This window comes from Arachis stenosperma, chromosome 3 (genome assembly GCF_014773155.1).
Source record: "Arachis stenosperma cultivar V10309 chromosome 3, arast.V10309.gnm1.PFL2, whole genome shotgun sequence".
NCBI classification, from domain to species: Eukaryota; Viridiplantae; Streptophyta; class Magnoliopsida; order Fabales; family Fabaceae; genus Arachis; species Arachis stenosperma.
The window spans coordinates 28,651,081-28,795,259 of NC_080379.1; the positions used below are offsets into that span (position 1 = coordinate 28,651,081).

The window sequence follows — 144,179 nt, forward strand, 5'->3', positions numbered from 1 at the left end:
TTGTATATTTTATATTAGCTTTCTGCACTTGGATGCTATGTCAAATCCTAAAGAGGAACTTATCATGCTCCTTGTGCAATAGATGTCTCAAATGCTCTTTGATTTATTTTTGATTAAAAGCAAGAAAGCAAAAACAGAAGCAGAATTAGAAAGCAAGAAGTAGAAGCAGCAGAAGCAAAAATTAAAAACCGCCACCGCCGTTCCCCCTCCTCCTTCTCCCTTCTCCCTCTCCTTTTTCCCTTCTCCCCTGTCCCTTCCGTGTTTTCTTTTTTTTTTATAATGTTTTTATTAATAAGGGTAATTTAGTAATAAAGTAAAAAATTTTATTAAAAAGAACGATTTTAATACGAAAAAAAACGTTAAGGATGATTTTAAATTCAAAATTACAATAGGGACGGTTTCGATTCGAACCCTCAACGTCAGGACCAAAACAATCAGGGGCGGAGCTACATACTGGGAAAGGGGGGCAACGGCCCCCCTAATTTTAATTTTTTACATGTAAATTATATGTAAATTTCAGTTTAGTTCCCTCCAAAAATTTATTTTAATATTATTTTATTGTGTAAATAATTTTAACCCTTCTTTAATATTTTTTCTAGCTCCGCCCCTGAAAATAATACTTATCCCTGCATTTTATATACAATAAATTGAACAAAGTTACATGTATGATATGGTGAGAGAAATTATTTCATCATTTTAAATTATTTTTTCAATTTATGATGAAGTTTATTAAAAACACATGAAAGTAAATGTTACAGGGCCGCCTAAAATTAGTTTATTTTGTATTTTTTAATATTATTTAGTTTATTTTATATTCTTTAATTACTATTAGAATAATTGAGTAATATTATTTTGTAAGAGTAATATAAAAGTAATATTATTTTATATTCTTTTCTAGTAGAACTTTATCTAGTTAATTATTATTATTTTAATATTTTTATCCTATAGTTAAATATTATCCATCTCAAAACCATATACGAAGAAATTCTTTGGTAAATTGAATCAATATGATTTAATTTATTCTTGTATCGATATATATCTTTTTATAAATAAAAAAATTATTCGATTTAGTATGATTTTAATTTTTTCTTGCTTCTCCTCTAATAAATCGAATTGAATAAATTTTATGTATTTTATTATATGTTAATTCGAATTTACTTAATTAAATTTATGTGTAAATAACTGTAATTGAGTTATTTTTTAATTTTTATAGATGTATATATACTATAAGAAATGTAACCAATTTTAATTTAAAATATCTGCATCATTTTTAATTCCATTATTTTTACTAAAGTGAATTACCTTTAAAATTTTCATTATATATATATATATAGTAAAGGAAATATGTACAATTCTTTTCCTTCTCATGTTTACAAGTAAAGATATAAATATAAGTTTAATTCTCAGGGAAAAGTGATGTTTAAGTAATTATTCATATCTCTAACCCTTCATTATCCAAATAAATTAAAACTGCTGCTCTCTGAAGCAGGACTTGAGTTACTAGCTTAGACATTCAAACTCCAAACATATATTGCTTTCTGAGAGAGAGAGAGAGAATTCAGCAACGGAAGGTTTAATATTGACAAAGACCTTGCTGAATAGGGCTTGCATTTTGTCCTAGACAAAATTGATACCCTATTTTTTTTCTTTTTACAAATTAAAATTTGAATGTGCCCTATACATACATATGGTGTAACAATTTTGTTCAGGAGAAGCCGTTTTGGCGAAGTATGATAAATAGTTACATTATTGTGTGATGGTCCTCCACTACTCCTCCGATTATCTGAAACAGTTTCTGTGGATTGCATGTTTTGGCAATTGCCTAATTATTAAGAGTACTTTCATGCTATCAAAATAAAGGTGTATCTGCTATAATAGCTAGTAGCTACCATTATTTACATACTCATGCTTTTCCCACTTTGGTCTCTGAATTTTCATCTCCAAATAAATACTTACTCTACATTATATTAACATGCTCTATGGGATGTATATATTGGGTTAATTAATAAGTGGTAAGTAAATTTGTTTATTTTAGGGGGAACATAATATATCAAAAGAGTCAATCATGTTTTCTCATAATTATCATTTTAAAATTATTTTTAGAAACCATAAACCTCTAAATTATTTTTAAAAATTTAGTTCGCAAACCAATTCATGTGTACTTAATATAAATAATATTATAGTATGAGTAAGGCTAATGAATCAACTTTTCGGTTAACATTAGCTATTTTTTTAATTTATTTTATTTATGTTAAAATTTAAATCTTAAATCATAAATTATAAATTTTAAATCCTAAATTTTCTACAAAAATAAGAGTTTTAGAACTAAAAGAATTAGTTAATACTAATTAATAATTAAAAATGGATTTCCTTATGCTTTCAATGGTATTCTTCCATCCCCTTCCGCGTCTTTCAAATATATATTATTGGATAAAACAGTTGCACATGTAAAACATTTTCATTTTAGATACATAGGTAATATGTAATAATATATAATAACTTGCAGTAATTTAATTAATAATACTTTTATATATAGTGGGGTATATATATATATATGTGTGTGTGTGTGGCTGTTCCAATATTGTAACCATTTCTCTGCAACTATATATATGGTATGTTTGGGAAACTAAACTTGCCTCTTTGGAACTAAACACCAAACCCCACTAATTATTGTACCTTCAATTCTCTCTAAGCCTCAAATGAGTTCCATTGGGAAAACCCCTTCTTCCAATGAAGACAGTGGTTGGACTAAGTACTTTGAAGAATTCTTTAACAACAAAAATGGTAATAATGATTATGATAATGATGAAGAGGACCACAATAACAACAATAATAATTGTTATTCTTCTATTATGGTCTCTGATGCTGCTTCTTCTTCAGCTGCTAAAAGATTATCTAACTATAATAAAAAACCTCATGAAATGGAGTTTCCTTTGGAAAGCAGTGTTATTAAGAGTTTCAACAACAACAACAACAAGAATTTCAAAACAGCTTTGCATGATGATGATGCTTCTTTGCAAGATACTGCAACTTCTCCTCTCTCTACTTCCAAGGTTCTTTTCCTTTCTCTAATATTACTATTACAATTTACCTTCTTCATTGTTTTTCCTGAATCCCATTATTCTGTTATAAATATTGACCAATCCAATATATTGAAGTCACATTAGCCAACTAAGATATTAAAGATAGGGAAATGTTTAGTAACAAAAAAAATAGTCAAAACAGTCGTAACTTGTTTTATTTAGTATTCATTAATTGTTACGATAATTAATAAATGCTAAATAAGACAAATTCTGACTGTTTTTTTTTTTGTCTCTTTAATATGATTGTTAAAGATATAACTATTCATGTATTTCATTGAATTTATTAACTTAAATTTTTTTAAAACATAATTTTATATCATAATATCAGATATTAATATATTAGAGTTTCTATGACCTATAAACTTTAATTTTTGTATTAGAAATAAAATTATTTATGTATTTTTTTAACGATTTAAATTTTTTTAAAAAAATAATTTTATGACATAGGTGTTTTGGAATGACGATTATTATTACAATTTAGTTATTGTTTGTTTGCTATAAAGTTTTCAACTTTTGCCACACTAATCATAATTAGGTTAATGATTCTTTGACTTATCTATTGCATTTTTAGGTTTTGTATGGAAGCCAGTTTGAGAAGCCAAAACAAATGGAAGATTTAAAGGTGGAGATCAGGTTCAACTGAATTTACGCACATTTAAAATATTTAATTAAAAATTTAATTTTAATAAATTGACAGTGAAAAAAATTTTATACCATTGTCTAAATTATATTTACTTTTTTTTTTATAATTATATACATGGTCAAAATGTATAAAATAATTATTTTTATTAATGTGTCATTACATAATTTAATATACATATAAAATTATTTACACTGTCACTATATTAAAATTAAATTCTTTAATTAATTAATTTCTTAGTGTATTTTTCATCTTTGAAAGAACTTTTTTTTTCCCTCCCACTAAACCATTTGTTAGGAAAGGAAATACAACCCCAAGCATTATTATTCCATAAACAAAGGTATAACCTCAAACCAAAATAAATGTAACACTTTAACTTTTTCTTGGCATTTTGTTTATTTTAGAAGAGAACAATTAATTTGTCCAATTTTCAGCTAACAACAATAAGTAATATTTTGTTTTTCCTTTTTTATATTAGGAAAACTGCAGTAACATAGAACAAAGAGATGAGCAAAAAGAATTATTGGATTTTAATGGGAGATATGATGATGGCTGCACCTGCACTGAATTAATTAAAGAAGAGAGGCCTTTGCTGAATATTAATTCCTTTGTGTATGGTAGTGAATTATATTACTATATCTAGGTTGATTAATTAGTTTTATATATATTAGTATGCATATATATCGATATAAATACTCCCCTCATGCTTATAATTAAACTTCATGTTGTATCTAATGAAGTGAACCAATTTTTCATTGGATCCAACAATTCAAATATTCAATTCATATATATATAGTATTTTAGTGTTATTATAAACTGATGAACTTTGCTACCTTTCATCTTAAACTTAAATTTGACATAAGCAAAATATCTTCTTCTTCTTTTCTAAATTGAAGTTTTTTTAAGACAAAAAAGGTTGAAAATGCAGGTATTCATAAATGTCTAATAGATATAAAAATATAAAAAATTAATTTTTAGTTAGTCAATATTAGTTAACTTCTTTTTATATTTTAAAATTTTAATTTTTTTGAGAATTTAAAATTTATAATTTAAAATATAGAATTAAAATTATTATTTAGAGTCTAAAATTTAAAATAAATAAAATAATTTTAGAAAATTTGAATAATATTAAAAAGAAAAGAGTTTCCTATACTAAAATGGTAGCATAATTAAGGTGGATAATTATATATGAAAGTTTACTACATATATTTATTTATCTTTTTACATTAATTGATGGCCTCATCCTCATTCATCATCATTGGGTATAATACTAAAGTACTAGAAAAAAAAATAAGCTAACCCATTTTATGAATAAGAAAGATGAGGAAGCAAAAAGGGAACTTTTATAATTATGAAAAAAATGATTAAATACTATAATCATTTTACTTTGAGGGAAAACTCATATGGAAAATTAAACATTAACAAGCAAAAGGGATTTTTAGTTTATTAATTAGTGATAATGCTTATGCTTATGCTTGCTACTTATTCTGTTTAATTAAATATACTAATTAATAAAAAGGTATTTAAAGCCAAATTACAAAATTAATTAGTGATAATGCTTATGCTTGCTACTTTTTCTGGTTAATTATATAATTAGCAGTTTTAAATATTGGTTGTTATTGTTGTCATGACTATGTATTGCTTCTAAGGAGTACATTGGTGAGTATATTATAGCCATTTCAGCTTTTATAAGGTTATGTTGCGGTTTAATTATATGAAGTGATATCACATCACATTTACATACAATTCAATGTAGTTACAAGTAATGGTTGCAGAAGATGTAATATGTTGCAAAAACAATTGCAATTACATATCAAAATTTAAAACCCTAATCATCATTAGTATTTTTAAAATATAGCTGATTAATCATATAATATACCTTAATTTTAGAAGATGTGCCTGGTATATATGGGTGACCTAATTGGTATATTAGTTGATTAATGATCTATGCTAGCTAGGTCAGCAATATGGGAACAAGTTCACATTCAAAATTTACACAAGACAACATATTCCTAAAGGACCCAGATTCCGTGAGTAATGATTGAAGCTAAGTCTAATTAAACTTATGAATTAAGTATATTCCCCTTCATTTGGTACATACCCTCTTTAATTTTATCATATTAATTCGTACCCTACAAGCATCTCTCTCTCTCTCTCTCTTAATTAGTTAAATTCGTGAACAAATTTTCAACTGGTTGATGAAATTGGAGAAATGTTCATAACTTAAATATCAAAGGAAATAAATTGCATTGCTGCTAAAATTTCAACGATTAAGAATCATATAATTAAATTATCCCCCCAAAGCTTTACATCAATATCCTATTTTCATGTAGCTTTAACAAACTGATAAAGTAGTTTAAATAATAATCCGGTATTAGATACAAATAGCGTTACTAGTTAATATATTATATTATTTAAAATAATTAGTTGTTTATTTCAATTACATTACTAAAAAAAATCACATTTAGTCGTCATTTATTTTATTTTTAATGATAATAAAAATAATTATTAATATATTTATTGATAATTGAAAATTGGTGATTTTATACTTTGTTATTAAAAAAATTAATAAAAACTTTTTTAATGACTGCAAAAAGTATATAATTATTATTGTCATATATAGTAATAATAATAAATATACAATTATTATAAAAAATAAATTAAATTAAATATTAGGTAAAAATTATGTTATTAATTATCGCTACAAATTATTTTTGTTATAGCGTAAGAAATACTATATATTATTTTAGTTTTCAGTAGCTTGATTTTTAGTTAGAGAATAGCTTGATCCAATTGGAGAATATAGGTCACTTTACAAACGAGAATAGTTTGTCACACCAAACACTTCCAACTATAATAATGGCATAGGTCTGCATGGCACCCAAAACTAATTAGAAAAGATCTATAATTTTGTGTAGTTATTGGTTAACACATCATCACTTAATCAGACCCTGAATCCTAAACTAAATTCAGATATTATATTAGGGAAAAAGAACAATAGAGAAATTGATCACATTGAATGAATTTAAGAAACTGTCACTGCAGTGAGCAAAATATCTTTTTGATAGCTATATTAAGAGCTTGTTCGAGCGCAATTTTTAAAAAGGATTTTTTTTAATGATATTTTTTAAAAAAATTTATAAAAATATATTTTTATAGTATATTTAAGTAAAATAAAATAAAAATATTTTTTATTAATTTATTATGTGAAAAACATAATTTTTTAAGAAAAAAAGAACTTTTAAAAAAAATATAAATTATAATTTTTTAAGTACTTTTACTTTTACTATTAAAAATTTGTTAAACACACTAAAAAATAAAATAATTTTTTTTATTAAAAAATCTTTTTTTTAACAATTTAAAGACACTCATAAAAAAAACACTAACTGTTTAACTTTAACCACTTTAATTAATTTTTTTTGTCATAATTAACTTATATACCCTAATATAAAACCATGCAGAAATGAAACGGTGCATTGTGTCACTTTTTATAAATATTCAATCACACATTTACGCTTTCTAGCTAACATAAATATGAAAAGAAAATTGGTATATATAATGCATTAATAATATTGGTTATTGATAGAATTAGCGTGTTTGTAGTGGTATCAGTTTTTCACAACTTACGAAAAGTATAAAATATCAATGAAAAGATTTTCACAACCTACCAAAAAGTGAGTTAAAAAACAAATCTGTGTTTCTTCAACACGTGAAAAGTTTTTTTATAATTGTTTTTTTTTTTTAATTTGCGAATTGTGTTAGATGTCATTATGATTTTTTTTTAATAAGTTACAAAAAAAAATAGATCTATATGCATATATTTCACCTAATTAACCCATTTTAATGAAAAAATATCAATTTTAAATCTTTATTAAAATTGTACTCTCTAGCTTATAATTAGGGCAGATAATATATATTCTATCGGCCGCGTGTATTCAATCCGACTTAATCCAATCGTATAAAATTGTTTATCCAACCTGCTGTAAGTATGATTTTCTTGTGAATATGATCGAGTACGGGTTTAAAATATACCCTAAAAATTATATATATTGTTAAAAAATGGATATTGAATCCACAATTTCTTTATTGTAAAAACTCAAAGTAACTATTAAATTAATTATTTAAACTATTAATTTAATATGTTTGTTATTTAAAGAGTAATGTTGCAAGAACTTTAGAATTAAAAAAAGAGTAATAAGATATTTATTTTTATTTATGTTATTTTAATTTTATTAAAAATTTGATGATCATATTATTTATAATTTTATGTTAGATTTTTTAATATTTTATTATTTTTAATTTTAAGTTGAATTTAATTTATTATTTTTTATTTTATTAATTTATATGAAATATAAAATATTTGAATTTTATATTTATTTACTTCAAAAATTTTAATTTTCCTGCAGATAAGGTGTGGGTAAGGTACATATAGGGTAGAGTTAAGAATTTTAAGGTGCGGGTAGCATGATTAGGGTTGAGAGATTCTTAACTCACAGATAGGGTAGAATTGAATTAAAAAAAATTAACCTATCGATAACATTAGAATAGAATCCAAACTTTACTCAACATTCACTATAACAATTCTGGCAGATAGTAGTAAAAATTTTACAACAGTTTTATAAAACCACTGCAAAATGAATATTTGCGGTGCATATCGCAGGGATTAGGAGTGTGGCTGCAATCAACCTTGTATTTAGCGGTCGTTTTCCTAGAACCACCGCTATATGTAATGTCGGGTGAATTATCATTTTACATTTTGCAGCGGTTTTCTTTCAACCGCCGCAAAATGTGTATAACCGTATATTTCAATGTTTTCTTTAGTAATAACCATCTGGGTATAATCTAATTAAGTTAACACTACTTTTTTAAATTACATACGTTTGAATCATTGTTACTTAAACTCGTAACACTTTTTCTAGATTCGTTTTACATAAAAAAGTTTACAAGTTAAATAAACTATATATGTTAACTCATGTGGATAAATTTACCAATAAGATTTCTTCGTTTACTTTATTGTCAATTAAATTTGCATTCAAATATAAATGTGAAAGAAGAAAATAAATTGAAGTTACTCTTCTTTAAAGTTATGCCTTACTAAACCTATATAAAAAAACTCTAAAGTAGATAAACATGTAAAACTACGACACAAATCATTAAATTAAGGGAATCAACATAACTCTTATAATAAAATATCAAATTTCTCTTCAACGTCGTATTGATCTGGCAAAAAATACTCTATCAAGAATCTATGGGCTTCACATTTTACAGGATCTGATATTTTATCTCCATATCATGATTTTTTGTTCAAATTAAAGCACATTTTCTTAACATGTATATTATCTTCTGTTTGTTGGTCTTCTAAAGTTTCATTGGCTTCTTCCAGAACCTTATTGAGATCAAACTGCATGGATCTGTCAATTCCAACAGAAGAGATATCATCTAAATTGTCTTCTAAATCAGACTCTTCCTCATCTAGACTGTCAGGAACTATTTCTCCAGAATATTCAGGTAATACTGAAAATATCAACATGCATACAACAAAATAAGTATACACAGAAGAAACTAAGAACTCCCAAGTCATTAGATACTGACTTAGAAAAAAAAAATGGACGACAATATACTAAGACAATTTTAAAATTAAATACAAATTATCGATAATTACCATCTCCCTTGTTGGTAGTTAGGACAAATTTCTTAGACAGAAGCTCTGTAGCAAATGTTGTGCTTGCAGAGAATGATGAAAAGCCCTCAGTTTTTATTTGTCTTGTTCTACCGTCATGTTATGTTCACTAATGTTTAAAAAATGTAATACTATTGGAATTGATATTGAATATTAGATATCAAGATTATCAAAACTGCAACATTAAGAGCAACAACAACTGAAACAACATTAAAGATTTAACGTAAACTAACTTTTTACAAAAAAAATCGTTGAACAAAATGAAAAATCTGCTTTTACTCATGAAAATCCACAATACAATAAATACTTAATTGCAAATCGAAAATACACAAATTTTTTGTAACAAAAGAAAGCAATGTACAACGTTGAATTTATTTAACTTAGTTCATGACACAAAGATTTTTTTTAAATTACGTTAAAATTTTTCATATAATCATTATGCAACATCATCGATATTCTCTAAAGCATTTTCTGTGGGGTCTTCTATATCATCCTCCCTTGTCAACTGTAAATCTCCAATGTCACATTCCGCTGACATGTTCAACTCTGGCTGTGGAGAAAAAGTGAAAAACCAACTTCAACTTCTTCATTCTCTTCTCCCATGTCATACAAATCTCGTGGTTTTACATGAACCACAACACTCCATTCCTTAGCTACTTCATCATCCACATAGTATACAAGCTAAGCTTCTGATGCCAATATGTACGGTTCATTGTCTTCTCGATCACCAGTGTATATCGGATGAGAGAAATTAACGCTGGTAAGCCCTAAATGGTCTTGTTTGATGCCTCTACTAGTAGTGGTATCAGCTCAAACACATTTGAACAATACCACTGTGAAATGACATCTATAATTCAATTCAATTATGTCCACAATTTTTCCGTAATATGAGACACTACCAACAACCACTCTATTATCACGCATGCTTGCATAACTTCTTGTATTAGATGATACATATACTCCACTAATTTGGGTTTTTAGCCCATCTTCCTTTGTGATAGTTCTAAACTTGTACCCATTAACGTTGTATGCCAACGTCTTGCCTGAATCATGGAACCGCATGCAAGCAACTTCATTTCTTTCGAATGAAGCGTACTTTCCATTGGAACCTGGAACCACATAACATTCATGCTTTATATTAAAATCGAATTTCATAAAGTACAAATTCTAGCCTAAAAACAAATTGGTCATGTTAATACTTTATCAACCTCATGCTTGAACCACCGAGAAAATTCCGCATGCACAACACTGTTTATCTTAGATTGCGACCTTATTTGAGCTCGCAATCTTCGCTTTATTTTTTTTCTCTAAATGTACTTTATGAGAGAAAAGAAAATTAGTCCAACTAGTCACTGGGGGAAAAGAGTTATATTCGGGTTTTAAAAATACATGTGTATACTTACTCAACAAACGGAACCACGGCCTCGCAGTTGACTAGAACATGACAATGTGCTTGATGTTTTTTCATGGGAGTGAGTTCGAAATGCGAAACAACCCCTAATGCCTTTCCCATAGCTGGGAACAAAGTTTTCCCTAAATTATGTGTAACATCAACAAGTTGATCATCAACTCGCCTTGGTCGGTTGATTCTAGTTTCAATATTATCCAAATATCTAGAACAAAAAGTCAGAATTTTCTCAGATAAATAGCCTTCCGCAATTGACCCTTCTGGTTGTATCCTATTACAAACATATTGCTTCAAACGACCTAGATACCTTTTATATAAATACAACATAACGCTCAATATTCACACAATTAATTCAGCTGATTATATTAAAGAGATTCATTATCAAGCTAACCTTTCTATTGTATACATCCACTGATAATGTACTGGTCCACCAAGATTTACTTCATCAACGAGATGCACCATAAGGTGAACCATGACAGTAAAGAAAGATGGAGGAAAAATCATTTTCATCTGACACAGAATTTGCACAATATGATTCTGAAGGTCAGCAAGCTGCATAGGATTTATGGCTTTCCCACAAAGTTCTCAAAAAAATGTTGACAAATCTGCAATCACATTGGACACCGGACTCGGAAGTCCATTTTTCACCAAAATAAGAAGTAACTGTTCCATCAGAACATGGCAGTCATGACTTTTCAACCCAGACAGCTTGCGCTGTCGCAAATCAATACAAAGAGCAATATTGATAGAGTAACCATCTGGAAAGACCACATTCGACAGAGTCTTCAGGAATACATCCCTCTGTGAATTTGACATTGTAAATATTGTATAAGGATATTTACCACCTTCGTTTGGCCATAATTCAAGCCTTATGCCCATGCATTGTAAATCTTTACGTGTGAAGAACTGAAGATTGATGGTTTAGAAGTTATAATAAACTCTCGTTGCAAGTATAGTTACTAAACCAAGCAATCAACCTTTCTTGCAAACGTTTTGGTTGTCACAAGTAACAAACCCCTAAATAAATTGATAACCGAAGTATTCAAACCTCGGGTCGTCTTCTCAAAGAACTGCAGGGAAGTATGTTCTTATTATTGGTTATGGAGATTGTAAATTTGGGGTTTCAAGAATGAGGAACAAGTAATTTAATGACGAGTAAATTAAATGGCAATTAAAATAAATAAATAACTGTAAAATAGACTTTTGGCAAGGTATGAGAAATTGAAAGTCCAGTCTTAGTTATCTTTATCAATGATGATGAAAATTGAATCTTAATTCCACTTTGTTAACCCTTACTAATGCAAAGGAAGGTCAAGGGATTAATTAGTCTGATCTTCGGATCCTATTTATTTTCAGAGAAAAGATTGGGATTATTGAAGAACAATTCAATTAGCAAAGATAACAATTATCAAGCATGTTTGAGTTTGATAACTCCTGAGTTACTGATTTCTTAACCAAGACCAAAAAGGGGAAAAGTAAATCTACTGGAATAAAAATGCCTTCAGATGGAAAGCAACAATAACATAAATAAAAGAAAGCAACAATAAACTGAAATACCTCAAATAACATTAATTCGAAAGAGTAATCTGTAACATAGAAGAATTCATAAACTAAATTGAGAAAGCAAGTAATAAAAAAGGAATATTGAACCTAATAAAAAGATAATCCTTAAAGCAAATAAAATCCTAAATCTAAATCCTAATCCTAAAGAGAGAGGAGAGAACCTCTCTCCAACTAAACCTAAATCATGGAAAGTGACTAAAATTGGAGACTCTCCTTGAATGGATGCATTCTCCCACTTCATAACCTCTGGTCTATGCCTTCTAGACTTGGATTTGGGCCAAAAAAGGCTTCAAAAATTGCTGGGAGCATTTTCTGTAATTTCTGGTGCGTGGCCTCTGTCACGCATCCGCGTGGGTCACGCGGTCGCGTCATTTGGAGTTTTCCTTGTCATGCGGTCGCCTCGGTCATGCGTCTGCGTCATCTGCGATTCGCTCAAGGCGCGCGGTCGCGTCAGTCACGCGTTCGCGTCGCGCTCTCTTCGCACTGGCATGCGGTCGCATCGCCCATGCGATCGCGTGGATGCTAGTTTCTTCAGAAACACCGTTTTGTGCTTTTCTTCCATTTTTGTATGTTTCCTTTCCATCCTTTAAGTCATTCCTGCCTTAGAAGATCTGAAACTATTCAACACACAAATCACGGCATCGAATGATAATAAAGGGTAATTAAAATAATTAATTTTAAAGCATAGGAAACATGTTTTTCACATACATCACATAATAAGGAAGGAAAAGAAAACCATGCAATTAATATGAATAAGTGGGTGAAGGATTGAATAAATCACTCAAACTAAACACAAAATATATCATAAAATATGGGTTTATCAACGTGCTTTGAGATTGTCTTTTGATTTGCCGCTATCATTTAAGATAGCGAACACCACATTGTCATAGACATTTTTCTCTATATGCATCACATCAAGGTTATAACGCAACATCTGATCCTCCCAGTATGGGAGGTCAAAGAAAACACTCTTCTTTTTTCAATGTGAGTCATCTTCATCCGCATCCTGACCATTACATCTTTTTTTGCTATTACAGTTGAAATCTTTCCAAATGAAACGTGGATATTAGACTATTGCCTCAATACATCTGTTTCGGATTACTTCTTGGGTGGATCTCTACCTTTGACTTGCCTGTCAAAGCTATTCTGGTCTAGTCTATATTGGTGTCCCTGATTCAAAAAGCCGCGATGGCCCATGAAACACCATTTTTTACTGTCTTTCAACTGATGATGCTTAGTGTCCAGTTACACGTAGGACACGCTAACCCGCTGTGTGTATTCCAACCAGATAGGTTTTTCAATCCTGGAAAATCGCTGATAGTCCACATTAGTGCCGCACACATCTTGAAAGCATTTTCCTCTTTGGCATCATACATTTCAACTCCATCCTATAATTGCTTCAACTCATCTACCAAAGGTTGCAAGTAAACATCTATGTCGTTACCTGACATTTTCGGTCCAGGAATAAGCGTGGATAGAATAAAAGATGTCTGTTTCATGCAAAGCCAAAGCGGAAGATTATACAGAATAAGAATCACAAGTCAGATGGAATACTTTGTGCTCATATTCCCAAAAGGATTAAATCCATCGCTCGTCAAGGCTAGGCGAACATTGCGTGGATCCTTCGAAAAGTTAGTAAACTTTGAATCAAACTTTTTCCATGCTTCAGCGTTCGTTGGATGCCTCAACAAACCATCGTTATTACGCGACTCTTTATGCCATAACATGTCAGTTCATGTCGTGATATGAGAGGAAAGTAATGAATAGTCTTGGCTGCTAGAGGTTTCTAATTTCTCTTTATAGGTACCTTGAGCCTAACAATAGAGCCCTTTTTAGTCTTCTGCTTCCATCTTGAACACTGATGAGCGGATAATTTATACGCTTTTGGGCATTATTTTTAGTATGTTTTAGTTAGTTTTTATTATATTTTTATTAGTTTTTAGTTAAAATTCACTTTTCTGGACTTTACTATGAGTGTGTGTTTTTCTGTGATTTCAGGTATTTTCTGGCTGAAATTGAGGGACCTGAGCAAAAATCTGATTCAGAGGCTGAAAAGGACTGTAGATGCTGTTGGATTCTGACCTCTCTACACTCGAAGTGGATTTTCTGGAGCTACAGAAGCCCAATTGGCGCGCTCTTAATAGCGTTGGAAAGTAGACATCCTGGGCTTTCCAGCAATGTATAATAGTTCATACTTTGCCCGAGATTTGATGGCCCAAACCGGCGTTCCAAATCAGCTCAAGAATACCCGGCGTTAAACGCCGGAACTGGCACAAGAATGGGAGTTAAACGCCCAAACTGGCACAAAAGCTGGCGTTTAACTCCAAGAAAAGTCTCTACACATAGAAGCTTCAATGCTCAGCCCAAGCACACACCAAGTGGGCCCGGAAGTGGATTTTTATGTCATTTACTCATTTCTGTAAACCCTAGGCTACTAGTTCTCTACAAATAGGATCTTTTGCTATTGTATTTTCATCTTTGGACATCTAGTTCTTAGATCAGATCTTTAGATCTTTGAATCTTTGGATCCTTGATCATCTGGAGTCTTTTGATCACGTTTTGGGAGCTGGCCTCACGGCCATGCCTAGACCTTGTTCTTATGTATTTTCAACGGTGGAGTTTCTACACACCATAGATTAAGGTGTGGAGCTCTGCTGTACCTCGAGTATTAATGCAATTACTATTGTTCTTCTATTCAATTCAGCTTGTTCTTATTCCAAGATATTCATTTGCACTCAAGAACTTGATGAATCTGATGATTATGTGACGCTCATCATCATTCTCACTTATGAATGCGTGCCTGACAACCACTCCCGTTCTACAAGCAAACAAGGCTTGAATGTTTATCTCTTGGATCCCTTAATCGGAATCTTCGTGGTATAAGCTAGAATTGATGGCGGCATTCAAGAGAATCCGGAAGGTCTAAACCTTGTCTGTGGTATTCTGAGTAGGATTCAATGATTGAATGACTGTGACGAGCTTCAAACTCCTGAAGGCTGGGCGTTAGTGACAGACGCAAAAGAATCACTGGATTCTATTCCAACCTGATTGAGAACCGACAGATGATTAGCCGTGTCGTGACAGGGTGCGTTGAACATTTTCACTGAGAGGACGAGACTGTAGCCACTGACAACGGTGATGCCCAACATACAGCTTGCCATGGAAAGGAGTAAGAACGATTGGATGAAGACAATAGGAAAGTAGAGAGACGGAAGGGACAAAGCATTTCCATACGCTTATCTGAAATTCTCACCAATGAATTACATAAGTATCTCTATCTTTATCTTTATGCTTTATTCATATATCACCCATAACCATTTGAATCTGCCTGACTAAGATTTACAAGGTGACCATAGCTTGCTTCATACCAACAATCTCCGTGGGATCGACCCTTACTCGCGTAAGGTTTATTACTTGGACGACCCAGTGCACTTGCTGGTTAGTTGTGCGAAGTTGTGAAATTATGTTTAGACCATGGTATTGAGCACCAAGTTTTTGGAGCTATTACCTGGGGATTGTTTGAGTTGTGAAAAGTAGAGATCATAATTTCGTGCACCAAGTTTTTGGCGCCGTTGCCGGGGATTGTTGAGTTTGGACAACTGACGATTCATCTTGTTACTTAGATTAGGTATTTATCTTCAGAGTTCTTAAGAATGAATTCTAGTGTTTCAAGGTGATGTTCTTATCATCACCAAAGCTGATTGATTCTCATCAATTTAGCTCTTGAATGCAATGTCCTGCTGAAGCTTGGCTATCCATGTCTAATTTCTTTAGACTAAAGCTTCAGACTAACATTGCATGATTCTTGGAATTCTCATTAAGAATTTTGATACCTTTATTTTCTTTTCCACTTAATTTTCGAAAAATCCAAAAAAAAATTACAAAATCATAAAAACAAAAAATATTGTATGTTTCTTGTTAAGTCGAGTGTCTCATTTTAAGTTTGGTGTCAATTGCATGTTTCTGTTCTTCTTGCATTCATTCATGTGTCTTAAGTGATCTTCAAGATGTTCTTGATGATTTTCTTGTTCTGATATTTGAATTCTCTTGATTTGAGTGTTTTGTTATATGCATTCTCATTTTGTTAGTGTCAGTAGTATACAAACTTCTAAGTTTGGTGTCTTGCATGCATTGTTATTTAATTTTAGTTGCATTGTGTCTATTCCTCATTAAAAAAAATCCAAAAATATTTTTAACTTGTGTCTTTTCAAGTCAATAATACAGAGAATTGAAGATTCAGAACATACAGCAGAGGAATTACACAGAAAAAACTGGGCGTTCAAAACGCCCAGTGAGGAAGGCAAACTGGCGTTTAAACGCCAGCCAGGGTGCCTGGTTGGGCGTTTAACGCCCAAAAGGGTAGTGCTTTGGGCGTTAAACGCCAGAATGTGCACCATTCTGGGCGTTTAACGCCAGGATGGCACAAGAGGGAAGATTTTGTTTTTAATTCAAATTTTTTTTTCAAGTTTTCAAAATTTTTCAAAATCAAATCTTTTTCAAATCATATCTTTTCAATCATATATTTTCAAAATCAATTTCTTTCCATTTTCAAAGATACTTACTAACAATTAATGATTTGATTCAACATTTCAAGTATGTTGCCTTTTCTGTTGAGACAGGTTTAATATTTGAATCATATCTTTTCTTGTTAGCCAAGTTATTATTTTTTAAAATCAAATCTTTTTAAATTGGTTTTCAAATCATATCTTCTCAATCACATCTTTTTAAAATCATAACTTTTCAATCATATCTCTTTAATCACATCTTTTTCAAAATAGTTTTCAATCATATCTTTTTTATTTCTAATTTCAAAATCTTTTTCAAAAATCACTTGATTTCCTTTTCACTCTTGGTTTTTGAAAATCAATTAGTGTTTTTCAAAATGTTTTTAAAATCTTTTACTTAATTTTCGAAAATTTCTTCCCCTCTTCTCACATCCTTCTATTTATGGACTAACACTATTCCTCAATGAACAATTCGAACTCCATCTCTTTTGATAAGTTCGAATTCTTCTACTTCTTCCTTCTATTTTTCTTTTCCTCTGACACCTCAAGAAATCTCTATACTGTGATATAGAGGATTCCATATTTTCTTGTTCTCTTCTCTTTCATATGAGCAGGAGCAAAGACAAAAGCATTCTTGTTGAGGCTGACCCTGAACCTGAAAGGACCTTGAAGCGAAAGCTAAGAGAAGCTAAGGCACAACTCTCTGTAGAGGACCTAACAGAAATCTTCAAACAAGAAGAAGACATGGCAGCCGAAAACAACAACAATGCCAACAATGCAAGGAAGGTGCTGGGTGACTTTACTGCACCTACTCCCGACTTCTATGGGAGAAGCATCTCTATCCCTACCATTGAAGCAAACAACTTTGAGCTTAAGCCTCAATTAGTTTCTCTAATGCAACAGAATTGCAAGTTCCATGGACTTCCATTGGAAGATCCTCATCAGTTTTTAGCTGAATTCTTGCAAATCTGTGACACTGTCAAGACCAATGGGGTTGACCCTGAGGTCTACAGACTTATGCTATTCCCTTTTGCTGTAAGAGACAGAGCTAGGATATGGTTGGACTCACAACCTAAAGAAAGCCTGAACTCTTGGGAAAAGCTAGCCAATGCCTTCTTGGCAAAGTTCTTTCCACCTCAAAAATTGAGTAAGCTTAGAGTGGAAGTCCAAACCTTCAGACAGAAGGAAGGAAAATCCCTCTATGAAGCTTGGAAAAGATACAAACAATTGATCAGAAAGTGTCCCTCTGACATGCTTTCTGAATGGAGCATCATAGGTATTTTCTATGATGGTCTGTCTGAACTGTCCAAGATGTCTTTGGATAGCTCTACTGGAGGATCTCTTCATCTGAAGAAGACGCCTACAGAAGCTCAAGAACTAATTGAAATGGTTGCAAATAACCAATTCATGTACACTTCTGAAAGGAATCCTGTGAACAATGGAACGAATCAGAAGAAAGGAGTTCTTGAGATTGATACTCTGAATGCCATATTGGCTCAGAACAAAATATTGACTCAGCAAGTCAATTTGATTTCTCAAAGTCTGTCTGGAATGCAAAATGCACCAGGCAGTACTAAGGATGCTTCATCTGAAGAAGAAGCTTATGATCCTAAGAACCCTTCAATGGAAGAGGTGAATTACATGGGAGAACCCTATGGAAACACCTATAATTCTTCATGGAGAAATCATCCAAATCTCTCATGGAAGGATCAACAGAGACCTCAACAAGGTTTCAACAATAATAATGGTGGAAGAAACAGGTTTAGCAATGGCAAGCCTTTTCCATCATCTTCTCAGCAACAGACAGAGAATTCTAAGCAGAGCCACTCTGACTTAGCAACCATGGTCTCTGATCTAATCAAAAGCACTCAAAGTTTCATGACTGAAACAAGGTCCTCCATTAGAAACTTGGAGGCACAAGTGGGACAGCTGAGCAAGAAAATTACTGAACTCCCTCCTAGTACTCTTCCAAGCAATACAGAAGAGAATCCAAAAAGAGAGTGCAAGGTCATCAACATGGCCGAACTAGGAGAGGAGGAAGAGGCAGTGAACGCCACTGAGGAAGACCTCAATGGACGACCACTGGCCCCCAATGAGTTCCCTAATGAGAAACCATGGGAATCTGAGGCTCACACTGAGACCATAGAGATTCCAATGGATTTACTTCTGCCATTCATGAGCTCTAATGAGTATTCTTCCTCTGAAGAGGATGAGTATGTCACTGAAGAGAAAGTTGCTAAATACCTTGGAGCAATCATGAAGCTAAATGACAAGTTATTTGGTAATGAGACTTGGGAGAACGGACCTCCTTTGCTCACCAAAGAACTGGATGACTTGTCTAGGCAGAGATTACCTCAAAAGAGACAAGATCCTGTGAAGTTTTCAATACCTTATACCATAGGCACCATAACCTTTAAGAAGGCACTGTGTGACTTAGGGTCAAGTGTAAACCTCATGCCTCTCTCTGTAATGGAGAAGCTAGGGATCTTTGAGGTGTAAGCTGCAAGAATCTCACTAGAGATGGCAGACAATTCAAGAAAACAAGCTTATGGACTTGTAGAGGATGTTCTGGTAAAGATTGAAGACCATTACATCCCTGCTGATTTCATAGTCCTAGAGACTGGGAAGTGCATGGATGAATTCATCATCCTTGGCAGACCCTTCCTAGCCACAGCAAAGGCTGTGATTGATGTTGACAGAGGTGAATTGATCATTCAAGTGAATGAAGAATCCTTTGTGTTTAAGGCTCAAGAATATCCCTCTGTTACCATGAAGAGTAAGCATGAAGAGCTTCTCTCAAAACAGAGTCAAACAGAGCCCCCACAGTCAAACTCTAAGTTTAGTGTTGGGAGGCCACAACCAACTTCTAAGTTTAGTGTTGAACACCCACATTCAAAATCTAAGTTTGGTGTTAGGAGGTTCCAACATTGCTCTGAGCATTTGTGAGGCTCCATGAGAGCCCACTATCAAGCTACTGACATTAAAGAAGTGCTTGTTGGGAGGCAACCCAATGTTATATTTTATCTATTTTTCTTTGTTATTTTATGTTTTCTGTAGGTTGATGATCATGAGAAGTCACAAAATCAATTGAAAAAGCAAAAACAGAATGAAAAACAGAAAGAAAAATAGCACACCCTGGAGGAAGACCTTGCTGGCGTTTAAACGCCAGTAAGGGTAGCAAATGGGCGTTTAACGCCCAGTCTGGCACCATTCTGGGCGTTTAACGCCAGAAAGGGGCACCAGCCCGGCGTTTAACGCCAGAATTGGCATAGAGAGCATTTTTGCTCGCCACTTGGTGCAGGGATGACTTTTCCTTGACACCTCAGGATCTGTGGACCCCACAAGATCCCCACCTACCCCACCACCCTCTCTCTTCTTCTTCACCCATTCACCAATCACCTCAACCACTCTTCCCCAAAAACCCCTCACCTATCAAATCCCACTATTCTCTTCACCACTCACATCCATCCTTCATAAAACCCCACCTACTTCACCATTCAAATTTAAACCACTTTCCCTCCCAAACCCACCCTCCCATAGCCGAACCCTACCCCTCTCTCCACCCCTATATAAACCCATCTTCATTCCTTCATTTTCACACAACCTAAACACTACTTCTCCCCCTTTGGCCGAACCAAAAAGCCATCTCCATCTCCTCTATTTCTTCTTCTTCTACTCTCTTCTTTCTTCTTTTGCTCGAGGACGAGCAAACCTTTTAAGTTTGATGTGGTAAAAGCATTGCTTTTTGTTTTTCCATAACCATTTATGGCATCCAAGGCCGGAAAAACCTCTAGAAAGAGGAAAGGGAAGGCAAAAGCTTTCACCTCCGAGTCATGGGAGATGGAGAGATTCATCTCAAGGGTGCATCAAGACCACTTCTATGAAGTTGTGGCCTTGAAGAAGGTGATCTCCGATGTCCCTTTTAAACTCAAAAAGAGTGAATATCTGGAGATCCGACATGAGATTCGAAGAAGAGGTTGGGAAGTTCTTACCAACCCCATTCAACAAGTCAGAATCTTAATGGTTCAAGAGTTCTATGCCAATGCATGGATCACCAAGAACCATGATCAAAGTGTGAACCCGGACCCAAAGAATTGGCTTACAATAGTTCGGGGGAAATACTTAGATTTTAGTCCAAAAAATGTAAGGTTGGCATTCAACTTGCCCATGATGCAAGGAGATGAACACCCTTACACTAGAAGGGTCAACTTTGATCAAAGGTTGTACCAAGTCCTCATAGACATCTGTGAAGAGGGCGCCCAATGGAAGAGAGATTCAAGAGGGAAGCCGGTTCAACTGAGAAGGCATGACCTCAAGCCCGTGGCTAGGGGATGGTTGGAGTTTATCCAATGCTCAATCATTCCCACTAGCAACCGGTCCGAAGTTACTATAGACCGGGCCATCATGATCCATATCATCATGATTGGAGAAGAAGTAGAAGTTCATGAGGTTATAGCCCAAGAACTTTATAAGGTGGCAGACAAGTCCTCTACCTTGGCAAGGTTAGCCTTTCCTCATCTCATTTGTCACCTCTGTTATTCAGTTGGAGTTGACATAGAGGGAGACATCCCCATTGATGAGGACAAGCCCATCACTAAGAAAAGGATGGAGCAAATAAGAGATCCCATTCATCATGAAATCCCTGAGATGCCTCAAGGGATGCACTTTCCTCCACAAAACTATTGGGAGCAAATCAACACCTCCCTAGGAGAATTGAGTTCCAACATGGGACAACTAAGGGTGGAGCACCAAGAACATTCCATCCTCCTCCATGAAATTAGAGAAGATCAAAGAATCATGAGAGAGGAGCAACAAAGGCAAGGAAGAGACATTGAGGAGCTCAAGCACTCCATAAGATCTTCAAGAGGAAGAACAAGCCGCCATCACTAAGGTGGACCCGTTCTTTAATTTCCTTGTTCTTTATTTTCTTGTTTTTCGAATTTTCATGCTTATGTTTATCTATGTTTGTGTCTTATGATCATTAGTGTCTTAGTATCTATGCCTTAAAGTTATGAATGTCCTATGAATCCATCACCTTTCTTAAATAAAAAATGTTCTTAATTGAAAAAGAGAAGAATTGCATGAATTTTGAATTTTATAACAGATTAATTATTTTGATGTGGTGGCAATACTTTTGTTTTCTGAATGTATGCTTAAACAGTGCATATGTCTTTTGAATTTGTTGTTCATGAATGGTTGGCTCTTGAAAGAATGATGAAAAAGGAGACATGTTACTGAGGATCTAAAAAATCATAAAAATGATTCTTGAAGCAAGAAAAAGCAGTGAATATTCAAAAAAAAAGAGAAAAACAAAAAAAAGGAAAGAGAAAAAGAAAAAGAAAGAAATAAAGTTGTGATCCAAGGCAAAAAGAGTGTGCTTAAGAACCCTAGACACCTCTAATTGGGGACTCTAGCAAAGCTGAGTCACAATCTGAAAAGGTTAACCCAATTATGTGTCTGTGGCATGTATGTATCCGGTGGTAATACTGGAAGACAGAGTGTTTTGGGCCACGGCCAAGACTCATAAAGTAGCTGTGTTCAAGAATCATCATACTTAACTAGGAGAATCAATAACACTATCTGGATTTTGAGTTCCTATAGAAGCCAATCATTCTGAATTTCAAAGGATAGAGTGAGATGCCAAAACTGTTCAGAGGCAAAAAGCTAAAAGCCCCGCTCATCTAATTAATACTGATCTTCATAGATGCTTTTGAAATTCATTGCATATTCTCTTCTTTTTATCTTATTTGGTTTTCAGTTGCTTGGGGACAAGCAACAATTTAAGTTTGGTGTTGTGATGAGCGGATAATTTATACGCTTTTTGGCATTATTTTTAGTATGTTTTTAGTATGTTTTAGTTAGTTTTTATTATATTTTTATTAGTTTTTAGTTAAAATTCACTTTTCTAGACTTTACTATGAGTTTGTGTGTTTTTCTGTGATTTTAGGTATTTTCTGGCTGAAATTGAGGGACCTGAGCAAAAATCTGATTCAGAGGCTGAAAAGGACTGTAGATGCTGTTGGATTCTGACCTCCCTGCACTCGAAGTGGATTTTCTGGAGCTACAGAAGCCCAATTGGGGCGCTCTTAATGGCGTTGGAAAGTAGACATCCTGGGCTTTCCAGCAATGTATAATAGTTCATACTTTGCCCGAGATTTGATGGCCCAAACCGGCGTTCCAAATCAGCTCAAGAATGCCCGGCGTTAAACGCCGGAACTGGCACAAGAATGGGAGTTAAACACCCAAACTGGCACAAAAGCTGGCGTTTAACTCCAAGAAAAGTCTCTACACATAGAAGCTTCAATGCTCAGCCCAAGCACACACCAAGTGGGCCCGGAAGTGGATTTTTATGTCATTTACTCATTTCTGTAAACCCTAGGCTACTAGTTCTCTACAAATAGGACCTTTTGCTATTGTATTTTCATCTTTAGACATCTAGTTCTTAGATCAGATCTTTAGATCTTTGAATCTTTGGATCCTTGATCATCTGGAGTCTTTTGATCACGTTTTGGGGGCTAGCCTCACGGCCATGCCTAGACCTTGTTCTTATGTATTTTCAACGGTGGAGTTTCTACACCATAGATTAAGGTGTGGAGCTCTGCTGTACCTCGAGTATTAATGCAATTACTATTGTTCTTCTATTCAATTCAGCTTGTTCCTATTCCAAGATATTCATTCGCACTCAAGAACTTGATGAATGTGATGATTATGTGACGCTCATCATCATTCTCACTTATGAATGCATGCCTGACAACCACTCCCGTTCTACAAGCAAACAAGGCTTGAATGTTTATCTCTTGGATCCCTTAATCGGAATCTTCGTGGTATAAGCTAGAATTGATGGCGGCATTCAAGAGAATCCGGAAGGTCTAAACCTTGTCTGTGGTATTCTGAGTAGGATTCAATGATTGAATGACTGTGACGAGCTTCAAACTCCTGAAGGATGGGCGTTAGTGACAGACGCAAAAGAATCACTGGATTTTATTCCAACCTGATTGAGAACCGACAGATGATTAGCCGTGCCGTGACAGGGTGCGTTGAACATTTTCACTGAGAGGACGGGACTGTAGCCACTGACAACGGTGATGCCTAACATACAGCTTGCCATGGAAAGGAGTAAGAAGGATTGGATGAAGACAATAGGAAAGTAGAGAGACGAAAGGGACAAAGCATCTCCATACGCTTATCTGAAATTTTCACCAATGAATTACATAAGTATCTCTATCTTTATCTTTATGCTTTATTCATATATCACCCATAACCATTTGAATCTGCCTGACTAAGATTTACAAGGTGACCATAGCTTGCTTCATACCAATAATCTCCGTGGGATCGACCCTTACTCGCATAAGGTTAATTACTTGGACGACCCAGTGCATTTGCTGGTTAGTTGTGCGAAGTTGTGAAATTATGTTTAGACCATGGTATTGAGCACCAAGTTTTTGGAGCTATTACCTGGGGATTGTTTGAGTTGTGAAAAGTAGAGATCACAATTTCGTGCACCAAGTTTTTAGATTGTTCTAGATTTTTTGCTATTGTTGGTTACACTCTTGGAGAGGTAGAAGAGAGATTCCAAGCTCTCATTAGGGTTCATCTTCTTCCATTTCTGAATTCTCAATCACTCTTTGGTGATATCTATTGCAATTCTCAATTTACTTTGTTCATGTTATAGATCTTCTTCTCTAATCTCAATTAGTGCTTGTAATTGCTCAATTCTCATAGATCCTAGATTCAACTTTGTAGTTTTGGATTCTATCAATTTCTTGAGAAGTTCATTTCTATTGTTGTTCTTGGTTAATTGTTGTTAGTTCCTTGTGTTGAAGCACTTTCAATTCTACTTTCTTCTCATTTTTACTATGCCTTTCATCCTTGCTCATCAATTGTTTGATAAAATGCCAACACTAGTTATGGAGTAAAAGTTTCTTACTTGGCATAGGGTTTGGACCATTAGAAAGAGTTGAATAGTTTATGTCAATTGTTTATTTGGAATTAGAAATTGCTAATTGACTTGGAGTGCACTAAAGCTAGATTTCCCTAAGGTAAAATTAGGACTTGTGACTCAAGTTAGTTACTCTCATTTGACTTTCCTCTATACCTAGGGGTTAACTAAATGAAGCAAGGCCTAATTGTTGTCATCATTGAAGGAACTATAATGATAAAATTCCTAATGCCAACCCTAGGCCAAGCTTTCTAAAGATTGATTGTTTGTCATCTAATTTTCTAAACCTTCAAAGAATCATAACAAGGCTTCCTAATCAATAAGATGCATTCTCTAGCAATTCCAAGGGAGGACGACTCGGGAGACTAGTACTCTCGGTTATAGATTGTAGGATTGTTTGATGCGGAGTTTAAGTGTCGGTTAGACTATACTCACGATCATATTCATCATTGAATTCTAAATCGACATGCTAAAATTTCGTTTATCAAAATGGCGCCGTTGCCGGGGAATTTGCTTAGTGTGCCATGTTATTGTTTAGAGTAAATGTGTATATATGTACATAGTTGCATTTTATTGTAATTTGTTCAAGTGACTAACCCCTCATCGTTACCATGAGTTTTACTTCTCCTTCATTGTATGACGCGTTCACAACCGAACCCGAGCTTAGTCCCCTTTGATCCGGAAATAGAACGAACTTTGCTTCATATTAGACAAGCTCGGAAGCGGTTAAGGTTTAGAAAAGGTGAAAAGGTTTCCACCACCTCAACCACCTTACTAAAAGTGAATATTGAACCGTCATTCAAAGAAGGCAATAATCATTCTCCCGTCAATATCACTAACAACTCTTCTTTTGTTTTAGGTACTAACGCCATGGATGCTCCGAAGAGAGTTACTATCAAGGAAGCGGGTGCACCGGATTATGTCCTTCAACCCCTTCATGTAACTCACCCCAATTTGAATGCAAACTTTGAACTTAAGACCGCCTTGATCAACCTCCTACCCAAATTCCATGGGCTTCCCGCACAAGACCCTATTCGACATCTCAAAGACTTTCATCGTATATGCTCAACAACTAGACGGGAAGGATCCGATGAAGTTGCTATATGGTTGTTTGCTTTCCCTTTCTCTCTTGAGGATAAGGCTAAAGAATGGTTCTACACTCTATCTAGTGAAGTCACCTCCGATTGGGACTTGCTTAGAAGAGGATTCTTAGATAAATTCTTGCCCCCGGAGAAGATGGATAGACTAAGGAAGGAAATGTCTTGTATTGTACAAGGTGAAACGGAACCATTATACGAGTATTGGGAACGGTTTCGTAAGCTACTAGATGCATGTCCTAATCACATGCTTGACATTCAAGTGTTGCTTGGATACATATGTCAAGGGATGCAAGAACAAGATAGAACTCTTTTGGACACCTCTAGCAATGGTTCTTTGTTTAAATATAAAACAGCGGAGGAGGCATGGCAACTTATCATTGACCTAGCCGAATCCAATCAACATATGAGACGAAGAGTCAACCGCCCAAGAACCGTGAATGAAGTATCAACTAGTAGCGAAACCACCGCTCTAACCAAATCCTTGAGTGAAATGACATCCATCTTGAGGCAACTCCAATTAAGCCAACAACAACCACAACAACCTCAACCATATCAACAACACTCTCCACCCGCTCAATAATACAACCAACAATTGGTCCCTCAGAAAGTGTGTGGCATTTGTTCTTGCTACTCCCACTACACGGATGAGTGCCCAAGCCTTCAAGAAGACAACACTTTGGCGGCTACCCATAATTTCTATGACCGCCCAAATCAAGGGTACTACCAAGGCAATCCTAACCAAGGGTACCCTTATCAAGGAGGAAGCTACAATCAAGGGAGTGGGAGTCACAATCAAAATTGGAGAGATAATCATCAACAAGGGAATAGGGACAACAACAACAATGGAGGAGGTCAAAGATGGAATAACAACTCACAAAACCGACCACCATTCAACCAGCAAAATCCACCATTCAACCAACAACATCAACCATATAACCAACAAAATCAACAAAGGAACTACCAAACATACCAACCACCACATCAAAGACCACCACCCAACCAATCACAAGCTCCTCAACTCACATATTCATCCGCCCCCTCTAACCAAGATGATACACTCCGGACCATCATCCAAGGCCAAAAGAAACTACAAAACACACTTGCTTCTGGTCTCACTGGCCTCACCTCTACACTACAAGCTCTTCTTGCACGCATGGATACACCATCAAATCCCACTTCTCAACCCCTAATCCAAAGCGTCATTCCCTCTCAACCTCAACCCAATCCTAAGGGAGGCATCAATGCCATCACCCTAAGATCCGGAACACAATTAAAAGAGAAGGGAGCAAAAGACTCAAATTCCATCATAATCGCTCAAGAGGAGGAGAGAATAGATGTAGAAGAGGTAGTGGAAGAGGAGACACCACAAGTCATAATTGAGAATGAAGAAGCTCAACCAACAAAGGAGACCCCCAAGACCAAGAGAACCTTGGACGAAGAAATTGCTCAACCACTCCCATTTCCAACACTTGCAAAGAAAGCTAGGAAGCGCATAGAACTCGACCCCAAAATGATAGAAATGTTCAAGAAAGTCGAGGTAACCATCCCCCTCTTTGATGCTATCCATCAAGTTCCTAAATATGCAAAATTCCTTAAAGATCTATGCATGAACAAGGATAGAATTCTTGAATTGGAAACCATCCCATTGGGGAGTTCTATTTCCGCTTTAATGGGAGCATTGCCCGAGAAATGTGATGATCTGGGCCCTTGTATGGTCACTTGCACTGTCAATGGAGTTCAATTCATAGATTGTATGTGTGACCTCGGAGCATGTGTTAGCATCATGCCACTCTCCGTCTACCGGGTATTGAAGTTGCCACCACTAAAAAGGTCGACGGCAAGATTTGTCCTAGCGGATAAAAGCATAATAACCGTGACGGGTGTTGCGGAAGATGTATTGGTGAACATCAAAGGGTTGGTGTTTCCGATTGACTTCTATGTCCTTGAAATGCCATCAAGCGAAACCGAGAGAGCATCATCCATCCTACTTGGAAGACCATTTTTGAGAACTTCTAGATTTAAGCTAGATGCCTACTCGAGAACCTACTCATTTGAGATAGATGGGAGAGTCGTAAGTTTTAGCCTAGAAGAAGCAATGAAGCATCCACCGGAGAATCACTCCCTATTCCGGTGTGACCCAATTGACAACATTGTTGCCGAATTTCACCTTGCAAAGTTAGATGAGAAGTACATGATTGAAGAAGCAAATGAAGATCCAAGCAAATTAAACACCACACACCATACAAACCATCCGGAAACTCAAACCTCAAATAATGACAAAAAGATAGAATTGAAGTCACTACCACCCCACCTAAAGTACACATATCTTGATGAATCCCAAAAGCTCCCCGTGATAATCGCAAAAGAGCTAACTCCTCAACAAGAAAAAAAGTTGTTAGATGTCTTGAGGAAAAATAAAAGGGCAATTGGGTAGAGTTTGGCGGATCTAGTGGGAATAAGCCCCCAAGTATGCGAGCACCGCATATTTCTTGAAGAAGGAGCAAGACCAGTCCGACAACCTCAAAGGAGACTTAATCCAACCATTCTTGAGGTTGTAAAAAAAGAGGTCACTCGGCTACTTGAAGCGAACATCATCTATCCTATCTCGGATAGCGAGTGGGTAAGCCCGGTCCAAGTGGTGCCAAAGAAATCCGGGGTGACCACAATCAAAAATGAAAGCGGTGAACTCATAGCAACAAGAGTGCAAAATTCTTGGAGAGTATGCATAGACTACCGAAGGTTGAATGCGGCCACAAGAAAAGATCACTTCCCACTACCGTTCATTGATCAAATGCTTGATCGACTAGCCGGTAAATCTTATTATTGCTTTCTTGATGGTTACTCCGGATACTCCAAATACACATTGCTCTAGAGGACCAAGAAAAAACCACATTTACTTGCCCCTTTGGAACGTATGCTTACAAGCATATGCCATTTGGCCTATGCAACGCACCGGCAATGTTTCAAAGATGCATGATGAGCTTATTTGCGGACTTTCTAGAACAATGTATGGAAGTTTTCATGGACGACTTTAGTGTGTACGGTGATTCATTTGATCATTGCTTAGGTAACCTTGAAAAAGTCTTAGAGAGATGCACCAAAACAAACCTTGTCTTAAATTTTGAAAAATGTCATTTCATGGTCAAACAAGGCATTGTTTTGGGACACATAGTTTCAAAAGAAGGCATCTCCGTAGATCCGGCAAAAATAAATGTCATATCTAGTTTACCTTACCCCTCCTCCGAGAGGGAAGTCCGCTCTTTTCTTGGACATGCAGGATTCTACCGGAGATTCATCAAAGACTTTAGCAAGGTGGCCTTACCTCTCTCTCGACTACTACAAAAGGACACCAAATTTGAGCTGAGCAAGGAATGTATGGAAGCATATGACAAACTTAAAGTAGCATTGACACAAGCTCCTATTGTGCGAGGACCGAATTGGACTCAACCATTTGAAATCATGTGCGATGCCTCGAATTATGCGATAGGAGCCGCGTTAGCACAACGCGAGGGTAAGATTCCCTATGTCATAGCTTATGCTTCCAAAACACTAGATGGAGCCCAATCCAACTACACTACTACCGAAAAGGAACTCCTGGCTATTGTTTTTGCTTTGGACAAGTTCCGAGCCTATCTTCTTGGTTCCAAGGTAGTAGTGTACTCGGATCACACGGCATTAAAGTATTTGTTGGCCAAAAAGGAATCAAAACTGAGATTAATTCGATGGGTGCTTTTGTTACAAGAATTTGACTTGGAGATCAAGGATAGGAGTGGTTCCCAAAACTTAGTGGCGGACCATCTAAGTCACCTCGAACACACAAAAGGCGACACCACTCCTATCAATGACTCCTTTCCTCTAGATGGTTTGCAAGCAATCTCAGAAGTAGTTCCTTGGTATGCCCCAATAGCAAACTACTTGGTTTCGCGCACCTTCCCTCCAAATCTCAACAAACATCAAAAGGATAAGCTGAAAAGCGAATCCAAATATTATGTTTGGGACGATCCCTATTTGTGGAGGTGTGGAGCGGACCAAATAGTTCGACGGTGCATACCTCAAACCGAATTCCAAGCAATCTTGGACGCTTGCCATTCTTCCGAAGGAGGCGGCCACTACGGCCCCCCAAAGAACGGCAAAAAAGGTCCTTGATTGCGAATTTTGGTGGCCAACCCTTCTCAAAGATTCTTCCCTCTATTGCAAATCTTGTCCCCAATGCATTCGGTTTGGAAATATTTCTAAGAAGGACGAAATCCCCCAACAAAATATGCTTTTTTGTGAAATCTTTGATGTATGGGGAATCGACTTCATGGGACCATTTCCAAATTCCAATGGCTTTCTCTACATTTTGTTAGCCGTCGATTATGTGTCAAAATGGGTGGAGGCAATCCCCACCCGGACGGATGATGCTCATGTTGTTTATTCTTTTGTGAGGAACAATATCATTTGTCGTTTTGGCTCCCCAAGAGCAATCATAAGTGACCAAGGATCCCACTTTTGCAACAAAAAAATGGACGGCCTCATGAGGAAGTATGGCATCACACACAAAGTTGCTACGGCCTACCACCCTCAGACAAACGGCCAAGCTGAGGTTTCTAACCGGGAAATTAAACATGTGTTGGAAAGGATTGTGAAGCCGAATAGGAAGGATTGGAGCATTAAGCTCTCTGATGCACTTTGGGCATATCGAACGGCTTACAAAACACCCATCGGCATGAGCCCTTTTAGGCTTGTATATGGTAAAGCATGCCACTAACCGGTAGAAATCGAACACAAAGCTTATTGGGCCATAAAGGAATGCAATCTAAGTTTGGGTGGAGCCGGCGTAGAGAGAAAGCTTCAATTGGCATAACTGGAATGCTTGAGATTAGAAGCCTATGACAATTCTAGACTCTACAAGGAAAAGATGAAAGCCATTCATGACAAGAACATTAGGAGAAGGGAATTTAGACCCGGTGAACTAGTCCTCCTTTACAACTCAAGGTTGAGATTACTACCCGGAAAGCTTAGATCAAGATGGGATGGACCTTACCAAATAGAGAAAGTAGAACCTTACGGGGTCTATCACTTACGCCACCCATCAAGTCCGGACATTTTCAAGGTAAATGGGCACCGTCTCAAATTGTACCATGGTGAACAAAGAAAGAACTCCAAGGAATTTGAAGTGTTCCTCTTGAGGGATGCATCTCTTGAACAAGAACTTTGAGCTAGTGGAAGTCCAACTTAAGGACGGTAAACAAAAGTGCTAGGTGGGAGACACCCCACCATGGTAAGATCTACCATTTGTACATAGCCATTGAATTCTTCTTTGATTGATACTTGCTTAACACTTGACTTCATGTTTGGTAGCTAGGTAATTGATGAAGTTGTAGCTAGATTTCATTTCAAATTTTGTTTCATTTGTTGAATTCATTTGGTACTAAGAACACGTAGCAATCCGGAGAGTCGTCGTACCCCCTTGCTCATCTTTGAGTGCACCGAGGACGGTGCAAACTTTTAAGTGTGGGGAGGTCGTCCGACCGTTCGACGATTTCGGGTGACAAGTTTCTAAATCCAACACTTTTGCATTTCATTCTAGGATTTTAGGATTTTTACTTGCATTCTCTTAATTTTTGTATATGTATACACAATAAGCTTAGTCAAAATAATGAAAATTTTCAAGATTTCTATCTATAGGGCACCTCAATTGATTTGAGTGAAAACTTTTCATAAAACTTGCTTGAATTATATATATTGTGGATCATGTTTTGAGCTAAGAACACAAGCTTGTGAGATTTGAGCCTAATGGTGTGGTTACATCTTATAACCACTTATTTTTTCTTCTTGTGTGCATTATTCTCTTTCTATGATTGTAATCTTTGATTTGTTTGATTCTTTATGTCCATTATTTTGTGTATTCATGCATTTATATGATTGAGGCCATCATTTCATTAGCTCACTTATCCAAATAGCCAACCCTTTTATATTCCTTTGTTAGCCAATTTGAGCCTACGATTAACCCACTTGTTCTTAATTTTAGCACATTACAAGCCTTAAAGCGAAAAACAATAAATGTCCTTATTTGGATCTTTGATTAGCTTAGGCTAGAGTGTGTGAGTATCATTCAAGTGTGGGAACCTTGGGACATTGGGTGAATAAAAGGGTAATTTTATATTGTTATTGAAAATATTGGGAATTGGGTACATACTCATGTATTGATCAAATGTAAAACCTTATGCATTGAGATTCTTGTATATAGAAAAAAAAATGAGAAAAACAAAAAGAAAAAGAAAAAAATAATATGGAAAAGAAAAAAAATTATATAGAAAAATAAAGAAAAAGAGAAAAAAAAGAAAGGAATAAAAAGGGGACAAAATGCCCCAAATCAAAGTATAGCTCAATAAAATCAATGCATAAGTGCTGTGAAATGAAAAGAAAATGCATGAGTATGTGAAAAAGTGAAGAATGGGTAGTTAGGTTAGAACTTAATTGTATAGGATGTCATAGGTTAGGTGGGAAGTTTAAGCTTATCAAAGATTCAAATTTCAAACTCACTTAACCAAATATGCATCCTACCTTGGCCCTAGCCCCATTACAACCTAAAGAAAAGACCTCATGATACTTGTATGCATGCATGAAATATATGTCGATTGTTAGAAGAAAAACAAATCTTAGAAAGCATGATTAGGAGAGAATTGAGTGAATCAACCCTAAACACTTGAGCGAATAGAGTGCAAATACATCCGGTGAGGGTTTGATGCTCAATTACATGTTTCCACCAATGATCATCTCCTTTCATGCAAGTTAGTAAAAATATTTAATAGCTCAATTCAATTGTAGTTTGGCATGATTGTTAATACCTTTTGCCCTTGTGCTTATATATGCTTCTTGGGAATTAATTTATTTTGACCAAGCAATTGCATTCATGTAGATAGTTGCATATAGGTAGATTGCATTTAGTAATTTTCATTGAATAAATGTTGATCCCTTTGCTTTCTCTTGGCTTAAGCATGAGGACATGCTTGGTTTAAGTGTGGGGAGGTTGACAAACCCCATTTGTAGGGTTTATCTTGTATTGATTTTAGGAGATTTTATCACCTTTTACCCTCATTTATTCAATGAAATAGCATGGTTTTGTATATTCTCCTTTAATTGTGCTTAAGAGTGAAAACATGCTTTTAGGTCTTAAAATGAATAAATTTAATTCACCTTGATTCCATTAGATGCCTTGATATGTTTGCTAAGTGATTTCAGGTTTAGGAGGCAAAGATTGGATCAAGGGAATGAAAAAAGAAGCATGAAAAGTTGGAGAACTCATGAAGAAATGAAAGAACCGGAAAGCTGTCAAGCCGACCTCTTCGCACTTAAACGACCATAACTTGAGCTACAGAGGTCCAAATGATGCGGTTCCAGTTGGGTTGGAAAGCTAACATCCGGGGCTTCGCAACGATATAAGATTTGCCATAGTTGCTACACGTATGGTGGCGCGCACGCGCATAGTACGCGCACGCGCCGTTGCTGCCTCTGGTTCACTTAATGCAACATGTGGCCAACGATTTTAGAAGCCTTGTGGGCCCAATCCAACTCATTTCTGATGCTATTTAAGCCAAGGATTGAAGAGGAATCAACTTAACTTTTAACCAATTAGTTTTAGTTTAGTTTTGGAAGTAGTTTCTAGAGAGAGAAGCTCTCACTTCTCTCTAGAATTATGATTAGGATTAAGATTAGTTCTTAGATCTAGGTTTTAATCTTTGCTTTCTTCTACTTCTACATCTCAATTCCTTGTTGTTAGATTCATCTTCTTCTACTCTTTTGTTGTAATTTCCTTTATGTTGTTCTTACATTTTGTTGTAGATCTAGTATTGTTCCCTCTACATTCTTTCAATTCAATAAGAGGTAATTCATAATAATTGTTCTTCTTTGCTTTTCCATTGTTAATCTCTTGCCTTTGTAGTTAGATCTCTCTTTAATTCTTGCAATTTATGTTGTTTACTTTTAGTGCCTTTTATGTGTTTGTTGAAATGCCTCTTCTAGATATAGTATAGATTTTGTTCCTCTTGGCCTAGGTAGAGTAATTAGTAATGCTTGAGTTATCTAATTCCTTTGTTGATTGGTAATTGGAGAGATTGCTAATTGGTTTGGAGTGCACTAAAGCTAGTCTTTCCTTGGGAGTTGGCTAGGACTTGTGGCTCAAGTCAATTCATCCACTTAACTTTCCTCCATTTAGTAAGGGTTAACTAAGTGGTAGCAATGAACAATTCTCATCACAATTGAGAAGGATAACTAGGATAGGACTTCTAATTTTCATACCTTGCCAAGAGTCTTTTATAGTTGTTAGTTTATTTTCATTGCCATTTACTTTCATGCTTCTTATCCAAAACCCCAAAACACAATTCCAACCAATAACAAGACACTTTATTGTAATTCCTAGGGAGAACGACCCGAGGTTTGAATACTTCGGTTTATAAATTTAGGGGTTTGTTTTAGTGACAAACAACTTTTTGTATGAAAGGATTATTGTTGGTTTAGAAACTATACTTTACAACGAGATTTCATTAGTGAAATTCTAAACCATCAAAAATCCAATCGTCAAAATGGCGCCGTTGCCGGGGATTGCAATGGTGTTGTGTTATTGGTTATTGTATATATGTGAATATTGTGAATAGTTTGATTTTTGGATTGCTTGTTAGTTTTTGCTAGTCTTAGTGTTTTGTTTCATTATTTCTTATTAGTTTTTTGTTTCTTATTTTCTCTATACTATTTTCTCTTGCTACCATGAATTCTCACTTTGGCTATGAGTGTAATTACAACTATGTTGTAGGTGATGAGAACTATAATGAAGAAATGTATCAAGGATGGGATAATCAAAGGTGGGAGGAGCCATACGCTTATGATCAATCCTCATGGCAACAACCTCCACCAATGCACTATGAAGAAGAGCCATTCTATGATGCATACCAATCCAATGGCTATGGTGAATCTCCTTGTGACTTTCAAGAACCACCACCATATGCCTATGAGTCATATCCTCAACATGAGCCTCAACCACACTCTCAAGCCTATTTTCACCAAACACCTCCATATGACCATGATTCATATCCACTACACCAACCACCTTTTGAACCATATGAGCCATACATGGAACCACAATTCCAAGATTACTACTCCCAAGAACCACCTCAATACACACCACCACCTTACCAAGAAGAACCACCTTCCTATAATGAACCCTTTCTCCAAGACAATGAACCCTCTTATCCACTCCAATCTTCAATAGATGAAATCCTTAGCCTTATACTTCAAGGGCAAGGAGAAATGCAAAGGGAGACACTAGAATTTATGGCTACTTTGACCAAGGTAGTGAGCAATTTAGTCTCCCAATATTTAAGTACTCAAGGCACTCCCATGGTTACATGTGGAGAATCAATTGAAAAGCATAGCATGAAGGAGAGATTGGAAACTCCGGTGGAGAATGAGGAATGCTACTTTGTGTTAGAACAATTGGAGGAACCTATGGTCATTGAAGAAGAGGAAGAAGTGGTTGAAGACTTAGGAGATGCGGAACCCCCTTGGGAACTTAGAATTGAAGAAAACCCCTCCAAGAAGATTGAATTTGATGATGAGGAGGAAAGTGCACAACCTCCAAAACAATTTTTGAATGAAGACTTGGAAGGAATGAATCAAAAATTGAGTTTCCTTGGTGATGAAGATCATGCATCCAATCTTCTTGGTGAAGAATCCTTTGAATTTGAAGAACCTTCTCCCAATGAATTTGAAAGTGATATGGAGGTAGATTTCTCTCAACCTCCCATTTATGACTTGAGTGATGGAGAAGAGTTAGATGAAGTTGATGAACAAAGGATTGAGAATGAAGAAGTTTATGAAGAGGTGGAGATTGACAAGGAAGTAAACAAGGGAGTAGAGCTCGCAAGCACATTGGAGACACCTCTCCCCAAGCCACCACCATCCATTCTCGCATTCAAGTGGGTAAATTCCTTATACTTAAGCTTTGTTATTCCCCTTGAATATGGTTTGCTTGAGACGGATGGTCAACTTAGAAAAATTAGTGGCTTTAAGAGTAAAAAGGAGATGGTTAGTGGTTGGAAATATCATTCTAGATTCATTATGGTTGCATGTTCAAAGCTTAATTGTAAAGGTTGGTGTATAACTAGAATACATGGGCCTAGAAGGATGTTTGGTCACTTTGTTGAGAATTCACCTTGCTCACCACCCACATGGATTAATGATAATCAACTTGGAGATGGGTGTGAAGACAAAATATGGGATCCGGGAACACATGAGGATCAACATTGGGAGCCCATGGTTTGTGAAGAACTCCATCAAAGCTTGGAGATATTAATCTTGAATGATGGAACTTATTGGAAGTCCAAGCATTGGTGGAAGTTCCAAGATGAGTACAAGCACAAGCCACCTTGAGAGAAGCTCCCCATAAGTCCAACTTAAGGACAATAAATAAAAGTGCTAGGTGGGAGACACCCCACCATGGTAAAATTCTTTCATTTTCTCTTTTGTACATATTGGTAGAACTAGTTTAATTTCATGTTTTGATTAGTTTGTTGAGTTTACTTAGTATTTTATCATGTTAAATAAGGTTTTAGGGTGTTTTGGTAGTTGCTTGGAGGTTTAGAATGCTTGGATTGGTGCAAAAACATAGCAAAAATTTTTGAAAAATAAAGCACCATGCACGCGTATGCGCACTTCACGCGTACGCGTGCATCAAGCATTTTCGACCATCCACGCGCGCGCACCATGCATGCGTACGCGTGGATTGAGAAGTTCCACATTCCATACATTTTCCAGAGAGTTATGCCTACGCCACGCCAACGTTGTGCCTTTGGCACAACCCCACTTGCGCGCATGCGCACATGACGCGTACGCGCCACTCTCGAAATAAACCATCCGCGCGCGCGCGGCATGCGCGCGTACGCGTGGATTTCCTTCCTTCACCACATTTCTTTTCTTCTCCTCTTTCTATTTCTTTCCTCCTCCTTTCTTTTTCCCTCCTCCTACCCCTCATCCAACACTTCCAAATACCATGGATAACCATTTATTTTAGTTAGTTAATTAGTTAGTCGGTTAGTTTGTTAGTTAGTTTTAGTTTAGTTTTTATTTTATTTTCTCTCTTTTCATCATAAGTGTTGGATTATTGACTTTGTTTACTATGCATCGCTTCCCCCTTATTGCCTAAATGCTAATTTAGCAATAATGTTTTTAGATAATCTTTGTTGTACTCTATGATTGAGGTTATATTTTGCTACTTGGTCTTGAGTTTTTCATGCTTATCTTTTGAAAAATACCAAGTGATGAGAATTGTCTTCGAGCTTGTAACTCTTCTTGAATTACATGATTTGGCCACCATGTGATTTGAGCCTTATTTTGTGATTAGGCAACCTCTTGATGGATGATGTTGTGCATTTACCTTAATGCATTGTATTTTATGATTAGATGCATCCATATGTGTTTGACTTGAATGCTTTCATGCTTCTTTAATGCTTGTTTTACCTTACAAGTTTACTTAAAGCATCTCAAGCATACTAGAATGAGTAAAGTGCATGCTTCTTTTGTGACATAACTTTTATGCTAATGTGTGTTCTAAACCGCGCAATTTAGAATTCACACACTTATTTGTCATTAATGTCACACTAATTCACTCACTCAATTCTAGTGATTTACCTCATTCCAACAATTATGCTTCCTTGCTTTTGTATCACCCTACCTTATGGTGTTATATTTTTGTTTTTCATGATGAATGCACCGCAAGCAATAACGGAAGCAAGACTAAGAACACGTAGCAATCCGGAGAGTCGTCGTACCCCCTTGCTCATCTTTGAGTGCATCGAGGACGGTGCAAACTTTTAAGTGTGGGGAGGTCGTCCGACCGTTCGACGATTTCGGGTGACAAGTTTCTAAATCCAACACTTTTGCATTTCATTCTAGGATTTTAGGATTTTTACTTGCATTCTCTTAATTTTTGTATATGTATACACAATAAGCTTAGTCAAAATAATGAAAATTTTCAAGATTTCTATCTATAGGGCACCTCAATTGATTTGAGTGAAAACTTTTCATAAAACTTGCTTGAATTATATATATTGTGGATCATGTTTTGAGCTAAGAACACAAGCTTGTGAGATTTGAGCCTAATGGTGTGGTTACATCTTATAACCACTTATTTTTTCTTCTTGTGTGCATTATTCTCTTTCTATGATTGTAATCTTTGATTTGTTTGATTCTTTATGTCCATTATTTTGTGTATTCATGCATTTATATGATTGAGGCCATCATTTCATTAGCTCACTTATCCAAATAGCCAACCCTTTATATTCCTTTGTTAGCCAATTTGAGCCTACGATTAACCCACTTGTTCTTAATTTTAGCACATTACAAGCCTTAAAGCGAAAAACAATAAATGTCCTTATTTGGATCTTTGATTAGCTTAGGCTAGAGTGTGTGAGTATCATTCAAGTGTGGGAACCTTGGGACATTGGGTGAATAAAAGGGTAATTTTATATTGTTATTGAAAATATTGGGAATTGGGTACATACTCATGTATTGATCAAATGTAAAACCTTATGCATTGAGATTCTTGTATATAGAAAAAAAAATGAGAAAAACAAAAAGAAAAAGAAAAAAATAATATGGAAAAGAAAAAAAATTATATAGAAAAAGAAAGAAAAAGAGAAAAAAAAGAAAGGAATAAAAGGGGACAAAATGCCCCAAATCAAAGTATAGCTCAATAAAATCAATGCATAAGTGCTGTGAAATGAAAAGAAAATGCATGAGTATGTGAAAAAGTGAAGAATGGGTAGTTAGGTTAGAACTTAATTGTATAGGATGTCATAGGTTAGGTGGGAAGTTTAAGCTTATCAAAGATTCAAATTTCAAACTCACTTAACCAAATATGCATCCTACCTTGGCCCTAGCCCCATTACAACCTAAAGAAAAGACCTCATGATACTTGTATGCATGCATGAAATATATGTCGATTGTTAGAAGAAAAACAAATCTTAGAAAGCATGATTAGGAGAGAATTGAGTGAATCAACCCTAAACACTTGAGCGAATAGAGTGCAAATACATCCGGTGAGGGTTTGATGCTCAATTACATGTTTCCACCAATGATCATCTCCTTTCATGCAAGTTAGTAAAAATATTTAATAGCTCAATTCAATTGTAGTTTGGCATGATTGTTAATACCTTTTGCCCTTGTGCTTATATATGCTTCTTGGGAATTAATTTATTTTGACCAAGCAATTGCATTCATGTAGATAGTTGCATATAGGTAGATTGCATTTAGTAATTTTCATTGAATAAATGTTGATCCCTTTGCTTTCTCTTGGCTTAAGCATGAGGACATGCTTGGTTTAAGTGTGGGGAGGTTGACAAACCCCATTTGTAGGGTTTATCTTGTATTGATTTTAGGAGATTTTATCACCTTTTACCCACATTTATTCAATGAAATAGCATGGTTTTGTATATTCTCCTTTAATTGTGCTTAAGAGTGAAAACATGCTTTTAGGTCTTAAAATGAATAAATTTAATTCACCTTGATTCCATTAGATGCCTTGATATGTTTGCTAAGTGATTTCAGGTTTAGGAGGCAAAGATTGGATCAAGGGAATGAAAAAAGAAGCATGAAAAGTTGGAGAACTCATGAAGAAATGAAAGAACCGGAAAGCTGTCAAGCCGACCTCTTCGCACTTAAACGACCATAACTTGAGCTACAGAGGTCCAAATGATGCGGTTCCAGTTGGGTTGGAAAGCTAACATCCGGGGCTTCGCAACGATATAAGATTTGCCATAGTTGCTACACGTATGGTGGCGCGCACGCGCATAGTACGCGCACGCGCCGTTGCTGCCTCTGGTTCACTTAATGCAACATGTGGCCAACGATTTTAGAAGCCTTGTGGGCCCAATCCAACTCATTTCTGATGCTATTTAAGCCAAGGATTGAAGAGGAATCAACTTAACTTTTAACCAATTAGTTTTAGTTTAGTTTTGGAAGTAGTTTCTAGAGAGAGAAGCTCTCACTTCTCTCTAGAATTATGATTAGGATTAAGATTAGTTCTTAGATCTAGGTTTTAATCTTTGCTTTCTTCTACTTCTACATCTCAATTCCTTGTTGTTAGATTCATCTTCTTCTACTCTTTTGTTGTAATTTCCTTTATGTTGTTCTTACATTTTGTTGTAGATCTAGTATTGTTCCCTCTACATTCTTTCAATTCAATAAGAGGTAATTCATAATAATTGTTCTTCTTTGCTTTTCCATTGTTAATCTCTTGCCTTTGTAGTTAGATCTCTCTTTAATTCTTGCAATTTATGTTGTTTACTTTTAGTGCCTTTTATGTGTTTGTTGAAATGCCTCTTCTAGATATAGTATAGATTTTGTTCCTCTTGGCCTAGGTAGAGTAATTAGTAATGCTTGAGTTATCTAATTCCTTTGTTGATTGGTAATTGGAGAGATTGCTAATTGGTTTGGAGTGCACTAAAGCTAGTCTTTCCTTGGGAGTTGGCTAGGACTTGTGGCTCAAGTCAATTCATCCACTTAACTTTCCTCCATTTAGTAAGGGTTAACTAAGTGGTAGCAATGAACAATTCTCATCACAATTGAGAAGGATAACTAGGATAGGACTTCTAATTTTCATACCTTGCCAAGAGTCTTTTATAGTTGTTAGTTTATTTTCATTGCCATTTACTTTCATGCTTCTTATCCAAAACCCCAAAACACAATTCCAACCAATAACAAGACACTTTATTGTAATTCCTAGGGAGAACGACCCGAGGTTTGAATACTTCGGTTTATAAATTTAGGGGTTTGTTTTAGTGACAAACAACTTTTTGTATGAAAGGATTATTGTTGGTTTAGAAACTATACTTTACAACGAGATTTCATTAGTGAAATTCTAAACCATCAAAAATCCAATCGTCAGCGCCATCACCCCATCCCGCTTCCTTGCGCGAGCGCGCACCGTGCGTGCACGCGTGGGTGACCGACGTAAACATAATAGGGGAGCACACTTGCTCCCTTCATTCTTCTTCTCCTTTTTTTCTTCTTACCTCCTCTACTACCCATTTACCTACTACCATTTCTCCTTCCAAACAACCACCTCCTACCATCACCTCCGGTGACCACCCACCTCCGGTGGTCCCTACCTTGCTCCCTCCATTCTCCATCATTCTACTCCACAACTTCTTCTCCCATATCCTTTTCCATCTCTCTCAAGATACTATACTAGGCTTCCCTCTTGCTTTACTTCTCTCTTTTACTTCTTAGTCAGTTAATTTCATTCTCTTTTAGGTAGTCTCTTTCTTTTTCTCCTCCCTCTTTTGAGCCCCTCACTTTTTGGGGTATTTTTGCTCTTTTTCCAATTAACCCTTCATAGGCACTTGGGTCATAACTTCTCTTGCATTGATAGATGAGATGTGTTGCATGATTTTCTTACAACCACTGTGCATTGTAGTGCTTAATATTGGTTTGTGGAATGTTACATTGCTTCCCCCTCATACATTTGCATACTACAACAAGGATGCACGCCAAGTGTTTGAGGAAAAGCATACATGATTTTTATACTCATTATGACTCATTGTTTCTTAACTAGTCACTTTTGGGTGCACCCTCACATTCTACAATCCACCCACTCACTATTTCATAAATTGCTTTCCACTTTTGGTATTTGAGGGTGTATGCTTCTCATGCCTTTTTCCTTGCATGCTTACACTACCCCTATACCACATGCCAATGATTTGCCTTGCTTATCACATGTTATCTTAGTTACATGTTGCTTCTTTGGGTCTAATGTTATCTCCTTTCTTTACTATCACAGGATGGTCATCAAAAAGAGCAAAGAGAAAGCCCCGAAGAAGCCAATCGTCAACAGAGCGCGCCAAGAACCAACAGTCAAGCCCCTCCTCAAGAAGGCTACGGGCCCCGTTGATGCTTTAGAGAAGGACAACCCTCCAAAGGACTCAAACAAGTTCCCTAACCGCTACTGCGAACTTGTTTACTCAAGGATGATTGAGCGGAATTATCACCCGGAGCCTCTTCTAGTCCTACCGGCCCACCTCACCCCATTAGTGATGCCACAAATTGACCGGAGGCAATGGAGGTTCCTCTTGAGGCAACCAATGGAGGTCAATTTATCATGGGTGGTGGAGTTCTACTCTAACTACCACTCACCCCTTCTCACATCAGTCTTTGTGCGTCGAAAGCAAGTGTCAGTCACAGTGGAGGCCATCCAAGGAGTACTTAAGATTGGGCCATTAGCAGACGGATATGACGCCTATCAAGAAGTCTTGTTAGCATGCAACGAACGTGAGTTCGATTGGAGCGCGATCCTTCGCGTAATAGCTTTACTCGAAGCATTTTGGATTCGGGGAACCATAAAGCAAAGACCAAAGGGTTTAGATGCACGTTTTCTCACTCAAGAAGCCGCAGCATGGGCCCAAATACTAGCTCACTACGTGCTTCCGAGCACCCATGGGTCATCCATTACCGCCGAGCTTGCCTTATTGGTATGGTGCATCCTAACCGAGAAACCGGTCGACATTTCGCATGCCATTCGCCAATCCATGGGGCGTATTCATGTTAAGGGAAACTTACCCTTCCCCGCTATGGTGACTGAATTAATAGCGGCAGCCGGTGTTCACCGAGAGGCTAAGGATCGGAGGACCTCAATCCCGGTCGAGGGAGATGTTATTCCGACCAAGAGGTGCCTCAGGCCTCCGGAAGTCACCAAGGACCTTGGACTGACCAACTCAACTCGCAACACCACTACCTCATCCGCACCACAAAAATCCGCCACCCAATGCCTTGAAGACCTTCACAAGAAGTTGGACCGCTATGAGAGGCGTAACCAGCGTCGATATGCTCACGTGAAGAAGCTTCTAAGCATTGTCACCCCACTTATGGAGGAACCTGATATCTCCACATCCACCGCAACTTCAAGCGGAAATAGCGATGACAACAGAGATGAAGGACACTCGGGACTCGTAGGGGTGGCAGGAGTACCCGAACCCGCGGGTACCCGCCCCGCCCCTACCCGGTCGGGGCGGGTTATTACCCGCCCCGGGTGCGGGGCGGGTTTTTATCGGGGCGGGTTTGCTAGCGGGGCGGGGCGGGGTCGGGGTTAGGGTGAACCCGCCCCTACCCGCCCCGCAGTATATATTATATATTATAATATAAAATAAAATATATAATATAAATATATAAAAATTAATAAATATTATTAAATATTAAAAATATATAAACAACTTTTCTTTCGGATGCAACATTGAAAGTTTGAAACCCTAAATTTATTTTTCTCTTCTCCAGATTCCAGAAATCATAGTGAGAGGCTGAAGCTGAGAGCAATAGCCAATAGAGCATCGAGCTTCTTGCCTTCTTCTTCTCCAACACCTACTCGTTCTTGCCACCGTCCTCCGTCCGAGAGCAGCTGAGCAGCGCTTTGCCATCAACGTCCTCTGTCCGAGCGCAGAACCTAGCCTCCGTCTTCCGTCCTCCTTCCTTCGTCGCTGTGTATCTGTCACCATCGCCGTGAGTCCATCGCCGTACCCTTCGTCCGAGAGCAGCTGAGCAGAATTTTGCCAACGTCATCCTCCGTCCAAGCGCAGAACTTACCCGACGTCCTCTGTCCTCCGTCCTCCGTCCTTCGTCGCCATGAGTCTGTCGCCGTTGCCGTGAGTCTGCTGCGAATCACTACTTTTTTTTTGATAATTTTTATTCAGGGTTTGCAATGTTCCCTAATTTTAATTTGAGTTACAATTTTGTCCTAATTTTTATTTGAACATGGATTTGTTGCTGCATGCAATTCTATTTGTATGCAAACCTGTTCAGATTAATATGATAAAAATGGTTGAATCATGCTTATTTTGCCACTGTATTTTTCTCTTGAATATTATTTATTTATTTATTTTTATATATAAGATTCAATTATAAGAATAAAGATTATAGTAGAGTAAACAAAGTGATGTTCCTGTTATTCATTTCATGATTAGGCTTCAGAGAACATTGGCAAAATAATCAGATTTGTGATGTGCTAATTATGCTTTTGCTTCTCCTTTCTCTTACTTTATTTGAGACTTCGAAAAGCTCAAGCTTTTGTTTGTTTCATCATGCCACAGTCATCTTCAAGGTCTCATTTATGATCTTTTGTGGATGATTTCTATTTTTTGGGTACTGTATTGTTGAATGTACTAGAGCATGGTCTTTTTGGGATAGTCTCATTGCTTACTCTTTATTTCTAGTTGTTTTGGAGAATGAGCTGTATTCCTTTTCAAAGAAACAAAGTAGTTTTTGAAGAGTCAATGAAGTTTGTTTCTACTGGAAGTTACTATTTGGAAGTTACTATTTGCATCGGAATCGACCCTCGTCCAGTCGTCCGCGCCTCTCCTGGTCCCGAAACGCACCACCTCCACCAGATTCTCCCCGCATAGCATCAGTACAGTTCTTGCCCCTATCCCAGCCTTTCTTTTCTTTTTGAATGATTTGATATGTTTAATCTCTGGCTAATTTTGGATGTCATGCAAATAGACAAAGAAGAAGTTCTTTTGATGGTACTGCAAATTGTTTTCTGTTGAATTTGGCTGAAAGGATTCTCTGAAAGTTTGGAAACTCAGTTCTATAAACTACCGGGTTGGTGTGTGTAATCTACTAATCTTACTTTGCATATTCCAAATTGTGTGTCTCTTGATTTATCCTTGGGGATCCCCCAAAATTTGAAAGTTACCTTAGTAATTATCTGGATGATATTTATGGTCATAATTACAGTGAGAAATGAGAAATAGGTATACTAAAACTCTATATGTTGATTTATCCCTACATCAGAAATTTTAGTTCAAAAACTATCTTGTAGTGTCTGTTCTGATGCAGTTTTCATCTGAGATATTATTCAGTTGAGACAGATGTCCTGTTATAGGAAAAACTAGATTCCTAACTTCGGCACAATGCAGCGCACACTATCTTTCTTCTTGTCTTTTGATTATGATTTTCATCAATGTCTTCCTAAACGGGTGATTAGTTCGTTTGTTATTTTCTGGATAAAATCATCTGTGCATAGATACTTGTTTCCCCTTTTTTCCATGATATATATATGTATGTGGATACTTTATTGTGTACTTTTGTGCCTTGATTTTCTCATGACATGAAATTATATTTCAATCGGCAGTTTGTTTGATAAGTATGCTTCATCTACATGCTGAATCATGAGCAACTGTTACTTAGTTTTGAAAAATTGTGCATTCTGATTTTGAGGTGTTTCTTGTTTTCGGTATGTAAATTAAAAATTCCAATTATTGTACACTTAAAATCGGTTTGATTGCCTTTTCACTAATTTGCTTCTTTTTTTTCTTTTAAAATTTGTAGGAAAAGTACTTTTATGGTAATTTTTTTCATAGTACCAATTAATTTGTTAATTGTTATCTCTTTTAATTTTCAGGTTTAAATCTTGATTTGCAAACTTTTAATGATGATGAAGATATTGAAAGTGATCAAGAATAAGGGTTGAAAATCATTTTATATCTAATATTGTAATTTCTTTATTATGGTGTTAAATTTGTAGTGATCTAACAATATTTTTTTTTAATTTCAAGTTATTTTAGCTAATGACATTGTATGAATTTTGTTTATATTTTAATTTATCTATGAATTTTAAATTTTTGTCTTAATTTATATATGAATAGGTAAAAATTAAAATATTTAATTTTTACAGGGGCGGGTCGGGGTGGGGCGGGTACCCGCAGGGGCGGGTTCGGGTTCTATTATTTACTACCCGCGGGTAGTGATGGGGCGGGTAGTATATGCAAAACAGGACGGCGGGGCGGGGTCGGGTAGGGCAAAAACCCGCCCCTACCCGCCCCACTGCCACCCCTAGGGACTCGACCACCCATTGCGCATCACCTATAGCACGGAGGACCGTGCTAAGTTTTAAGTGTGGGGAGGTCGGCCGACCGATCTCCGTAGGTAACACCCGAATAAATTTTTATTCTTTGAACTCCTTTGTAGTTAGGATAGGTTGCATGATTAGGTTCTCTTTGATACTAATTGCATGATAAGTTTACTTGGTTGGAACAATGAAACTCTTTCTTAGGAAACTAATACTTTGGGGCAACCTTGACATTGCCAATTTTGAATATTTTGATGCCAAACTTGCCTGAAGAATTGTATTTTGGAACATGGATTTTGAGTTAAGAACACAAGCTAGTGAGCTTTGAGCCTTGTTTTGTGGCTACATCTTATAGTCACTTATTCTCCTTCTTGTGTGCAATTGTTTTCTCTCTATGAGTGTGATCCTTGCTTTGTTTGAGTCTATATGTCCATTATTCCTTGCATTCATACATTTATATGATTGAGGCCATCACTTCGGTAGCTCACTTACCCAAATAGCCTTACCTTTTATCTTCCATTGTTAGCCAACTTTGAGCCTACGCTTAACCCACTTTGTTCTTAATTTAGCACATTACAAGCCTTAAAGCGAAAAATAATAAATGTCCTTAATTTGGATCTTTGATTGGCTTAGACTAGTGTGTGAGAGCACCATTCAAGTGTGGGAATCTTAGGACATTGGGGGAATAAGAAGGTAGTTTTGTATTGTTATTGAAAACATTGGGAATTGGGTACATACTCATGTATTGATCAAATGTAAAACCTTATGCATTGATGCTCTTGTATATAAAAAAAATATATGAGAAAAAGAAAAAGAAAAAAAAAAGAGAAAAATAATATGGAAAGGAAAAGAAAAAAAATATAGAAAAAGAAAGAAACAAAGAAAAAAAAGAAAGAAATAAAAAGGGGACAAAATACCCCAAAGCAAAGTGAAGTCAAATGAAATCAATGCATATGTGTGATAACCAAAAGAAAATGCATGAGTATGTGAAAAAGTGAGAAATGGGTAGTTAGGTTAGCTTTGAAATTGTATAGAATGTCATAGGTTAGGTGGGAAGTTTAAGCTTATCAAAAGATCCAAATTTCAAGCTCACTTAGCCAAATATGCATCCTACCCTGACCCTAGCCCCATTACAACCTAAAGACAAGACCTCATGATATTTGTACATATGCATGGAATAAATGTTGATTGTTAGATGGAGAACAAATCTTGGAAAGCATGATTAGGAGAAAATTGAGAGAATCAACCCTAAACACTTGAGCGAATAGAGTGTAAATATTTCCGGTGAGGGTTCGAAAGCTCTAATTCTTGTTCCCAGCTCTCACGAGCATTCTTCATGCAAAGTTGCGTATATTGCACTTGATGACGGAAAATTGGTAAGTCCCATATGTTGGCCACTATCGTACCCTATGTGCTTGCATGTATCTTAGGAAGGTTGATTTGTTCCTAACCAAGTAGATAGTAGCACTAGTCATAATTGCATTCATGTAAGTAGGTTACACATCATGAGTCTTATACCTTTATGATCCTTCAGTCTTTGGCGTGTCTTTTGCATTTCTCTAAGCATGAGGACATGCTAGAATCTAAGTGTGGGGAGGTTGATAAACCCCATTTTGAGAGTTTATCTTGTATTAATTTCAGGGGTTTTATCAATGATTCCACACGCTTTTCATATGAAAATACAAGACTTTGTGTTTCTTTCCTAATTTTTGCCTCATGGATGAAAACATGCTTATTTTGCACTAAATTAGATACATTTCTAATCTTCTCTTGGTGCCATTCGATGCCATGACCTGTGTGTTAAGTGGTTTCAGAATATAGGGCAGGGATGAACCGGAAGAGAGAAGGAGAATGGGCACAAAGGAAAAGAGCATGAGAAATTGAGCTTTGGGAACTTTAGCAAGGGCGCGTGCGCGTACTTGGCGCGCCCGCATGGATTGCGCAGCTAGAAGTCAAAGCCAGAAGCCAAGCCACGAGCCGGCATGTGTAGCGGCTAAGCCATAATCCCCATGGGCGCGCACGCGTACGTTGCGCCTCCGCTCACATTACAAGATGCCCCAATGGCGCGCACGCGTGCTTTGCGCGTGCGCGCCGATGCTCGAATATGACTTTTTTTTTAAGAAGTCACGTGACCTGGGCGTGGAGACAGTTGTAGATCTCATTTTGGGGAAGTGCCTTGGCGGGAAGAGCTTAAGAAGACCAGGGATTGAAGGGTTAAGGGACTTTTGGCTCATTTTTAGATTGTTCTAGATTTTTTGCTATTGTTGGTTACACTCTTGGAGAGGTAGAAGAGAGATTCCAAGCTCTCATTAGGGTTCATCTTCTTCCATTTCTGAATTCTCAATTTCTCTTTGGTGAGATCTATTGCAATTCTCAATTTACTTTGTTCATGTTATAGATCTTCTTCTCTAATCTCAATTAGTGCTTGTAATTGCTCAATTCTCATAGATCCTAGATTCAACTTTGTAGTTTTGGATTCTATCAATTTCTTGAGAAGTTCATTTCCATTGTTGTTCTTAGTTAATTGTTGTTAGTTCCTTGTATTGAAGCACTTTCAATTCTACTTTCTTCTCATTTTTACTATGCCTTTCATCCTTGCTCATCAATTGTTTGATAAAATGCCAACACTAGTTATGGAGTAAAAGTTTCTTACTTGGCATAGGGTTTGGACCATTAGAAAGAGTTGAATAGTTTATGTCAATTGTTGATTTGGAATTAGAAATTGCTAATTAACTTGGAGTGCACTAAAGCTAGATTTCCCTAAGGTAAAACTAGGACTTGTGACTCAAGTTAGTTACTCTCATTTGACTTTCCTCTATACCTAGGGGTTAACTAAATGAAGTAAGGCCTAATTGTTGTCATCATTGAAGGAACTATAAGGATAGAATTCCTAATGCCAACCCTAGGCCAAGCTTTCTAAAGATTGATTGTTTGTCATCTAATTTTCTAAACCTTCAAAGAATCATAACAAGGCTTCCTAATCAATAAGATGCATTCTCTAGCAATTCCAAGGGAGGACGACTCGGGAGACTAGTACTCTCAGTTATAGATTGTAGGATTATTTGATGCGGAGTTTAAGTGTCGGTTAGACTATACTCACGATCATATTCATCATTGAATTCTAAATCGACATGCTAAAATTTCGTTTATCAAGTATCTATCTTGTTGTATTCAATTCCCAACTTTCTTATTGTCTTCTTGGCTTCATACACTGTCTTTGGAAGTTCTGCTTGTTCGAATGCGTCCCGCAGTAAATCAAGAATAATGGACATTGCCTTGTCACTCACACCGCACATACACTTAATATGATAAAACTTCACTAAGAACGATAATTTGGAGTACTTTGAGCATCTGATGTATAACTCCTGTTCTGAATCTGCAAGTAGATCATTAAAATCCCGCACCGCATGACTTGGACCTTCATATAGGTATGGCAACATGTCTTCATCATCTTCGACATGTTTGATTATTGTTGTTGTGTCCTCATTCCCATGTTACAGTGTGAAATTGAATGCTTTGTTGACCATTTGGTACATTTGATTCACTTGGAATATCGAATTTTTATCTACTCATCTCAAATCAGATCTCTCTTCAACTGGCTTCTCACTATAACGCAGCCAAATAGTATATCCAGGGGAAAATGGTCGTATCAACAGATGGTCGTATGCATCCTCTCTTGTTAGCATAAGTTGAAATCCACATTTTGGAGATGGACACTTTATCATGCCATCGGAAGATGCATTCACAAATGCAAAGTCTAAAAAACTGTTCAATCCTTACCTATATTCCACACTATTCCATGACTTTGAAATCCAGCTTTTATCAATATCTATTATAATAACAAAATATAACAAACTAATTAATAGTGATATAATGTTTCTATTTTTATTTTAAACAAAATTATAATTTCAAATCAACAAATATTATTTTACAATCAGCCACTTACTAATTTAGTATAAAAGATCCAAAATAGTATCATTTGGATTTCTCAATTATTATATTATTATCGAAAAGTATATATTTTCTTATGCTATACCATTTTTAAATATAATTTAACATATGATAAATAACATAAAAAAGGTGATCCATCTCTCTATCATTATATATAACATGTATTTCAATTAATTTAATAGGTAAAGATTTAATTCTATTATATAACTAAAAAAATATTACAGCTTAAACAAATGACATTATAATAAAATTCTAGCCCACAAAATAAAAAATATAGCTACTAATAGAAAAAACAATTACAACTTTCCCCAATACTCCATGTCTTTCGTGAATTTCATTTCAACTTTGGATCTTTTAATCATTTTCAGGGTATCTATTTTGATTGAAAATGATTACTAAATATGTGAATAAAAAAATTATAAAAATGATTATAATTGCATTTTTCATGTTTGTTTTATTAAATCTTTTGAGATTTTCTCCGTTTGAAATAATTAATAAAATTCAGCGACTCATCAAGCACTTCAAATTATAAATTTAATTATAATAGTTGAAAATAAATTATAAAAAATAAATTATTTTAAATTATTTAACATGTAAATTGTATAAAATAAACAAATTTAAATTAAAAAATAAGATTAAAAGATATTAAATTGTTATTATGTGTAACAAAATCAATATAAAAATTTACCAATATTATGTAAAGATTAGTTATCTATAAATATTATTAAATTTATTTTTTTTAAAGATAGCAATCTTTATATTGTTATTTTTTCTGATGATTTTATGAAATTAATTTTTATATTGTTTTTAAATTATAAATTTGAGATAAAAATTAAAAATTTTAATATATAATACATTATTAATAAATAATACATTATTAATAAATTCAAATAAAGATAAAAATTTTATATGTTATTTTTTTTTTAAATTTACAGAATAATGAAATTTAAATTAATTTAAGTATAATACTAAAATATTTTAGACATATAATAAGACATAAATTACCCTTTAGAGCTAGAATAATATGGTAGAATTCACCTCATTTGATACTTTTCAAATTAGAAAAAGTGTGACCACTAGTACATAAATATAATTAAATTGTACAATATGAAAATAATAATCTTTTCAAGATTTTAAGAGGATATTATTAAAAGTTCTTAACTGTCAAATCGGTTAAAAACTGAACAGTTGAACCGAACCAAGACTTAGTCAGTTCGATTAAAAAACTTTCCCAAACGGCACTGTTTTGTTCAAAATGTATTTGCAAAATCGACATTACTCCCTGAGTCTTCCTTGCAACTCCCTTCCTGAAACCTAAAGAAACCCTAGCCTCCAAACTCCAGAGGCTGACACGGCAACCATAGCCTCCACTCAATCACTCACCCTCATTTAATCGTTAATCCTAAAGTCCTCCCCAATCTTGGGATTCAGTAACTCATCCTCAACATTTATCAGCCATCCACCGCATGCAGTTACTCTAGCCCTGGGTGATTTACTCTCCTTGGGCAGAGCTCACCGTCGCCGCCGATATTTTTACTGACATAGGGTGCCGTCGCTGCTCTTCTCTGCCACGCACACTCTTCTAACATAGGTATTTTTACTCTTCTGTTTTGGTTGTGGATATTCTTCAAATTATCAATCTTATGCTTGTTAGTTAGTTTTGGTTAATGACAATGGCAACTAATTACAGTGGGTCTTTCACTATGACGATAATGCCAGAGGAAAAATAAAGTGCGAAATTATGCAAAGGATAGGAAAGAATATACAATACACAACTTATATCATAAGTTTTACAAAGAAACAAGGACTCTTGAGGAAAATCTTAAGCATCACCCGTCAGGAATAGAAGAAAATCACTGGAAATGGTTCCTTGAATATCGCCAGAAGGAAGAAACAAAGGTAAGGTTTGGTATTTTTTATTATTTTCACAAAAACATACATGTGTATACATATTACACTCCTTACATTTTATATTCAACATTCCATTCTCATTTATATTTGTTCAGTTATTTGTTCATAGAAAAAGTGTAAACAAAACGTTTTAAATCGGAGCAAGTAACTTTACATACATACTGGAGGCTCCAAAATGTTAGGAAGAAAAAAAGACGAAGTGGTAATAAGTAATTGTTCACATTGAGATTTTTATTAATCTTTCTGAATATGGTGTTGTTATTTACATAATTGTGTCGATATTAATGATATAGGAGAAATATCAAGGAAGTTCTGTTGATAGAGGAGAGTTGTTTATCATCATTCATAAGAAAAAAAATGACTCGTATATCCATCCCGATACGCGTGTTGTTAGTATAAGTACTATCTGAAAATTTTAAACTTAGCTTACTGTATATATCGTGCTAATTTTAAGTCATGTCTTTCTAATTTCTTGTATATTTGTAGGAAGCAATTGCGAACGTTGAGAGCAGGATGAATCCTCTAAGCACATTTCACAAAATGATTCACTAGCACAAGTACTTGGAAAGGAGCACCTAGGACGAGTTTGTGCCTTAGGTGAGGGATCATGTCCCACCCAAGTATTTGGTAACGATGCTGGACAACCTTGGGTTCTAGTGAGCCAAATGAAGAGTATGAGAGGAGGATTGCAGAATTAACAACTAAGATAGAAGCAGAGTAGGCGAAGAGACAGTCGATAGAGAAAGTTTTGGGATATATAATCTAACAGCAAGGAGGCAATTTGCCAGCTGACATTGCTGCAGAGCTGGATTATTTGGGCAGTATACTGACTTCGTCATGCGCAAGGCCATCTTCATCTGGCATCCATGACCCGCAACAAAAATAATAACTTTCAATCAATGTTATTAGATACTATTGAATTTAAGTTGGTTTAGTGCTTTATGTTTATTTTCTTAAAATTATCGAATTTTACTTCATATTGAATGATGCACTTATGACAATTTCATTATATGTGTTATGTTTGCATATATATAATTTGGTTTGTTATGTTATTTAGTTGTTTTATTTGGTTGGAAGTTCTTTAAATTAATCGGTAACTAATAAATTTAAGTTGAATAAACATACTATTTTAAAAGAGGAACAATAATAAAAAAACTAAAATTTTAAAGGGAATAATGAATTTGGCAGCAGTTTCTAACTGCCGCAAAATAAGCATATTATTTGTTTTCCTGGCATTTAGCGGCGGTTTTCAACCGCCGCAAAATGACCATTGTTTTGAATTCCCTGCCATTTAGCGGCGGTTTGTTACCGCCGCAAAATTGATATGTCTTTTTCGAGCCCCATACGGCAGCAGTAAAAATTGCCGCAAAATTATTTTTATTACGTGACGGTTATTCCAGCGGTTAGTTTAAACCGCACCTTACCGTTTACTCACTTTGTTTAGGATGTTAATCATTCACAATTCTTCTTTTTTTCTCTAACACTCAATGCTTTGTCTCTGTCTTCTTCTCACAATATTAAAGGCTTAGTGTAGTGGTGTGGTTTGTGAGTTTGGCAATTTTGTGGGACTGGAAACGTCACCATTGAGTTCGCAAGTCTTTGTGAAGAAGAGAAAACATCATTGTTGTTGTCATTGAAATTAGTATATAGTACAGTTATTTTTTATATTTTTTTTTGGTATCATAGATGATTCAAGGGTGTAGTTGGTTTTCTTTTGGCATGTAGTTGGGGTGTTTTTATCATTGTTGAAGATTTAGGGTTTCAGATATTCTTCTGTTAAGGTGGGAGTTTTTAAAGTGCTCTGTTTTTTTATTAATAAAACCAGGGCAAAAATTTTTTGCACTAAATATGATATGCATAATGTTGGTTTTCGGTTTTAGTCATGGTCATTGAATTAAGTTGTACAATCTTTATTTTTGATGAAGATGAAAATTCTATTTAATATCATGTCCTTGACCACCTAAGGATAGGACGACATCTACAGCCATACCAGTCCGACACCTTCCCAGGTCTGGTTCGCACTGATATTTTCGTCCAGTTTCCGGAAGATGAGCGGCTCGAGCTCTCTGCTGCGTGATTACCCCTATCATTCGGTACACCTCTGCAAAAGTTTAGTTGCGACCAGTACTATAGTTGGAAGAAGAGTAACAAAAATAGCAAGAAGATGGAGGTAACATAGTAGAAGAACTAGGTACAAAAAGAAGATGGGGTTCTAGCGTTTATGAATAAAAACAGGGGCAATTATGGAGCAGCATCATCATATTTTCACATCACTTAGCCGTTATTAACGACAGAATGACAGTGACAATGATTATGCCAGCCCATCATCTTAGCTGCTGAGTCATGCTAGAAATGGACTTGATGAGGGGCTTTTATGGAATCTAGAGTTCAATCTTGAGATTCAAAATGGTGTACTTGAAAATTTGGAGGCACAATTGGTGCACTAGCCAAATATGGAAAAAAAATACTATTTTGAAGATTTAGTCATAAATCGTCAGACATATATACAACAAAATTTCATAAACCCTAAACTCTTAATAAATTAGCTAGCATCTCATATAATAAACTTTTTGATCTATTATATTCATTTAATTTTCTCTAGATAATTCAGGCATAATAATATTCTTTTTAATTGAATTTTTACACTGTTTTTAATTTTATAATTAGGCCTTTTTATATAAAAAATATTAAAATTAATAAAATATTTAATAAAAAATATGCGATAAAAAATTTAATTAGATTCTTAGTGTTGATTTGGATTGACTTTTTCAAGTGAAAAAGTACTTTTATTAAAAAAATAAATTATTTACTTTTTCTAAAAGTTAACGATACCTTATTTTTAAAAAGTTTATCTAAATGTGAAATAACTTTTGTCTGCTAAAAAAGATCATTTTTAAAAAAATAAAAAAAATAAATACTTTTTTCAAAAGTCAATCTAAACTGACTTTTAATTATAGATATTTTTAATTTATAAAAGAATATTCTGTTAACTCTAATTTTTTTATACTAATAAAAATCTAATTATAAAATTAAAAATAATATAGAGATTTAATTATAGAAATATAAAAATTAAATTAAAAATTTAATAAAATTATAAAAACTAAAAAAGTAATTAAAATTATATATATATATATATATATATATATATATATATATATAAAAGGATAAAGTATATTTTATTTCGACAAACGATAGAACTAGATAATTAGATTAGTAGGCAATAACATCCAATGTTAATTACAACTCTTCCAACCAAGCAAAAACAAAGCAGATGAAGATAAAGGCTTGGTTTGGTAAAACTTTTCGAAGAGGTGCTTGTGCTTTTTAAAAGCTCAAGTTTTTCATTTTGTGTTTGGTAAATAAAAAAGACCACATGCTTGTGCTTGCAGCTTTTAAAAGATTGAAGTACTTTTGAAAGTACTTAAGATAGAGCTTTTCAAAGTTGGCTTGTGCTTTTCAAAATTTAAAAGTCTAATATAACCTCATATGTTAACTAATTTTTAAATTTAATGCTTACATTTATGTCTATTATAGTATTTTAAAATTTTAAAAGCTATTTTACCAAATACAATTGATGTTGCTTGTGTTTATTGAAAGTTATTTTTAATTTGATTTACCAAACATAAATACTACAATTTTTAAAAAGCCGTCTTTTAAAAATTAATTTTTATAAGCTACTTTTGAAAAGTAAAAGTTTTACCAAACTAAGACGAAGTAGGACAATTAAGGCAATATTGGAGCAAGTAGTGTAACGACTTTTTTTTAAATTTTTTATTGGGACCTAGAAAATTCAAATAGCTTTTAATTCTCTGAAGTAAGGGTAATTAACATGACAAAGGATTTGTTGGTTCTTATTTAATTGATTGGAAGTACAACAAAATTGATTGAATTTCGCACGATAATGTGGATTTTTTTTTTAATTCAATCGATTAAACGTGTAACATAATCGATTGAGTTTTGCTCCACAATATGAATTTTTTCAAAATTCAATCGATTGAAAGTATTACGCAATTGATTGAGCTTACAGTAATTCTTCTTTATTATTACACCTTTATTATTGTCGTATGAAATTCAATCGATTGTGTTGTACTTCTAATCGGTTGAATTACCAACCAATACGATTTTCCTAGTTAGAGATCAAGAGATAAAAAAAACTCATTGATTCACATTGCCAAAATATTTATGGAAATTATGATTAATAAAGATCTGTTTCGTTGTTTTTTATAATTGTTAATAAACATGATAGATGAATAATAAAATAATAATTTATAAAATAGAGAGTAGATTTTATAGTTAAATAATATATGAAGGTTTAATTTGTAATTAAAATTAATTAGGACTATTTGATAATTATTAAAAAACTTAAGAAATGTATTTTGTTACTGGGACAATTTAATAGTCCAAACGTTCTTCCCTCTCCTCTCATCCTCAACTTTCTTCATCCCTCTCCTTCGACTTACCTTCCCCCACCCTTCGCCACCTCTCCCTCTTCACGTTCTGTATCTCTCCCCTCTTTGAGGCTCACCTTCCACGTCTCAGCGATCTCCTTCGCTATTGGCGTCACCATCAGCCTCGACTTTCCTATCACAAGGTCCACTGCCACCAGGATTAGCGACTCCAACAGCAGCATGCACGCCTAACCTAGGTCCCCCTACGTACCTTCTCCACTCCTCTCTTGTCCACAGAAAACACTTATTGTATCGTTGGATCCACACACTATAACAACACAACCGACATCTCCGACCTCAACTTCTCTAGCTCCTTCTTCTTAGGGATTTTGGAGGGCAACAGCGAGCACAGCGGTTTGGTTGTTGTCAAGTTTGTAGAGGGCGATTTTGGAGGCTTCTTTAGATAGAAGACTCGCGATGGTCAAGGAATATTAGGGTCTGAGCAGTGTGGTTGTCAAAGTTGTGAATCTTGAAATTGTGTGCTTCTGATTTGCTAAGTAGATCTTTCTCAAGAGAGAAGAAGTGGTCGGAGAGCTCCTTACAGAGGAGTGTTCATCTGGTCATGAGAGAGGTTTGACGTTGGAACATGTCGAAGCTCGGCGGAGGAGCAATTTTGCTCAATTCACCAAGATCGGGGATGGATCCCATGGCCGTGGTGGTTGTTTTGGTGTGGATACCCTAATTGGAGTGGCTAAAACAGAAAGATGAAGAAAAAGAGAAGACGAGCGACGATAGAGAAAAGAAGTTTCAGAGAGAGAAAGAGAAAGAGGGGAAGGTAGTTCGAAGGAGAGGGATGGAGAGAGTTAATGATGGGAGGAGAAGGGAGAGGGATACGGCAGAAAAGGAGGGGAAGGAGAGGAGGGTCGGGGATGGGGTAAGGTGTGGGGTGAAGGAGGGACCAAATTGGGTCCAACGTGGCACATGATATTCACATCAGCACTGAAATAGCTAAGTCATCATTGAAAATGAGCCCAAGGACCACTATGGTTCCCGAAGTTTAATCTGGGGGACTAATATAAAAAAATTAGAATCTCGATGACCAAATTGAATAATTTTGTGAATATCAAGGACTATTATAGAAATTTATTCCGCTTTACACTATTAGTATATCAAAATTAAACTCTAATAAATATAATGTATGGACATTAGGTCATGAGGACATGTATGGTGACTAGGTTGCTTTATGGGCCCAAAGAAAAAAAAGAGATGGAAGCCTTGTGAAAAAAAAAAACATAAATAGCACATGACAAAAAAAAACAAAAAAAAAAACATTAGTAGAACCTTAGGTCAAAAACAAAAGGAGTGTGGCACCCAATAGAGGCGTTCACGGGCCGAGTCAAGCCGGCTTTAAATAGACCCGGATCCAATACTAAAAGGTCATGGGGTCTATTTTGATCGTACAAGAAAGTGATCTGGGTTAAACTGGGTCAACCCGATGTAAAATTAGTATATACAAGCTATAAATTTTAAATGTTAAAAGCAATAATTTTTTTTTAAAAAATTAAATTTAGCAAATTTTATATCATATTTAGAGTAAAGCCTCGAAGTGGTCTCTAAAGTTGCACTCGAGACTCAAAGTGGTCCCTAAAGTTAATAGTTATTCAATTATGTGCTCGAAGTTACACTTTGAGACTTATAGTAGTCCCTTACGTAGTTTCCGTCCAGAATGTCTATCAGAAAGTTGAGATATATTGATTCCAGCCATGCTGGCACTCCAACAATTAGCTGATGTGGCGAATGAAATTTTTATTTGCAATTTGGTCTCATCCCCTTTTTAAAATCCTGATTCCCAAATTATGTTCATTATCTGCAGAGCTTCTCCTTCTTTTGTCCTCTGTCCTCTTAGCTGTGTTATAGAAGAGGGATTCGTTATGATGATAGGTAACTCTAGTAATAGCAACCATTGCTCCAATAGAAGCATCGCCAGGAGAAGCTTCTCTTTCAACTTTCATTTCTATTGTGTTTCTTTGTTGCTTCTTGAATTCTTGTCAATATTTATTTTAGATTTCTATTTTAAGTTCTATGCCATCAATCCACTTTAAGACTAATCACTTCATAAGTCATGAGAAACATAGTTTTGGAGTTACTTCAGTGTAATATTCAAGAAGGCTCTGACGGTATGTTTGTGGAGAGCAGTACTACCATGAGAAATCTCTCTAGGGCTGCTTCTATTCTTGTTGTCCCTTCCGTCATGGAACTTCTAAAGGTAAAATTTTTTGGCTTGGCTCTTTTTTGAATGAATTACTTCTCTATGCTATCGCACATCTCTGTGCTTGAGATAGTTTATTATATGAACTTAGAAAGAAATAGGAATTTTCTGGGTTGACGAACTTCTCTGAGATAATTTAATGACCTTTTTTTAAGAGAATGTTTTAGGGTATCTTCAGTGAAGCAAAAAATTTAGCAAAAGCTTATGCCATGCATGTTTATATATAATATAGACATGAATAGGTAATAGATTATTGATTATCATTTTGCTTATGAATTTTATTTATAATTTATTTACAGTAATATCTTATTGTATTTGTACTTGTGCATGTTATATTTTGTTTCTGGCATATTTCAAATTTGTTTTCAATTATATATGGACTTGGAAAGTCATTTCAAAATTTCATTTATAATATTATTTCTCTTTTTTATTATACACTACTTTATTGGCAAAAGTTGAATTTTCCTTCATGAAAATACCCTAATTTCATTGAAGCGATGATTGTTCAAACTTCCAATGTCATTACTAGAGTTATCCATCATCATAGCGAATCCCTATTTTATAACACAGCTAAGAGAACAGAAGAGAAGAGGAGGAAAAGCTCTGCAGATAATGAACATAATTTAGAAATTAGAATTTTAAAAGGGAGAAAGAACCAAATTACAAAAAAAATTTCATTTGTCGCTAACCGTTGGAGTGTCAGCATGACTGGAATCAGTACACTCTAATTTTTTTATTGTTAATTTTGGGCGAAAATTGTATGAGAGACTACTATAAATTTTGGAGTATAATTTCAAAGATATAATTGAGTAATTATTAACTTTTGAGATTATATAATATAAAAATATTAATTGAAGTATAAAAATATAATATGATATTATTAATTTTATTTTAAAATATATATGTTTATTATAAAAAACGACTTCAAGCTAGACCCAAATAATTCAAAGCACAACACAAATTCAATCAAAAAATAACACTAAATAAAAATGACAAATCTAAATCTAGCAAATAACAAAATACATCTCAATCCGGGCAGAATTTCGGGTCTTTGAACACTCCTAAGGGAGTTCTGTCGGCGCGACACATGGAGAAAGAGTAAATTAGTTTGGGGTATGGGTTCAGGCGGGTTGGGGTTACGGATCGGTTAGGGTAGGGTTTTCGGGTTTGGGCTAGGATTAAAAAAATGCAATACAATATATAATGAAAGTAAAACCCTAATTGGAGAACCCTTCTGTGTAGCCTCCGCGAAGAGGAAGAACAAGCTGCAATCGCCGCAATGGTAATCACTAATCAATGTTTGTTCGTTCCTCATGCTTAAAATCGATATTCTCCATTCTTCGATCTGTTCTCACTACGCACTCTTTTTTTTTCAGGTGAAGTACTCCAGAGAACCCGTAAATCCCACCAAGTGTATGAACAATTTTGGTTTCATTGAGTCTTCAGATCCTATTAGCTTATGTGCAATTTATTGAGCGTTTTTTTTTCCATAAAATTTGCATTCAAAACGATGTTAACAGTTACTGGAATTTGTTTATATTTTTTATCTTTTTGGCTCAAATTGTTGATTTAAGCCTAACCTGTTGTAATGGTTGCAACTGTAGCTTGCAAGGCTAGAGGCTCTGATTTGAGGGTTCATTTCAAGGTACAATGTTCTATTTTCCTTCGCAATAATTTACTGCTCTTACATTAAATACCTAAATTTTAGAGCTAGGCTAAATGATATTTGTAGCTCTCTGTCATGTTTCATGAATTTCATGAATTTCTCCTTTATTTATGTGTGTGTATGTGAATAGATGGGTTTTTGGAAGTGGAGATTTATGGTAGATGTTTATGGATTGTGAGCTGGGGTATCTCTTGCATGCTTAGTAAGTGGAATAGTTTAATTAATGACCTTAAGTGTGTGTTTGTGTGCTGGGCATATATCTTTATCTTGCTTGCCTCATTAACTGTTCAACCTCTTCCCTTCCTTCGCTTGCTTTTCCTCGGTCTGCTGATCTCCTCCAAAGTTCCAACTTGGAAAGTGTAGTGGCTCACAAGTTCTGGTTTAATTACAAATCTGATTTATCAATTGATGCTTCTATCTGTTCGTCCCTTGTAAATCATTTTGTACATTGCTTTATCATTATCAATAATGGGTTAATTTATTTGTCCCTTTTGTTGATGAAAGTTTGATATAGCAAATTCCATATTATGTGAATAAAAAAGATGGCTTATATTATTCATTCAATTATTCTCTTATTATTGAGCGGGAATTAAGAAGTTTTCTTTTACAGAACACTAGGGAGACTGCCTTTGCTATCAGGAAGTTGCCGCTTGTTAAGGCAAAGAGGTATTTGGAGGATGTTTTGGCCCACAAACAGGCCATTCCATTCCGACGCTTCTGTGGTGGTGTTGGGAGGACTGCCCAGGCAAAGAACAGACATTCCAATGGACAAGGACGCTGGCCTGTAAAATCAGCTAACTTCATCCTTGATTTGCTCAAGAATGCTGAGAGCAATGCTGAGGTGTGTGTGCTGCATTGCACAACCGTGTTTGATTTTCCATGGCTTGCTTCTGTTTGAAATTGTTTTCGTTCGTGCAGGTGAAAGGTTTGGATGTGGATGCTCTTTACATTTCCCACATCCAAGTCAACCAAGCACAGAAACAAAGACGCCGCACCTACCGTGCTCACGGAAGAATCAATCGTAAGTTATAATCTTAGTACTCTAACTAGGGTGATTCCCGTGTTTTGTAAATCTATTTTATCTTTTGGTTCCCTAATCTATTTCTGACGAAAGGTTAATATCCATTTATTATATTGATGTTTAATATGATTACAAAAAATAAGTATATGAAAATTGGAGTGGTTAATTCTAACGAGTGTTGCCATTGCATTCTTCATAATATTGGTTATGACTTTTGTTGTCAGCCTACATGTCATCTCCCTGCCACATAGAGTTGATCTTATCCGAGAAGGAAGAGCCTGTTAAGAAAGAGGTATTGATTTTACCATGTTTTAAAAATTTTGATTTCATTTTCATGTTGCATCAAATGTTCATTTATTGTTGTTCTTGTAGCCGGAGTCCCAGTTGGCAACAAGCAAGAAGTCTCAAGGCCTTCGTAGTGGTGCTTCATCCTAAATTTCGCTGTCGGTGCAGAAGATTGAGTTACTAAATTCCTAGGTTGTTAGTTTTGTTACTCTGTTTGCCCTATATTTGTCATGGATCGGTTTTTTTAGAATGAACAGCAATTTTGTTCATATATTCTGCCAAGTTAATTTGAGATTTTGGGAAATTTGTTATGGAAATCTGTTGATTATTATCAAGTTTTAGTTAAATGAGAGTGAGTTACCTTATGTTAAGTAGCTTCTATTCCTAAAATGTTTTTTAAATTATTAGTTTTATTTTATAATATAAGTATCGTAATATTTTAAATTTATATTAATAATTATAATTACACTAGTTATTTTTAAACAAAATATTAACCATAATTTAAGTTTCTATTTGTCAAGTATTTTCAAAGTGAGGAGGATGATAAAACATAAAATAGATAGTTACCTTTGGATCAAGATAGTAAAACTCAATAAAAGTTGCAAATGTAAAGATGATTAAAGTAGAATAAAGTTCTAAAGTGGCCATTAAGATTGGTATTGTGCATCAAAATTGTTTCTTGACTCGTTTTTTCATTTAAATCCTGTTTTTTGGTCTTTTGTTTTTTTTTTTATATTGTAAAAACAAAAAAAAAATAAAAAAATGGAAACACAAATTGAATGCATTTTTTTATTTAAACTGATTATTGGACTCTTAAGTCCAGTTACTGAAAAGCATTTTGCTGAATTCTTGAATGTTTAGTTTAAGGGAAATTAAGTTACTAGGATGTAGCATTCAATATTCAATACTACAACTATGAATTCATAAAAACACAACTAAAGTGAGGCAAAAGTAATCCACAAACCTAAAATGTGGAGCAAAATAATATTGGAAATTGGAAAAACTGATACATTGTTGATGTGCGAGCCACTTTGGTGGGTAACCCGTTACCAACGCTCAATCGAACTTATAGATTAATATCAACATTACTTAAACAGTTAAAGTTTTCACCTATAATTATAATTGAAGAAGAAAATGTGAGAAATACTGATGAACTTTCTTTTGTTCTTTGTTAACACTTACTAACTTATCACAAACCTAGCAAAGCCTACTCTTCATGTTAATTGTTAAATTTACACTTCAATCCTCAGGTTTTGATCAATGCTAGATGATTTAGTGCATCAATTGAATCCACTGTAATATGAAAAGCGAACAGTCTAGTATTCTGTAGATTCATCAATAAAACTCATTTTCTTTATTTTTGGAAAAATAATAGCAATTTAAATGTTACATGATACATTCAGAAAGTGCACAGTTCATACAGATGCATGTTACACGCTTTATTTTTTCTCAGGAAGCTTCTCTAGCAACTTTTGTATCACTTCAAATAGGTCTTCTACAAGTCCATAATCAGCAACCTGAAAATTTAACACATCACACAAATTAACAACACTGTTAAACGAAATAGAAAGCTTCAAATTCACAAAAGAGGCACTAACTTGAAATATAGGAGCATCAACATCATGGTTTCATGCTACCATGCTGAAGGGATTTTGTTTCAGCAGGTGAGGAATAGACGTGGAACGTTTCGGTATTGGACGCGTGTATGGAGGTGTGGGTACGCGCCAAAACTATTGCAGGTTGACTGAGACTGGGATGCAGTAGAAGCAGAATCTGTGGTAGAAAGTAGAATGATTTAGTGGGATTTTTTTTTTTTTTGGGCAAGATTTAGTGGGATTAATGTGGGTATAATCATTATTATTAAGATATTGGACTTTTTTGTCTGTACATGGACCTGTTTTATGTTTTGGTTTTCAAAATGATGAAGATGATGAGCATGTGTGGCTAGAGCCTTATTAGGATATTTTTTAGATGAGTTAAAAAAATAAAATTAAAATAAATAGAATTAAGATAATATTCTATTTGTGAGAATTTAGACAACTGTAAAATTAATTAATAAATATTTTTATTTTTAAACTAAAAAAGAAGTTATTATTATTATTATTATTATTATTATTATTATTTTTGAAGATAGGAAGACTCGAACTCATAACCTTTTAAGTGAGTATGAAGAGATTATGCCTTTTAAATTATAGCTCATTGGCATTATTATTATTATTGTTATTATTATTTAGTTCCATGTCATATTTTTTCCTGTTCCATATATAGTCCATAATTTTATGGATTTGGATCCTCTAAATTTTGAATGTTTATCCTAACTTTATTATCATATCGTATGGATTACATAATGTTCCGACCAAACCAAAAAGGTTAGCCCAAACTCTATATACCAAAAATTTCATGGGAAAAAGCTCAGCAAATTAATCATGGGATTACCAATTATTCTACAATGATAATTATCAATACTTTTTAATTAAAAAATTACAGATTTTAAATTTTTTATTTTTCAAATTTTTAATAATTTCAAATTTTAAATTCATTTTGTTACATTTGTTTATTTTAAATTTTCTAATTTTACACTAATAATACTATTAGGTTTATATTTTAGTTTAAAAAATTACAAACTAAGATCAACTTTAAAAAATTCTAAACAAACATAAGTTGAATAAAAATGGTAAGATCTTCAATTAATTAAACACAATCTAATTTATTGTATTTTTAAATTACAATATCAATTTTTTTAGAGTATTTATTATTAAATTATTTAATTTATACTAAATTTTTGTCTATTTTAAATTAATATTTATTAATTTAAAATTTATAAACTAATTTTTTAAAAGACTAAATACACATCACTAAACCCTAAATCTTAAACCCTTAAATATAAACTCTAAACCCTAAATTACAAACCCTAAACCCTAACACACAACTTCTCAACTCTAAACCTTCAGTAATATATCATAAATTCTAACCACAAATCCAAAATACCTCAATCATAACCTAAATTATAAACCCTAAACTACAAAATCTAAACACTTAATAATAAATAAAAAATACTAAATAAATAACACTATACCCTAAACCTTTTAACTTGTTCATAAATTCTAGTCCATCATTCTAAATTCTAAATTCTTAACCCTTCAAATCTAAACAAAAAATTATAAATCATACACATAATAATAATAATAATAATAATAATAATAATAATAATAATAATAATAATAATAATAATAATAATAATAACTTTTTTTTTAGTTTAGAAATAAAAATCTTTATTAATTAATTTTACAGTTGTCTAAATTCTCACAAATAAAATATTATCTTAATTCTATTTATTTTAATTTTGTTTTTTAGTGAAATACAAATAGGTCCCTGACCTTTTAAAACGAAGACATTTTCGTCCCTCAAAATTGGAAAATACATTTCGATCCCTCACGTTTTAAAATGGTTGACAATTATACCCCTCCGTCTATTTTGGACCAAAAAGAGCAACGGAGCCAGCTGACATAGAGGGGTAGAGAATGACGTGTCCGTTATACTTGCTGAAGTGAATTGGGACAAATTCGTCCCTTAAGTCCAAAACGACGCCATAAGCATGAGTGAGCCCTATTTCATCAAAATGTAAGGTGGAAGCCATGGCCGCTGCTTGTGCGATCGTCCATGACGAGTGAGGGGGGGTTCTTCATGCACAAGACCTGGAAACACTTTGGGAGGTGTGGCTCATGCTAAGCCCCTCAGTCGCCATAGTCTCTGTCGTCGCTACGCCATCTCAATCGCCGCTCGCTTTTTTTCTCTCTCTCTTTCTCTCTTTCTCTCTCTGCCTTTCTGGTTCGCTTCTTTCTTCCTCTTAACTTGTCGTAGGTGTTTTCTTTTTTGTTATGGTTTCTCTTGATCTTATCGTAGTATTTACGGGGATGATAAATTGATGCGTTTGGTCAATGTATTTTTTCTTTACATGACTGCGTTTAACATGCTTGATGAAATGCCCTAATAACAAATAGATTCTTTCTGTCGTGTGTTTTGGTCCTTTGCTACTAAATTGCACCATTAGTTGAAAGGTGTATTTACTTATTCTCTCTCGATTGTTCATGGTGATTATTGTGTGATTTTCTATTCTTGATTTTTTTTATACTTCCTTCTATTGCTTATGTAATGTAACTTTTATGACTCTTAGTTGCTTGATTTTGTTTTGATAAAATGATTTTGTGTTCTATTGTTAATTTGAACTCTTAAATATAAATTTGAAATGAATACATGGATCCATTCTTACGTGTTTTAGTATTTATGAATGTTCAACTTGGTTGTTTCTTAGAAATTCTGAGTTTGTACCTTGTGTTTGTTCCTTTATCCTTTAGAGTTGAGTGGCATGATCTGTTCTGTTTTCCTCTTGGATGATCAAAGGTGCTTTTTGCAATGATTCAATCCACTTATTCAGTTCTTGGTGGCTTGCATTGATTATTGTATGAACTTTTCTTTTGTTATGTGAGTGGGTAAATTAATAAGAGTAATGTTTTATTATGAGGTTAAAGAAAGAGGATTGAGAATTGGGATTAGATCCTAAATTGTAAATTCACATTTAACTTGTGAATAATTGTTTCTGTGCTAATTTCGGATTCTCGAGGAGATCAATTCTCAATTTTGGCGGCCCTAAGAGATAGATTCGACAAAACATTTGTGTGAGTGGACAATGTTTTTATGGTTATTTCTAGTGTAATTCTTAGTGCCTAATAATCTGGCCTCCATCCCAGTTGTCAAGAATGGGGCAACCTAAAATCTCAGCTGCTGTCTCTAAATTCAGACCCAAGCAGACGATCAGAAGGTTCCGAACAAGTGCAAATCCACTTTCAAATCTACCACCAAGTCCACTCCAGATCCACCCAAGACTCAAAGCACCAGTACCAGTGTGACACCATCAGAGAAGACCTTGAAAGTAGCTGGCAATGAGACCACAGAAATTTTCAATTTCATCCCAACTCCTGGATCCAACAATCAGAAGAAGAACTGAACACTACTGGATGAATTTCTATTTTTTGTCCTAGTCTTTAGTATGAATTGAACAACACTATCTACTTATCGTAATTTGGCAAACTTGTTTACATGCCAATCAGATGTTTTGTTATTTTGTGGCAAACATATGCTGTTATGTTTTGGATTAAGACAGATACATTATTGTTTCTATTTTAGTCATAATCTATGCAGAATTACTACCTTATATAATAGGTGATTCACAGTATTTTTTACTTGTTCAACAATGACAATTTTCATTACATCATCAACATTGTACATCAAATCATCTTCACCACTTTAAGAAACATACAGCAACAACAAAAACAACTACACTAATCAAAGTAATATGCCACAAACTCATTTTTTTTCCTTCTCAATATATAACAACTTCCTCTCAAACTCTTCCATTTTTTTTTTCAATTCCTGACTTCGCACCAGTTGATCTTCAACGTCTACCCCTCCAACATCATCCATAGCACCCAATGCTTGAGACTTCATGGCCCTAATTTTTTTCAGGTGTTCATCAAGTCAGACAAAATACCGGCAATACCGTTCTTTAACTTAGAGCAAATTTTCAGATAATACCGTAATTAGACACGTTACAGTCTCATCCAACTACTAACAAAACAGTCACTGACCTTGAAGAATGGACACCCGAAAAACATCCTATTGGGATTAGATACTGTTCTTAACTTGTAAAGAATGACATAAATGTCGCAGAAGCACTTTGGCGCAACCCCATCTCGATCACATCCACCTGTAATAGCGCATGAAGATCCCCGTCCAGGTCTTGTGCATGAAGAACCCCCCTCACTCGTCATGGACGATCGCACAAGCATCGGCCATGGCTTCCACCTTGCATTTTGATGAAAAGGGGCTCACTCATGCTTACGGAGTCGTTTTTGACTTAAGGGATGGATTTGTCCACTAATAATTTGTCCCAATCCACTTCAGCAAGTGTAACGGACACGTCATTCTCTACTCCTCCATGTCAGCTGGCTCCTTTGCCGTTTTTGTCCCAGAATGGACAGAAGGATATAATTGTCAACCGTTTTAAAACGTGTGGGATCGAAATGTATTTTCCAATCTTAAAGAATGAAAATGTCCTCGTTTTAAAAGATTAGGGACCTATTTGTCTTTTACTCTTTATTTTTTTAGCTCATCTAAAAGATGATCCTAATAAATAATAACGCTCTAGCCACAAATGCTCATCATCTTCATAATTTTGCAAACCAAAACAAAAAACAGGTCCATGTACACACAAAAAAAGTCCAATATCTTAATGATAATAATTATACCCACATTAACCCCACTAAATCATTCTACTTTCTGCTGACAGATTCTGCTTCTACTGCGTCCCAGTCTCAGTCACCCTGCAATGATTTTGGCGCGTACCCACACCTCCATACACGCGTTCAATTCCAAAACATTCCATGTCTATTCCTCACCTGCTGAAACAAAATCCCTTCAGCATGGTAGCATTCTCCTCAACATCATTGTTCACGGCAACAATAACCTTAGAATCCCTCATTCCTGCTAAGTGTTGAATAGCTCCGGATACACCGAAAGCCATGTAGAGTTCAGGGGCAACAATCTTCTCAGTTTGCTCTACCTACATGTTACATTCGCATAGCTATTAGTCCATGCATTGATAATAAAGTTGCTATGACCATTGAGATTTAATGCAAAGAAAATTACATAGAAATCCAAATCCTCCAAATGACATATCATTACATAGATATTGAATTGCAAGTTAGGAAACTAGGAAACTTTGTTGCTGCTATTTTATGCATCACGTTAAAACTTAAAACAGCAACTTCAATTATCTGATGTTAATATTTGATAGGATACTTTGAAAAATGCTAAGAGTCTGTAACTAGCAAAAGATAACATGAGATTAATAAAGGACTGCTGGTGCCTGGTAGACAAAATGATATGTCACCTGAAGGTCATTTGAAACAAACCCTGCATCAACAACAGCAATATGGCACCAACTGCACAAGATGGAACAAAGCATATTTAGGATAGGCAATGACGAACCGATTCTAAACAAAATTTTAAAACTTTATCAAGAATCTAAATAATAATTTATTAATTTTCAATGCTTCTTCTCAAAGTGACTTTGATATCAAAGCATGAGTAATCATATTTTATTGAACAAAAATATCATTAAAGAAAAATCAGTAGTTGAAGTAAATTTAGGATTATTTTAAAAGAAAAATACTTGTACCAAATATTTAATCAAGTTTATTTTGATCTGAATCTAAATAATCCGAAATATATCAATTTAATTGAGTCGACCTAATATAAAATTAGTATATATAAATCTATAAATTTTATGTGATAAATTCATAATTTAAAAAAATAAATTTAATAAATATTATATCACATTTATAGTAAAATAAATTATTTTAAAATAAAAAATAATATTATATAATATAAAAAATATAATTAAAATATAAAAATATAATATTTTATTATTAATTTTACTGTAAAAAATATATATTTTAATTATAAAATAAAACCTTGAACCAAACTAAATCATTCAAAAATAACAGAAAAAAATTTAAATCTGATAAAATATACATTAGAATTGAATCGAATTAGATAATGAACACCCCTGTTCAAAACAACGGGGTTTTGGGTTCACGAAAGAAAAATCAAGCAAAATAAGATAGAAAAAAACGCTAAATCATACCTTCTTCTCCTAGTATAGTATTAGTGACTTAGTGTTTGTTTGGAGGTCATTATCTTAATAAAAAAAAATTTTTTATTAAAAAAATATCTTTTTTATTTTTTAATGTGTTTAAAAAATTTCTAGTAATAAAAAAAATATTAAAAAAATATTTTTTTTGAGAAGTTGTAATTTACATCTTTTTTTAAAAAAAAATTTCTCTAAAAAAAGATGTTTTTCATATACTAAATAAACAAAAAAGTGCTTTTATATCGTTATACCCAATCATAATTAATAGATAAAAAGATCTTTTTGTATGAGATACCTAAACATAAAATTACTTTTACTTTTACTTTTTCATAAGATCTTTTTAAAAAAGATAACTCAGAAAAAAATCTTTTCTTAAAAGCTCACTCAAACAAGCTCTTAGTCCGTTAGAATCAACAGAAGTCTTAATCTTAATCGAAGAGATTAGTGACTCATGCTTAAATAAAAAACCTAAAATTATGAATAGTAAAAACTACAGAAAAAGCGATCCATGTGAGTATCTCTCCCATTCTTTAAATACTAACTATAAACCTAATTAATTTAGAATTGAAACCAAATCAAATTAAAATAAAATTAAATTTAACTAATTAATGTTGCTTCAATAATTTTTTATTCTTTATTATTGCCAATTAATACTTCAAATCATGGATCTTGTGCTTGAGTTTTAATCATCAATTCAAGTACTTCAAGGGATTAGAGATTAATGAGAAATTTGGCATGAGATTATAAGCTTCTGAGAGTAGTCTACTACCATATGTAAAGCGCATGTGAGGCATGTAAGGCACAAGCCCATCTAAGAGAAATTGGAGGCCTTTGTTTGCACATATAAAGCGCACAAGGCTCTTGTAAAGCGCACGACTCTGCATGTAAAGCGCCAAGACTCCATGTAAAGCGCATGATTTAATTTTGGAGACTTAAAAAGCCTCTGGAAAATCACATGTAAAGTGCCTTGGATCACCATGTAAAGTGCAGGCTAGATTAGGCCAGGTTTTGTTCTTAACAGACTTAACCTGTTATTTAATTTGGTCTAGTTTAAAATCTGTTGAAAGGTCTAATAATTTTTTTTACAAAAATAAAAATATTATTTAAAAAATTATTTTTTTAATAAAAATATTTATATGTAATATGTCATATATTTAATATTTATAAAAAATTTTAAACTTTTAGCGTATTTAAAATATACAAAAATAAGGCTAATAAAACTAATAAGGTTAACTTTTAATTATATTTTAATAGGTTTAGACAGGTGTGTCAGACCAATAAGACTAATTAGTGAGCCTAAACCGAGCCTATTAACATATTAAGACTTTTAAAAAAACTTTGACCTGTGCCTAAGCCAGATTAGGTCAGGCCAAACACAAATCAGACTGCAGACTCCTAACAAACTACCTGTCCTTTTTCCACCCCTAAGCGCATGGTTCAATTTTGAAAATTCGAAAACTTCTAGAATCTCATGTAAAGGGTCTGGACTACCATATAAAGTGCACGGTTCACCATATAAGGCGCATGGAGCGTATGTAAAGCACATGGGTGCTTGGGAGCTCTCTGTAGTAAACAGAAACTCTTCTATTTAACTCGAAAAATTTTCTGTTTAGCTCCTCCTATCCTTGCTTGATTTTATTGTCAGTTACTCTTCTTTTTTGTTCTTTACTTGATTTCTTTCAAGATCTCTTATAACAAAAAAAAAATTACACACTTAAAAGTAATATGTACTAAATCATGACTTAATTACTTAAAATAACAAGAATTATTGGCTTATGAAATAAAATTAAGAAAGAAAAACTACTAAAGATGTGAATGCACTAAACTTCTCTTCAGTGTTGGATTTTTTTTTTTGGTTTCAGCCTCTATTGCGTGGTTTTGTGTAACATTATCATTTTTTTTTGTTTTATTTTTTAATTTAGCAACGTTAAGACAATATTTTCTATCTTTAACTTGTGCGGTGTAATTTAATCCAGTTATTTTTAATAAAAATATAACTATATTAATTGTCTAAAAGTCTGCAGTAAATTTTTGTAAATTTTGATAATTGATGACAAACTTTTATATTGGTATTTTATATTTGGATATTTTTTTGGTATTTAACTTTTGCGATTATACTTTAATAAAATTATAAGATTTTAGTTGATAATATTTTATGTAGTATTTTAAATTTGAAAGATATTATAAATTTATTTATTATTTTATTATAAAATAATTTTTTAGTTAAACTACAATTAATCTTATTATTAGACTAGTGAATAAGTAACTTAATTGATTTAATCAGTTCAATTTTTGAAATCTTAGTTATATAACACTTAATGTCATATATTATTATCTAACGGATGAAAAAATTAATTTAACTTAATATTATATCTTTCAATAATTAATTTGATTAATCAATTTTTAAAGATCAATTTTTTTGGTGACTTTTTAAAGACCAATTTAAATATCAGTTAATATTTTCAGTGTGACGAATTTAAATATTAACCTATTAAAAATGGAACTTAACAACCTTTTTTTTTTTTCGGAAAACTTGCAAAAGCTTAGCATTGTGTTTGTTAGATTCCGTTCTGTACTGAATCATTCTAATTTTCCCAATTCTTAAAGCGAAGTCGAAAATGGGGGGAGGCCACGGCGAGGGCACAACCTACAAAGGCATAACCATACACCAACCTAAGCGGTGGCACACCGTCGCCGGCAAGGGTCTCTGTGCTGTTATGTGGTTAGTTTCGCTCGTTCCTTTTCTCCGTTTCGATCTGCACTCGCTACTGATCCATATTCACCATGTCTCAGTTTTTGTGTTCTTCAGGTTTTGGGTGTTTTACAGAGCAAAGCAAGATGGTCCTGTAGTATTGGTAAATTTTTCAATTCTAACCTCTCTCAAGCTTTCTTTATTTCCATTTCTATCAAATTAATCAATCCAATTATTGATTTTTGTGTGCGTTTTTTTATAGGGTTGGAGGCACCCTTGGGAGGGCCACGATGATCATGGCCATGGTGGTGGACACTAGGTATGATCTTCCTCAATTTCCTCATCATCTTAGTGTTGGAGACTTGAATTAATGGAATGTGTTATTATCTTCATATTGTATTTAAGTTTTATGCACACCCTACTTGTTATAGTAGAAAAAATAACTATTGTCCACATTCAACGTGTCAATGCTCTTCCAAAAGCATGGATATGATTCAATGATGGTCTATAAGTGCATCAAAGTTAAACTTATTGGTTATTGCAATAAAATGCCGGCATTCTACACCCAATGTGTCCATTTTGTTGCTGGCATATGCTATGTGGTTGCAATATTTTTGTAGTTGATGGTTATTTTGTTGTCTAAGATCAGTGTTGTTACTTATTAATCAACTATCAGTAGTTAATAGATCATTATAGACATCTATGTGTTACAAACATTAGAAATCAAAGTCCGAAAACAGAAGAAAGGGAACCATATTATCAAATCTGATGATACTTTGATTTTTTTTTTTTTACCACCATTATGTTTTTGGAAAAAGATTGGGAAGCAACTTTTTTTTGCCAACATTTTTCTTTCCCTTGAAATTTATTTTCTCCTCCCTTTAATCTTTGCTTGTCTACTACTTCGTTGGCTGAAAAAAGTTGCTTTCCTAGCAAAACGATACATTTTTTTGTTTGTTATTTTGCGTGGTGACACCATGAGATATAACTGATCCTCGTTCAACTGTGGGAGTTTAAGGATTATGCGGTTTTCTTCAAAAGTTTCTTTCTATTTTTTATGATATACCTGGTGAGATTGGTTGTTGCTTTGTTTCTAGTTTGTATATCAGAGATATATGGTGTATACAATACACAACTTAGTGTTTGGCAAACATTTTGACAAGTGATTGAGATTTAAAATTTCATCTAAATATAGAAAGTCCATAGATACACAAACAGGGAGGGAAAACAATTTCGGAGGATAATTTACGTAGTGACATCTAACATGTATGCATTTGATTTTGCGGCAGACATCAGCTCAGGAAAGGGGAACAACAAATCTTGAAGAGTCTGTGATTGCCGTTAGTTTCAAATGTTTACCTTATCGCATCAAATAAATTTAAACTTAAAAAGAAGAGATTTATTTTTGCATAATTTCATGAACATTAATATTGTGCTTTCAGAACCATATCCTGTCAACTTTGGCGATAGTTATGGTTGTTTGTATAAATGTTTCATGTCTTTTGGCATTGGGAGTAATTTATATTATAGACTCAATATTTGTGTATCTAATTGAGCACTTTGGTGTTGTTGACAATCCTTTTCTTAATCCTTGCCTATGATTTGTTCCACCAATAACGATATTAAATGACTTCCAGAGTAAATAAAACATTATGACATATGGTTTTTGATTTTGTTAAAAGTATGGGTTCTCACAAAACAAAGTATACAATAGAATTGTGTTAGGTATGCGCTCTATCTATATATATAAATATCAAAAATGTTATTTGTACACTAAAATTAGCCATTAAAATTAACTACTAATGTATTTGTGTATAAATATATGTAGTTTAATTTATTTTCAATGTGTATTTATATTTTGAATATGTATTATATATATATATATATATATATATATATCCTTGTTCTTTGTCATTTTTCAAAGTTGGTATAACTCAAAAAGAGCATACATAACATTACTGTAATTGGATATTTTGTAGGCACCTACTTAAATGAAAAACATCTTCTTGTGAAGAGCCTTGTGTTAAAAATGTTATTTGTTTGTTTGGCTATATTTTGAAAAAAGATAACACTTTTATAGTATATCAAATCAAATCTTATAATTTATCATCTAATGGTAAGAAAAATGCATCTTTATATAAAGACAATTATAAAATTTTCATGATAGGATCACCTATTTTATAATGTATGAAGAAAATTAAATGGATTTTATTGAATGAACTTGTCACCACTTTAAATTATTACACATTTTTCTTCTAAATCTGAAGTATTCTTTTTTTTTTTTGGATTAGAATGTCCATTTATTAAATAGAGGCCCAAATTATATGGGCTTTTTAGTATGAGTTGGGTTGGATATGGAGGGTGTGTGCGTTAATGGGTTAAATCTGATTTGATTACTTGTGAATAATAAGTATGGACATCGTGAATAATAAGTATGGACATCAGGTCATGAGGACGGTGGCTAGGCTGTTGTTAGGGCCGGAATCCCACCAATTGTATGCTCCATTTTGGTTTCATTTGTCTTCAGATCTTATTAGTTTATATGCAATTTATTGAGCGTTTTTTTCTTTCCATTTTTGTAAAATTTGCTTTCAAAACGATGTTCACAGTTACTTTGATTCATTGGAATTTGTTTTTATTTTATATCTTTTGGCTCAGATTGTTGATTTAAGCTTAACCTGTTGTAATGGTTGGGATGACGTTTTGGCCCACAAACAGGCCATTCCATTCCGACGCTTCTGTGGTGGTGTTGGGAGGACTGCCCATGCGGAAAACAGACATTCCAATGGACAAGGACCCCTTGATTTGCTCAAGAATGTTGAGAGCAATGCTGTGGTGTGTGTGCTGCATTGCATTAAAGGTTTGGATGTGGATGCTCTTTATATTTCCCACATCTTACTTGCTGTTGCTGCTTTGCTCTAAATGTACATAGTACCAATCACTTTCCTCCTTAGCACCATGCCAGCATTGAGTTATGTATGACAGGTCTCTCATTTTTCATTTTTTTCTCTTCTCATTAGTAGTGTTTATTGTTAAATATCACCTAAAAGTAAAAAGTGTTTGTCTATTCTAATTACATGCTGCAAGAAACATGGTAGATAGCGTGATTAACCTTAGGCGCGTCGACGATGAGGTGAACAAAGTAGCAATAGTTGCTAACATGGCTGCCACGGCGGCTAGAGTAGCCGTGGTGAAAGCTGTTCAGAATAGAATAGATGGACAATTTTGCTATACTGATGTCTAAAGAGAAGAGAAGAGAAGGGGAAGCTCCGCAGATAATGAACATAATTTAGAAATTAGGATTTTAAAAGGACCAAATTGCAAAAAAAGTTTCATTCCACATATCAGCTAACCGTTGGAGTGCCACCATGAAATTACCATGAATTCTGGAGTACAATCCCAACTTTCTGATTGCTAGGTTTGGACAGAAATTGCGAGAGAGATTACTGTGAATTTTGGAGTATGATTTTAAGAACATAATTAAATAACTATTAATTTCTGTGATCATATAATATAAAAATATTAATTAAAATATAAAAATATAATATGACATTATTAATTTTACTTTAAAATATATATTTTTATTATAAAAAATAACTTCGAGTCGGACCAGATAATTCGAAGCACAACACCAAAATAATACCAATAAAAATGACAAATCAAAATCTAACAAAATACATCTGGATCCGGCTGGGTTTTGGATTGAACACTCATAGTCGCGCGGACAGCTCCCTTTCGCATCTTTTTGGATTGGTTCTTGGGTGAAGCTGTCGCGCGACACATCGATAAAGAGAAAACTATTTTGGGGTTTGGGTTCGGGCGGGTCGGGATTACGGATCGGGTAGGGTTTTGGGGGTTTGGTCCAAGATTAAAAAAATGCAATACAATATATAATGAAAGTAAAACCCTAATTTGAGAACCCTTCTGTGTAGCCTCCGCGAAGAGGAAGAACAAGCTGCAGTCGACGCCATGGTAATCAATGTTTCTTGTTCGTTCCTCATGCTTAAAATCGATATTCTCCGTTCTTCGATCTGTTCTCACTACGCACTCTTCTTTTTTCAGGTGAAGTACTCCAGAGAACCCGACAATCCCACCAAGTGTATGAACAATTTTGGTTTCATTGAGTCTTCAGATCCTATTAGCTTATATGCAATTTATTGAGCGTTTTTTTTTTTGTTTTTGTAAAATTTGCATTCAAAACGATGTTAACAGTTACTGGAATTTGTTTTTATTTTTTATCTTTTTGGCTCAAATTGTTGATTTAAGCTTAACCTGTTGTAATGGTTGCAACTGTAGCTTGCAAGGCTAGAGGCTCTGATTTGAGGGTTCATTTCAAGGTACAATGTTCTGTTTTTCTTCGTAATAATTTACTGCTCTTACATTAAATACCTAAATTTTAGAGCTAGGCTAAATGATACTTGTAGCTCTCTTTCATGAATTTCATCAATTTCTCCTTTATTTATGTGTGTGTATGTGAATAGATGAGTTTTTGGAAGTGGAGATTTATGGTAGATGTTTATGGATTGTGAGCTGGGTATCTCTTGCATTTGCATGCCTTAGTAAGTGGAATAGTTTAATTAATGACCTTCAGTGTGCGTTTGTGTGCTGGGCATATATCTTTATCTTGCTTGCCTCATTAACTGTTCAACCTCTTCCCTTCCTACGCTTGCTTTTCCTCGGTCTGCTGATCTCCTCCAAAGTTCCAACTTGCAAAGCCTAGTGGCTGATAATTTCTGGTTTAGTTACAACTTACAAATCTGATTTATCGATTGATGCTTCTATCTGTTGGTCCCTTGTAAATCATTTTGTACATTGCTTTATCATTATCAATAATGGGTTAATTTATTTGTCCCTTTTGTTGATGAAAGTTTGATATAGCAAATTCCATATTATGTGAATAAAAAAGATGGCTTATATTATTCATTCAATTATTCTCTTATTATTGAGCGGGAATTAAGAAGTTTTCTTTTACAGAACACTAGGGAGACTGCCTTTGCTATCAGGAAGTTGCCGCTTGTTAAGGCAAAGAGGTATTTGGAGGATGTTTTGGCCCACAAACAGGCCATTCCATTCCGACGCTTCTGTGGTGGTGTTGGGAGGACTGCCCAGGCAAAGAACAGACATTCCAATGGACAAGGACGCTGGCCTGTAAAATCAGCTAACTTCATCCTTGATTTGCTCAAGAATGCTGAGAGCAATGCTGAGGTGTGTGTGCTGCATTGCACGACCGTGTTTGATTTTCCATGGCTTGCTTCTGTTTGAAATTGTTTTCGTTCGTGCAGGTGAAAGGTTTGGATGTGGATGCTCTTTACATTTCCCACATCCAAGTCAACCAAGCACAGAAACAAAGACGCCGCACCTACCGTGCTCACGGAAGAATCAATCGTAAGTTATTATCTTAGTACTCTAACTAGGGTGATTCCCGTGTTTTGTAAATCTATTTTATCTTTTGGCTCCTTAATCTATTTCTCACGGAGCTTTAATCTCCTTTTATCATATTGATGTTTAATATGATTACAAAAGATAAGTATATGAAAATTGCAGTGGTTAATTCTAACGAGTGTTGCCATTGCATTCTTCATAATATTGGTTATGACTTTTGTTGTCAGCCTACATGTCATCTCCCTGCCACATAGAGTTGATCTTATCGGAGAAGGAAGAGCCTGTTAAGAAAGAGGTATTGATTTTACCATGTTTTAAAAATTTTGATTTGATTTTCATGTTGCATCAAATGTTCATTTATTGTTGTTCTTGTAGCCGCAGTCCCAGTTGGCAACAAGCAAGAAGTCTCAAGGCCTTCGCAGTGGTGCTTCATCCTAAATATCTGTCGATGCAGAATATTGAGTTACTAAATTCCTAGGGTGTTAGTTTTGTTACTCTGTTTGCCCTATATTTGTCATGGATTGGTTTTTTTAGAATGAAAAGCAATTTTGTTCGTATATTCTGCCAAGTTAATTTGAGATTATGGGAAATTTGTTATGGAAATCTTTTGATTATTATTAAGTTTTAGTTAAATGAGAGTGAGTTACCTTATGTTAAGTAGCTTCTATTCCTAACATGTTTTTTAAATTATTAGTTTTATTTTATAATATAATATAACTATCCTAATATTTTAAAATTGTATTAAAAATTATAATTACACTAATTTTTTTTAAACAAAATATTAACTATAATTAAAGTTTCTTTTTGTAAAGGTTTTTCAAAGTGAGGAGGATGATAAAATAAATAATTACTTTTGGATCAAGATAGAAGAACTCAATAAAAGTTGCAAATTCAAAGATGATTAAAGTAGAATAGAGTTTTAAAGTGGGCATTATGATTGGTATTGCATCAAAATTGTTTCTAGACTCGTTTTTTCATTAAAATCCTGAATTGTTTCCGTCTTTTGTTATCTTTTTTTTAAATATTGTAAAAACAAGAAAAAAAAAATGAAAACACAAATTGAATGCATTTTTTTATTTAAACTGATTATTGGACTCTTAAGTCCAGTTGCTGAAATGCATTTTGCTGAATTCTTGAATGTTTAGTTTAAGGGAAATAAGTTACCAGGATGTAGCATTAAATTTTCAATACTTCAACTATGAATTCATAAAAACACAACTAAAGTGAGGCAAAAGTAATCCACAAACCTAAAATGTGGAGCAAAATAATATTGGAAATTGGAAAAACTGGTAGATTGTTGATGTGCGAGCCACTTTGGTGGGTAACACTTACTGACTTATCACAAACTTAACAACGACTTAGCAACGCCTACTTTTCATGTTAATTAGAATGAGACCGCGCATATCGGTAAATTAAGAGTGAATACCACATCCGTCCCCTCACAATTATCTCGAAAAGACAACGAGACTCTCAAAAAAAAAAAATATCCAATTCGACTCCTGATATTTTTTTTTGAAACTGATTAGCCTTTGTACAAAAAAAAAATATTGATTTTTTTTGGCACAAGAGCTAATCAGTCCTATAAAAGTAAATCTGAGGAGCCGGGTTGGTATTTATTTTTGTCAAGAGCTTCGTTGTCTTTTAAGATAATTGTCAGGGGTTATCTTGAGTTTTTCTCGTAAATTTAATGATAGTATATAATAAATATTAAAAATAGTTATATTTTGTAGAATTAAATTAAATATGTATAAACTAAAGATAAATTTAAAATGTGTTTTATTTAAAATAATTTGTAATACAAAAGATTTGGATGCTAGAGTTATACAAAGTGACATTTTTATTTGGTGGTTTGATTTTTGCATTTGTTTTAGTTGATGAACTTAATCTTCTTATTTGGCGCTCGTCCTCCTTTTTCTTTATTGGTTATTCTTAAAGTTGTTGCTTTCTTCTTTCTGTCGTAGGTTCTTGTGAAGGCATGTTCTTTATGAATTGTTGAGTTGTATGCACTTTTTATTGTGTTGTTTGTTCTATCTTTGCATGTATGTTCTTCTTCCGAAGATGTGTCTTAAATTTGTATGATTTTTTTCTCCGTAATCTCTTACTATGCATGCAGTTTTTCAATGAAATCTACAATAAAAGGAACAAAAATGCGTAATTTTTTTTCGAATAAATTATTTTTAATAATAATAATTAAAATAGCATAAAGTGAAATTACCTGTTAATATTTTTCTTTGACCCACTCTATCAGACAATGTTTCAAGTGATGCAAATTCAAAATAATGTTGAAAAATATTCAAAATTTAATCTTTAATTTCTTTCACAACAGTTGTGAGTAAAAAATTTGTTTTCATTGTACATTTAATTGGTCTATAGTATAGACTTTTCTTTCTTGTAACAAATGTTTAAATTTGTTCATCATATTTCTCTTCAAAATTACATAAAGAGGTGTTTCCTGCAGTGTTAGTAAATCATAGTTAATAATTAGTTAAAAAATTGATTACATTTTTTTACGTTATTAGACAAAGAACAATAAATAGGATATTGAAAGAAGTATAATTTTAATGATATTAAAATACAATTATATATAAAGTATTATAAAAATAATATAAAGAGTATAAAAAACAAAAATAATTAAAGAATTTTTTCGTAAATTCAATTTAAAAATATAATAAATATGTTTTTTGTACCTTTTCATCTAATATATTCATTTCTAAGCAAAGCGACTCTTCTTCATTTATGGGTGTTAGTGTTTTCTATAGACAAACCACCCAAACTTTGATAAACCAATTGTCTGTTTGTTTGGTGATATTGTCCAAAGAATGATGCTCCATTGAGTAACTTTGAGATGTTGTGTAGTGCGAAAATAAAGGACAATTCACTGAATTAAATAAATTGGCCATTAATATCACCATAATACACATTTTGTAAAGTGGATACCGAAATGCATTTTTCCATAAACTATGTAAACTGCGACAGGGGTATCGCGGTTTACAAATGAATATAATCCACTACAGGGGTGTCACGGATTACGTTGGAAGAAAAATATCACATAATCTACGGTAGGGGTGTCGCGGTTTATGCTTTAGTCTGTTTTGCCTATAAATACCAAGCAAGATAGGGAGTGGGTCATTTGAGGAGAGTCATTTTTACACTTTCACAAATAGATAGTGAGGAGAGCTTGATGGTTCTAGTCCACTGCTCTGGTAAAATAAAAAAAAAGTAATAGGCATGGTGTTAAGTTCATTGATAAAGAACCGCTGAGCATTTTTATCCGTTCGACTGATACTTTGTCGGATCTGAAGAGGAACATATTGCCGAAGGCAGGGTTGTGTAGGGTCAAGATGGTGAAGAAGGTGTTCTACAAGATTCTGATGGCGATTGTGTCAAGTGGTGTGCAGTATGAAACATTTATCATTGGGTCGGATGAAGATATGGGGATCTTGTTTCATTGTCGGCGGAGTTTTCCGGAGGTGAAAATACACGAGTTGTTTGTCAAGTTGGAAGACCGTGTGGACAGTTCCGGGACTTCAGCGCCAAATCCTCAGTCGACGACGGTGGGGGTGCTTCTACTTCGATGCCTGTTGTTGCACCTGGTTGTCTTCTAGCTGCACCTTCACTTGTTCTAGCACCGACAGCTAGGTCACCTGGTTTGATTACTGGTCTTGTTGGTGGTGGTGAGCCGGATTATGTTGAAGACGTGATGCGGGAAGATGACTCAGACGATGAGCCCAATCACATATCAGGGGATAGCGAGGAGGAGACTCTAGTGGCCCTACTTGCACCTCAGGGGCCATCCAATTCTGGGTCACACCAACAACCCCCCGCATTTCTCGACGCTGAACCTGGAAGCAGCGAGTTAACAACCGGATGATGCACACACCTTCGGTTACCAAGGATTACACGACGGCAATACTTCTAGGGAATTTCAGATTGGCCAATCTTTCCAGACTAAGGAGGAAACTGTGATGAATGTTAAGGATTATAGCATTCGTCGTGGAGTTCAATATCGGGTTATGGAATCCGATCATCTGAAGTATGCTGGGAGATGCAAGGAGTTTGGAAACGGCTGCACCTGGATGATCCGCGTGGCATTTCGGCAGCGCAAGGGTAACTGGGAGGTTAGAAGATATAACGGAGCTCACACTTTCCTGGCCACTTCGATTTCGATCGACCACCGACAGCTCGATTACCACGTAATTTATGTGAGGATCTATCCGTTGGTTAGGGCGGATGCAGCGGTTACCATAAAGGTCTTGTAAGAAGCTACTGAGTCAACCTACGGATTCAGGCCTAGTTACAAGAAGGTGTGGAAGGTAAAACAAAAGGCAGTCGCCCAGATTTATGGAGATTAGGAAGAGTCGTATGTGGAGTTGCCCCGGTGGATCCTTGGGATGCAAGCAACGATGGACGGAACCGTAGCTTTGTTGAAGACTTCACCAGTGCGTGTAGGTGGTGAGGTTGATGAGTCTACATAGTACTTTCATCGACTTTTCTGGACATTCCCTCCATGCGTTGAGGCTTTTAAACAGTGCAAGCCACTAATCAGCATTGACGGTATGCATCTGTATGGGAAGTATGGCGGAACTTTGCTTCTAGCTATTGCGCAAGATGGAAACTCGAATATATTGCCAGTTGCGTTTGCACTTGTTGAGGGGGAGAATGCTAAGTCATGGGCTTTTTTCTTATCCCACTTGCGTCAACATGTGACCCCACAGGAAAGGATTCTGGTGATCTCTGACAGACACAATGACATTAAGGCTGCACTGGAGGCACCAAACAATGGTTGGAAACCGCCTCATGCATATCGAGCGTATTGCATCTGACACGTTGCAGCTAATTTTGCTATCAGTTTCAAGGGTCAGGATGCAAGGCGGATGCTCGTGAATGCGGCGTATGCCAAGACTGAGGCCGAGTTTGACTGCTGGTTTGATATTATGAGGATTGAGAATCTAGCGATTGGGCCAATTGACTGGAGTACGATAAGTGGACCCAACACCAGGATGGGGGGCAGACAGTTCGGCCACATGACGACGAACATATCCGAGTGTGTTAACTCTGTACTAAAGGGGACATGGAATCTGCCGGTTACTGCACTTGTCAAATCCACATATAGGAGGTTAGCAGAGCTTTTTGTCGTCCGAGGGCAGACAGCAGAGGCGCAGTTGGGATCAGGCCAACGGTTTTGCTAGGCACTAGTCAAGGCAATAGAGCACAACTTGAAAGATGCGAGATGCTTCACGGTTACTCTGTTTAACAGACATCAGTCTGAGTATACCGTGGCTGAGACTACTCCTACCGGTAACTTCTCGCTTGGGACGTATCGGATTTCCCTCAGAGATCGCATTTGTGACTGCGGGTACTTTCAAGCTCTCCATTACCCGTGCTGCCATGCGATTGCATGCTGTGCTCAGTTCCGGTTAGACTGGGCTACGTACGTCCATGAGGTTTATACCATGAGTAAGGTGTTTAGCGTATACCGGATGAGATTTTTGCCTCCTATTCCAGAGGGTCTGTGGTCACCGTATGCCGGTCCTACTATCGTTCCTGATCCTAACATGAGACGTGTCAGAGAAGGACGACCGAGGTCAACAGAATCCGTAACACCATGAATGAGGCTGATACTAGTCGGCCGAAGCAATGTGGGCTATGCAGACAGACAGAACACACTCGCAGGACTTGCCCTCAGCGAGGATCCGCCCCCAGTGCCGACGCATAGGTGTCATTAGGTCGTCATGATTAGCTTACATTTTTCTTTCCTTATTTGTGTTCTTGTCCTGTTTTAGTTGTACTTACTGTTAAGTAAAGTTGTACTTGCTGTTTGTTTTACGGTGACGTTGTTATTGTTAGCGATTCTCTATGTAGTTGTGATTCTCTTGAGTTAAGGTGTTCTAATGTTGTTGGTTTTTCTATGAGTTCAAGAGACTAATGCCAATTAAATCAAAGCAGGAACCTATGTTGCGCTATACATAAAAATTGCAAACCAAACTTTTATCCAAAAATTCATCCTCCATGAAAAATGAACTAAGTCCACACTAAAGTATAAACCGCGACACCCCTACCGCGGATTATGTGATATTTTTCTTCCAACGTAATCCGCGACACCCCTGTAGCGGATTACGTTCATTTGTAAACTGTGATACCCCTGTCGCGGTTTATATAGTTTATGAAAAAAATACATTTCGGTATCCACTTTGCAAAATGTGTATTCTGGTAATATTGATGGCCAGTTTATTTAATTCAGTGAATTGCCCGAAAATAAATTTCTTGTGCTAAATTTGATGTTATTTGAAGAAATAGTGATAAGAAACTTATATAAATAGTTCAAATATTATGGAATTTGAATATTTGTAATGTAAAATTTATTATGATTAATAGATTATTATGACATTTGTAATATAGATGTTTATTACATTTAATGAATAATTTATAAAAATTAAATTAATTATTGAGGTTATAAATTTATTGTATTGTTTATAACAGTAAGATATAATAAATATAAGGATATAGATTCTTGTAGGTTATAAATTTGGTTAGACACCATTAATTTCTAATTATTGTCATTGGTAATGGTAATTTTGCAGCCTAATTTGCATATATTTCTATTACTTGTATATTTTATTTTTTTGTTGATTTGGAAATAATAATTGATTTGGCAAAGATTAAGTAGTTAATTCTAAAGTTTTGCCAAATAAGCAATGTTGTTGACATGACATTAGTAGGAGAAAAAAGATGTGTTAAAAGTAACGTGAATAAACTTATCCATCTACTTTTATATATTAAGAATAGATAGATATATTATTAAATTTACACTTCAATCCTCAGATTTTGATCAATGCTAGATGATTTAGTGCATCAATTGAATCCACCGTAATAGGAAAAGAGAAGAGTCTAGTATTCTGGAGATTCATCAATAAACCTCATTTTCTTTATTTTTGGAAAAATAATAGCAATTTAAATGTTATAAGATGATACATTTAGAAAGTGCACAGTTCATACTGATGCATGTTACATGCTTTATTTTTTCTCAGGAAGCTTCTCTAGCAACTCTGGTATCACCTCAAATAGGTCTCCTACAAGTCCATAATCAGCAACCTGAAAATTTAACACATCACACAGATTACAACACTGTTAAACGAAATAGAAAGCTTCAAATTCACAAAAGAGGCACTAACCTGAAATATAGGAGCATCAGCATCATTGTTCACGGCAACAATAACCTTAGAATCCCTCATTCCTGCTAAGTGTTGAATAGCTCCGGATACACCGAAAGCCATGTAGAGTTCAGGGGCAACAATCTTCCCAGTTTGCCCTACCTACATGTTACATTCCCCTAGCTATTAGTCCATGCATTGATGATAAAGTTGCTATGACCATTTAGATTTAATGCAAAGGAAATTACATAGGAATCCAAATCCTCCAAATGACATATCATTACATAGATATTGAATTGCAAGTTAGGAAGCTAGGAAACTTTGTTGCTGCTATTGTATGCATCACGTTAAAACAGCAGCTTCAACTATCTGATGTTAATATTTGACAGGATATTTTGAAAAATGCTGAGTCTGTAACTAGCAAAAGATAACATGAGATTCAAAAAGGACTGCTGGTGCCTGGTAGACAAAATGAAAGCATATTCACAGCCTTTTAATGTGTTTGGTAGGATAGAGCCATCATTACAAAAGTGAGAAGAGAGATTAGTAAAAGGGTCGGAAACATGTGCCGCCATGAAAAGGGGAGAAGCACGTATTAGTGGGATTGACAGTGATAGTTAGAGGGTTTACGAATTAGACAATGAAAAAAAAAGGAGGTTGTGAAAAGGAAAGGTGTCTCAACATTTTTTGGTGTGTCTTGGAGAGTTGAATAGTTTTGAGGAGCATTAACCCTTACTGGATCAGTGAATCACTGTTTGTGACAACTGAGAGAATCAATATCAATACAAAAACTACTACGCCTAGTCTCACTGCGTGGAGCCAGCTACATGGATCAAATGATACCAGTGTTCCTTTGTAGGCATATCCATGACTTAACCACTATATTTGAATCATTTTATTAGGTCTCCTTTTAGTTCTAGTTATGGGACTACAATCCATCTAGTCCACTCTCCTAATTGTTGCCTTGAAAGCCTTCTCCAGTAGAATCCATGTCAATAAAACACAATTTTTCCACGACCAATATTTCAATAAGAACTTCCTATCCCTCTTTCTTACAATGCAGGCTTGTAGTCTCAATCTTCTACTCTTAAATTCCTTCAAAAGCACATCTCATTTACACAGAGCAGTATGAAAATTAGGATCATAATAACAAACTTCAATTACGAGTTTGGTCATACCCAGCATAGTTTAAATATAAAAGGAAGTAAAATTGTCACCTGAAGGTCATTTGGGACAAACCCTGCATCAACAGCTGCACGTGTGGCACCAACTGCACAAGATGGAACAAAGCATATTTAGGATTGGCAATGATGAAGCGATTTTAAACTAAAGGAGAATATCCAATAAAAAGTACCATAATAGAAGTATATAGAGAATAATAATAGTATAATACCAGCACCACCAAGTTTCTTGGCCAAATTTTCTATCAATTTAAAGTTCTCAGCATTCTTTAGTGCTCGGCCACCGGTAATTACAACCCGTGCATTTCCAAGATCTGGTCCTTCATCATCCTGAGAAGTTTGAGATATATATCTAGACTTGTTCAGATCTGCTGAAATCCAAAAGAAAATAATTGAAGCTCATCTCACCATAAGGGATACGATTAAATATCAAAATCTGATAGGTTTGTAAAAGATCAAATAGATTTAAATGGCTGTGGACGATATCCCTGATACAGTTGATCCAGTGCTCTTTGAAGCATCCGACCAATACCTATATAGTCAGCAGATGAATAACGACAGAGTACTGTATTCCCAATCTTGCTTTTTCGATTTCCCATAAAACAAAATGTCCATGCATCCTAAACAGGGAAACAAACCTTCATCGAAGTTTGAAAGGTTGACCTGGGATATTGAAGCCTCAGCTTTTGAGTCATTTGATTTCTGGGGAACAGGAAAAGATGTGGATCTAATCGTCAGTATACAAGGATTGGAACCCGTATAGCAGACGGTACAAAGTGCATTTCCAGCATATATAGGCCTGAGATGAAGTTAAAAACTTACTTTCAGTCAGATGAAAAAAACCAACATTTGATGATAGATGGATGAATAACATATACAAACACTACTATTAAATTAGCAAGTAAAACAACACACTTACATACACAAAAAATACAATTCCATTCTTATTGGCCTCTTTAATATATCCTACGATGTGCAAACTAGTTTTAAGAATAAGCATAGGTAAGGAGGTCAACAACGGTGATAGCAGAAAGAGAGTTAGACGAATATTAACTCGTGAAAAGATTAATTGATTTATGTCCTTTCCAAACCATTCATGTCTAGAATTTCTCTATTTCTACACTAAATCTTTCTTTAGGAAGCCTTTAGCAAGCACTAAAACATATTCCTATATATCCATGAACACCGTGTCCATTATACCGGTATATCACTTTGGTTTCTCATCTAAAACCACGACTATCATGCATTCACGTATGTTTTGATGACTTATTATCCAAAGCCAGAAGCCGGCAATGGCAAATATGCTTTAATAGCATTAACTTCCTAAAATCTGAACTCTTAAATCATGAGATAATACTGTTTTAAAGGTTTTTGTTTACTCTGGATTCAATATTATTACTAGATCTGCAAGTACAAATAAGTTCTTGTAAAAAATAAGTAAGTACATAAGCTAAGAAGGAAGAAAATAAATAAATAAATAAATAAATAAAAGAAATTGAGTTGAAGAAAAGCTTGTATAATACTAAAATTCTGGACAAACTAGAACATGCCTTAGTTCATAGCTAAGGACAGCATAGAAGAATATCTGTTCATGATTTTCCAAGCATTTCTATAAACTTTGAGCAATCAATCTTCCCAATGATTCATAAAATAAGATAACAATGATGATTAAGAAAATAATGGATCTACGGCATTTTAGCATTAAGACTCTGAAAGCCTTAAACTAATAGACTGTAATTAAAACAAATAAAACAGTTTCTTCTGCAAAACAAGGTGATCTGCTGTCTGATCAACAATAAGAACCTAGTGTTACTGCAAGGAGAAGACCAGAATCTGCTGTAGCTATTATGCCTCTCTCATTACAATAGCTTAATCCATCAAATGTCAATAGCACAAACAATACCCTTTTGAGGGATTTGACAAATGTGCAAACATACAAGGGCATGGAATATACAGTAAAGGTAACAACAATTCCATTCCATGTTACAAAGCAAATACAAGATTATCCAACAGTAGTGCTGAATCATGATCATTTTTCATATTTGATCAGCAAAGAATGATGCAATAAACAGAAAGTGGTGTAAATATTAAAATGAAAACACAACAAAAATGTACCTCACAAAAGTCTGTGCATTGGAAATTCCAGTAACATCAGTAATTGGAGAAACGTCTAAAAGGGCAGCTGCACGGGGCATGATATTTTTGCCAAAAGAATTTGAAGCAGCAATTATATGAGAATAACCCCCTTGCTGCTGGACTAAATGGACTAGTTTTGCCCATGGTTCTGCCAGAGGGCTCTTGAATTTTTCTGAATCTGCTATGAGCACCTGCACCACAAGTTGCACTCCCAAAACAATAATCAAAATCCTGAAGTCCATCCAATCTTCTTCAAGGCAAATGCTCTATGCACTAAGATATGAACACCCATATATCAAAAGCATTAGACAACTTAGCCTCTTCTCAATGTGGAGTTGGCTCCATGGATCAAATAAGATCATACCGTCGTATTATAAACCATCCAATCAGCAATCAACGTCATGAAGATTCCACAAACTTTTATGTTGGTTGTTGACTATCTAACAGAACTTTTTTCTTTTATCAAAACATAATACCAGCCATTTAAATATTTACAACAAAGCACAGTATATGCTGATTTCCCCAAATCTAAATCTAAACAATACCAATTATAATATCAAGAATAAACATCCAAATTGATCCCTAAGGCTGTGTTTGTTTCCTGGGACTGCAACCAAGACTAGGGACAGGGACTAAGTATTGTGTTTGGAGACCAGAGATTGAAACTAAAATTTCAGTCTTGAGACACAATTTCAGTCCCATCAATACTTCCAAAAAGTGGGGACAAAATGGACTGAAATTTCTGGAGAGGGACTGGAGTTTTAATAACATTTCTTTTTAAAAACACTCTCATTTAACTTTTCAAATTCCAAATCTAAATCTTAGTCTCCATATTTATCTTAAAGCAAACATGATACTAAGACATAACTCAGTGTCTCAGTCCAGTACATTTTATACCAAACACAATACAGAAACTTAATTTAGTCCTTGTCTCTCAGTCTAAGTCTCCTTTCCAAACGCAACCTAAGGAATTTCAGATTGGACACTTTCGTCTCCAACAAATTTTTATTCTCTAAAAGTTCTCAAAAATTACTTCTGTCGCATGGATTAGTCTTTGCGTAGTTTTGAAGGGGGAACTAGTTTGTCTTAGAATGTATTTTTTGAGCACCTAATTGTCTTATAATAAAATTCGTTAGAGGCTTATTTTGTTCAGCATGCATATTAAAAAATTGATTAAAAATGACTCAAGGACCAATATGTCCAATGAGAGTTATTCTCAAGGATAGAGAATAAAAATTTGTTGTAGACTAAAGTGTGTGATCTAAAATACTAAACCAAATTGGGTGTTTAACTGTTTACTCTAATATCAATTTAGGGTAATCTCAAAACCAAAATTTTCAAAATTTGGCAATAGAAGGATGAAAAGAATACATCAATCTGAAATGCCGATAACCCCTTCAACTAACTACTGGTCAAAGGAACTAAAACCCTATGATTCAAAACTCAGAAACTGGATTCCTTAAGCATAACTGTGAGGTTAGCACTATAATTTGGTAATTAAGTTCAAGAAGTCAAATCGCCTAGTTTATAGGATTTTTCCACCATATCTGAAGAAGCTCCTTGCGTAATTATCCAAATAATAATAATAACAACAAGTACCTGAGAGACTGAAGGGTGAGAAGAAGCAGCGTGTGAAGCAGCTTGATGAAGGGAAGGACCCAAGCCAGCTAACAGAACCGAAACGGAAGAGTTACCGTGACCAGCCAGTGACGTGGCAGCCGTAACTGCAGAGAGAGAATGGGGTTTCACGGCGCCACTATCGTGCTCCGCCACAACCAGCGTGCTTCCCTACACCCAGTTCAAGAATCAGCACCATGGATTGAACAAAGTGAAACAAAAACTAACTGAATTGGAGTGGTACGTGTCGAGAAGAGGAGAAGGAGTGGGATGATGCGGGGAACAAAAAGGGGCGTTTCTTAATTGCTCTGAGGATCATGCGAGTTGTTGCCATTGGCTCTGTTCGAACACACAGAAGAAGATGGATGGTGATGACTTCTTAGTGCTTACAATGAATGACGTGTTTAGTAATATGCGGAAAATTGTGCCGTATGGGGGTCCCCAACCTTGACGGATGCTGATTTGGTTTAGTTTTGTTCATCAAAAACTCACATCGAATTATTCTTATCTTTAATGCATCATTAATTGATTATGATTTATATACGTTAATTATTTTTTATATGATGAATGAAATAATGTAATACATTGATATGAGTTAAAATGGATATATTTCACAAGTGTGATGTATAATATAAATCGTTACTCACGATTTGCATAATAAAAGAAATCGTTATTCACGATTTCATAAATCACATTTTTTTTAATTAAAAAATTAAAATCGTGACTTACGATTTCTTTTTATTTGTCTTATTTAAAATCGTAACTTACGATTTCTATTAACTTTTTTTTTAATTTTTTGTTTTATTTGAAATCGTTACTCACGATTTCTTTTATCACATATTACTGCATTATACCAAAACATCATAATATTAATGAAAAACACCCATAACAACACAATATAAAAAAAAATTAGCCGATTTATATATACTGGTCGCCTATCATCCATATTGCATGACTGAGTTCTTAGAATGGTCTCTGAAATTGGGCCTCCACTAATTTTACTCTTGAATTTTTAATTGTATTATTTTAGTCTTTGAGATTGAACTTCGGTCACCATAAAAATCCTTAAACCTATTTCTGGCCTAAATTAGCAAATCGGAGTGCTGATCTGGCAAATAGCTGCCACGGTGAATGTAAAAACGACTATATGACGTGGACATTTGGTGAATTTGTACCAATATAGTCCCTACTCCCATTTATAAACCATAAACCCAATGTAAACCCTATCTTCTTCATCTTCTTCTTCCACTTCTGTATTCTTTCTTCTTCTTCTTCTTGTGACAAATGATGGGTGGTGCTAGTCACGTAGTAGTGAGTTTGAGCCGCTCCTCTTTAACCAGGAACTGGACAAGAACATCAAGTGCAGAGTCTTTTTCACAAATCAACAACATGGTTTGTAGGATGACCATGCACCTCGAATTTCTCATAATCATTATCACCAGTTCAAATTGGATGCCAGTTTTTAGACTCCTTCCTAACCTTCTCAAGCCTACTTTTGAGAACTGGTGGTAATATTTTCACTTGATTTTTCAGCTTCACCTTATTTTTAGCCATTGTGTGCATTACAAACATTCTGACTTCCTCGAGCAGTATGATGATTGGCTTTCCTCGTGCTTCCTTTATCTTTGAGTTAAATACTTTACATGCGTTGTTACAAATAGAGTCCAACTTCAGCTTGTGACTGAACTTTAACCTTGTCCATGAATCCCCTGGCCATTTTTCTAGATATGCTCAGGCATCCTCATTAAGCCTCTTAATCTTATCCATTAACTCCTTGAACTCCTGGTACGCAGTGGCCCGTGCACAATCCCACAACAATTCCCTTAACTCCAAGTCTTTCTGTTATTTGTTGAAATTACGCCACAAATGTCACACACAGAAACGGTGATGCACATTAGGCATCACCTCTCTCATGGCTGGAATCAGACCCTGTAACAGAAATTGAGATAGCATAGCCATGTTGAGTGAGAACACATAATGATTCACCATAACAGTCCCTAACTTTTACCCCGTGCATCATAATAGACCCTGACTTTTAAAAAATGTACTATAACCGTCTCTAACTTTCACGCTGATTCACCATAATAGACCTTGACATTTACATCATGCAAACAACATGGTCCCATTCCAATTTTGCAGAATCAGTTCATATTCAACCTAAATAAAATTCACCAAACTGATTTCAAGAACAACTCATAAATGATTGCTTATGCTATTATGGAAATGGATCCTCTCCATTTTTTTTTGTCACTGGAGAGAATAAAGTGTGATCTCTCACCTTTAATTCTACAAGTGTGACCATAAATAAATAAGAGAGAGAGAGTAATGAAGGGTGAAATTTTTCACTGAATACCATCCAATTTTTTTTATACAGGAGAGGATCCACAGCATGCAAACTTCCTGATTTCAAGAGTTAATAATCAATATATCATCATCATTAACCAATGTTAGTCACACACATACAAAATCAAATAAATAATCATTATTTCAATAATCATTAAGCTTTTTGGTGAACAAGCCACTAATATTTCTTTATCTTGTCATACCCAAGATCTTTATAGTAATTCCTAATATAGAAAACATCTAATGTATCTTCATCAATATCAGCCAAACAACTTTTCTTATCAGGAGAATAAACCGTCCATCCTTCTTCATTTTTTTCAAAGCTACCCCCATGATGGAACATAATGTCAATTAGATTTTTCATCTGCATCAGAAATAAAAATTGTACACATTAACTCAATGACCACGGTCACAACCCAAAAATCAACAGATTGCATTTCATGGATGGTAAAAAAAACGTTTCTCTGTTTCATTAGGCAAAAATAGAGCATGTTTAAAACTCATATCCTAACAGAATAATATATGAAACCATAAACCTTTATCAATGATGAAAACACCCCACCACAAACAAACAGAAAGCCAACTAAACCTTTGAAAATCAAGCTATGATTGTAAAAAAAAAAAATTAAGGGCACTGTGTACTCACCTTAATAACAACAACAATGGTGTTTTCTCAATAACGGCACTGTGAACTCCACGGCGACACTAGCAGTTCCGCAAAACTGTTGAACTCGCAAACCCTAAACCACCACACTAAGCCTTCACCATTGTCAGAGGAAGAGGAAGTCTAAGTGTTTCGGTGTTAGAGAAAGGAAGAAGAAGATTGTGAGTGATCAAAACCCATATGGCTCTAACGTTTTGTTTTCTTCATTCATGTAAAACAGTGACGTTTTACTCTCCTTAGGCACCAAAACCTTAAATGACATTGTATGGAACATCCACCGTGGCAGCCACTTACCATATCAGCACTCCGATTTGCTGACTCAGGCCAGAAATAGGCTTCGGGACTTTTATGGTTCCCGAAGTTCAATTTTGAGGACCAAAATGGTGCAATTGGAAACTCATGGGTGAAATTGGTGCAGGAGCCCAATCTGAGGGACCATTTTGGGGATTTAGTCCATATTGCATAGAACAAAAATAAAATCAGGTCCCTCAAAACAAAGAGTAAGGGTGTTTACAAGTAGTCCAATTACCCGATTAAAATCAACTCGACTCAATGATATTAGTTTTTTATTAGGCCTACTATACATACACGCCTTTTTGGTTTACAAGTTATACAAGTTGGGTCAAATCCAACAGAAATAACCTTCACGTATACGAGCGTATGAAAGACGCTGCTTCTTCTTCCTCAATCAAAATCCCAACCCTAAAGATTCAAACAACGCTCAAAATCTCTAAAAAAAATTGTCAAAATCGTCGCGAAAACTCGAGAAAATCAACAAGAAAACTTCAAAATCTCTATAAAATACACAAAAACAAAGGATGAAAGATTGTTCAAGGTATTATTTCACTAATCGTCGAGGTTTTTTACTTTTCTCTTTCTCATTTCGAACACGAAAACTATGTAATCGAATTTCTATTTATTAAGTAGATTCATTATGTATTCTTGATTTAAAATAGATATTATTGTTCTCGTCATACTGTTCAATCGGTGATAACCGTTTTACTTACTATTTTTCGTATAGTTTAACGTATATTTTCATGTGTTTTGTGAATGTTTGTATGTTTGGAACTGAGTTTGTATAAATAGAAACTTTCGTTGTATTTCAAGTAAATTCGACTATAACTGGTACTGTTGTTCTTGAATATTGTCCTTGTGTTTCTTATGCCATTTTATGCATGTTTGGTTGACTTAAAAATGATTTTGAACTCATATTATGTCATGTAATCTAAAAAATAATAGAGGTGTATGTGGTTGATGTTTCAATGTATATCATGTGAATTCGAGTGAAACTGGTGCTATTGTCCTATCATTGGTATAATTAGAAACAGAATATTATCTTTGTGCTTCTGGTATCATTTTATGCGTATTTGGTTGACTTGAAAATGATTTTGAACTCGTATTATGTCGTCTAATCTAAAAAATACTAGAGGTGTATATGATTTGTATTTCAATGTATATCATGTGAATTCAACTATAACTGGTGCTGTTGTCCTATCCCTAGTATAACTAAAAATAGAATATTGTCCTTGTGCTTCTGGTGTCATTTTATCCATGTTTGGTTGACTTAAATATCATTTTGAACTCAGATTATGTCATGTAATTAATCAACAAAATACTAGAGGTGTACATGGCTTGTATTTCGGTGTATATCAAGCGAATTCGACTGTAACTGGTGATGTTGTGATCTATTAACCATATTCTTTTATTCCTTATAGTAAATATGGCAAGTAAGAACCTTGCTGGACCAAAATACAATGTAAGCACATATATCTTAGACCAACTCAATTTTTTTTGTATAAATATAACTTATTTAAATGATTCTCGTTTTGTTTGTTTACCAAAAACTCATGATTTGAGATGCTCAACAAGACTCTTGAATGAAAAGTTCCAAAACATGAGTAAAGAAAAGAATGCCATCGTCCAAGAATTGGAATTTGATGGTTTGATGCACATTCTCGCAATGAATGTGCCGCATAAGCTCTTGAAGGAGTTGGCATATTCCTTTAATGTGATAACAAACAAATTGGACACCCAATATGGTGTATTGACCATCAACCCTGAAAATATAGGAGTTGCCCTTAGCTTAAATGCATCTGGTAACCGATTACACAAAACTGTTATACTTACATTCTTTATAATCTATTCTTTTGAACTCATATTATCTTATGTAATTAAAAAAAATAGAGGTGTATATGACTGGTATTTCAGTGTATTTTAAGTGAATTGGAGTGTAATGGTTGATCTTGTTTTGCTGCTTTTGTAGGGCCCTCTTTCTAAACAAAGTTAATTTTAAAGAGTTTATTGAGGAGGACAAGGAAGTTCATAGAAGCTTCCAAGGAAAAACATTGAAGCAACTGATGGACTTGATGATGGAGATTGGTGTTGATAGTGACGAATATCGGCATACGTTCAAGAGGGTGTTCATCCTCTACATTCAAATAGCGTTCTTGTTGCCGACAACAATAAACAAGATTTCTCCCGTCCACAAGCCTCTGATTTTTTGTGTGGACACCATAAGGGAGTGGAATTTGGGGTGGTCATATCCTCGACTTCCTTATCAAGGGCATAACTAAGCATGTCTTGAAAAAAAATCTATTGATCGTTGCCTCTATGCTCTGATGATTGTATACTTTCACGAATCCAAGAACAAAACCAAGGGGGCGGATGCAATCCCTGGACCGTCATAGGTGATGCACTAGACTAGGGAGTTGTTGCTTGAGAGGATAAAAGTTGAAACTAAGGGTCATATGGCAACTAAACAAATTTTTTTTCTTTAATTTTGATGTTTTTGTTTTATGTATATGATGTAAACTAATGTTTTATTTGTTTCAAGGCATCATCAAGAGGGCAGAGTTGAAAGAGAAATTAACGAAAATGAAAAAGGAAGAAAAGAAGGAGAAAAACAAAAAAAATACAAAAAAGAATGATATTTTATCGAAAAGTGATAGTGCTACTTCCTCTAAGTCTGATTCTAAACAAGACTTAGAGGACCACCAAAATCAAGAAAACAACCAAGTAGAAAAGCAAAAAAGTAAGTATTATTTTGTCTCATGATTGTTTGCTGTCCAGAATGGTATCCAAAAAGAGGAAGCTGATTGTTCGGGATTCCTCTTCGGAAAGTCAAAGTGAATCTGATGATGAGTAAGATTCTCAAATTATCATTGGAATGCTAAATTTTCTGTTTATATCAAAATTTTTTGTATTAATAGAATATTTCTAATTTATTGTCAGAAGTAAAGAATTGGAGCAAATAATAAAAGAAAAATTGAAAAAAAAGAGTTCAAAGTCCTAATGCATTCCTTTCAAGGGTATTTTATCAATTTTTTTGTGTTTGTTTGATTGATAATTCTTTGATTTTCAGGATGCAATCCAGAGAAAGAAAGCACATTATTGAGGATTCATCTTCTGAAAAAGAAACTGAATCCAATGAAGTGTAAGATACATTGTAAAGTTATCTTCTCTTTTTCATCAAAATTTTATTTGTTAACATAATCTTTTGCATTTGCTGTCAGAACTGAAGAAATACAAGAATTTTTTAGAGAATAAAAAAAACAAATGAAAAGGCTGCACAAGGATATGTTGATTTTCGGTGTATATTAATAATTTTAATGTGTTTTTGTTGCTGATGATTGTTTACTTTCCCAGGATGCAAGAAAAGAGAAGAGATATACCACAAGGTGGGCTCTACTCCACGAAAGCGTACTATGATTCTTTTCAAATGTAAGATCATTTATTTGATAAATCTTAATGTAATTAATTACTTGAGTTTTACTAAATGTTGTTTATTTTGTCCTTAAAATTCCAGATGTAATCTTGAAAAGTGAAAATGATGTTGTCTTCTAAACATACACAGATCAAAGCAGTGTAAATAAACCAAGTGATAACATGTAATTTTTGTTTCTATAAACATTTTCTTATTTCTTATGTTACCATGTTCTGCTTCTGATTTTGTATATATCTTTTTTAGAAAAAAAAATGTTCTTTAATGATTTATTCAAGAAAAAAAGTATGAAGAAAAAGAAAAAACTTCATCTATGTAAATTTTCATAAAACAGAGGATGTGTTTCTCTTCAATACTTGAGGTGTATTCTGAGATGATTCGGTGTATTTCAGATTGGGGGACCAAGAAGAATCATTTAGTGACCCGACTCAAGAAGGAATGATTGTTCTTCGAAAAGAGACACATTCGTAGTCTGAACTGCTCAACGTGTGAGTTTTCCAACTTACTTTCAACCTTCCAATCTTCTATTTTAAGAAAGTTTATTAATTTTTTATTTTTGTTTTTGTTAGAATTCCACTTTAAATATGTGCATCTCCATTAGAGACAAGAGCATCAAGCCCTCTGCAGAATCTACCAACCCCTGCAAAGTCTCCCAGGGAGGAATTTAGAGAAGAAACAATTAATGCATAAGGAATAATATTTGGTTACATGTCTTTTACACTGAGGTGTATTTCTTGTGAACTGAGGTGTAGTTGGATTTTTTTCATTTAATTCCTTTTCTGTAATCCTGCAGCACTCTACAACCCCATTAACCTGCTGAAAGCACATCACAGAGCCAGCAACTCCTTCTAAAATGTAAGTTATACACAATATAACTTCCTTTCAATATCTTTTGTCTATTCTTATACTATTTTATATGTCACCATGTAGTCATCCACCCCCTCAAGACATCGCTGCATTAATGATAATTGTCAGGACAACATCGTTTGTAAAGCATGAATTTTCTGCGCCATCGTTCAGCCTTGGCTTTAGTGAATCGAGTTAGGAAGATACACTAACTTAGGAGGGTCGGCCGGCAGTTGAGAGGGGAAAAACTCAAGAGAGCCCAATACTGGTTGAAGATTTAGAAGAGCTGGTGGAGTAGGTTGTAACCACTGAGGTTGCAGCGGTGCTAAAATTTGCTGAGCATAAGAGTCCCCCCAAGCCAAAAGGTGCAGCCCGCCGAGCGCTTTGTTGACAAGTTCAAAACTCCTGCGAGGCGGAGCGAAGTCTCGGGCAACCTTAAAGAAAAATGCTTTCTCTAGACCACAAATATTTGACCTATGAAGATGGAAGCATTAATGAGTGGGATGTAATATGCATCCTCAACCATCAATAATCACTGCAAATAACAAAAGTGCACTTTGCATCTCTAAAAGCCAATACATATATTGAAGCTCAGGTAATCTTAGAATAACATTAATAATTTTATTATGAGTTATTCTGCCATGTATGTAATAACTTTAGTTTTTTGTTTTCCTAGATTGTCACTGCAATGTGTCTTCTTCGCAACAAAAAAGAATAAAAAGATTTGAAGGACAAATTTATTGTCTCCCATTGATATTGTGGTAAGGTGTAGTAAGCTCAAATTTTGATGTATGTATGTAATGTATTGTGTGTAATAACTGTTACTTTCGGCGTTATACAAAGCAGAATATGGCTTTGGAAAATCATAAGGGCGAGTTCAAACAGTAAAAAATAAACAAGCGCTTTGATATTCAAGACTACAAGATGTTCTTCCCGTATCTGAACATGAAAAAGTTAGCATCTCATCCATTTGTAAGTTTTCGTTTATAAAGTTTCTTAACACAACTCTTTTTTAGTTGTCAATTAAACTAAAAAATTATTCTCTCTGGCCGAACTTCAGATATTTGTCCCATTTTGCTACGAGAAACATTGGAAGATATAGATGGCCGATGTTAAAAACAGGAATTTTGTTAGGTTTTGTCTCAATCTACTTCTCTTCATCGTGTTTCATGAATTGGGAAAAGGGAAGAAGACTGTTTGCAAGCCTTATATGGAGTGAATTACGTGGACTTGGGTCCATTTGGACTCGGTTCAATCGGTTCAGTTCGTTAATCCAACTTTGAGCCAAATTTTTTAAAATTAGTGTTTAAATTTGTATTTTAAATATTTTTACTTCTTCGAATTCTGAATAATAATCTCTTAGCCTTCTTCACTCATAATTAATTGTCTTACTCGCAGTGCCGGATAGATTTAAGTCGGTACTGCCGGTTAAATCAGAATCAGAATACCAAATGATTTCTAACTTTATTTTTTGACTTCATATATGTGAATATGTAATTTTTTTATTCTAACAAAATTTTTTTACTATACTATTTAGTGATTCATTCTTAACTTATTCAAATTTTTGCTAAAAATACTAACAATATATACAATCACTATAAGTATACTGACTTGATATCCATCAAATTAATACTGAAAAAGAAGAAATTTTATACACTTTTAAACTTTATAATTTTTTTAAGGCATCTAATAAGATTATTTTTATCTCTCTTAAAATTGAGTATATAATGTTAATTACAATTTTACATGTTACTGATATACAAGAATAGTAAAAAAAAATACTTATTCTCATTGAACTGATATATATTCATCAACTACATTTATCTTAAAAAATCATATGAAATAATAATTTAATAAATTATAAATTACTAATAACAAATTTTTTTTGAGTCTATAGATAAAATTCTTTAACTTGCAGTCTATATATTTATTTACATCTTATGACACAAAAATTTTTACATATCAATTATCTCATCAACTAACATTCCTATTGAAAAACAAATCCCTATATCCATCTATTGTAACAAAATCTAATATATCATCAATGCCATTATAGTCTTAAATGAGTTTTTTCATGAAATAAAAAAAAGTCTCCTTGTATTTGATATTTTATTTTTTAGTGGAACACTTTACAACAAAACATATTTTACATCTTTATATTACCTATTTAGTCTATTTGTATTTAAATATTAATGCTTAATACTTTCAGTAATGAATGAGAAGAGCCTCAAATATTATCATTTGTTATGGACTTAAACTTTTTACTCATAATACCAATACATAATAATTTACATAAAATCAGATAAATTTCTTTAGTGATATGCCAAATGATATTTGTTTTGAGGTATTAAATTTATCTTTAGAATAATCTATTAATTATCTTTCACTCCAAACTCAATACCATAAAAAAGTTATCAATTTTCTATCTCCAAAAAATATTTTAATGGTAGAAAAAAATAATTACTCCTAAGACAGTGCAAGATTAAACAAAAATTTAAAACTTGATCAAAGAATCTAAATTACAATTTTCAATGTTTTCTCCCAAAGTGATTTTGATATTAAAGTATGATTTTAGCTATTCATATCGGCAATTGTCAATTTTTTTTTTGTTTAACTAAAAAGTTAAATTCACGAAAAAAATATTCAAATAACAAAAAAAATCACAATAATTCTTTTGTATAATAAACAGTAGCAGATTCAAAAATTTTATAAAAGAGGTCAAATAAAATATAAAATAAATTAAAATATAATATAACAAAAAATCAACAAAGTATAATTTATAGTATATAAGTCAAAATTATTAATTATATTATATAAAAATTAATATTCAATTACATACTTTAAGATTTTGATATTTTTAAATTTGTTATGTGATATTTCATATAACTAAAATGATTCATTTATCATTTGAAATAAATGTTGAAGTATTTTTTTTAACATATACAATCATATAATTTGTTAAAAATTCATCTTTTATTTTGTTTTAAAGTCTTGTTTTAATAATTTTTATTGTTTAAAAATTTTATTCAATTGTTACTATTACCATAAAAAGAGTCAAAATAAATTTTTTTTATAGTTGTTACTTTTTACATTAATCCAAACCTATATATATTTTTCAATAACTTTTCAATTATTTATATATTTATAGTTTTTATTGTTTTTTTAAACTTATTTATTAATTGCTACTAATATATTATAATACACATTATAATTTATACATACTAAGTTACTAATATATAATTTCTTTTTAGTGTGTTAACATATTAAAATATATTTAAGGACAATTTACATAAATAAATTATTTGCCCCTCAAATTTATGCAATTGCATTGTTTTAAATATAAAGACACAAATACATTATTTCATATATTTATAGGAACAGCTACTGGTAGTAGCGGTTTACCGAAACATATAATCCGCTATAACCAGCCGCGAATTACATATGAATGAGGGAACACAGAAACCAAAGGCTGTCGCGGTTTCTATTTTTTGATGCTTGGCTATAAATTGTTACTGGCTGTATTGGGACATGTGTAAACCGCGGGAGACAACAGCAGCTTACGTTGAGTATGAAAACAAATAATAAAACTAATCTTTATCTAAAAAAATAATTACAAAACAAATAATTAATGGTATATATTATTTAAATAATATCATAAATAAAAAAATTTAATTTATCATTTCACAATATAATTTAAAAAATATAAATATGCATGTAATAAATTTTTTATTTGTATTTATTATTAAAAGTGAGACCAAATTACAAATAAAAAAATACAGTACTCAAAGTATTAAATTATATAAACCAAGACTAATTTTTTTTATTTTCATCTCTTTTAAAATTTATAAATAATAAAATAATTTATTTTTTGCCAAAAGTTCACTAAATCATATTTTTCTCTTTAAAAATCACTTCATTCTCTTTTATTTATATCAACCATACAAAGAAAATTCGGAGAGTTTGAAACATGGGTTGTGTTCTTTGCTGCTAATTTGTATTTAAGGTTCTAGCTAAATGAATTTTTTTATTTGTGCAACTTTGTTGTCTTATGCCAAAAAATAAAAATGATGTGTATTTTATAATTGATTGATTAGATAAATAAGAGTGATGGTATCATAATTTTGATGAATAAAATAAAAAATATAAATATGCATGTAATAATTTTTTATTTGTATTTATTATTAAAATGAGACTAAATAGCAAATCAAAGAGTGAGTACTTATGAATATATAAACTAAGACTATTTTTTTTTTATCTTCATCCCTTCTAAAATTCATGAATGATAAAATAATTTATTTTTAGTAAAAAATTCACTAAAATATACATTTTTTTTAAAAATTACTTCATTTTTTATTCATATAAATCATATGATCGCAAAAAATATATATTCCGTTTTCTTCCTCTCAATTTTTTTGTAACTTAATTTAGAATAAACAAACATTTTTTCTAATTAACATAAACCGCTGCTGCCTTCAGCGGTTTACGTACGTGTCCCAATATATATAAACCATTACTATCAGTAGCAGTTTATGACCAAGCATCAACCTCTTAATTGAGTATGAGGAGCCATTTGAGCTATTACTCATTGGCTATTAATAACAAAATTAATCAATTAATATTCATACTATTATATCCATGGTAAATTTTATTTATTACTAAATCTATATTCATATGCAGAGAAGAGACCTTGAATGAATCTTTATACAAACCAAAACATATGATTAAATCCTCATATCATATGAAAAAAATATTTAATCCATGAATTTAGTATCTCCAGCTTTAATTTATTTTTATTTAATTTTAAATTAAAAATAATAATAACTTATTCAATTCAATATTTATGAAAACAAATGAGATCATCGTTATAAATTATATATTCATATATATGAAATGAGAAATGTTATAAGGCCATCAAAATTTATTATTTTTTATTATCATTTTTAATCGTCAATCTAATTTTTTTAGTTTAGTAACCCATTGGTCTATATTTTTAAATATTAATTTATTTCTTTTTAAAAATACTAATATCCTAAACTGATCTTTAACAATTTTTATTTAAGATAAATTCCTTTTAAACAAAAAAAAAGGTTTTTTTTGTTTTCTGTAGTATCCCAATCCACCAAGTCAAATACTAATTTATTGTAGATCTAAATTTTATTCAAAAATTTATCATTGGCTAATAAATTGCTACATGTACAAAATAAAATTTGAATCTTTATATTTATTTAAGTGGACTAGTAAACTAATTACTAGACAGCTATTAAACTAATTCAAGTTAGTTATAAAAAAAAAATTTTTAAATATTAAACATATTAATCCTTAATTTTAAACAATCTAATCTTTGTATCACATTTTTTTTGGAAAAAATGATTAATTTATATTTTATTTTAATACAGAAGAGTTTCTCGAATATTTTAAGAAAATAGGTACTAATTAAAAAAAATGTAATATGACCAGTAAGACTTTGAAAATTGTTGTGGTAAACTACTAAACTTACAAGATTTTAAGGAAAAAAAATATTAAATAAGTTATTGATGTTATAAAATAAATAATTAAGAAAGATATAATAAATATGAAATAAGAAAGTGTAAATAAAAAATCTAGTATTAATATAATTAGCTCACTATAAATGATTCATATATGTGTTTATTTATTATATGAAGTAGTATATATATATATATATATATATATATATATATATATATATATATATATATATATATATATATATATATATATGAGAGATATATATTATAGAAAGAGAGAGATATCACTCAATAAAGAGAGAGAGAGAATTATTATAGTTTTTATTATTGCTTGTGTAACATCAACGGAGGTTAACCTTCTATTTATAAGCATGTAGGAAGAAAATTTTCCACCTTCATTAATATCATTCTCTCTTGAGAATGTAAGTCTCATATAGGAAATGGGCATCCACGTCCCATTCTTATCACAACACTCCCCTTGGATGACCATTTAGGATTATTGACTCATTAAAACCTTACTAAAGAAAAACCCTGTGGGAAAAACCTTAGTGAAGGAAAAAGAGTACAATATCCTTTGTGATGGGGACTGCCTCATTAAAAACCTTGTCAAGAAAAACCCAATGGAAAAAATCTGACCAAGAAAAAAAGAGTACAGTCTCCCACTCTTGCCGACATCATTTAATGTCTCGAAATCGGCGCATCCCAATCTCATGTACCAATCTTTCAAAGGAGGATTTTGGGAGTGACTTTGTGAACAAATCTGCCAGATTGTCACTTAAGCGAATCTGTTGGATATCAATTGTCCATTGATTTTGAAGATCATGAATGAAGAAGAATTTGGGAGAAATATGCTTTGTTCTATCACCTTTGATGTATCCACCCCTAAGTTGAGCAATGCATGCTGTATTATCTTCAAACAGGACAGTTGGAGCTATCTTATGATCAATCAGTCCACATGATGATAGAATATATTGAATCAGACTCCTCAGCCAAAAACACTCGCGACTAGCTTCATGAATCGCCAGTATTTCAGTATGATTAGAGGATGTTGCAGCAATCGTCTGTTTCGTGGACCTCCAAGATATAGCTGTACCACCATATGTGAACAGGTATCCTGTTTGAGATCTCCCTTTATGTGGATTAGACAAGTATCCGGCATCTGCATAGCCAACTAGTTGTGACTTGGATCCATAGGGATAAAACAATCCTATATCAATCGTCCCATGAAGATATCGAAAGATTTGTTTGATTCCACTCCAATGTCTTCTGGTTGGAGAGGAACTATATCTTGCTAGTAAATTCACCGCGAATGATATGTCAGGTCACGTATTATTAGCAAGATACATCAGCGCTCCAATGGCACTAAGATATGGTACTTTAGGACCAAGGATATCTTCATTTTCTTCTTTAGGACGGAATTGATCCTTTTCCACATCCAAAGATCTTACGATCATTGGTGTACTTAATGGATGTGACTTATCCATATAAAATATTTTCAAGATCTTTTCTGTGTATGTTGTTTGATGAATAAAGATCCCACTTTTTATATGCTTGATCTGCAAGCCGAGATAAAACTTAGTCTTTCCAAGATCTTTCATCTCAAACTCTTCTTTTAGAGTTTTTATAATTGTTGGAATCTCTTCAGGAGTCCCAATGATATTTAAATCATCAACATACACAGCAATTATAATAAATCCAGAAGCAGTTTTCTTTATGAAAACACACAGGCATATATCATCATTCTTGAATCCGTTTTTGGCCAGATACTCAGTAAGATGATTATACCACATTCGTCCAGATTGCTTTAGACCATATAAAGATCTTTGCAATTTGACTGAGTATAACCCTTGCGAATATTCATTGGATGGTTTAGATATCTTTAGTCCTTCAGGGACTTTCATATAGATATCCCGATCTAATGAGCCGTATAAATAGGCTGTTACCACATCCATTAAATGCATATGCAGTTTATGATATGCAGATAAACTGACCAAATAACGCAATTTTATCGCATCCACTATAGGAGAATACGTTTCTTCATGATCTATACCGGGCCTTTGTGAAAAACTTTGTGCCACAAGTCGGGCTTTATAGCGCACAACTTCATTTTTCTCATTTCGTTTTCTCACAAATACCCACTTATATCCAACAGGTTTTACATCTTCAGGTGTACGGACTACAGGTCCAAAGACTTCACATTTTGCAAGTGAGTCTAATTCAGCCTTCATGGCTTCTTTCTATTTTGGCCAATTATTCCTTTGTCGACATTCTTCGACTGATCTTAGCTCAAGATCCTTACTTTCATGCATGATATTTAATGCCACATTATATGCAAATATTTCATTGACAATTGTCTTATTTCGGTCCCATTTCTCTCCTGTAAAGACATAATTTATCGAAATCTCGTCATTTTCATAATTTTTAGGTACCTGAACGTCTTCTGGCGTTATATCAGAATTTTGGACAACTACAGGTGTCTCTACTATGTCTTTTTCAACAGGAATAATATTTACCTCTTTTCTCTTTCGAGAATTTTTGTCTTTGGAACCGATAGGCCTGCCACGCTTCTGGCGTGAATTTGCTTCAGTGGCTACTTGTCCTACTGGGACATCAATTCGAATTGGAGCATTTTTCGCTAGTATATAAGATTTGGTTATCCTCTTTGTATCGGAAAATGCATCAGGCAATTCATTTGCTATTCTTTGCAAATGTATAATCTTTTGAACTTCTAGTTCACATTACCCTTATCGAGGATCTAAATGCATCAACGATGACGCGTTCCAATTAAGTTCCTTTTCAGGAATCTTCTTCTCTCCCCCTAATGTTAGAAATTTTGATTCATCAAAATGACAATCCGCAAATTGGGCTTTAAATACATCTCCAGTTTGTATCTCAAGATATCTCACTATAGAGGGAGAATCATATCCAACATATATTCCCAATTTTCTTTGGGGTCCCATTTTGGTGCGATTAGGTGGTGCAATGGGAACATATATCGCACACCTAAATATTCTTAAATGGGAAACATTTGGCTGCTGGCCAAAAGCTAGTTGCATAGGAGAGAACTGATGGTAACTCGTTGGCCTCAAACGAATAAGTGCTACGGCATGTAAAATAGCATGCCTCCAAACCGAGGTTGGGAGATTTGTTCTCATAAGCAATGGTCTAGCAATTAATTGGAGGCGTTTAATAAGTGATTCTGCTAACCCATTTTGTGTGTGAACATAAGCTACTGGATGTTCAACACTTATTCCATTAGCCATACAATAAGCATCAAAAGCTTGGGAAGTAAATTCACCAGTATTATCAAGACGAATTGCTTTGATTGGATTTTCTGGAAATTGTGCTTTTAATCGAATAATTTGAGCCAGTAATCTCGCAAACACCAGGTTGCGAGAGGACAATAAGCACACATGTGACCATCTCGAAGATGCGTCTATTAGGACCATAAAATATCTAAAAGATCCACATGGTGGATGAATAGGTCCACATATATCACCTTGAATTCTTTCTAGGAATTCAGGAGACTCAAATCCAACCTTTACTGGTGATGGCCTTAAAATTAACTTTCCCTGAGAACATGCAGCACAACAAAATTCACTAGTTTTAAGAATCTTCTGGTTCTTTAGTGAATGTCCATGAGAGTTTTTAATAATTCTCCTCATCATGGTTGTTCCCGGATGACCCAATCGGTCATGCCAAGTTATGAACTCAGTTGAATTAGTAAACTTCTGGTTTACAATGGCATGTGATTCAATTGCACTAATCTTGGTATAATACAACCCAGATGAAAGTGAGGGTAATTTTTCTAATATAAATTTCTTATTTGAATCATGAGTTGTGATACATAAATACTCATGATTTCCTTTATTCATCGTCTCAACATGATATCCATTTCGGCGAATATCTTTGAAACTCAACAAGTTCCTCAGAGACTTGGTAGATAATAGTGCATTATTTATTATAAATTTTGTTCCTCCAGGAAACAAAATTGTAGCTCTTTCGGAGCCTTCCATCACATTGTCTGAGCCAATAATAGTATTAACATATTCCTCTTTTGGCATAAGATGGGTAAAATATATATCACTTTTGAGAATAGTGTGTGAACTAGCACTATCCACAAGGCATACATATTCATTACATATCCTTGCCATTCTCTTCAAAGACAAATAATAATAAAATGAGTAGTATGCACAATTAAATTGAATACGTGATCGGAATTATTTTTCTAAGAAATACTGTACATAAAAATAATGTCATATACTAAAATTTTATTTTAAAACATGACATGTTTAAAAATTCATAAACATTAATATTTCATTATTTATATACATCATATTTGAAACTTAAATACATAGAAAATAAAACTTAATAATAAGTTCTTTACATTATTTATTTACATGGATACATAACAATCCCACATTTTAAACTATTCCATCATTGATCAAATGACCAATATTTCCTTCAGGATCCTTAAAGAAATCAGATACATCATAATGGGTGGTGGAATTTTCAGCATCATTTGAAACGAAATTCGACTCTTTTTCCTTGTCATCTTTTTTCAAAGATGCCTGGTAAAGATCGACTAGGTGCCTTGGGGTACGACAGGTACGTGATCAATGGCCCTTTCCACCACAACGGAAATACTTATCCTCTGTTGATTTATTCTTCCCGATATTCCTTTCTTTATCCCACTTCTGGTGAGATCCTCTCTTTTAAACATAATTCTTTTTCCTTCCATAATTCTTCTTATTATTAAAACCTTGCCATTTACCTCTTCTGGGGTAATTTGCCATATTTACTTCAGGAAATGGGGCAGCGCCAGCTGGTGCTTCATGTTTTTTCAATAACAACTCATTGTTGCGTTCAGCAACAAGAAGGCAAGAAATTAACTCAGAATATTTTTTAAACCCTTTCTCTCGATACTGCTGCTGCAGGAGCACATTCGAGGCATGGAAGGTTGAGAAAATTTTTTCCAACATATCATGATCAGTTATCTTTTCCCCACATAATTTCATTCGTGAGGTGATTCAAAACATTGCAGAATTATATTCATTTATAGATTTAAAATCTTGTAGACGCAAGTGCGTCCATTCATATCGGGCTTGAGGAAGTATTACCGTTTTTTGATGATTATACCTTTCTTCAAGGTCTTTCCAAAGATCTGCAGGATCTTTTAATGTAAGATATTCATTTTTCAATCCTTCGTCAAGATGACGACGAAGAAAAATCATGGCTTTAGCTTTATCCTTCTGGGATGCATTATTTTCAGCCTTAATGGTATCTCCAAGATCCATTGAATCAAGATGGATTTCAGCATCTAGTATCCATGATAAATAATTGTTTCCAGATATATCAAGAGCATTGAATTCAAGATGAAAGAGCTTCGACATAATGAAAATTTGTTACCTGAGTCTTTCTAAAAATTTGATCAGAGTCTCGTGCTGATAACGTGTTATAAATAAATAATTAAGAAAGATATAATAAATATGAAATAAGAAAGTGTAAATAAAAAATCTAGTATTAATATAATTAGCTCACTATAAATGATTCATATATGTGTTTATTTATTATATGAAGTAATGTGTATGTATATATATATATATATATATATATATATATATATATATAAATGAGAGAGATATATATATATTATAGAAAGAGAGAGATATCACTCAATAAAGAGAGAGAGAGAATTATTATAGTTTTTATTATTGCTTGTGTAACATCAACAGAGGTTAACCTCCTATTTATAAGCATGTAGGAAGAAAATTTTTCACCTTCATTAATATCATTCTCTCTTGAGAATGTAAGTCTCATATAGGAAATGGGCATTCACGTTCTATTTCTATCACAACAATTGAAAGATTTTTATAAGAGACTTACCGGTCTTTATAGAAAAGACGGACAAATAAATTGAATTGTAATAATGAGTTTATAAACCCTAGAGAAGAATAAATAGTATAATTTTTTCAGAAATTTATTAAAGTCCAGTTTGGATAACCAACTTAATTAAGCTCCTTTTGATAAAATAACTTAAACAATAAATAACTCTGTTAAAAGTAATTGATAAATAAGTTATTTTGTATTTGGATTTTTAACTCTAAAAGTGCTTATTTTATAGAAATGTGATAAAAAGTATAAGTATTATGAGAGAAGTCATTTTTTCTAACTTCTCTATAAGCTCCTAAATAACTTCTTAAAAAGTTACAATTTGATTTTAAAAATTGTACCAGACATTAATATTACTAATTTTTATAAGTCAAAAGCTAAAATAAGTTACTTCTAAAAAAAGTATTAGAGCCCGTTTAGGAAAGAGCAGAAGCTACTTTTTTTTTTACTTTTATATTATGAAAAGTCACAATCTGCATGTTTGGCACCATTTTAAAAAAAGCTTCTAACTTCTCAAAAAGTTAATTTATAACTTTTTGAAGAAGTAGAAATATATGACTTCTTTACTTCTCCATAAGTCATTCTACCACTTCCTTAAAAAAATTTAATTTCAAAACAAAAAAAATCTACTTTCCTTATTAACTATGTGAAAAATACTGACCATTCACCATCATTTTCACTCAAGGTATGCTAGAAGCACTGACCTTCTACCATCATTCCACCATCATTCTCACATAATGTTCCAAACCTCACCATTTTCACGTAATGATTCATCTTATGGAAGTATTGATCCTCTACCACCATTTTTATTTTCAGACAATATTACATCTGACTGCATATATTCCTTCTAAGCATTTTTTTTATCATTTTATCACTCTATTTTTTATTATTAAATTTGTATTTAACTGTGATATAAAATTTCAGTTTTAATTTTTTTTTTCACAAGTGATTTTATAGCTTGCTATTATTTTCATAATTAATTATAGCAAGTTCTTGATCTCAATAAAGGAGAAGGAAGTTCTAATAGGAGTAAAATAAAAAACAGCAACATAATATACATTGACACACATTTTATAGTTATTTTTTATTTTCATCTATCATATCATACACAATATTAGTGATTAGGTTAGGTAAAATCAACATTCAATATTGGAAAGTATTTGTTATCATCTTATTTTAATATTCATTTTCTTCTGTAAAAAAAATTATTTTTTGAGTTATTTATCCAAACACTACAACTTTAAAATAAGTACTTTTATAACTAAAAATTTAAACACAAAATAACTTATTTATAAGCTGCTATTAATAAAAGTCATTATGCTTTAAACTCTTTTTTCAAAAAAACTTATTTAAATTATTTATCCAAACTGATCTTAATATAAATACTACTACTTATAACTTATTAAATAAATAAAGGATTTAATCCTTTATTTATTTAATAAGTTAGAGTTACCGAGTTACGAGTTCTAAAATCCAATATAAATCAATGGTTGGAACTTAGAATTGTAAACCCATAAAAAATTGGCTAAAACCAATGCATTAAATATTTATAAATAGTTGGTTAATAAATTTTTATATATATTAAAAAAATTCAAATCATCGATATTTATTTAAGTGGAGGAGTAAATTGATCATTCGACTAATTTAAATTGATTAGATCCAATCATAATATTTAATCGAATTTATTTTAACCTGAATCTAAATTAATCTAAAATAAATTGATTAAATTAAATTAACCTAATATAAAATTAATATATAACTTCAAGTTCATGTAATAAATTAATAATTAAAAAATTAAATTTAACAAATATTATATTATATTTATAAAAAATTATTTTAAAATAAAAATAATATTATATAATATAAAAATATTAATTAAAATATAAAAATATAATATATTATTATTAATTTTGCTGTAAAAAATATATTTTAATTATAAAATAAAACTTTAAACTCTGAATCATCTAAAATATGACACAATGTCAATCCAAAAATAATATCAAATAAAAAATTATATTTAAATCTAATAAAATATAGGTTTAATTATTCTATTAATCTCTATAATTTTACAAATTTTTAATTAAGTATTTATATTTTTTTAATTAAATTTCTGTACTAATATTTTTTTTAATTAAGTCTTTTTTAGTTGTAATTAACTTAATTTTATAGCACTCAACTAAAAGAAATTGATACAGAAATTTAAATAAAAAAAGAGTAAATATTCTATTCGGTCTCTGACAATTATTTCGAAAGGACAATGAGGCTCTCAAGAAAAAAAACATTCAATTCGATTTTTGATATTTTTTTAGGACTAATTAACCTCTGTATAAAAAAAATAACTTAAATTTTTTTTTAGAGGAATTTTATTATTCTTTTAAAATAATTGTTAGAAATTATATTAATTTTTTTTATTAAAAGTCTCATTATTTTTTAAGATAATTGTTAGGACTATTTTAAATTTTATTCATAAAAAAAATTATAAAAACTCAATTAAAAAAAAATTAATACAAAGAGTCAATTGAACGAAAAAAAAAAAGTATGATATACTTTGGAACCGAGCGGAGTCGGGTATTGAAATATTGAACACCCATTACTGTGAGCAAAGCAACGGGATTTCGGGGTTAGAAAAGAAAAACGAAGCAAAATAAGACCGACGAGAACCCTAAACATACCCTCTTCTCCCAGTAGCGGTTCTTTGTTCCCTTCGTCCTACGCAACGCATTCCCCTTCGCTGTCGTCGTCTCCTTCCGGTCGCCGGCGTTGCCTCCGTTCCGGTAGGCCCTCTGCTCCTTTTTTAATCCCTTGCTGTGTTGCTCGTTATTTGCTCATTGTTGCCGCTATGTTGTGCTGCCAGTGCTGTGTTAATTGTTCTTCTTGTTGGTTATTAGAGTTAGCTTTAGTTATGATTTTTTTTTTCATGCGATTATGAAACCTTGGTTGATGATTTACTTTTAAGTTGAAACAGAACGCTGCCTCTTAGAGAAGCTTCCAGAGTGTGCAGAGAAGGAGCAAGATGATTATCCCAGTCCGTTGCTTCACCTGTGGAAAGGTGATTTTCTCTTCTTCCTTGCATTTCAACACACTATTGTTCTTTCTTTTTCACGGTTTCAGGGTTTGTTTAATAAGTCTTTGGATAATTGGTGCTCAATTTTTGTTTATAGGTTATCGGAAACAAATGGGATGCATATTTGGACCTTCTTCAGTCAGATTACTCTGAAGGGTCAGTTTCGCCCTCTTTCTTCATACTTTCAATTCCTAGTTTTCTTCGGTTAGGGTTTATAGCCTGTATATTTTATTACTGTTGCGACTGCCTTATTATATATGTAATATGTTACATCTTATAATCCTGTTATTGATTTTGTATTGCTATGTTATTCATCGCTAAATTTTGAATGTGGGGTTACTAATTACATACTTGCATATGCTGAGCCGAGTTAGATAGAAAGATTGATTTTATTTTATTTTTTGTGGTGACTTGAACGGCTGAAGGGTTGTTTCACTTGTTTGTCTATCTAATTAGTTATTAATTTATTGGATCTAACATGCTTGGCAAAATGGTAGTATGAGTAGTCAATGGCTTAGGATGGACGGTAAACAAATCCTGATTAGTTATGGTCTATTCAGAAGCTATTTGATTGTTGTACATTATTTTAACCTTTTCAATTCAACATGCATTTTCCTATGTTCAATATGTGCAATCTGGTATTGCTTTTTCAGTTTTCCTTAACTGCTGATGGCATTTTAGTTGATTAGTTAGGTCTAATATGGTTGCCTTAACATCACGGATTGCAGAGATGCGCTGGATGCTTTGGGGCTGGTTCGTTATTGTTGTAGGCGTATGCTTATGACGCATGTTGACTTAATTGAGAAGCTCCTGAATTACAACAGTAATGTGTCTCTCTCTATAGTGTCATTGTTTTTTGTTTCTTCTATTCATGCCCATTTTCTAACTTAGCCTGTTTTGTACTTGATGTTGCATTTGGTTTCAGCTCTTGACAAGTCTGATCCCAGTTAAAAAAGATGTATGGAATTGGGTGCGCATGTCATTCTTCCGAATCACATGTCTATTATTTTAGATTTTACTTCTTGAACATATCTGTTCTTTCTTTTTGTTGTTGTCGCTGGCATATAAACTTCTCTGTAGATTGCAGTGGCCTAAAGTTCTATGCCTCTTTTGCAGACTAGCTTAAGTGCTTTTTTGTTTCATCTATTGTTTTCTCTTTTATTACACAGTCCTACCTTTCTCTCGCTAACATGAAAGTGAAAGTGCATAAAAGTTTTCCACAATTGAATGGAAGGGGAAGTTTCCATACAGAAAAAGGGGGGTAAAGTGGCATCTTAAGATTTGTCTTTCATGAAAACACAGCAAAATTAATTGACCAATGAAAAAATAAAAGGATCATCTCCTCTCAACTTTCTTTCTTTCTGTGCTTTCGGTGTGTGCGCCCGCGTGTGCGCTTGTGTGTGTGCGTGCGTGCGTGATATAGCAGATGAGGTTGGATTTTAGAGTTTTCCCATGATCAAGGATCAATAATCACTCAATAGCATGAAAAACTAATGCAAATATTATACTACTAACTATCATGAAAAATCATTACCACTTCCAAGTAAAAACGACATGTATTTGGCGATGGGGATTTTTGTTCCTACACTGAAAGGTTAAAAAAATGGCCTTATTTTGGCATGTCCCCATATAAAACAACTCCATTCGAAGCTCTCATTGAACACAAAGCTGTGTGCTTTGATTCCCGGAAACTTTTGCCTTTCCACATTACTTTGGGAAAACTATATATAAAGTTGAAAGCTATTCACCCCCGTTTCAATGAGGGTAAAAATAACACTATAAATCGAGAGAGTGAAATTGAGCTTATGAGTACAGCAGCACCCAAATAGGCATATCTCACTCATAATTGTTGGATGTAGTAATACAACCTCAAGAAAAGGACTAGAACTTTTGAAGTTTGAACTAAAGAAGGGTTAGTCAAATATCATATCATTAAGCCATCTAGTGTGACACATTGAGGTGTCACTGTTGTCTATTGATGTTGGATTCAAATGTTTTCACCTACTTAGTCTTCACTCAAATGAAGTCTAGAAACGATATAAAGGGTTTGTTATTATTTTCATTCCCCCCCCCCCCCCCCCCCCCCCAAAATTCCATGCATACTTTGTTTCATATTACCCTTAACATTGTGATTGGCCTTCCCACTCTGTTTTATATGGATTAAATTTCTATTTTGGTTTTTGAAATTAACATGATTATCCATTTTAGTCCCAGAATTCAAAATACCCTATAGTGGTGCCTTAGATACACGTTCGGACATTATTTTAGTCTCTTGATTCTTTATGATATCGAGTTAGTGAACGAAATACTGAGGTGGCGAAATCTTGTCACGGTGAACACTACAACGACTAACTGATGCGGCAAGATTTATTTTTGAACCCAGTGTAATTCCTGAAATTCTAATTTATTCTCATTATTTATCTGAGTGCCAGTTTTTTCATCCTCTTTCGGATCTTTTTTTTTCCTACAAATTTAAATTTTAATATTGCTTAGTAGATATTGATGGTCAAATGCGATGCTACGTGGTGATGAGGATTCAGTTACTTCTCACTTGATTGCATTGCTTGTCCATCACACCCTCACCTCATTAATTAAACTATCCCATCGAATGTGAACCCATTCCAATGTTGCCCAACACGTTTTATTTTGGTACTCCCATATCATTAGGGGTGGTAACTGTTGGGAATAATACACCATTCCCCCTTGAGAAAATACCTTTGACAGAGAAATAAAATAGACACAATCACAACACAAGAATTTAACGTGGAAATTCCAATTACCGGAAAAAAAACCACGGCCGTTGTCAAATGACAACCAGAGAATATCACTATGTGAAAATTGTTACAACACATAGACTTCTTTCTCTCACCGGCACCCCAGTACACCCACACTCTCTCAAAGCAAATATTTAACTACACCTCACAACACTCTCTAAAAAAGAGTACAGAGGAAAAGAAAAATCAGATACAAGCTTAAAGTGTTTCTGACTGGTGCAAAAATAAATGGAGAACTTAGCCTCATATTTATAGCCTAGGCCACCCACTCCATTTGCTATCCTAAGCAATGTGGGACAAATTCAACCAAATTCTAACAATCTCCACCTTGATTGAAATAGTCACACATCTTCAGCTTCCATTGTCAACACCGACAATTCTTTGCTGCCATTGTCTATACCGACAATCATAGTTCAGAGAACTATCATACTCCACCATGAAAGTATACTCACTTGGAATTAGACCACTCCAAGCATTTCGCCTTGGTACAGATCGAAACCTTGCTGAAAATTCATGGTGCAACTTCCAAATTGGCTTTTCCTGGAAGTTCTTCAGCCATCGACCTAACTCCGCCACACACCTTGCATCTCAACGCCAACCAATGCCCGTGTGCAATTGTGGACTCGATTGCCACAACTCATCCTTATCCATGGCAGTGCGGTAATACCATGAGGATACTTCTTGTCTTCTAGAGAACATCATTTTCATACCAGAGATCTTCTCCTTCAACGCCTTGTGCAAACTTGATTGTATCAACATATCCTTGACTTGTATTTGCCACAAGTCAAAATTGATTCTTCCATCAAATTTCTCTATTTCAAGCTTCACAGCACTTGAATATCCTGACATTGTTGCAACCGTATACTGGAATAGTATAACTCAACTGTAGACCGTGCACTAGGAAGGGTCCCCAGGAAAGAGAGGTGGGTCACAATGGACACACTTAAATACCAAGTCTTTCCTTAGCCAGAACCTTTTCTAAACTGCACTCTCACAGTATCACACTGCCTTCCAGCAACAACAACAGCAACCAAAGATCAAACTCAAGCTACAGGACAAAATTCTTTTCTGATGTGGAAGGTCAGACTAGGCTGCAACCACAGAGCATACTAAGAATAAATTCCACCGAACCGAAGCTCTGATACCACTTGTTGGGAATAATACACCATTCCCCCTTGAGAAAATACCTTTGACAGAGAAATAAAATAGACACAATCACAACACAAGAATTTAACGTGGAAACTCCAATTACCGGAGAAAAAACCACGGCCGTTGTCAAATGACAACCAGAGAATATCACTATGTGAAAATTGTTACAACACATAGACTTCTTTCTCTCATCGGCACCCCAGTACACCCACACTCTCTCAAAGCAAATATCTAACTACACCTCACAACACTCTCTAAAAAAGAGTACAGAGGAAAAGAAAAATCAGATACAAGCTTAAAGTGTTTCTGACTGGTGCAAAAATAAATGGAGAACTTAGCCTCATATTTATAGCCTAGGCCACCCACTCCATTTGCTATCCTAAGCAATGTGGGACTAATTCAACCAAATTCTAACAGTAACGGGTAAGGTGGGATAAAGTTTGGATCTAATTTTAATTCTGTAAATTGAGATTTTTATATAAACTCAATTCTATTTTATTTTGTTTTTAGCTTGCGGGTATTCGATCCTAATAGCGGGTTACAAAAAAAATACAATATTATTATATAATTTAATGATAATTTAAAAAAGAACTAATTTTTATTTAAAAAAAGTAAATTATTAATTAATGATATTTTGTTAATGGTTAAGGATCTTGTATTTAGTAAAGACTGTGTGATAGGTCTTTGTTTCAACATCCATTTAAAATATATTTTTATATAAGTATATAATATATACATATATAGGATGTGAGTTGATTGGGTAGAGTTGAGATTCAATCTACACCCTATTCAATCTGCACGAAAATCCTACCTAAGATTTTGTCACTTCAATATTTCGTTGGCCGACTCCGTGCCGAAAAGGGTTGAAGGACTAAAATGGTGTTCCAACCTATATATGATTCATTATAAGAAATTATGAATTTCGAAGATCAAAATGAATAATTACATGAATCTCAAAGATCAAAATAAAAATTTAATTCTTTTATATGTTAAACATGGAATAGCCTCCGAATTTCCAATTAGGACCGACGATCTATAATAGAAGTTCATTTCTTGATGGCGTTCAAGAAAAATATTGCTTCTATTAACCAGCTTGCAACTTGCATGGTCTAATTACAGATTTCAATCAAACTCTTTTTTTTCATGGAATTAAACTCTCTTAATAGAAAATTTATAAACACCGTTATAAAAAATGTCAAGATTAACAGAGGACAACTTAAAACCGTTATGGCTATATCTCTATTGAATTCATACCATTAATAACAAATTAACAATCATTCACAACATTCAGTAAAATTTAAATAAAATAAATCATAAACTTAAAAAATAACTTCTAATGAAAAGCAGTAGAGATATTTACACACTACAACCTTTATTAACACTACAACCTTTAGGTAACCTTCTTGTTTCAATGATCACCTGAAACTGATGAGATTTGGGTCTGAATTTGAGATTCAATCTCTTTTTGATGAAAATTTCGATGTCTTTACCTAGTGAGATAAAGTCGTTTAAAATTTTTGAGTGAGGATAGAGGATGGTACCCACAAGAGATTTCGATGTTTAAATTAATAAGAATTTTTAGACAAATTTTTATGAATTAGGATTGAAAAATACTTATATATGATGGAATATTTATACAATAAAAGTGATAGTCTTATTATCTTTTTGTAACTAATCAGTCTATAATGATGGGTGGTTACGTCCCCCTTTTGTGTAGGGGTTGTTGAGATTCCTTATTTGAAATAATGGACTAATTTGTACGGATGCATGTTGGTACAACTAAGACCTTAATTTACAAGTAAGGTTGGGTCGTGGCTAAAGGATCCAAGCTTCATCAGGTCGGGCATATTTGGTATAGTGGACCTGGATTCTTTGTAGATTAGGCTTTATTTATTTTGAGATTGGCTTTCTTTTTGAGCTAGGTTATGAACAATGCCTCTACTCAAGGTTGAGTTAGATAAGTCGGAATCGAGCAATAAGATAGACAAGTTGTATTTGATGTTGGCATATTGAACAAGTCATATAATCAGGTATAGTCCAGTCATTATGCAAGTCGGTTTCTCGACGTGATTTTATCTAAAAAGGTCGGCCGATTCAATATGATTTTGAATTGATGTGACATTTTGTACTTCTTTAATCTTCTTGGTAACTGTGCAACACTTAGGTAGTATTTGGTGGAGAGATAGAGGCAAAAATACTGAGACCGAGAGACAGAGATTAAGAGACAGGAATTGAAATAAATTTTAGTATTCTGTTTGGTGTAAAGTGGGAAATAGAAATTGAAACAAGAATAAAATTCTAATTTAATTTGTACAAAAGGTAAAATTGAAAATAATTAATTGAAATGAAGGTATTTTAGGTATAAAATATTATTAAAATTTCAATCTCCATCTCTAAAAATTTTAGTCTCCTGTGTCTTTACTTTTTAGAGGTACTGAAATACTGAAATTTTGGAGACAGAGACATAAATTTTAGTATCAGTCTCTAAACCGACAAACATGATACTGAATTTCAGTCTCCCAATCTCTGTTTCAATATCTCAAAGCAAACGTTACCTTAATACATAGTGATTTTACCCTTTTACCCTTACTCAACTATAAAAGCTTGACTTTTCTTCTTCTTCCTTATTTTTTTTTATTTCTTCTTCGTGCAAAAACTCTTCTATTTTCTCTAAAATTGTTTTCTCCAAACTCCTCTTTCCCTACAAATTTAGTAATTCACTTAGAACCACTTACTTGTTCAAGTCTTTCTGTAAATTTTTTGTGTCACTTTTTTTGAAATTACATTCGTGGTGCCTTCCTGGTCATCAAAGTTAGTGTTTTTCCTCTGTCAATTTTTAATTCTTCATGTTTCTTAATTGCTTTTCTTGCATGCTACTATATATTTATTGCATCTTGATGGTTACGGTATGATTTTAGTTTTAAAAATTGTTTCTGAGAGTATTGTTTTTGAAAGGGTGAATATTCATTTAGATTCCTGATAATTTTTTCAAAAGACTATGAGACCCTAATAAAAAATATTTATTTCGGTCTTTGATATTTAATTTTGTAAGACTGGTTAGTCCTTCTGTCAATAATATCTTTTCAGAACATGCTTATGTCACACGTTAATTATTAATATATCCTCCATTAAATTTTTATAAGTAAAAACAATTTAAAAGTCACTAATAAATTTAACCAACGTATTTGAAAAAGTAACAAAAAATAAATAAAAAAAATAAACGACCCTAACAGCTATCTCGAAAAGATAATGAGACTCCCAACAAAAAAGAATTTGTCAATCTTAGTTTGTTCTTAACGGACAAATCAACTATTTAACATGTCATGTAAACTTATTCTATTAATATAAAGAGAAAATATTGACAGATGAGTTGACCAGTCTCACAAAAATAAAGATCAAAAGCCGAAAATAGTATTTTTTATTGAGGACCTCGTTATCTTTCGAGGTAATTGTCAAGGGCCATTCAAAATTTTTTAACCTTTTGAAAATATGATTTCTAAAATGTTGATTCCTGCAACTTCTTGTTGCTATTGTTGTCTTGTTGTATAATTTTATGCCTTAGAAAATCAGGGATCAAGAGTCTATTTTTTGGGATTTTCGAATTTGTTGTAGTGCACGATGCTTTGGTACTGAAAGCTTGGTCTATGTTGTGTTTGGATTGGAAAGTGAGGAGGATATGAGTTGTATGGAGGTCAAGTTTAGGCATAGAATTGATGTGGTTGAACATTGTTGACTTGATGGTGTAGGTGAGGTATTTCTAAAAATTAAGTGTTTGATATGGAAGAAAATACGGTGTAAGACTTTGATAAGAAACTACTAAAGGCCTTGGAGAAAATGTCAAACTTTCGGAGATAATAGGGGATTGGTGTTTCACAAATTTCACATATTTATCTTTCTTCTTTGAATGAAAACTCTTTTTGACATTATTATCATCATTGCCAATGGGTAGTTTTCCAACTTTCGACAACATTTCAATTCTTTCTTCAACTGTTATGAGTTCTGAAAATGTTTTATATGTTGCTCCCACCATGACTCTAATATATGAAGATTCCGTCCCCAAGAAGTATGAACATGTTTCTGATTCAGTAAGAGGAGGTTGTACTTATGCTGTTTAAGATCTCCATCTTTGAGCATATTATCCGAATGACTCATCATTTTTCTTTTACATTGTGTCCAATGCTCACAAGTTGGTGCTGATTCTGAGTTAAACTTATATTGAATCATGAATTTTTCAATAAAATATCTTAGAGTGATCTAGTTGGATATATCATTCCAAAGCGGGTCCTGTCAAACTTTTATGAAAGAAGCTAATAAGAATTTTTTTTCTCTTTGGACCAAATTGTCATTTTGGTGTAATGACTCTTCAAATGAAAGAGTGGATTGTCACTTCTATCATATTTGGAGAACTCAGGCATTTTGAATCCTTTAGGTGCCATAATATCTAATGAAGGGCATAACTGGTTAATCTCCACAGAACCATAAACATTAGATCCTTGGATAGATTGAATTTGTTCTTGAATCTTTTCCATCCATTTTCTCCTTTGTTTTATCTTTGTCGGTTTTAGTATGACTACCCTTAGCATTATCTGCGATTTGCATTGGCACTTTTGCATGACCCCTTTGTAAGGACTGATATCCTTCACCAATTGGCAATTGGATTGAATTAGCATCATTGACCATTCCCTCTAGAGAAATTTTACCTTGGATAACAGGAATATTCATTATTTCAGTTTTGCTAGTTGTATCTGTACTAATCATCTGAATTCTATTAGTTCGCAATTGGTTGATAAGAGTGAAAATATTTATATATTTTATCCTAAATACTTAAAATTTTAGTATTCATTTGTGCATAAATATATGCATATTGCATGAATATTTTCTAGAGTCCATAAGATTGTAAAATATTAAATTAGTTTTTAAATTATATAAATTTGCATTATATTTTGTTAAGGCATTATTTTAGGCCCTTGGTTAAATACTTGTATGTTTGTATCTAAACTCGTATTTGTATTTTGAACGCATCTTTGTGTAGATCTCTAAAGTCTACGTATTTTATATGCTAGAAAAGCTAAGAGAAAAAGTTATAATTATTGCTAAAATAAACCATCGCAAAAGATGATGTTTAGAAGGCTAAAATTATCCTAGTGTTTGGCTCATAAGTTGAATCAGAAACATTAAAGCTTCATTCATGCATCTAATATACAAAATGAGCCAATCAAAAATGATGAATTGTGAAGTCAAGCATTTCAAGCTCTGGTTATTGAAATTCTGAACAACTAAAAAAAAGGATAATATCTAACCCTTTTCATATTCAAATTCTTCAAATCTTATATCTAAATTGAAGAAAATTGAATAATCTACAACTCTGTCTTTTATATTTGGAGCTAATTCATCCATCTAGATGGAGTAAACAACCTGAGAATAAAACAGTGCAATTTTTATAATGATTCTAGAATGGTGCAGTAAATGATGAATATCTCTCTTTTTTTTTTTATTGGATTAGGAAAAACATTGTGTCTAAATTCAAATGAGACATATATCTACAATTTTGATTCAAAAGAATTGGTCAGATTTTTAGAAAATAGTACCGAAAAATGAGCAACAAATTGATACATATAATTTGAGCAATGACTTTAGCAAGCCGTTAGGACATGTAATTGAGAACAACAATACTATATCTTCTCATATTTAATTTAATTTCTTAGGTCATAATTTTATATTTTTAGGAGTTTTAGCTTCATATAAATTTAGTTATAATTTGTTTATGTTATAAGCATTTCAAAACTAAAACTTGAATTTCTCATCACTTTCATGTCCTTAATTTTTTATTTACTCTCTAACATAATTAAAATTCTAACATTTACTTTAATGTCATTTTATTTTCCACAACATTCCTTATCCTTGATGATTGGCTCAGTTGTATGTGAAATTGCTAATTTACTTATTATTTATGTCTATTCCCTAGTGATCAGTTCACCGTCTGTGAAAATGTTGATATACTTTCTTGTAATTTAAACTAGGTTTAATTACTTTGGGAATTCATCTAGTGTACAGATGCTTATTGGTAAATATTTAAAGAGAGTTTGGTAATGGGACACGTGCGACGTTCATTTTGCATAACGGAGGTCGTCACTTATCAGCTCATGAATTTAGTGTATGGTAGATGGTTGACTTGACTGAGTTTAGCCAATGCAGTTGCAATAATTTATTTGTTTTTAGGGGTTGATAATGGACCGCATGAGTTGGTGGGTTGTGTTTTGGGTCATTTTTCAGTATTTTGTGGAGGATTTTTCTGAAGTTTGAATTTTACTTTAGAGTTGATGGTGGCAACAAAATTATTGGGTTTGAAGGAGTGTTGATGGATTTCGGGTATAGGTTAGCATAGCATTTAAAATATGTATAAAAGGAGAATGAATTCTCTCAATTATTTAAAAAAATTTAAAAGAATAAAATGTGATCCCTAATTTTTTATTGTTTTCTCTCTCTCATCTTTTTTTTGTCTCACTTATAAAATTAGTGGTAAGAGATCATACTTTATTCCCTCTATTGTTAAAAAAATTTGAAATGATTCATTCCTATATAAAAGTTGTGATGTATTGTACAAGAAAAAATAACATGTGAACTTAATATTAGAAAAAAAAAAACAAAAGAGATGTGTTGCTGTGAGGTTTGGAGTTTTCGGGTTCGGGTTCAGGGATGAGGTTCCGAAATTAGTGTTGCCGTGTACTCTCCCCAAAACAAATAAACAAATCAATTGATTTTTAAGATTTAGGATTTATCGTTTAGGATTAGATAGGTTTAAGTCAATTGCATTATTCATGAATCTAAGCTTGATTTTGTCTCATCGTTAAAATGTTGTTCCTGCATAATTGATCTTAAGGTAAATAAGAGATGTAACTTTTGAAATACATCGCAACTTAAGAATCAATGGGTGAAGAGCCTCATTTTTTTCTTTCTAAATCTTTTGTGATAGCATTTTCACAAGAGTCTATGAAAGCAACCACTTCATTGAGTACACTAAAGAAAGGAATCATGTTGAATTGCTCGTTGGCCTTTTCGAATTGGTTAACAATGGTTGGAATCAAACTAGTTATTCCTTCGGAGACACAATGCATGCTTCCTCTTCCATTCTTTAACATCTTTCCCATTTTCAATGTCCATATTCTGTTACATCAATGAGTGTTTTACGATATCGTTTCGACGATTCTCATCGATTTCTCTTTGTTCAAGAAGTGCAGACAAATTTTTCACTTCTTGTTCCAACATTTTTTGTGTTTCTTTTCTTTATTTGCTTTTAAATTTATCTCTTGAATGACCTCTTCTTTTTGACGAATCTTCAGTTGCATCCTTTGGAACACTTATTTGTTTCAATTGTCTTTCTTTAACACACAGTCTTTCTTTCAAATCTTGAAGTTCAACAAGAAGAATCTTTTTCCTTCCTTGATCTTTCTGCAATATCTATACACTCATCTTTTAAACTCTCAATTTCTTTAGTTATTTTTTGACAATGATTTTGAAGGATGGGAATTTCTTGACGTCGTATAAGTATACGATGGAAATCCTTTAATGGATTTGGAACGAAACCCATAGAATTTCTAGCATAAACATGAGTCATAAACCACACATGCAGCATTTGCAAACAACATCACAATCTTCCTCCTTTTTTCTGATGACACGCATCAATGGAAATCTTCGTGATTTGTGAAATTTGTTCAATAGTATAATGGCAGAGAAAAATGGTCCAATAACATATGTTGAAAAGAAAAAATAATTGAAAATAAATCGTTGTGATTTGTGAACTTTGTTCAAGGTAAGTTTCTTTCTCTTATTCTTTAAGCGTTTTTGTACTTTATTTTTTTATCAACAGATAAAATAAAAAAGTTATTTTCTGTAAATCAGTGCTTATGGAACTATATATATATATGTTGAAGTGAATTGGAAAATTTATTTAAGATGCAAGAATACTACAAAAGAAAAAAAATAGTTTTAACATATATATAGAGAAGTTCTATAGTAGCATTGGTTTTGGTGACTAAAGATAGTATAAGTCTGACCTACAAATAAAATATTGACACATAACAAAAAAATTAAATTTAAAACTAAAATGATTCTCTCTTTTTTTTTATAATTTCTTATAATTACTTTTATCAAAATAATTTTTTATAATTATTTTTATAATTATAAAAATAATTTAAAAAAATATTAAAATATTTTTTATTATATTTATAATTATTTTTATTTTTAAAAAATAATTTCTTATAATTACTTTTATAATTATTTTTATTAAAATGATTTTTTTAATTATTTTTATTTTTTATCAAAATAATTTTTTTATAATTATTTTTTCTTTTTGTAATTTTAAAAAACTAAAACCAAAATAATATTCTCTCTCTTATAATTTTTTATGATTATTTTTAAACTAACACCAAGAGGGAGAATATCATTTTGGTGTTAGTTTTTTGAAATTACAAAAAAAATAATTATAAAAAATTATTTTTTTAAAATAAAAATAATAATAATAATAATTAAAAAATAATTTTGGCGTTATTTTTAGAAATTATTAAAAATAATAATAATTAAAATAATTAAAAATAAAAATAATTATAAAAAATAATTTTAGTAAAAATAATTATAAAAATTATTTTTTAAAAATTAAAATAATAATTATAAATATAATTATAAAATTATTTTGGTGTTATTTTTTTAAAATTATTTTTTATAATTATGAAAATAATTATAAAAAATTATTTTGATAAAAATAATCATAAAAAATTAAGAGAGAGAATCATTTTGATTTTAGATTTAATTTTCTTGCCATATGTCAATATTTTACTTGTTGGACAAATTTATGCCACCCTTAGCCACTAAAACCAATGCTACTATAGAACTTCCCATAATCCCATAAAATGTACTTTTTTGTAGTATTTTTTCTCAAAAAATAAAAAATATAAATTCTCTTCTTTCGCTTTATGGGTTTTTAAATTTTTTCTCTATAGTCGTCCCCTTTTTTGTGATTTTTTTTTTCAAAATTTAAGCGCACAAAAGATGATTGACATGATTGCACTTCCATACTTAAAACTCATTCTTCACTTGAAACCTTTTAACAGGTTCAAGGAGTGGGCATTGATACTTTATCGCTTCGTTTAGTAAATATTTCATCAATTGACGCTCTTCTTCACTTGTCACTACATCTTGTTTTTTTCTCCTTTCGTGTTGTTCCGCTTAATCTTTATCAAGATGCATGATGTGATAGGTTTAATTTGCACGTTAGTTAACTGGAATATGTCATAGAGCACACTTGAGATTTGGCAATTTTCGTTGAAGTTCAGTAAAAAACTTGAGCCTTTATTCTTGGTCTCGAAGGGTATTGGGCTGAATTGATTAACCAAACTTCTTTTTCTTTTGCTTCTTTTTTTTTTATGAATGGAACTCAAAGTTTTTTATCTTTCTTTTTTGAGTCATTTTGGTACATTTTTTTTAAAAAAATATATTATAATTGGGTCGGACAAAATACGGTATTCACATACCTGATCGGGTTCAACATGTAAAGTTATAAGAAAGTTTTGTTATGTGCTTGGTCTTTTACAAGACGATAAAAAATTTGTTGATGCAATTACTAAGGTTGGAGTATGGGCATCAGCATCATATGTAACGAAGTTGTTTGTTGTGCTATTAATGTCAAACAATATCAGTAGGCCTGAGTTCTTCTGAAAAAGTGTTAGGGACTTCTTTCGGATGACATTGTGTATTTTCTTCAAAAAAGAAATTGACACAATGGTATTTTATTTAATTGCTTAAATGATTAGCCAAATTTTCAAAATGTATCTCCATTATTTTTTTTTTGCAGATATACTTATTTCAGAATCTGACATAAAAAAACATTTGACCTCGAAAAATAGAGAAGATTTTGGAATACCCTAGACATTCACCGATAGAATTAACATTTTTTTATGAGTTAAACTTTGATAGGTAGAAATTTTTGTTGGAATTAACCAAAATGGTTTCAGTTTTGAATCCTGATCAGAAAGTTGCTTACAAAGAAATTATTGAGACAATCGATAATAATTTAAATAATTTTTATTTTGTTTATAGATATGGTGATACTGGTAAAACTTTTCTTTGTAATGCATTGTCCTTTCTAATTAGAACAAAGGGTCGTATTGTCTTAAATATTACATCAAGTGATATTGCATTTCTATTGATGCCTAATGGCTGAACCACTCACTCGCAGTTCAAGGTTTCCTTGAATATATATGAAGTTTCTATTTTCAATATTACACACGGCTCTACTTTGGGACGTCTCATTTCTTGTGCAAAATTGATAATATGAAATAAAGCACCAATGCTTAGCAAATATTGTTTGAAATTCTTAACAAAAGATTTCTTGATGTTTTGTTAAAGTTTCTCCATTTGGTGGTAAGGTTGTTATTTTTAGAGGTAATTTTCGTCAAATATTGCCAATTATTCCTTGAGACGTGTAAAAATATTTTTTATTCATGCACTAATTCTTTTTATCTATGGAGTTCTTGCAAACTATTGGAGTTAAGACAAAATATGAGAATTTCTAGCAGAGACCCAAGTGGTAGTATTATAGAAACAGTAAATTTTGTAAAGTAGTTACTTGAAATTAGTGATGGCCTTTTAGGAAATAATATGAATGATAAGTCCCAAATATAAATATCTGATCAGTTTTTACTGCCAAATGAATGTTCAACCTTGCAAGGTTTGGTTGAATTTTTGTATCCTGGTCTGTTTAACCAAACTTATAATGGTGATTAATTTACGCAAAGGAGTATCTTAACACCCACTCTTGACATTGTTTCCAAAGTTAACAATCACGTGATGTCTTTAATACCTGGTGATTGTAAAGTATATAATAAGTGCTGACTTAATTATTGCAAAAGATGGTAATTTGGAAGCCGAGTTACACAATATGAGCACTAAGATGTTAAATTCTTTAAATTGCTAAAGTCTTCTACAACACAAGTTAATTTTGAAAGTTATGGTGCATGTAATGTTGTTACGCAACATAGATCAATCAAATGGACTATATAATGGTTCTAGATTGCAAGTTAGGTCTTTAGAAGATCATGTTATCGAGTGCATAATACTTACAAGTAATAGTGCTGGTGAAATTGGGTTTATTCTTTGGATGAACATGATCTCCCATAACAAAACTCTATCTATTAAGTTCTCAAGAAGACAATTTCTAATTGTTTTATCATTTGCAATGACGATAAATATATCTCAAAGATATACATTGTCAGTAGTTGGAATCTATCTTCCATGACTTGTCTTTACATATAAACACTCTTTGTTTTAATGGACGAAAAATCCAACCATTGGAACATACTATAACCCCAGGTGGCAAAAAGCAACATCGAAATGCCAAACCTTCACGTAGATGTGAGCTTTTGGAGAAAATCAGCCTGTTATCCCTATAGTAACTTTTATCTATTGAGCGACGACCCTTCCACTCAGCATTCACTAAGGCCGGCTTTCGTCCTTACTTGACAAATAGGTCTTGTAGTCAAGCTTCCTTCTGCCTTTGCACTCGAGAGCCAATCTCCGTCTGGCTCGAGGAAACTTTTGCACGTTTCCATTACCTTTTGGAGGCCTACGCCCCATAGAAATTGTCTACCTGAGATTGTTCCTTGGCCCGTAGGTCCTGACACAAGGTTAGAATTCTACCTTTTCAAAAATAGTATCTCACTGACGGTTTGAGCTCCCTCCTTGAAAGGAGGCCTTTTTCATCCTCCACTTAAGCTGTGTAGGAAAAGCCCAAAGCCAATCTCAAGGAACAATGAAACTTCATAGGGTCTTTCTTTCTAGGTGGAGTCAGTCTGCATCTTCATAGACATGTCTATTTCACCAAGCCTTTCTCCGAGACATTGCCCAGATCGTTACTCCTTTCATGCATGTCGAAACTTATCCGACAAGAAATTTCGCTACCTTAGGACCGTTATAGTTACGGCCACCATTCATCGAGGTTTCGGTCGCTGGCTCCCCTTTCATCAAGTCTCTAACTTCCTTGACCTTTCGACACTGGGCAGGTATTAGCCCCATATAGGGTCTTACGAGTTTGCAGATATCTGTGTTTTTGGTAAATAGTCTCACAGGCCTAGTCATTACGACCCCTTTGTGAGGGGGTGATAAAGAAGATTTATACCGATTCAGAATTTAACCAAATAATTTCGTTGTGAGCATAGTCCAAACCGATAATCGATCCTCAAATCAAATTTTAATAATTGGTTGTCACATGTACAAACCCCAATAAGAATTAACCAAAGTATTCAAACCTCGGGTCGTCTCACAAAGAATTGCAATGAAGTGCTTAATTATTGGCTATGAAGGGGGCAAGGGGGTTTGATTTGGTATTTGGCAAGAAAAGAAAATAGCAAGAAAGTAAATGACAAGAACTAATAAAATAAAGAAAAAGAACTCTTGGCTAGACATAGGAATTGAGATCACCATCCTTGTCTACCAACCATATATTGACAATTATGAGGTACCAACCCATTAAGTCTACTTCTATGCTTGAAGTAAGTATAATGTCTACCCCAACATATTAAGTACGTCAAATAGGCTTGATCAACATGAATCCATAAGTCCTAACCTAGCTACTAATTAACTTAGTAGTAGGCTAGAGTCAATGGTTATCAAATTGACCACTAAGAGTTCTCAAATCACCAATTCATTGAGACCCAATGACTCAAGGTCACTCAATTCCCTTAGCCTAGGCCAAGAGTAAAGAAAACTACTCAAAAACTAGTGAAAGTATTTCAACAAACACCTAAAGTGCAATAAAAGTAAACATCACAAAATGCAAGAATTAAAGGAACCCATAACTAACATAAGCAAGAAATCAACAACAGCAACTAAGACAAACATAAAAAGACATGGAAACATAAAATTACATTGAAAGAAAATAGAAATTCAACAAGGGTTCATAAATATAAAAGTAGCAAAATAAGAAAATTAACAAGAGAAACTAAGAAGAGTAAGACAATAGAACAATATAATATAAAGAGAATTGAAATAAAAACAAGAATTAAAAATGGATGTAAGGAAATTTAACCTAAACTACCCTAAATTCTTGAGAGAAGGGAGAGCTTCACTCTCTAGAATCCTACCTACAACATGATTAATACTACACTATGAGTCTCCCCCCTCATTCCCTTGCCATCATTGGGTTCAAATACATCAGAAATGAGTTGGATTTAGGTCTCTTTGAGTTCAGAAATCGCTCCCAGCGTATTGCCTTTAAGTTGGTCACGTACTGCTTGTCATGCGTACGCATGGGTCACGCATACGCGTCGCTGGCAATATTCCTGGTGACGCGTGCGCGTCGCTGGCGAATCTTCATCTCACGTGTACGCGTGGGTGACGCGTGCGCGTGGTCTTCAATTCAGCAAATCCTCATTTCTTCATGAATTCTCCATTTTTGCATGCTTTTTCTTCATTCCTTCAACCTAATCTCTGCTTTCTAATCCTGAAATCACTTAACAAACATATCAAGGCATCAAATAAAATTAAAGTGAATCAAAATTAGCGATTTTTGGGCCTAAAAAGCATGTTTTTACTCTTAAGCACAAATTAGGAGTAATTCATAAAACCATGCTATTTCATTGAATAAATGTGAGAAAAATTGATAAAGTCTCCTAAATTCAACACAAGATAAATCACAAAAATTGGGGTTTATCAGGGGGCACCCCTTTCTCCTGAAGTTACAAGGCTATTTTGCCGAGTTTCTTAGAGAGAGTTGTCTTGCACTCCTAGGAATTCTCTACGTACCCATTGGTGTCACTTTCGGGTACATGTACCCTTTGTTAAAGGTCGTTTGAGCTTTTCCTGACACAGTAAGCAACGAAATACTTCGAGGAGTTAAAAATAAGCGTAGATCTGTAAATTCACAAATAGGCCAACTTTTTGAATTGCTACTGAATCGACGGACAGTCAAGCGACAACTTGATCAACTGAAACATCTTAGTAGTCAGAGGAAAAGAAAGTAATAGTGATTTTCATAGTAGCAGCGAACAAAATGAGAGCAGCCTAAATTGTGAAAATGGGGTTGTGGAAGAGCTATACAAGTGTCGTGCTGTTAGGCGAAGCAATAAAGTACTGCACCCTAGATGACGAAAGTCTAATAGCCAAAACCAGTAGTCGAAAGTATCACTAACTTACACTCTCACGTGTAATCTCGTGTCAATCAGCAAGGGTCACTTTGAAAAGTTGAATAGTAAATGCTCCTGAGTGACAAATAGTAAAATAGTACTGTAAAGAGAGGGTGAAAAGAATATAAAATTATAAACTTGATTATTTATATATAAATATATGGTGATAAATTTTGATGATTAATTTTAGTGTTTAAATAATATGTTTAAAAAATAAAATATTAACTCAAAATATTGGCTAATATTAATAAAAAAATATTTTTTAACAATTTTATCAGAATGTTTGTTTTAATGGTATTTTTAAAATTTATTGACTTGTTAGCGAATTCTTTTAGTCAAACTTACCGTGCATTTACATTTAATAATGTATTAATTATAAACCCGAAAAGTTATTACTCTGTAAACAATTATCCTTCAACATTTAAAAAAAAAATAAATCGAAATTCAATATTTCAATATTTCAATATTTTCCTCTTACCGTCATAGAAATTAAAATAGAGCTGAAGGGTGAGAGAGAAGCAGAGAGATATTAAGAAGAAAGAAAGTGCTAAGAAGAAGAAGGAAGTAGAAGAAGAAGAAGGAACTGCTTCGATCTATAATCAGCTATTCTCTCTCTCTCTCTCTCATCCCATTTCGTCGGAGCCATGATTTCTGCCAGCAAACTCAAATCCGTCGATTTTTACAGGTCACAACAATCTCTCACTCTTTTCTCCTTTTCCGAGTTCGAAATTTTGTTCTTAGGGTATTTGTAGTGTGAAATCATCCACCAAGATGTGCATTCGTCTGCAAGATCTTTGGGTACTCTGCCATTTACTGTTTAATGTTGAAGCTCTTCAAGTGCATGATTTGATACGATAGTAATACTTTTGTAGCTGGGTATTAGTGAGGGTATAAATACGGAATTGTACCATTTTCGAATCATAGTATAGTTAGAATTAGAATATAGGAAAATTGTTTTGAGTTTTTGGTTACCAGTGTTTAATCAGTGACTTTTCGCACAGCGAACATTTTCACTTCTTCATTACCCGAGTCAATGAAACACAGCTTGAGCATGAAGAGAACATTGCAAGCACCAAAAGTTTTGAAATGCCTTATAAGGATTTGAAATGTTTTGTTCATGTATTTATTTATTTTCCAGTCATGTTTGACATGAATCACATGCTAGAAGCTAGGAGAGTTGATGTTATGAAGGATAGCCCATTATGTAGAGTTGTAGGAATACCAAGGAAAAAAAGAAAACGATAAGAGGATGTTTTATTGAAGGGTGAAAATTGGATGGAAATTTTAATGGATAATTTTGATGTTTCATACTAAACTTAAAATTGCACATGGAGCTTATTCATGAAATTCTGAGATCCATTTTAACACCCCGTCCCAATCTAAACATACAGTAATTGGAATAATTAAAATAGATTCAGGATTACCTGGTCACTCTAGACTAGATTTGGTTAATGACATAACACAAAGGCTCTGTTTGGTCCATCTATCCAACTCTACCTAGTGGGAATAGATATCTGTTGCTGTTGTTGCTGCTGGGTTTGGCATGAAAGAATATCATATGCCTAAGCAAAGCTTTGCATCCTGAAGTGTACATGCTTGGGGTCACGGTATAAAACTATAAAGGATCCATGTGCAGTAGTTGTTCTAAGTTGCTTGGATTTTTTATTGGTATTTTGCAAGTTGCATATGTTCCATTTTGTCCCTGTATAATTATGTACTTGCTGTTGTCTTCTGTCAACAGGAAAATCCCACGAGATTTGACTGAGGCGTCACTATCAGGGGCGGGATTATCCATAATAGCAGCTTTCTCCATGATCTTTTTATTTGGAATGGTAAGTGGTTTATGACTTCTTGGTTGTTTATTGTGATATCTTTTGTCACGTTTCAAAATAGAATTAGAAGTAAAATTTCATTTTTGATTTTATCTTACAACCTTGTTACAGGAACTAAATAATTATTTGACTGTAAGCACCTCTACATCAGTGATTGTTGACCAGAGTTCTGATGGAGACTTTTTACCTATAGATTTCAATATCAGGTAGAAGCTTATGTAGTTATTTGCTATCTTTGATCATATATGATGTTTCTAAAAGTTGATGGATGGATATATCCGAACTATTTTTACTAGTATTAGCTAATTATCAGTTGTCAGGGGGGTCGATATATTGTTTCTAAACTCTTGGTTAATTCACCAAAGAAAATAACTTCTTGAACGCAAGAAATTCTTTTAAAGAAACAATATAGATTAGTACTTTAAAGCACAGTGCTAATTATGTGAATAAAGTACACTCTTCACATATCTTTCATGCTCATTTCAGAACTGGGTCTTGGAACACTTTTTGATAAAATGAAACTGTCTATGCTTATCAGATAATTGTTGAACTAGAAATGGGTTAGGGATCTAACTAGATGAGACTTAAAGGTCCGGCAGCCAATATTGATATTTGTTGTGTCATGTTTGTTTGTGAATGTTATATGAAGTCAATAACCTTTACGAAAGCGATGCACCTTTATCTCTCATACCTTATTTCTTTGTCTAAGAATTTCCATTCCTTCCCAATGCATTTACCAATTGTTGCTGCTGATAATATTCTACCTAGCATTTTAAGTTAATTTCATGGCTATGTAAATACCCGCCTCTCTCACTCTCCAACATTGCTGGCTGATGGCTTCACTTATCTTCTTGTAGTTTTCCTGCACTCTCATGTGAGTTTGCATCAGTTGATGTGAAAGACGTGCTGGGAACAGTAAGATTCTATTCTCTACTTTTTATGGAAAAAATGCTCCTGGTTTAAAAGTTTTCTCTCACTCGGTTTTAAGTAGTGAAATGCTTCTTTTACTTCATGCTTTGAGCTTAATGAAGGCAAATTTGTTATGTTTATTTAGACTGTCAGAACAATAATAATATCAACATATCTGTCATGTCATTTCCATTAATTTACCTTGGTAAACAACAAAAATATGCTCTACCAAATGAGCATCTCTCTTGCTCTGCAATGTCTCTACCTCAAATCATCAAATATTTGGTCCCTATCATATAGATTTTATATTTCTTATTCACTTTCATACATCCCTATCCTATGATGCTCTACCTTTTGTCTGAACTGTTTTGAGTACACGTTCTTAACTTTGTACCTTTAATTTTCAGAACAGGCTCAATATAACAAAAACGGTTCGGAAATTTTCTATTGATTCAAGTTTAAGGCCCACTGGTGCTGAGTTTCATTCAGGACCCGTTGCAAATGCTGTTAGGCATGATGATGAAGTAGATGAAGAATACGTTGAAGGTTCTTTTGCACTCACAGAACAAAATTTTGATAAATATGTTCATCAGTAAGTGAACCGATACATGATTGATAATTCTTTTCTCCTTTCTTTCTTGTATATTTCATGGTAATTATGTATTGTTCACCCCATATTTTAATGAACATTTTGCAGGTTTCCGCTTACCATTGTAAATTTTTATGCTCCTTGGTGTTCCTGGTGTCAGCGTTTGGTAATGTTTTTAGTCTGATTCTTTAATTAAGAAATAAGATTAGTGCCTGATTTCTTTGTTGTTTCCTATATTGATTATTTTTCTGATTCTTTTTCAACAATGTTGTACTGTTTCTTAATTGAAAAGTAGTAGTGGCAAAGGCTAATTCAAGTGCTAAGTGCATCTTTTCTATCAGTTACACTATAGTAGTAAGGAAAATATATTATGCAGAAAACTAATGTTATTCAAAGGGTGCTAATAGTTGAATATATTCTGTCCTTGAAAGATTATTGATCAATTTATTATGAACAAGGCAAGGAATGACAAAATATTTCGTCTCTTTAATGAAAGATGGTAGTGGTTAAGATCTTAATATTAATTTGTTATATTTCTTTTTATTTTCTTTCAGAAACCTTCATGGGAGAAGGCAGCTAAAATAATGAAAGAGAGGTACTATAATTGTTGCTCTGTTTCTCTCATTTTTTGTAATTACATACTTGAACATCTACTGCCACCTTTAATTTGTGAAGTTGGTGCAGCTATTGTATCCATCACTTCTCTTCAATGTACCATGTGTGTGATTACTTTTTATATAGGTATGATCCAGAAATGGATGGACGTATTCTTGTAACAAAGGTAGATTGCACTCGAGAAGGTGATTTATGCAGGAGGTACTATTGATATTTTTATTTTGGTTTATGATTTTGCATAAAGATGCTATTTCTTTCTTAAAGTTATTTAGCTTTTACGTTTTGTAAGTAACAATGTTCTAAAAATTGGACCCGAACCGGCCGGTCGGACTGGGAACCGTTTGACTATGCGGTTTGGTTGATAAGCCAAAACTGTCTTTTTGAGAACTGCCCGTGAACCGCTAAACCGTCTGAGGACTGGCTGGTTGAACCGAACCGGAAACCAGCCAGTCTTTAGAAAACCCCCCAACACTCTGTCGTTTAAATATTAAAAAAGAAAGGGGTCCAGACTCCATCTCCAGCGCCTCCTCCATCTCTGTGCTCCGATCTGGTGCAGCACGATGCGGATCTGGTCTTCCGATTCAACAAACAAATTTTGAAAAAAGAAGTGCGATGAGTGGAGGATTATGTTTGGCAGTCAGCAATCAGTGTGAAGTTTTGTTGAATTGTCATTGACTTGCATCATGGACATTCACATATTGACTAGAGACGATGATTTGTAATTTTTCTTCAGAACGAGGTGCTGAGATAACTACCTGATGATGCTGATGCCTGATGATGCCTGATGCTTGATGATAGGCTTTTGTTTATTTTGTTGGAAATGAAGGGAAATAATGTTTGGGCCATGCTATACTAGAAAGAACTAAATTGAAGCATTGAGCTTCTTGCGAGTTCATTAGCAAATTATTCTATCTTGTTCCATATCTGCACTTTTATGAATAGGATGGATTTCATGAAGTAGGTTTATAGATATGCATACCCATAGTCCAAATATGACAATACTTGCTACATTGACTATTGAGGATGAAAGTAGTTATTGTAATTTATTTTGCTTTCTTTCCGATAGTTTCTTTTTTTATTTTTCTACTCACTATTTTATTATTTTTTCCTTTGTGCTTTTGGCGTTCATAAGCATCTCATATCTCATTTTCAATATCAATTTCCAGGAATCACATACAAGGTTATCCATCTATTCGCATCTTTCGGAAAGGAACTGACCTCAGGTAACAATTATAACTGTATTGATTAAAACCAATGGTCGACCAACACCCTGCCCCCTAACCAGAAACAAGGGGATTAAACAAGAAAAAAGAAAATTGTGAGAGATATGCTACTGCCTGCAGCAGCTGTTCCATGAAGTGCCACCTAAATTGCATTAATATTCATATATATATACATATGCTTGTACATATCATACTGTTACCTACCCAAATATGGCTGCAGGGGTGAGAGTAGAAGCTTCTAAGACTAAGAGAGGAAAGATTCTGCCATGACCTTTCCATTACAGCAGGAAGAGGAATGTAGAGGGTAAAAAGGGGAATAATAAAAATGGGGATATTCTTGTAATTAACATGCCACCTGGCACTAGTAGTGGGAGAAGCATGAAAGAATGTCAGGGGAGTGATCCTAACTGAATTGGTTGTGGGTGTAGGGGGTATTATTAGTAGTAACAGAGTGAGTGAGAGAGAGGTAGGAATTAAGTAGAGAGAATAGGAAGGCTTAGGAGAGAGGCTGGCTCTTCAAATCTCAGCCAAGCACCTCTATACTGTTCTTGTTTTCCTGCAGTTTTCTTTCATAATTCAATGATATCAAGGAGTGTGATCATCCTGATTCACCCCTTTTCTTGCTGTTTGGTTCTGTGTATGTCTTAATAATACTCATGATTATTAAGACAATCTAACTGCATTTATGTGGCTGGTTTTTCTTTTGCAAACCTCACAATAACAGGTCTGCATTCTGATATTTATTTGCCTTTCCTTTCTGGGTAAAACTAATATATATGATCCTTTTTCTTTCTTCTTTTTTTATTTTATTTTATTATATATATACTACTACATACATTAAATTTTTCCTCTACAATGCTATAGTTCATATCAAAGGGGGGCCTTGGAATAATGGTTGTATTAGGTTAGACAGACTATATTGCATGCTTTGTGTGAGGCCTTTTTTAATGTAGTTCATATCCTTGTACAAATATGGATTCAAAGTAGCAGAATGTAAGGATGCAAATAATGTGGTGTATTGGAAAAAGTAGGAAGGGAAATGACTAAATATCCTGGAAATGTTCGACTATTATGAAATAATTTTCTGAAAACAGATGAATAAGTTGATTTATAACTCACTGATGAAATGGTTGCATTCTTAGAGCATTTCACAGAAACCATTTGTGGTATATGAAACTGTCATGTTTGCTTTGGGTCAGCTAGATATTTTAAAGGGAAATATTTGCATCGAATTCATTAGTAATAATATCTTATACAAGTTATCAATAGCGAATTGAGGCTCACCGTATTTTGCTAAATTCGGCTACACAATAATGTTATGGTTCCAAAATAGCGGATATTTGAGGATTTCTAACATAGGAGTGCATCCTGGACATTATATCACTCTGGCCTGTGAATGGTTTTCTAAATATTTGGATGTTCTGATTAATCTAGTTTGTTGAATGCTTTCCCAATTTCAGAAGTGACCATGGACATCATGAACACGAGTCCTATTATGGAGATCGTGATACAGAAAGCCTAGTCAAGGTTCAATCACACCCTATCTATTTTGAATTAGCATAATTTGGATAAATTTAACTTAAAAGTAGATTGGTCACGTAGGTTTATATTTAATTAAAACAACACTTCACTGTTGGAGAGTGCAACAGATTGATACGAGTTTTCTCCATTGCAGATGATGGAAAGTTTAGTAGAATCTCTCCCAAAAGAATCTCAGAAGCTAGCATTGGAGGATAAATCCAATGTAGCAGAGAAAAGGCCTGCACCATCAGCTGGTGGATGTAGAATTGAGGGATATGTACGTGTGAAAAAGGTATGCAACCAGGAATTAAGATGCATTTACATTGCACTGTTGTAATCAACCTTGATCGTTGGTTCCTTTTGATCATTTCTTTTTCTTGCTAAATTAAAGTTGCAAAAAAAAAAAGTGATGTATGCTCTATTTTCCCTAGCTTTTGAGTATATTATTATCACAAACTGTCATGCACTCCTCAGGTTCCCGGATTCCTGATTGTCTCAGCTAGATCAGAGTCGCATTCCTTTGATGCTTCTCAAATGAACATGTCACATGTCATAAACCATCTTTCTTTTGGAAGAAAATTGACACCTAGGGCCATGAGCGATGTGAAGCGGTTGATACCTTACATAGGTAGCAGCCATGACAGACTGAATGGTAGATCATTCATCAATCCTCGTGTTTCAGAAGCTAATGTTACTGTAAGTTTATTTTTTTATATAAGCGATTCTAATCTACCGTAGATAACAAAGTAGGAGTGATTCACAAGTAAATGGACAAATATAAAATGGGTTTGATGGCCAAAACTGAATCATACTCAGTAATGGATTTGCATTTTTTTATTATCATTTTTTCTTGAATAGATGGATTTCCAATTTTTGGTCGGAACTTAACAGCAGAAGGGGACAGTACGGGTCATGGAAGATGGTGTCACTCTAATATGTTATTGAATTTATAGAAAAATAGAGGAGTGAGCAGAAAGGGGCTGTACAAGTTCTGGAATATGGTATCACTTTATTATGTTGTTGAATTTGTGGAAGAATAGAGGAGTGAGGAAGGTGAAAAAAACTGGATTTAGTTCTTAAGTTCAATATTTGAGTGATATTGAACTCAATTTATAGATAAGAAGTAGTTATGACTTCTACAATATCGATTATAAGGAGTAAGATATAACTACTATTCTTCTAATGCACTCACACATATCATTTTTGATGCAATACTAATCAATTACTAAATATATCAAGTCGTGTATTATTCAACACAAATTATCATTTGAAGACTCTTGATCTTGTTCATTTCTTATAATTTCTGATAATAACCGAACTATTAGTATATGACATTTGGAGATTTATTGGAACAAAAATTTAATTCATTCATCGGATATTTATGTCTGCAGATAGAGCATTATATTCAGATAGTTAAAACAGAGGTAATAACTAGAAAAGGTTATAAATTAATTGAGGAGTACGAGTACACAGCGCATAGCAGTCTGGCTCACAGTGTAGACATTCCTGTTGCGAAGTTCCATCTTGAGCTGTCCCCCATGCAGGTCTGTACATGGTGGTTATGAATTTGAATGAATTTGCACTATTTATGGTAATTTATCTTGGTTTTATCATTTTGATTTCTGTGCGCAGGTCTTGATAACCGAAAGCCAGAGATCCTTTTCACATTTTATTACTAATGTTTGCGCAATTATTGGGGGAGTTTTCACGGTTTGTATTTGCTTTTATTTCAGTTCTCTGGTTTTGTTCTTAGAGTATAAACCCCAATTTTATCCTTGAGTAAAGCCACGGATGACAAAGTTTTCACTTAGTCATTCTTTATGGTGAATGACAAATTCATCTGATAAGAAAATGGTAAAGGATGAATGTCACTTTAAAATTTTGAGACTATTTTGTCCCATGTGTTTTGTTGGGGACAAGATATGGTCAGGGATATGATATTAGGGGTTCGCTCTTATTCTTATGCTGTCTCCTATTGGTTTTCTTTAATAGAATGTATTGTTCATTGTACTCTTTTTGTGATTTCAGGTAGCTGGAATTATTGACTCAATTCTGCACAACACAATTAAAATAATGAAAAAAATTGAGATAGGCAAGAATTTTTGATAAATGGTTGAAATTTTAGTTTAGTTAGGGCTTCTGATTTATATATGCCCTTTTTTACTATAGGTCATGTATCAGTTTATTTTCCATAGGTATGCTATATAAATCATAAAATTGTAGTAACTTTAATTGTTACTTTAGTAGAATGATGATTACAACTTTTAAGGATAACGGTAATGACTTTCACAATGGAAGAGAATTATACAATGTGTGTGTGTGTATTTTTGTTTGAGCTCCCCCATCCATTTGTTTTTATGGGAACATGTATAAATTACAACATGCGCTTGTGTGTAGTGAATTTAAATGCAAAACAACTTACTGACAAGCTTTTGCAGTGAGCTATGCCACAAAATTCATAATTGAGCCATTTTCTAAATGGGACCAGAAATTGATGGAAGCAATTTGAAGATTGAAGGAAGAGAAATACTAGTACGTTTACGGATTTGTTTAATACATGTTCCAATAATATTTTTAGAACATGTTATATTTTATTTCTAACCATGAAAGATTTAAGTGGTGATAGTTTTTTTTTTTATGAAAAAACAAAAATGACATACCAATAAAAGATGGATTCTAATTGACAAAATTATCAAAACACTAAAAAATTAATCAAAATTTTTAAACTATCCCTCTTAATTTAGTCTCCCACACCTGGTAGTGTCATTTACATTTAACAATTTGTTCTGTTGTTATCCGTAAGTTTAATTTATCCGTCTCGATTTAGAAAAGGATTTTTTATACATAAAATAGAGTCGAAGAACACTTCAATCCATGATCAAGACAATGATTAGAAGATTATAGTCATTTTAGCTAGTATGACTATATTACTGTAACTATGAAGATTATAATGTTTTTTAAAAGATATTACTAAAATTAAAGTAATATTTTTTTATTGTTAAACAATATTTTTTAAATAATATTGCTTAAAAAATATTATTAAAATATAAAAATGACTTTAATTAAAATAATGTTTAACAATACTTGCATAGTCATACTAAAATTTACCATATATATAATTCATGGGGGCTATTTTTATAATGATTATCGTAGTTATACAATTTTGGTTATACTTAAAAAATGTTAAGATTATAATAATTTTTTAATATGTGAAAAGTACCTGATATAATAGGGGAAAAAAAAATTCGGTGAAAGTATATATCTTTTAGTGTTCCACAAACGTTATTCTATACTCAATAATCAATATATGCCTTCTTTGAAGTTAACCTTGGCATTTTGCTTTCATTTGATCAAATATAAAATGCTCTAATCAAACAGTACAAGTTAGGGGCCAAGATAAATAATTAGACCTCCTATCAACGGTACAAAGATTAATAAAGTTACTTTTAGAATTATCAAAGATAAAGTACAAAAGAAAGTACAATTTTAAAAGAAAAATTAATTGGCAGCAAGTGGAAGACATGTCATAATTAAGAAGGTTAAAGAAGTAATTTTTGTGTATATTCTATCCTGTTTTAAGCTACTTAAATCACTTTTAAATGAGATTCATAAGATTTTAATACAATTCTGATGAGTTCAGAGAGACACTGAAAAGAGAATATCATAGATTAATTGAGATAAAATGACAAAATTCAAAAGAGACGAAAAATTGGATTTTAAAGACATGTGTACACAAAATTTGGTTCTACTTAGAAAACAGTTTTAGAGATTGACTGTTAATCCTAATGCACTATTTAACAAAATGTTAAAAGATAGGTATTCTAGATATAAATCTTCTTTGACTGCAGACAAAGGGATTAACCCTTCTTGGGTCTAGCAAAGTCTTTTAGAGGATAAAAAAGTGGTAGAAAAAAGATTAATGGAGTTTAGGACCAGGAGATGATGTTAATGTTTGGCAAGAACCTTGGCTGCCACCCTTATACCCATATCATATTAGTCTCAGTAATCAATCTAGCAACAATAAATTTTCAACAATTAATAGAGGAAAGAATTTACTGTGTAATACCCTAACTTTTAGCACCTCATGATTGTACTAAAAATTCAGGCGTTACCTACCTCATTTTCTCTGATTTTATACTATATTTATTTAATATTGAGTTTTTGCGAATACGAACCGAAGTTTCATTTTAGAAAACGATAAGTCTGTACTTCAAACCATTAAATCACAAAAATATATATATTCACATAACATTATATACATAGACTTATTCAAAAAACCTCAATTACAAGTCCTACCTCACTAAAAACCAAAAGAATAAACGACAAGGGAAAAATAAATTCTAACAATTTAACTCATAAAATATAATCTTCTATGCTCCTGTAACTCTGCACTAAACCTTCGCACCTGTAGCTGAAAGAGGTGAAAATATGGGGTAAGAACTGTGGAGTTCTTAGTAGGGTCGGAGTGTATAACTATATTCATTTTATTATTTGTTATACTGGAATTCCACAACAGAATACTTACGATCTTCAATAGATGGCCAATAGTAACAAACCTCATAATACAAACAACTTTAACAAACTAGAGATACAGAAAAAATCACAAGTCAAGAAGCATGCACACCCACAATCACAGAAACACATATCACATAGAAGTATACACAAACAAGTATGATGTATATCTATCCTATGCAGGCCATGAGCTCATGCGTCGGTTGCCTATTCGCTCCCGACATTACCCGGGTACAAATCCTGAATATGGCTTTCCAGATACAAAATGTGTGCATATAAGTCTTACGGCCAGACCATATACAGTGTGACTTTTAAACATGTTGTAATATTCTTACATCTGAAAAATAATTCACAGTGTGTGAGCATCCCCACTATACACTTGGCACTAAACCCAAATAAGATTGCATCTGCTCTTCTGTGGCAGATAGTCTTTTAAAACTTTATCTTTATCTTTGTCCTCTACTCTTCTGTGGCAGAGATCCTTTCAGTTAATACATTATTTTCTCTTATGTGCTCTGCTCTCCTGTGACAGAGATTCATTGGATTCTTTTAATTTTTGTTTTCTGCTCTCCTGTGGCAGAGATTCCTTTAATTAATACATTTCTTTCTCTTATATTCTCTACTCTCATGTGACAGAGGTTCTTTAGTTTTTTTTATTCTTTTAATTCTTTTATTCTCTGTTATTTATTGAATTATATTATGACTTAACTCAGCAACTTTGTCCGAGTTTGGCTTTTAGTACCATAACCTCTGTAAGCAACATTTGTCTTATAGGTGCGACTCTCTTGAGCCGATGTATGCAAATATAACCTCTGTACGCAACCTCTGTCTTACTGGTGCAACCATCCCCTGAATTGGCCGTGTATTTTTGGAGAGCAAATTTCGGTCTTACCACTATATTTCTGCTTATCTCATTTTTTTTTCGTTCTTTCTTTCTTTCTTTTCTTTCTTATCATCCCACAATATAAATTATCTTCTCATTATTCTCCCACCTTTTTCTAAGTGTCTTATGGAAAGAGAATCAAAGATGCTTAATTTAGATTTGGAGTGAATACCTAACCCGGCCCCTGACAATTATTTCGAAAGGACTACGAGGCTCTTAACAAAAAGAAATACCTAAGCCGGCCCCTGGTCTTTACTTTTATGGCACTGTGCAAATAAATAAATAAATAAATAAATAAATAAATAAAATACTGAGACAGGGCTAATCAGTCCCATAAAAGTAAAGTTCAGGGGTCGGGTTGGGTATTTTTTTTAAGGGCATCGTTGTCTTTCGAAGTAATTGTCAAAGGCCGTTTAGAATTTTTCTCTTTAGATTTGTCTTTCTAAAGCTTTTAGAACAATTTTCTGCTTACCCTTTTAGTATATCATAAATAAAATAATATCTTTTAAATAAAATACTAATATATTATATCATTACAAATAATGCTAATATTAATAATACATTATTATTTTTATATCAAAACCTACTTATTAACGTTCTATTCTTTAAACTTTTAAATATTTTACTTTTTAATCCAATATTTTACAAAATTACTAATTTTAATTTTATATTTAAAAAAATTACTAATTTAATTTCATATTTCTAGAAATAACCATGAACTCTTATAAAATATCTATTTTTATCCATATACTTTATTTATTATCCAAAATACTCGAAAACTTACATAATTATAAATTTTACATTGATTTTTTATATACAAATACAATGTTATCTTTCAAAAATAAAATTTAATTACTAAAATTCCTCTTATACCAAAACCGAAACCTTAACCTTTTTCTTTTAAAATATTACTTGTGTTTTAATCTGTTATCGAGTTTTTCGATTACCGATTCTTCGTAACTTATAATTTAATTCCCCAGCCATTGAACTTCACCCATTTTATTCAAAAACTAACGTAATGACAGCTCCAAATCAGCCTCATTATCACGGTTTGGGCAGCACAAACATGACCGAATCACAAGCTTAATCACATATAACAATATATCAATAAAATTCAATATAAAGTCAACCAAACTCTATCAATAATCAATCACAAAAATTATTCACTTATCCAACACAAATTTAATCGGTGAGAATTTATTGAAACCCTACATCTATACGAAATAAAAATACTTGAAGTTCCGAAGAAGCTTTTTGACTGAGCAGTCGAAGAAAAAAACGTCAAAAATCGATTCCTCCGCCAAGAACACCAAAGAGCTGAACTTTAAGGGAGGAGGAGTAACTTCACCATCAATTACGTCAACGTGAAGAAGAGAAAGATACAAACATTTTGATTGAATTAGATTTTTTTTGGAGTTACGAATCTCAAAAAATTGAAGACAGAAGTTTAGAGGTTTCACAGTTTCTCTCTCTCACCTACAATCTTTCTTTCTTTCTTTCTTTTCTTTTCTTTCCTTATGGCTCTGGTTAATGAGAGAAGATGAGATGTTGATGACGATGGTTAATGAATAAGGGGGATTAGGTGTCATTGGTTATATATATAAAGAAAACATGTGTCATTAGTTATATATATATATTGTTGGGAATAAATAGTATGACCACAATTTAATCAATCATGTGTCAAATAATTTGTTATTGTTATTATATTAAAATATTAATATAATAAAATCTTTGGTTAAATTTAAGAATTTATCATTGTGATAGTGATCATAATATTGAGAGATAAATCTTTTATAATTTAATCTAAATTATTCTTGGTCAAGGAATTATTAAAAAATGACATTAATAATCCAGAAAGATCAATATATATAATGGTCTTCATTAGATGAAGACTAATAGATCTCATTTATTAAATTATATATATAGATAGTGCATATAGAGATATGACCATTAAACTCACTTAATTTGAGAATTTCTAATGGTTATAACTACTGCATATTTGTCAATAGGATATTTCTCAATAGTAATTAACAATGTATTTATTATACTTTGATTCTGGACACCTAATACCCTAGGGTGCTAGTTGAATGGATATTGGGTATGATTTAAATACTTGTAGAATTAATGATTAGTCAATAAGAAATCTGCCAACCCTCGGTAAAGAGTTTGAGCTCTATAATTATAATGATTGAGATGAATAAAACCTTAGTCAAGGGGATTGAATGAATGAAGAAATAAATTTTTTATGTCATTCACAGTTCATTATAATAATGGTAACACGTTAGAGTTTGACAATTAGACTTATACTCTAAAGGGTAATAGAGTTGAAAAAATGGAAGGAATTATACTTTGTTCTTCTCAAGTTCTTAGTAAAAATATATTACTTCATACTATTGGGTCGTTGAAAAGTGTTGCTAGACGCCAAGCTTGATTAGTAAATTTAGTATGACTAATTTACTGCCTGTTTAGTATTGAACCTATGGAGTCACACACTAACGAGTGTTCTAATCTTTGCTGTAGAATTATTTGATTATTATTTTGATTTGATCAAATAAATAATTATATTAATTCAAATAGAATATTATTGTATTCTTTGCTAGCACCAAGAATATAATAATAGTATGATAATTGAGAATATTAAATGAGATTTGAGAATAATTAGTTATTCTATTTCTAAATTTGAATTCTAAATTTGGATGAGATCCTAACTGATTCTTTTTAAATTGAAGTATGATATAATTCATAAATTTGAAAGATTCAAGTTTAAAATAATAAGATATGATTCAAATTTGAATTGAGATTCAAATTTAAAATAAATAACAAATCTCAT

At 33.4% G+C, this 144,179-nt stretch overlaps 7 protein-coding genes and 1 long non-coding RNA gene across 12 annotated transcripts; 7 read left to right on the plus strand and 1 right to left on the minus strand.

The window, feature by feature from the left end:
• The first annotated feature begins 43,365 nt into the window (after positions 1-43,365).
• LOC130969986 (uncharacterized) lies at positions 43,366-45,481 on the plus strand. Its single transcript, XR_009081977.1, has 3 exons — positions 43,366-43,587; positions 44,155-44,348; positions 45,345-45,481. It is a non-coding gene; the product is annotated as an uncharacterized LOC130969986 (long non-coding RNA).
• Positions 45,482-59,462: 13,981 nt separating this feature from the next.
• LOC130969201 (60S ribosomal protein L17-2-like) lies at positions 59,463-61,653 on the plus strand. Its single transcript, XM_057894838.1, has 7 exons — positions 59,463-59,592; positions 59,687-59,723; positions 59,915-59,955; positions 60,587-60,817; positions 60,895-60,997; positions 61,222-61,289; positions 61,370-61,653. Exons 1-7 carry the CDS (start codon positions 59,590-59,592, stop codon positions 61,430-61,432), a joined length of 546 nt encoding a protein of 181 aa, XP_057750821.1. The 5' UTR covers positions 59,463-59,589; the 3' UTR covers positions 61,433-61,653.
• Positions 61,654-71,515: 9,862 nt separating this feature from the next.
• LOC130969815 (NADH dehydrogenase [ubiquinone] 1 beta subcomplex subunit 2-like) lies at positions 71,516-75,233 on the plus strand. Of its 2 annotated transcripts, none has more exons than XM_057895710.1 (4): positions 71,516-71,715; positions 71,803-71,848; positions 71,948-72,004; positions 74,404-75,233. In XM_057895710.1, the coding sequence occupies exons 1-3, from the start codon at positions 71,612-71,614 to the stop codon at positions 72,002-72,004; spliced, it is 207 nt and encodes a 68-aa protein (XP_057751693.1). In that variant the 5' UTR covers positions 71,516-71,611; the 3' UTR covers positions 74,404-75,233. The 2 variants fall into 2 exon arrangements, with proteins under 2 accessions (XP_057751693.1, XP_057751692.1); XM_057895709.1 differs by lacking the exon at positions 74,404-75,233 and adding an exon at positions 72,975-73,366.
• A 221-nt stretch (positions 75,234-75,454) lies between these two features.
• LOC130969814 (60S ribosomal protein L17-2-like) lies at positions 75,455-77,700 on the plus strand. Of its 2 annotated transcripts, none has more exons than XM_057895707.1 (7): positions 75,455-75,657; positions 75,748-75,784; positions 75,982-76,022; positions 76,660-76,890; positions 76,968-77,070; positions 77,295-77,362; positions 77,443-77,700. In XM_057895707.1, exons 1-7 carry the CDS (start codon positions 75,655-75,657, stop codon positions 77,503-77,505), a joined length of 546 nt encoding a protein of 181 aa, XP_057751690.1. In that variant the 5' UTR covers positions 75,455-75,654; the 3' UTR covers positions 77,506-77,700. The 2 variants fall into 2 exon arrangements, with proteins under 2 accessions (XP_057751690.1, XP_057751691.1); XM_057895708.1 differs by having other exon boundaries at positions 77,449-77,700.
• A 3,770-nt stretch (positions 77,701-81,470) lies between these two features.
• On the plus strand, positions 81,471-82,676 carry LOC130965781 (uncharacterized). The gene is made up of 4 exons (XM_057890544.1): positions 81,471-81,512; positions 81,597-81,877; positions 81,917-82,183; positions 82,325-82,676. The coding sequence occupies exons 1-4, from the start codon at positions 81,471-81,473 to the stop codon at positions 82,674-82,676; spliced, it is 942 nt and encodes a 313-aa protein (XP_057746527.1).
• Positions 82,677-83,942: 1,266 nt separating this feature from the next.
• LOC130967491 (electron transfer flavoprotein subunit alpha, mitochondrial) lies at positions 83,943-89,597 on the minus strand. Of its 2 annotated transcripts, none has more exons than XM_057892372.1 (8): positions 89,397-89,597; positions 89,135-89,323; positions 87,515-87,726; positions 86,038-86,198; positions 85,612-85,767; positions 85,436-85,488; positions 84,240-84,380; positions 83,943-84,159 (listed from the first exon to the last, which is right to left on the minus strand). In XM_057892372.1, exons 1-8 carry the CDS (start codon positions 89,484-89,486, stop codon positions 84,082-84,084), a joined length of 1,080 nt encoding a protein of 359 aa, XP_057748355.1. In that variant the 5' UTR covers positions 89,487-89,597; the 3' UTR covers positions 83,943-84,081. The 2 variants fall into 2 exon arrangements, with proteins under 2 accessions (XP_057748355.1, XP_057748353.1); XM_057892370.1 differs by having other exon boundaries at positions 85,612-85,770.
• A 21,064-nt stretch (positions 89,598-110,661) lies between these two features.
• Positions 110,662-112,310, plus strand: LOC130969645 (DNA-directed RNA polymerase subunit 10-like protein). 2 transcript variants are annotated; one of them, XM_057895474.1, is made up of 5 exons: positions 110,662-110,878; positions 111,070-111,153; positions 111,266-111,324; positions 111,897-111,991; positions 112,094-112,310. In XM_057895474.1, exons 2-5 carry the CDS (start codon positions 111,118-111,120, stop codon positions 112,117-112,119), a joined length of 216 nt encoding a protein of 71 aa, XP_057751457.1. In that variant the 5' UTR covers positions 110,662-110,878; positions 111,070-111,117; the 3' UTR covers positions 112,120-112,310. The 2 variants fall into 2 exon arrangements, with proteins under 2 accessions (XP_057751457.1, XP_057751459.1); XM_057895476.1 differs by having other exon boundaries at positions 110,674-110,878; positions 111,061-111,153.
• A 17,418-nt stretch (positions 112,311-129,728) lies between these two features.
• Positions 129,729-138,289, plus strand: LOC130969726 (protein disulfide-isomerase 5-4-like). The gene is made up of 15 exons (XM_057895589.1): positions 129,729-129,950; positions 131,007-131,097; positions 131,209-131,303; positions 131,955-132,012; positions 132,414-132,598; positions 132,704-132,761; positions 133,150-133,190; positions 133,337-133,411; positions 134,377-134,433; positions 135,894-135,960; positions 136,109-136,246; positions 136,429-136,650; positions 137,346-137,498; positions 137,587-137,664; positions 137,983-138,289. Exons 1-15 carry the CDS (start codon positions 129,910-129,912, stop codon positions 138,058-138,060), a joined length of 1,437 nt encoding a protein of 478 aa, XP_057751572.1. The 5' UTR covers positions 129,729-129,909; the 3' UTR covers positions 138,061-138,289.
• The last annotated feature ends 5,890 nt before the right edge of the window (positions 138,290-144,179 follow it).

Excerpts from the sequence above, each read along its gene's own strand:
- LOC130969201 (XM_057894838.1), top strand. Across the intron at positions 59,956-60,586 it reads ATTTGAGGGTTCATTTCAAG|AACACTAGGGAGACTGCCTT; the intron begins GTACAATGTTCT and ends TTTCTTTTACAG. Across the intron at positions 60,818-60,894 it reads ATGCTGAGAGCAATGCTGAG|GTGAAAGGTTTGGATGTGGA; the intron begins GTGTGTGTGCTG and ends TCGTTCGTGCAG.
- LOC130969815 (XM_057895710.1), top strand. The coding sequence starts at position 71,612 with ATGGGGGGAGGCCACGGCGAGGGCACAACCTACAAAGGCATAACCATA. Across the intron at positions 71,716-71,802 it reads GGTCTCTGTGCTGTTATGTG|GTTTTGGGTGTTTTACAGAG; the intron begins GTTAGTTTCGCT and ends TGTGTTCTTCAG. Across the intron at positions 71,849-71,947 it reads AAGATGGTCCTGTAGTATTG|GGTTGGAGGCACCCTTGGGA; the intron begins GTAAATTTTTCA and ends GTTTTTTTATAG.
- LOC130969814 (XM_057895707.1), top strand. Across the intron at positions 75,785-75,981 it reads ACCCGACAATCCCACCAAGT|CTTGCAAGGCTAGAGGCTCT; the intron begins GTATGAACAATT and ends TTGCAACTGTAG. Across the intron at positions 77,363-77,442 it reads AAGAGCCTGTTAAGAAAGAG|CCGCAGTCCCAGTTGGCAAC; the intron begins GTATTGATTTTA and ends TTGTTCTTGTAG.
- LOC130965781 (XM_057890544.1), top strand. The coding sequence starts at position 81,471 with ATGGACGGAACCGTAGCTTTGTTGAAGACTTCACCAGTGCGT. Across the intron at positions 81,513-81,596 it reads TGAAGACTTCACCAGTGCGT|TGCAAGCCACTAATCAGCAT; the intron begins GTAGGTGGTGAG and ends GCTTTTAAACAG. Across the intron at positions 82,184-82,324 it reads GTCAAATCCACATATAGGAG|ACATCAGTCTGAGTATACCG; the intron begins GTTAGCAGAGCT and ends TCTGTTTAACAG.
- LOC130967491 (XM_057892370.1), bottom strand. The coding sequence starts at position 89,486 with ATGGCAACAACTCGCATGATCCTCAGAGCAATTAAGAAACGCCCCTTT. Across the intron at positions 87,727-89,134 it reads CTCACCCTTCAGTCTCTCAG|GTGCTCATAGCAGATTCAGA; the intron begins GTACTTGTTGTT and ends CTTGTGGTGCAG. Across the intron at positions 85,771-86,037 it reads CCTTTCAAACTTCGATGAAG|CAGATCTGAACAAGTCTAGA; the intron begins GTTTGTTTCCCT and ends TTTGGATTTCAG.
- LOC130969645 (XM_057895474.1), top strand. The coding sequence starts at position 111,118 with ATGATTATCCCAGTCCGTTGCTTCACCTGTGGAAAG. Across the intron at positions 111,325-111,896 it reads CAGTCAGATTACTCTGAAGG|AGATGCGCTGGATGCTTTGG; the intron begins GTCAGTTTCGCC and ends CACGGATTGCAG. Across the intron at positions 111,992-112,093 it reads GAAGCTCCTGAATTACAACA|CTCTTGACAAGTCTGATCCC; the intron begins GTAATGTGTCTC and ends ATTTGGTTTCAG.
- LOC130969726 (XM_057895589.1), top strand. The coding sequence starts at position 129,910 with ATGATTTCTGCCAGCAAACTCAAATCCGTCGATTTTTACAG. Across the intron at positions 131,304-131,954 it reads CCTATAGATTTCAATATCAG|TTTTCCTGCACTCTCATGTG; the intron begins GTAGAAGCTTAT and ends ATCTTCTTGTAG. Across the intron at positions 134,434-135,893 it reads CGGAAAGGAACTGACCTCAG|AAGTGACCATGGACATCATG; the intron begins GTAACAATTATA and ends TCCCAATTTCAG.